This window comes from Erigeron canadensis, chromosome 7 (genome assembly GCF_010389155.1).
Source record: "Erigeron canadensis isolate Cc75 chromosome 7, C_canadensis_v1, whole genome shotgun sequence".
NCBI lineage: Eukaryota > Viridiplantae > Streptophyta > Magnoliopsida > Asterales > Asteraceae > Erigeron > Erigeron canadensis.
The window spans coordinates 9200498-9344676 of NC_057767.1; the positions used below are offsets into that span (position 1 = coordinate 9200498).

The 144179-nt window shown below is 33.9% G+C and overlaps 9 protein-coding genes, 1 long non-coding RNA gene, 1 other non-coding gene and 2 pseudogenes across 12 annotated transcripts; 1 reads left to right on the forward strand and 12 right to left on the reverse strand.

Moving 5' to 3' along the window:
* Positions 1 to 3980: 3980 nt before the first annotated feature.
* On the reverse strand, positions 3981 to 5159 carry LOC122606599. Its single transcript, XR_006324956.1, has 3 exons — positions 4954 to 5159; positions 4774 to 4869; positions 3981 to 4021 (listed from the first exon to the last, which is right to left on the reverse strand). It is a non-coding gene; the product is annotated as an uncharacterized LOC122606599 (long non-coding RNA).
* A 3092-nt stretch (positions 5160 to 8251) lies between these two features.
* LOC122608002 (E3 ubiquitin-protein ligase RNF185-like) lies at positions 8252 to 12371 on the reverse strand. Its single transcript, XM_043781082.1, has 3 exons — positions 12234 to 12371; positions 10292 to 11030; positions 8252 to 8523 (listed from the first exon to the last, which is right to left on the reverse strand). Exon 2 carries the CDS (start codon positions 11001 to 11003, stop codon positions 10293 to 10295), a length of 711 nt encoding a protein of 236 aa, XP_043637017.1. The 5' UTR covers positions 11004 to 11030; positions 12234 to 12371; the 3' UTR covers positions 8252 to 8523; position 10292.
* Positions 12372 to 16925: 4554 nt separating this feature from the next.
* On the forward strand, positions 16926 to 25063 carry LOC122607146 (probable 1-acyl-sn-glycerol-3-phosphate acyltransferase 5). Its single transcript, XM_043780068.1, has 4 exons — positions 16926 to 17015; positions 23307 to 23949; positions 24263 to 24393; positions 24556 to 25063. Exons 2-4 carry the CDS (start codon positions 23399 to 23401, stop codon positions 24996 to 24998), a joined length of 1125 nt encoding a protein of 374 aa, XP_043636003.1. The 5' UTR covers positions 16926 to 17015; positions 23307 to 23398; the 3' UTR covers positions 24999 to 25063.
* Positions 25064 to 25930: 867 nt separating this feature from the next.
* Positions 25931 to 32898, reverse strand: LOC122608484 (leishmanolysin homolog). Its single transcript, XM_043781590.1, has 17 exons — positions 32435 to 32898; positions 31423 to 31779; positions 31208 to 31336; positions 30970 to 31102; positions 30496 to 30609; positions 30100 to 30173; positions 29951 to 30025; positions 29646 to 29738; positions 29091 to 29151; positions 28651 to 28983; positions 28104 to 28230; positions 27913 to 28012; positions 27507 to 27576; positions 27231 to 27383; positions 27058 to 27153; positions 26658 to 26977; positions 25931 to 26429 (listed from the first exon to the last, which is right to left on the reverse strand). The coding sequence occupies exons 1-17, from the start codon at positions 32483 to 32485 to the stop codon at positions 26241 to 26243; spliced, it is 2475 nt and encodes an 824-aa protein (XP_043637525.1). The 5' UTR covers positions 32486 to 32898; the 3' UTR covers positions 25931 to 26240.
* Positions 32899 to 44750: 11852 nt separating this feature from the next.
* On the reverse strand, positions 44751 to 45362 carry LOC122608922. The gene is made up of 2 exons (XM_043781993.1): positions 45098 to 45362; positions 44751 to 44950 (listed from the first exon to the last, which is right to left on the reverse strand). Exons 1-2 carry the CDS (start codon positions 45360 to 45362, stop codon positions 44751 to 44753), a joined length of 465 nt encoding a protein of 154 aa, XP_043637928.1.
* A 2071-nt stretch (positions 45363 to 47433) lies between these two features.
* LOC122608924 lies at positions 47434 to 48462 on the reverse strand. The gene has a single exon (XM_043781994.1). It carries the CDS (start codon positions 48460 to 48462, stop codon positions 47434 to 47436), a length of 1029 nt encoding a protein of 342 aa, XP_043637929.1.
* A 29576-nt stretch (positions 48463 to 78038) lies between these two features.
* Positions 78039 to 91924, reverse strand: LOC122606837 (ABC transporter C family member 12-like). Its single transcript, XM_043779714.1, has 25 exons — positions 91435 to 91924; positions 90958 to 91136; positions 90557 to 90596; positions 90231 to 90387; positions 89694 to 89808; positions 89524 to 89604; positions 89396 to 89420; positions 88980 to 89036; positions 88688 to 88753; positions 88460 to 88534; positions 87649 to 87756; positions 87395 to 87529; positions 86700 to 86806; positions 86526 to 86619; positions 86101 to 86268; positions 85455 to 85796; positions 85259 to 85357; positions 84994 to 85146; positions 84100 to 84482; positions 83057 to 83237; positions 82183 to 82506; positions 80768 to 81524; positions 79723 to 79844; positions 78926 to 79171; positions 78039 to 78606 (listed from the first exon to the last, which is right to left on the reverse strand). The coding sequence occupies exons 1-25, from the start codon at positions 91765 to 91767 to the stop codon at positions 78334 to 78336; spliced, it is 4620 nt and encodes a 1539-aa protein (XP_043635649.1). The 5' UTR covers positions 91768 to 91924; the 3' UTR covers positions 78039 to 78333.
* Positions 91925 to 98038: 6114 nt separating this feature from the next.
* LOC122608758 (NAC domain-containing protein 41-like) lies at positions 98039 to 101794 on the reverse strand. Its single transcript, XM_043781851.1, has 6 exons — positions 101712 to 101794; positions 100656 to 100833; positions 99923 to 100137; positions 99250 to 99381; positions 98818 to 99145; positions 98039 to 98376 (listed from the first exon to the last, which is right to left on the reverse strand). Exons 2-6 carry the CDS (start codon positions 100807 to 100809, stop codon positions 98180 to 98182), a joined length of 1026 nt encoding a protein of 341 aa, XP_043637786.1. The 5' UTR covers positions 100810 to 100833; positions 101712 to 101794; the 3' UTR covers positions 98039 to 98179.
* Positions 101795 to 106938: 5144 nt separating this feature from the next.
* TRNAD-GUC lies at positions 106939 to 107010 on the reverse strand. The gene has a single exon. It is a non-coding gene; the product is annotated as a tRNA-Asp (tRNA).
* Positions 107011 to 108540: 1530 nt separating this feature from the next.
* Positions 108541 to 113202, reverse strand: LOC122607172 (annotated as a pseudogene).
* Positions 113203 to 118623: 5421 nt separating this feature from the next.
* LOC122608925 lies at positions 118624 to 123165 on the reverse strand (annotated as a pseudogene).
* Positions 123166 to 124287: 1122 nt separating this feature from the next.
* LOC122608436 (putative disease resistance RPP13-like protein 1) lies at positions 124288 to 128939 on the reverse strand. The gene is made up of 2 exons (XM_043781544.1): positions 125093 to 128939; positions 124288 to 124874 (listed from the first exon to the last, which is right to left on the reverse strand). Exons 1-2 carry the CDS (start codon positions 128937 to 128939, stop codon positions 124861 to 124863), a joined length of 3861 nt encoding a protein of 1286 aa, XP_043637479.1. The 3' UTR covers positions 124288 to 124860.
* Positions 128940 to 130485: 1546 nt separating this feature from the next.
* LOC122606745 (putative disease resistance RPP13-like protein 1) lies at positions 130486 to 135303 on the reverse strand. 2 transcript variants are annotated; one of them, XM_043779604.1, is made up of 2 exons: positions 131461 to 135303; positions 130486 to 131080 (listed from the first exon to the last, which is right to left on the reverse strand). In XM_043779604.1, the coding sequence occupies exon 1, from the start codon at positions 135276 to 135278 to the stop codon at positions 131484 to 131486; it is 3795 nt and encodes a 1264-aa protein (XP_043635539.1). In that variant the 5' UTR covers positions 135279 to 135303; the 3' UTR covers positions 130486 to 131080; positions 131461 to 131483. The 2 variants fall into 2 exon arrangements, with proteins under 2 accessions (XP_043635539.1, XP_043635538.1); XM_043779603.1 differs by having other exon boundaries at positions 130486 to 131125.
* Between the last annotated feature and the right edge of the window lie 8876 nt (positions 135304 to 144179).

The window sequence follows — 144179 nt, forward strand, 5'->3', positions numbered from 1 at the left end:
ATTGGGATGGGTACGGGTATATTATGTAATTTTATTTCCCGATGGGGTCGGGATGTCATTAATCCAATCACATTAAACTTTTTTTTATTTGTTATAACCACTTTTAAGGTGAAAATTATTTTATTCAAAACTTTTTATGTATTATACTTATCAATTACTTAACATAGATATTAGTTTCTATATATATAATTAGGTTTTAGGTAAAATAAAACAAGTATTAAAGTAAAATAAATAAAACAATAGGTTTTTCTTTACTGAAGATCACCGTGCATCATGAAAATCATTGTGCATCAATTGCTTCGTGAATCTTCGTGCATCAATTTAACCATGATCCAAGGGTCAAGATCATGTTTTATTTGTTTTACTTTAATAGTTGTTTGACAATACCCAACCCCTAATTAATTATATTCATATTCTTTATAGGGTTTAGTGCGACGGAATGCAACTAACTATGCTCAAAAAGTTATAGTGTGCACCAACTAACGTTTTTATTTATTGTATGCATAAACTTAGTAAAAATGTTTATATCATGTAACTTTTTGTGACCGACCAATCAAAACCTTACACGTGGCTTGTTTAAAATTTTTTCTTTTACATGTGGCAGCTCATATGGGTTGCCACGTATACACATTGCATGATTTAAATATTTTTACTAAGTCTATGCATACGATAGACAAAAACGTTAGTTCATGCACACTATAATTTTTTGGGCATAGTTTGTTTCATTCCGGCGCACTAAACCCTTCTTTATATATATAAAAAAAAAAGTCAAACTACACATTCTTCCTCTCTTTATAGATACACAGATACAAATTTTATATTCATTAGGAAAAAAATTGATTTACTCATAAGCAAACTGAAATTAATAGGCATTATTTATACTTTTAATAATAAACTAAAGTTAAAAAGAAAAATTGAGTTGAAAGAGTTCATAACCAAAAATAAAACATTAGCTAGCTCCATCCTATAAGATGTGCTTTTTAGCTTTGATTGTATTTTTAAGTATAAAGTATTATTTCGTATACATATAATTATTATCAATACAAAATTTATAATCACAAATTCACAACATTGAACTAATTCTTGAGTTTTAACTCATAATGTGATAATTCTGTTAACTTATAAATTGTGTGTACAAGTTACATAATACTTACTAGTGTTTAAACCTGTTCATTGGACGGGTAGTCTTAAGATAATAAATCTTATAATAATTGTGAAACAAAAAGTGTATGACCAATATGACAACTTAATAAATACGAAAATTAAAGAAAAAACATATGAAAATTAACTCCATATAAATATTTGATTATAGTTTACCCCTTTTTTTTTTCTTTCAACTTTAGTTAAATAAAAAGAGAAACAAAAAGTATATGACCAATATCACAACTTAATCAATACGAAAGCTAAAGAATAAACATATGAAAATCAACTCTATATAAAAATTGATTTCAGTTTACTTTTTTTTTCCCAACTTTAATTAAATAAAAAGAGAAACAAAAAGTGTAGAGTATATAATCTGAATACGTACCAATTCATCAACAAAGACAATCTCGAACGTTTTGATTTTATTCGGGTTGTTTCACTCCGAAACAGTTCATAAATGCACAACACGGAGTCGTATATGATGGTTAACATGTGTTGGCTTATAAGATTTTTTTTTATTAAAGGTCGGTCACTTTTTATTAAATAAATATTAAGAAACTAGAGGATTAACAAGGAGGAAGTATTATGCTAAAAGAGGAAGATTAGGGGTATCAAGTGTACCCCAACCTCCACTTTAGTTGTATTATATATTAGATGGGTTATTATTCAATTACTTTTTTCAAATTTGATGATATGTATAGATTTACTAGCCTTGTACCCGCGCAATGCGGCGGGGCATAAGAATAAAACACTAGTTAAGTAGCGCTACCATGTTATTACATGTATGATTCAACTAAATGTTTCTTAGTCCGGTAGAAAGTGCAAACCGCCGTTGTTGTTTTAGAGTGAGCGTAATTATGTTGATCGGTTTTTAAATTCAGTAACGCATGTGTTTTTATGTGAGCAATTTCAGGGAAGTAAAAAGACACGCGTAAGGTTTTTTTTTTTAGGGTATTTTTGGAATTTTAGGGATAAAATTTTGATGGTGGTATAGATTAAAAGAGTAAATTAGAAACTTTAAAGATAGAGTGTTAAATTTTAGAGGTAGTTTGTTTATATAGATAGTATAGATTAAACTTCTCTAAAATAAATTAAACTAATAGGAATTTGGATAACTTCAGTTCTAGAACCATGAAACATAAAAGTAGGCGGTTTATTTTCTCTAAATATTTTATTAAAAGATGGTCGACAAATAAAGTCAATAAACCATTTCTTAGTTCGATATAGTCAAATAGTTATGAAATGAATAAACAAGTTAAAATTATAGAAAAAAAATGCACATAAGTGTTTATATAAAGAGTATATTAATATCATTATTTTTTATGAATGTACCACAATATATATGTAATACAACCGACTATACAAGTCAATAATATATAAATGTAATAAACTAATTAATAATGGTGATACCAATATCATCCCTTTTTATAAAACTCTAGTTTTACATCTGTATATACATACCGAAAAGTCAAAAACCAAAATATTAGTTGTTAGGGCCTAATTTTGATTTTGTTAGGTATAGCTAGCGGATATTGCCTAATCCAGAATTTACTTTAGGTTGTACAATTAATTTTGTATAAGGATATTTATCATTAATTAAATTAGGAAAATGTTAAACGAAGCCCTAAGGGCTTCACTTAGCATACATAAAAAAGTTGTATGTTTCCATATCAAAAGTCCACCCCTGAATTATATGGTAAGTGTACAACCTTTTTATGCACCTTAACGAAAACCCTTTGAACTTTGTTTAGCAAAGCCTATTAAAGTAATAGGTATCTTATAGTGACTTACAAAGTAAAGAACAAAATGTTTTATAAAATTACAACATATTTGCAAAAGGTCCCACAAATGTGTCATTTTAAGTTTAATTAACTGATAATCTGATAAATTTAATAGTTTAGAGCATTTCTAATGATCAAGTTATAAGTTATTGATTAAATTTTTTTTGTTTAAATCTATGCATCAAGTTATTGCTATGATGGTTAAATATCAAGTAATTAAGATATTTTTTAATTATGAAACAAAGAGAGAAAATGTAAAAAAAATTCAAAGATTTAGAAAATTTTCAATCTAGCCTAAAAAAACTTTTCAATTCAATGATAAAAACCTTGTGTAAAAGCTTGATAAATTAGTAAAAAGCTTTAAAAAGTTTTGTAAAAAACTTCATTGGAGATGCTCTTATTGATGGTAAAATGTTATAAGTGACTATTTTTGGTTATAATTCATAAAGAGAAAAATCAACAAATTTATGTATTTTCCGTTCTAAACTTTAATCACTGATCGTGTGTAAGTATTAAATATTTTAAGCTTAATTGTACAAATATTAATTAAGTGTAAGATAAATGAACCCATATTTAATAGGCTCATAAGTCTAGAATTAAACAATATCCCAAACTTAAGGATATTTATCATTATTACAGAGCCATACGAAGAAAGGGAAAAAATATATCTATAACAATTATTAGCAATCTATAACAATGTATGTTTTACACAGTTGTAAACTGTACAGTAAAACATGTACATTTGTTGTAGATGACTAATACGTGTTGTAGATCCATCACTTCCCTACGAAGAATGGGAAGAAATGGGAGGTCATCAACAACAAATTTTTGTTGAATGACACAATTAATTAAGTATTGCAAGTAAATTAAACTATCTACAAATGAAATGGAAGTAAGTATCTTGATCAAAAGTAGCTATTACAAGGAGAAGTTCTGTATGCATGTTTTATTTTATACAATATGGTCCCAATGTCCCATGAAAGTACATACACAAGTGCAAAGTAACAGAGAAACATGGAATCCAGATACCATACGTAGCCAACCAAAGCTTACCAAGTTCAATATTGCATGACCAAGCAGTATGCAATCAAGTATTCCTAAATGAGTGCAATACAGATTGATCACATGGCCTTATTTTATATAACCAATTATATTTATATCCAAAACATATTAAATATACATTCACTTATATATATATATATGGGATGAAAATATAAGATTCTCAGGTATCTAATCTTAGGTGTAAAACACTCATATATTGTTTTTTTAATCCATAAAAATCATGGGGCCCTTGCATTTATTTATTAAACTAGGAAATAATAAAATATTAGTATGTGAGGGGTTCCACACCTAAGCTTAGATGTCGGACAACCTTATATTCCCTTTTCCCATATATATATATATATATATAGTATCGATATGGACAAGTAAATCCTTTTTTTTAACAACTAGTTACTAGTTAGCATTCGAGACACCATAGTGACATTCAATTAGGCAGTTTGCGGAACTCGAACCACGCATGTTTAAATGAACCTCAAGACTCTCGAACACCCCCCCCCCCTTTTCCCCTAATAATTTACTTCTACATATGTAGGAAGTGAGATTTGAATCATGGTAAATTTTTCCAAGGTTTAAGACTTAACCAATGAGTCACCAACACATTGACATGTACAAGAAAAACTTATAATTTATGTATCTAAAAGGTTGAAATTTAAAAAGACTCCAATGATACATCATTAAATCAAATTTGTTACTATTTTTTTTCTTTTTAACAATTAGTGTTTTATGTTATTAGTCATGTTAGTAATTAAACATTGATGTAAATAATGATAATGGCGAGAACTCTAACCTCAGTACCATAATTGTATACTAAATGACTAACCCGTATGAGTCATATGATGTTGGTACAATACCTCCATTCGTATCCTCACATGATCAGGGCACCCTGAAATTAAAGATCGAATTACCATCTTTAAAGATCGAAGGAGAATGTTGCAAATTGCGATGTTAACCACTGCATAAAACATACCAAATGAGATTTTGTACGTATCATCTTTACAAGGACAATCATACTGTAGTGGCAAGGGATTTTCTCAAGTTGGCTCTGCCAAATCTTGACTCTTATCCAAGGTTCAAGATGTTTCAACTTGATCAATCAAGTTGTTGAGGGAATCCCTAGTGCAATATGAGTAAAGATGTAATGAAATGAAATTTCAAAGTTGTCACTTTCTTCTTATTAGGTTTACTGTCAATAATTTGGCAAATTGAATATGTCATCCTTCTGTACGTACCAAACGTCCAAACAATTGGCTTTTCGTTGATTTCCATCTGTTACCATGAACTAAAATGAGAAGACTTGTGTCAATCTGTGTAGAACTTAAACATCATGCTTACATGATCTTTTTTCTCTTCTTTAGAAGTAATTACATCATGAAGCTTAATTAATCGGACAATGTTTGGTTTGATATTAAGAGCATCAGTATGGTGCAACATATCAGCACCACATCAACATTACCCAACCATCAAATCCATAAAAATAATCACGCCACACCATATTTTTATAGTAAGAATCATTATAGGTACGTGCTTCACATCATTAATATGAATGAAAATTCTCATTATCTAGAAGCAACCTCTGTGGCAAATATGAAGTTTCCTGATTTTGAGGGGTATTATGCTTTGTCCAAATTAAAACCATGCTCTTAAACCACATAACTTATTTTGTTTCTTTTCCTCATTTCTGAAACTCTCAATCAGAACAGCCCCCTTACATACTTCGTCAATTTGAAAGTAGGTCAAGCATTCGGTGATGACTCTTATAATGAAATGGATACAAATACGTAAAAGGTATGGGTCGCATGCTAAAGTCATTGAAGACATTAGACTGATATAAGACCCCCAACTTCCCAAGGTGTTGCTTAGATGATGAGGATCCTGCCCGATTGACCCAATCCCTATTGTTTGGGTACATATTCTCTAACACGAAACTAGCGACGACAAAGTAAGTTATCAAGTCTAACTAGGATTAAGATCGAACACATATATTTACACAAATATACATTGATTCTGAGTCTTACTTAAACATAACCTCTCGTGTCGGCTTTTACCAATCCCTTCAACTATGGTCCCAAAGAAGTAAAAGCACAGGTCCAAGTTCACTATAAACACAGTATCTGGATCACATTCATCGCAAACCAAGTCAGCCCCCAATCAATGTTACATGTGCAAGCAGTGGGCAACCAGACTCTCAAATAATCTGTGCAAGACAGATTGACCACATGGGCTTTTTTTTTTAATCCTAAATCACAAAATCCAAAACGAATTATGTATCTAATCTTTAAAATACTAGAATATTCACACACATGTATATTAGTATATTTTTGAAAAACAGTCGCTACCTAAAGAGGCAAAGATTCGTCCAAATCCAGATAATACTATTATTTCTACTTGCTTCTAGTGTAAGAGTTTATTTAGTAGAAAAGTATGCATTAATCTCTACATTTCCGAGCTTAAGACAACTCTATCCTTATGATCCAAACCAGCCACTATAAGCAAATAGTACAGGAAACGGAACACGACCGTAAACATCAAACTATACCCACAACCAGAGGTAGCAAAGTGGGCAGGTTAAGCGGGTTTCACGGGCCGGAACAGGTAAAGTTGACTTGCCCTGAAACTTTTCAGCCTAAACTTGAGTCAAATTTGACCCATTTAACTCGCTTTCTTTTATGTTTTTGACCCGTTCGAGATAAAACAGAACTATATTACACATTCTTATTAATGGCTAGATATGGTCATTTTTTCCAAAAGGGAAATGATTAATCCTCCTAACAAAATAGCCTAAAGGTCCTCCTAACTATTGGATTATGACATGTGGAAAAATCATAGGGCAAAATTAAGAAAGAGAATTAGTGGATACCACCTGTCAACTTCTTTGAATGTTAGGAGGATTTTTAGGCTATTTTGTTTAAGAGAATTAGTCATTTTCCTTTCCAAAATACTGCTAACAGATGCCACTAAACTTTGTAATGTCAGTGTGAAATTTGATATATTCCATTACATACAAGCATTATCCATCTGCCAAGCATTGACTAGTTGAGAGTTGATATAGGAGTATGGTCCCTGTAAGGAAACAAATAATGGTACAAAAGAGGGCCTACACTTTCTAAGACAACTTGTATATCAGTGTAAAAAAGGTGGAAGATGACAACAATTTACACATATTATGTAATCATGATTAATTCAAATAGGCAGTTTCACCTTTAGATTTACAAAGAGACAGGAACCAGCAGAAAAGAGAAGGCCACTAAGATAAAGGACAAGAAAGGCACATACCCTATCAACACTTGTTTCACACTAGATCATAACAGAGGTAAAATCTTTTACCATATGATTGTGTGTAATTTCAAAGTTGTCAGATTTCCCATGATTTGGCACATTCATGGTGCTTTTTTATTTATTTTTATTGGTTTCTTTTGTATAAAAACAATCTTTCCTAACTCGGCGGTAGATAGTCGGTTGTTTAAACCAAATCTCACTATCATGAGCTGTGCAACAATGCCAAAGAAGACATCCGACCAGGTTCCCTTAACAATTGAGGATTAATAGAGTATAAATTTACGCTTGACAAATTGAATCTCAGACTCTTGGATAAAGCAAGTGTTTCACTACTTGAATCTGGATCATTGACTGTGTTATGGTTCTACATCAAAGTAATAATCTTTCTCCCTTCAAAATAAGATTCAACAAAACTCCAACAAGAAACCACGTGCCATAATTCAGTTAGACTGGAGCTATTTGAAATGACGAATCAACCAAAAATCGTGGCTTTTACTTTCATGGTGGGAAAAAAAAATGTAAATATGTGCGGATACTTTCACATAAGATGAACCTCATGCATAGTCAGATTTTTTCACATAGATAGTCTTTACGTCGATATTAAGCTAATAACTCTAAACCACTAAAGCAATCGGTTCTTAAAGCTGTCATACTGATATCACAAAGGGAACAAAGCACATTGGAAAAGCCTTTTTGGCTCCACCACCTTTAACTTCCAAAGCATTATGCATAATAATCTTATATATAATAATCTTATATATAATGTAGAGACCACATAAAGTAAATGGACAACAACGGTTTCCTAGTGAAGGTTAGATCTTCCACTTAAAGAAAATCATTTATAAAGAGCAATACAAATTTTATGTCGACAAACCAACAATATCTAAAACATTGTAAAGCATATACTATATGGTATCCCCTATATACACAGACTAATGTAAGAAAAAAGCCACGGGGCTGCAAATGGGGACAGTTGTAGAACACACAAATGAAAATAATGACAAAACCAATATAAAAAAAAAAAAGTGATACAAGTACGGCAGTTCTATATTTGGGTTGAAGGCTGCGAAGATATGTATCTACTACTAATATAGAGTATCAACAAGCTCAAGATATCCTCATAAACATAAATCATGATCCAACAACCAGTTTCCTTTACAGAGATACGAAAACCTAGCAATCAGTAATTACCCAATATTTTGAGATTGTGTTGCACTACGACCGGGCTAGAGTCCTCCAATTACCTGATTTACGATCAGAACTGAAAACGAAAAGAAGTAAATAAAGCAACACACCATTAGACTTGCACTTTTTATACTTAAGTAGGACAGTAGTCAGGGATGGTACTTAAATAATCAACATAAGAATGATATACCACTACCATTATTAGAATAAGTAATTATATATGTATCCATCAAATAAGTATGCTTAATATGATTGTTGACCGTGTTTTGAAAAAGCTTGCCTGTGGCACCCTAGGTGATGCTGGGATCAGGCCGGCTTACAAGAATGGCATAAAGCACACGGCACAGTGGCACTTTTTTGTAAGGCACGCATAAGGGTTTTCTACCATGCCTTTTGTAAAATTGTCGATCTGTGGTATTTTATAGGGCTCCTGTTAGCAGGTCTTGATAGACTTCTTTTTGAGCCCATTTTGTAAATCCTAACCGTGGTAAACCTAACGTAAAATAACTACTTTAAGTATGACCTCACGTAGAATTAATTTAGTAAGTATAGCATTTGATTGTAAAAAAATGTAATGGAGAAGTGATTAACTTTAAACGTAAATTTATCAGAAACAGGGGTCCCTTATACGTTGGGGCTCGCCTGCTGTCTCAGGTTTTAGAACCTTAACACCAAGAAGTGCCTATCAACTTATAACACTAATAAGTTGTTAACTAAGGGTTAGGTTAAGCATCACTTAAAATAGCCTACCTCTTAAAATAGGTCAATTCAAAGAGACGACTCCCTCTGGAAGCCAAATATCAATTTTGAATATCTTCGTATTTCCAAAGTTTTATTTGTGGACCGTGTTTTGAAAAAGCTTGCCTAAGGCGCACCCTAGGCGATGCTGGGATCAGGCCGGCTTACACGTATGGCATAAAGCACAAGCCACAATGGCCCTTTTTGTAAGGCACGCATCAAGGGTTTTCTTCCAATCTTCCATACCTTTTGATTAATTGTCGATCTAAAGTATTTATAGCCTCCTGTTTGCAGGTCTTAATAAACTTCTTTTTTAGGTCATTATATAAATCCTAACCGTTCTTCTCACAAATTGGTAAGGTAAACCTAACCTAAGATAACTAATTTAAGTATGACTGTCACGTAGAAGTAATTAGAAATTATAGGGTTTGATTGGAAGAACTTGTAATGGAGAACTGACTAAATTTAAAAGTAAATTTATCAGAAACAGGGGTCCCTTATACGTTGGGGCTAGCCTGCTGTCTCAGGCTATGTAATCAATTTCGGTGAAATTTCGGTTTTCGGTGGTGGGACATAATTTCGGGATTGAATTTCGGTTTAGATATCGTTTCCGAAATTTTCGGTGGTTTTGACTGAAATTTCGGTGAATTCTGTTTCAGCACTTCCAGGTTTTATCTTTTACTCTTATTTATGTATATATATAAATATATATATATATATATATAATATTAGAATTACCGAAATACCACCGAAAAAAACGATATTTCGTATACCAGTCTGTGACCGAAACACCGAAATTTATGTCCTTGACTACTTAGGTCTCAGGTTCAAGTCCCTTAATGCCAAGAGGTGCCTATAAGTACCTTTTCAGTTTTCACACCAAGTTGTTGAGAAGGGTTTGGTTCAGCATCACTTGAAACAGCCTACCTCTTAAAATAGGTCGATTCAGAGAGACGACTCCCTCTGAAAGCCATATATCGATTTTGAATTTAATCTTATTTCCATAGTTTTCGATATATAGAGTGATATCATTCAGGTCATATCATATACTTCTAAATAAGAATGACAAACATCATAGACAAGCTTACAATTAACAGCCAAATTACCTCAGTTCCAAAGCAAGAGCAAGAGAAAAAGGAGACCAATTATTAAAAGTGTTGAAGCTGTAGTTGACCCAATTTCCTGATGGTGAGTTCTTTGTTGAGGGACTCGATAGTGATGATGATGGCCGCCAAAGTTAAAACCATGTGTTGGCGTTGTAGGAGGAGGAGCCTGCATTGGAGGAGGAGCCCCATTTCCATACAACGGATGACCAGAAAATGCATGCATTTGAAGATTGAAAAACGATGGAAACAGCCCACCAAACGAAAAAGTAAAGTTCCCAAAACTTGCAGTCATTGCAGGGCCAAAACCACCCATCAATCCAAACCCAGGTTGACCAAATGCATTTCTATCTGGTGGAGGGGCGGTTTCCGGTCTCTGGCCAGCAGGTCTATGAGGAATCTCGACATCAGGAACGGATTTCGATCTTGGATCTGTTGAATTCTTCCCTCTTCCATATAACGGTACCAATTTTTCTTCTTCAATTAAGGCTTTACAAACCGGGCATTCTTGGGAATGTGAATGAATGTGAAGCCATTTGTAAAGGCATGGCCAGCAAAATAGATGACCACACAAAGTAACAATCGGGTCTTGGGCTAAATCAAAACATATGTTGCATTCAAAATTTCCAGCATCACCATTGTTGGCACTGTTATCATCTGAAGTAGATGGGCGTTGGGGTGTCCAACTCGGCACTTCCCCAAACCCAGCCGACATCTCTTTCAGAACAGATACACAAATTCCCTATAAAATCAACAATATGAAAAACCACAGATTAAACACACCAAAAAAACAGTTTCAATCATTGATTGCATAACTATAACAAACAGTTCATAAACGATGCACTTAATTTCATTGTAAAACCAAATAACTCAGCCCTAAATCACTACTATAACACGAAAGCTAAAACATGATAAGCATCAAATCACCTAAATAAATAAACCCCTAAACCTAAACTCATTCTTTTTGTAGCGTCATACTCTTAAGGCCAGTCTGTTTCTTTAACCACTATGTGACTGGACGGATTTAGTGACTGACTGACTAAATAATGTATGTACGTATTAAGTCAATATTGTTTTTTATTTATTAAGTAAGAAACAAATAATTTTGATCTTTATGGGTTGAGTACATTTTTCTTAAGTTCATAAAATCCTAAATAACGGGACCTTATACTTATAGCTACAAATCAATTTCTAGACCGAATTACACCATTTAAATCACTGCTATAACACGAAAGCTAAAACATGATAAGCATCAAATCACCTAAATAAATAAACCACTAAACCTAAACTCATTCTTTTCGTAGCGTCATACTTTTAAGGCCTGTCTGTTTCTTTAACAACTAAGTGACTGGATGGATTTAGTAACTGACTAATTAAATAATGTATGTACGTATTAAGTCAATACAGTTGTTTTTTATTTATTAAGTCGGAAACAAACAATTTTGATCTTAATGGGTTGAGTACTTTTTTCTTAAGTTCATAAAATCCTAAAATAACGGGACCTTATAATTATAGCTACAAATCAATTTCTAGACCGAATTACATCATTTAAATCAGTACTTCTCCACTAATTAACCAACAAATCACCTAAAAAAACACAAAACATCTCCAAATTCAACGACTTTTTTAGAACTTTCACATCTTATATTTGGCTATCACTAATCTTACATAATTCAAAGTATTAAATGTATGAACTACAAGTTAAAATTGCTATTTCTACACCACTAGACTTAGGTTAAAACTTTAAAATTTACAAAACATGATCAAACAAACATTATTAATCAAATGTCAATATTTTTTTTATTTAAAAAAATCAATACCAAATACATAATTACATTAAAATAAAAACAAACTAATATCAACCTTTGGATGAATACATTAATAAAACACACACATACATACATATATATATACACATATATATAGATAGATTTATTATACTTACTGTATAGATCTTTGGATGAATAAAGTTACCGGCGACTGGTGATTTTCCTATGGATCGGAATTCCTCGCTTGACGCGTTGAAACGGAGAAAGATTCTAAGCGATGACTTTTGTTAAAGATTTTTAATTAATATGAAAATAATATATAAATATTTATATTTTGGCATATATTTTTTTTTTAAGTCGTTGATTTTAATGTGGACTTTTGCTTTACGGAAATGTCTGGAAGATTCTCAAGGGTTTTGTTTGTAGGTTGGTTTTAGATTTGGCCCAGTTAGTTTCTTTATTTGGGCTTAGTCGATTTGGAAGATCTTCTATGGGCCTCCCGTTTTCAGTTTTTTAAATAACTTCAAACTCTAAATAATTGAATACATTAAACAAAATTATGCTTGGAATAAATTTATTTAATTTCATAATTGGGAAAATTTAGTTTATTATAAATATTGTTCAGGCCCGTCCATTGGACAACCCGTCTTAAGATATATAAATCTTATAATAATTGTGAAACAAAAAATGTATCACCAATATCACAATGAATTACGAAAGCTAAAAAAAGAAATATATGAAAATTAACTCCATATAAATGTTGATTCCAGTTTACCTTTTTTTTCAACTTTAGTTAAATAAGAAAAGAAACAAAAAGTGTATGACCGGTATTACAACTTAATCAATATGAAAGCTAAAGAAGAAACATATGAAAAATAACTCCATATAAATATTAATTTCAGTTTACCTTTTTTTTTCAACTTTAGTTAAATAAAAATATAAATAAAAAGTGTAGAGTATATAATTTGAAAATTACATACCAGTTAATCAACAAAGACCATCTCAAACGTTTTTGATTTTTTTTCGGGATGTACCACTCTGAAACAGTTCGTACATTCACAACACAGAGTCGTAAATCATGTTTAGCATGTATTGGCTTAAGATTTTTAAGATGAACTAATGTGATTTTATTTTTGTCGTTGAAGAATAAGTCATAATGAACCTATAATGGACAATAAATTAAATTAAAAGAGATAATAATAACAATAACATAAGAATTTAATATTATATAATAATAATAATAATAATAATAATAATAATAATAATAATAATAATAATAATAATAATAATAATTAAATATGAACAAAGTATATAAATTACAAAACCTTTTTGGTAGTCGATCGTAGCTTTTTTTTTTTTACCGTAACGTTTTTCTTAGGGTAGAGAATATGTGAGAGTTTTTTCTAGGTGGTATATATATATGTAAATAATAATAATAAAGTATTTTTTTATAAGATTTTTTTATTAAAGTTCGGTCATTTTTTATTAAATAAATATTAAAAAAATAGAGGATTAATATGGAAGGAGTATTAGGGGGATTAGGGGTGCCAAGTGTACCTCAACTCTTTCTTTTAGTTACTCGTATATTATAGAAGATTATAGATAGATTATATTATAAATTAAAATAAAATGAAAAAATGACGTGGAGAATGCATATACTATGATCCTTTCAAAAAAAAAAATGTACTCAACTACTCATGTATTTATGCACCTGTTAATAGAAGAAAAAAAAAACCTAATTATAACTTGAATTAGACTATTAGAGAGGTTAAAACAGAACTAATAAACAATGGGCCTTTTTAACACAATTGTTTTATACTTCAATTAATAGATACAAATTTGGGCCAAAGTCCAAAGTCTCAATGCCCACCATTAAATTTCCAAATAACTACTCGTATTTAAGAAAAAGTATAAGAAAATGAAAATGTATTATTTATTTGATTTTTATTATGAGCAATGCTACATCCACAAACAAAATTTTACAAATAAAAACTACAATCACATGTGGCATCAATAACCACCAATGAAACTATATTTATTTTCTCTTTCTTAAATCGTTTTTTTTTTCTATTGGTCCACATGTGTTTGTAAATATGGTTAGTAAACTTTTGTTTGTAACTATATCATTTCTCTTTTATTATAAGATAACCTGTGTAACCCAAATTCATTTTAAGTCAATCACATTATACTTGGATCAAATGGTCGGAACTTTGTTTTTGGTGAGACTGGTCAAAAGTTCGCTCATTATGCCCGGCATATTAGAAATTGTTCTTCACATTTAGTAGAGTATGGAATCAACATTTTTACTTTAGATGCTGGTAATATTGTTTACATCTTAACATCTTATATACATCGTTAAAGGGGTATTTATGACCCATAATTTGTGTAAAACGACATTGGATGTTACTTAATTACATTATTTTGTTATGGTTAATTATTTACCTCTCTAGTTTCAAGGAACAATGGAAATTTTAGGTTTGATTTCTGGTATTGAGCCAAAACGACCCATATTTACCCTTATATAATATCACCAAAATATAATATACGCGGCTAGTTAACGTTTTTTTAATTTTCTAACCCTATCCTTAACAATCGCGAATGAAAAATCGATAATAATAATAATAGTGCTACATATAATTATGTTCTATGTGCAATGCTTAATTACTTTTCCACATACGAATTTGAGGCTACACACTTGTCTCTTGAATTAATTCTTCAAGATAATACAATAATAATAAATATACAGTAAAACAGATATACGGTTCATTACTTAAATACTACTTTATAAAACAAACTTTCCCTCCCCCTCCTTAATTTTAAAAACCTGAAATGACACATTTACCCTCCATTTTAATACATCCTTATCTTTATTTTATAAACTATGACTAAAATGCCCTTAAATAAATTCAACATCTATCTCTCTCTCACACAGAAACACATAACAAAAATTCTAATTCAAAATTCGTCCCCCTCATCCCCCCTTTTATATCTCATGCAACAATTCATCACATCTCCGACCACAATGAAATTATTTTTACGTTAATAACTACACCATCACCGTCTCTGTTATCACCGTTGCATTGCGCAGACATCAATCTAATGTACATCGATACATAAACAGATGTACGTCATTTTCATACTTAAATTATACTCGTATATCTTAAAACCACAACGACGCTTGCATGGATTAAACCCTTACACGTGCTAAAAGGGCAGATTATTGAAACTTTCCAAATTTGTTTTTGATCAACAACTTACAAAACACAACAAATATCCATGTTCATGAAAAGGAAATCCAACCAATTAAAACAGCATTATGAAACGTAAGATATATACATTATTTGAGTTTTCACAACACACCCTTGTATATATAGAAGTTTATTTATTTATTTTTTTTAAGTGAGTTTCGATTCAGACGTGTTGGAAACAATATTAACCAGAGATTTTTTGGACCTCCAACCCCATCCTCATGGAAAATTCCTTTGAGATGAGAACCCCAAAACTCGAACTTGAGACCTTACGTAAACTCACCCCCGAGCCCACATAGTAGATTTAAAAGATACTCTGGGCAAGATTTGATATGCAATTATCTAGCTAGAAAGAATTTGTTACTTTTGATTATCATAATAGCTTATTAATTATAGTTGGGGACTTGGGGGCATATTTAATTTATAAGGAAAAACCATTGATATATAATAAGTCTGATCCCCATTCCGCTCAGGCCCTCTTCACAAACTTGTACGATCGATGTGATGTCATATAGATACCCAACTTTATTATCAAAAACTAGTCACATATTCATACGATGCGGTGACATGGTGGTAGCACCGGCAGCGTTGGGTGGTGACGGCGTTGGCTGGCGGTAACAGTGGTTACTAATTCTATCGTTTATTTATTATTTTTTATATTAATTTTTTTTGTTAATATCGAGTTAGTAGTTAATAGTTAGCAGTTAGCATTCGAAACACTACAATGATATCTAATTAAATAGTATGCGGAGTTCGAACCACGCATGTTTGAGATTAAACGCAGGACTCTTGAACCCTCCCCCTAATTTATTGTTTATGCTATTGTATGTATCCAAAGTTGTCCTTTTTTACTATTATGTATCTAAAATTATCAATCGGTTAATATGTTACATCAATCATTAAAACTAAGGATGTAAACGAGTCAAACCTGCTCGTAAACTATTCGAATTCGATTCGTAAAAAGTTCGTTTTGAGCCGAGCTTAAACAAGGTCGAGTCGAATTCGAGCTTAAATGTTGACTCGTTTATTAACCGAGCTTGAACTTCGAATCCATAACTCGATTAAGCTTGCGAGTCGAATCCATAACTCAATTAAGCTCGCGAGCCTAAACGAGCTTTCATATAGTATATAATATAATAATCATATATATACATATTATTATATTAATAAAGCATTCATATACTAATCGAGTCGAACTTAAACGGGCTTTTTTGACGAGCCTTTAATAATTAAGCTTAGTTTAATCACTTAACGAGCTCAAGTCGAGCTCCAGCTTTCTTAGCAAATCAGGAGCCGAGACCGAATTTAAATACTAAGATTTGAACGAGCTCGAGCCCGAGCTCCTTAAACATCTCGAGCTCGAATACTGTCAAGTTCGGGCTCGGCTCGTTTACTTCTAATTAAAACCATATTATTTTAATAAATACCTTAGAAATTTTACATCGATCATGAAAAACATAAAAGTTTAATACATAAAATGATTCCGGTTATTTTTTAGAGAAACTTTTGAATAAACATGCATATTAAGAAATGATGAGGGGATAAACATTGAAATTCCAACGGTACATACCGCCACCCCACTCTCATTAACTCACTTGAATCGTCATTGCTATGGCCATTTATAACGTATTTGTACCACCGACGATATTCTCTTAATTCATCTTTCTCTTCTTTATTCATCTTTCTCTTCATCTTGATTCGCCTAATTAGGTACGCATATCATTTCTTTTATCTATATAACATATATATATTTTTTATGGTTATTAATTGCATTTTAAACGAATCATAATTGGAATATATATGTAACAATGTCTTTATGAGGTAACTTTTTATGTTGCCATGATGCCATCCATGTTCATATCCATATGGGAGATAATATACAACTAGCTAGTACTATATAATAGACCGTAAAGTCAATAATGAAATATAAAATTGATAGATGTATCAAATGATATGCCAAGTATATATCACCTCTCAATCCATATGGTTGTTATATATGTTTGGGAAATGGCTTTGATATACTAGTTATATGCTGGGATTTAAATAAATATGTAGAATGGGTTCTTTAAAGTAAATTATAGATGAGCATTACATCAAAATGTTTTTTTGTATGGTCGTGTTTTGTTATTATGTGTATCTAACTCGTTAGTTTATTACTATATTATGTATCGTCTGATTTATTATTGCATTTAAAAGAATAAAAGAAAAGAATAGTTTGGGCTTATCAAAGTTTTTTTAAAGAAATTTAGGAGTAAATGATTTTAAGGTATAGTATAGATTAGGTATAGGTAACAATTAGCATAAAAAACACTAATTAATTAAGACTCTTGAATTCTTGATGCACGCTACCGATTGTTTAAAAGTTGGATAATATAAACAGGACTAATTTGATACCCCTTAGATGCACTTATATTCATACATAAATCTAATAATGTATACACTGTAATTATTTTGACTGATAGTGCGCGCTTTAGCTAGTTGATACACCTTAGGTAGTTAGATGCACTTACATATTCATGAGAAATGATAAATCTATAACAATTTTTAGTTTTCCACAACAATGTTTGTTTATACAGTTGTACATTGTGCAGTATAATGTATACAGTTATTAAAAATGACAAAGTTGTTATATATATATATATATATATATATCACTACCCTATATTCATACATAAATCACTATAATTTAACTTGTATAACTTTTATTTGTTAATTAAATTTCTTTATAAGAATCCAATCATTTGATTACGGAGTATCATTTAGAAAATGAAGAATAAATTATATATAACAAGTAGGTGGGGTGATAGAGGCTCTTGAAAAATAGACCATGCTTTAAATCCAATGGTGTATTATGTAGTTTATAGCAGATAAAGTTAACTCAACGGACAGATGCATACATCATGGTTTTTCTTACAAGTATTAGGTTTGACTATTAAGAGTGACAAAGTTTGTGGGGTTTTTCCTTGAATCACTTGTAACGGCTTATGGTCTATATCTCATAATCTAGGGTACGTGTAGGGATTCACCATTATACGGTGAGGTGTTCCCTGATGTCGAATACCTGACAAACTATTTAAAATAAATAAAAAAAATTATGTAGGATTGTAGACTTTGACCTCTTGGGAATGGGAGAAAATATATATCTATATCTATACTATTTTATAAAACATTTACCTTATTTCATTTTCTTTAAAAGAAAAAACTTGATCTACATGAAGTGTCCATTTCCTTTATTTATTAATTTGAACATTATCACCTAATATATATATATATATATATATATATAGGGTAATGATCAATCATCCTAAATTGTTAGCCTAAAAATCTTCTTAATTAATAGGATTGTGACATGTGGAAAATCAGGAGGTGAAATTAGAAAAGAAAATTAGTGGATTCCATGTGTTAATAAGTGGATATATTAGGAGGAATTTTAGGAGGATTGGTTAGGAGGATTTATCATTTTTCATATATATATATATAATAATACCTTTAATAAAATTATTTTTCTTTCAATCTTAATATAACTAAATAACCTCCTTTTATATCAATTACCTTTTACATTAATAACCGTCATCGCCGCCAACACCTAACGTCGCCGCCATCACAGCCGCCGCCACCTGTTACCATCGTTGCCATCACCACAACAACACCGCATCGCGCGGGCATATGACTAATACTTATAATAATTACTTGTAAAATAATTCTTTCAATGTACTTTTTTTTTTGAAAGGAGCGGATATATAACTAACACCTCCAACTTTAGTGTATTCACGCCGGGTTCGAATCCTGACAACACTTTAAAAGAGTTTGCTCGTCCATATGTAAATGAGTATAACATTGCTAAAACTCCTTACCACATTTACATGTGTCAGAATTTAAACCCTTATCCCCTAAAAAAACACAAAGTAAAATACTTCCAACCATTGAACAATGAACCAAATGAGAATTCATTCATGTACTGATTGCTACATACTCGTATTTTTTAGCCCGACATCACTGAACGTGATATACGGTACAACATTATAGAAGGACGTGAATTACATTCGATGGTATACAACTAAAGAATAGTGGTATACATACGTGTATACGCAATCACCGTATGTCTCATTTTCTAACTAGCATTCTTTTAAAGCTGTCATTCAATTTTTTGTACTATTTCAATCATAGAAACAGTCAAAAATAGATGTATATCTACATGTATACCAAAGATGATTCGTCAGTAATATTCCAACTATTTCTCACTAAAGTTGTTGAATCAGTTGAAACAACAAAATCGTGCTCAATCTTCTCTGATTCTGTTGTTACAATTTCACTTTCGATAATGTTTACATATCCGATAAATATTTTCTACCATTTGTCACCTCACATTTAAATTAACATTTAACTCTCACTTAAATATATTACTGACCGGCATGTTATCCTATCTTATCTGATTGATGACCCGACCAACTTAATGCACTTATGCTACCGGCCAGTACAATAAATTTATACAGCGTTTGGATGTCATAATGTTAACTCATAAAATAGGCTTCCAATATTCACATGAAAAGAGATGGTTTGTAATAACTTATAAAATGTGAACGTATTGCTATTATAGGAATCATGCTTGTATTCTATATGAGTTATGTGAATTTCTCTTGAAAAAGTGAAATTTTCATCAAGGCAGTCTAAGGCTAGTGGTTAGTTGTCTTATAAAGTTGTTATGTTATGTAATGAATTATTTATATGTTTATTATGTGTAATGAACATTTAAATCTCGGTTATTGGATGTACACGGGTATATGTGACAATCATATTAAAAGGTTATAAGTTGTCACTTGTAAATTTTTGAGTGATCTGATACATCTAATATTCTTTTGAAAATTTATTACTTACGGTAAACATCAAAGTAATTCATTGTACAAAATAAATATTTGTTTATAATCTAATGCATTCTTACGTACTTATCCTTTTATTTTAATATAAAACCTACACAATTAATTCCAACATGTCTCCCTCGTATGGTCGTTCATAACCATGTCATCTTCAAGCTTTTATGCCACTAACCGTCGCCATTAATCCACCATCAACACCTACCACATACCAATTCAATTTAACCATGTGTGTCAACATCTTATAATCAAAACTAAAACGACAAATCATCATATTAATTCATGCAAACCATATGGATGATCCGTGTAATTTATATATAAAAAATTTATATATAAATCTATACTACTTTATAAAAATTATATATCACACCCCCCATATTTAAAAATAGTTACATATATAATTATTAAATTACTTTTAATAAACACTCACTATGAAAAGATTTTTTTTAAATACCAAATTTGATTTTAATGAATCAATTTACACATTAAACCTTTATTTTAATAATTAACACTTCAAGCTAACATTTATTTTTTAAAGAATTTCCACTATTATAATTATATCAACCTACACCACTTGACACCGCCATCATCACCAATAGAACTATCACCGACACCACTAGACCACCTTCCCACCACCGCCGACGCATTGTCCGGATACCATGATCGTATACACTTATATATATATATATATATATATATATATTACCTTTGTTGTAATAATTACACATATATTTAATTTCTTTACTTAATTTTTTTCCTATAAGGTAAGCAAATTATGTGATTGTGATGATGTTGACTATTTACGTATACGTGTTTTGATGAAGTAAAGACTACTAGTGCCACTTCATCTTTTTCTCACATTCCTTTAAGTTATCGTATTTACTTTGTAGATCATGTTTGAGTAGGTGTGATTTCATTTATGTACGTAACGGTGTTTGATGTGTATAATCTCTCAATATAAGTATGTAAGATTGGATAATACCAACTACAAATAGTTGGATTTTTTTTAATCAAATATATCTTGCGGGTACATATAATAATCTAATCTATGTATAAACTTGGTGTTAAATTATTTATATGTTTATTTCACTTTGCAAAACTTAAAGGTGAACATGCAATACACTTCGAAATGTGCAAGTAAACAAATTAATTTAATCAACAATTTCACCAAAAAAAAAGTCATAAAAACAACCACATACAAACACATGATGATATCACCTAACTCAACAAGTTAAAAAAAAGTAGACCACATTTATCGTTATTGTTATAATTTATAAATAGCAAATGCCGGACCAAAGTCATAGTGGTAAATGAAACTTTTTCATTAACCGTACTCGGACATAGACGAGGTAACAATCGTAACATTTGTAATGGGATAAGACTTATTTGTATCATAAGTTTTGGGTTCAAATCTCATAAAAGAATTCTTTTTTAAAAAATATTGGCCGAGTTTACTGAATTGAAAATTTGGTGTTGGAATATGCTCGGGTGGTATACACGGAACTTCAATGGTCCATTACTGATCCAAACTAGTCTTTTTAAGAAAATTTTAATTTTAATTTTAATTTTAATTTTAATTTTTTTTTATTTTTTATATTTTATTTTTAATTAATCATGTAAAGTAAGGGACTAAACTTGTAAAGTACTATCAAAGTGAATGTTATAACCAAAATATGCTGTCTCATAACTCGCATGATTTGTCACTGCTATTTAACGTAAAGGTACATTCATTTGCCATTTTTTATAGATAGATAATCATCCATTAGATTCAACTTAGGTACGTACACTACATACATATTGCCTCTTTTTTTTTTTCCTTCTTTCTTTTTATTGGTGATATACACATTTTATGTAATTGTTGTTATATTGATTAATAAGAATATGAAATTGTAGATCATATGTGATTCATATGATCAAATTACTTACGTGATTATATTTGTATATATGTGCCTATAGTAGTTTTCAATCAATATTTGATCTTAGTAATGTTGCTATCGTTGTTGTTCTTCGTGTAATTTACATGCTATGAGAAATGTAGAATGATTTACGAGCATTCAAATGTGAATAATGTACATAAAACGTCGATGTTATGGATGGTAAATTAAAAAGGGATTTGTATGTGCATTTTGAGAAACAGAGAATTTGAGCAAGTGCAGTATAGCTTAGAAGGTGATCATTTTAATTAAGCACATGTAATTGAAGAAATTTGTTTTTGATTTGTCATCTATATTTTCCAGGAAATTGAGATATGTGTTTTTCATCTCTAGAAAGCCCTCAAACCTTTTGAAAACGTGTAGTATTATTTTATCATTTTTGTAGAGAGTATGAGTTTTTGGAAAGGAAAAGAATTTGAAAATGGACTTTTCTCACGTCTATGAAATTTTTTATTCAAATCTAATTTGATCATGTCTTCTGTTTCTCGAATTTTCTTTGAAAGTGTTACTCCTCAATTGCTCAATTTTTCTACAACTGAACGCACCCTAAATTGTTCTGACACTTATATAAATTATGATTTTGTTTTACAACTTGTCACAGTTACATAAATTTAAACTTTGTGATACTGGCAAAGGGAGACCGTCAATGGCTTGTAGAAGTTTATATTGTGATATTAATTAATTTCTTGTTGGAAGAGTTAATATGATGTAGATGGTTTGATTTTACTAGTGTAATTAATAAGAAAACATTCAGTCTAAATTAGCCTGCTTACACTATACTTGCTCTATAATTAGTCAACATACTCTAAATGTTAATTAATATGATCGGTATTATTTTGGAGAAGGCTTTATTCGTGTGATAAGTTGCCATATATTTCTTCTTATTTCTTTACCAACCATTTACTGGTTTTCTGCCAATTTGAAGCCAAAACATATATTTTGTGAGTTTTAGAAGCTGTCTAACTGAATTGAGTGATAGTTCGAGTTTTCTGATATACATATACCGATATAATAGTCAGTTTAAACACAACTAAGGTGTTTCAGCCTCTAGTCAGTCATCCATATTTGATGGGTGCAATTTCAACGATAGGGAGTAGGGACAGTTGACAGCTGAATCTGATTTTTCCTTCAGAACACCGATGATTTGTTGGTATTCTTTTAGTTCACTAAACCTTGTTGAATCTTTTTCTTAGCAGGAAAAGGGTGTTATCAATCTTCTCAGATACGGTCACTTTTGTTAAATTTGGATATATAAGATCATTGTATTACCGAAAAATATTTGGGGAAGATGGATGTTGATGGACCAAAGAATTACGCTTTGACTCTTCCAATGGCTATAAGGGGGATTGTATGTATGGTGGTTTATGTATTGACTTCCTTCATGTATTTGATATATTTAGCCCCCTTTGCAGCAGTTTTTCTCCGTCTATTTAGCATACATTATAGTAGGAAGTTAACATCTTTCTTTCTCGGTCTTTGGCTAGCTATGTGGCCTTTCTTATTTGAAAAGATCAACAAAACTAAGGTTGTGTTTTCTGGAGAAAGTGTTCCACAAAGGGAGCGTGTTTTACTTATTGCTAATCATAAAACGGAAGTTGACTGGATGTATCTTTGGGATCTTGCACTAAGAAAGGGATCCTTAGGAAGTATCAAGTATGTTCTTAAGAGCAGCTTGATGAAATTGCCACTTTGGGGCTGGGGATTTCATATTTTGGAGTTCATTTCAGTTGAAAGAAAGTGGAAAGTAGATGAAATTATGATGCGAAAGACACTGATGACTTTTACCAATCCAATAGATGAGTTGTGGCTTGCTCTTTTTCCCGAAGGAACTGATTTTACGTAATGCCTATATACTCATCTCATCTTTTTCTTCATTTATATATATGTTCAGCTGGTCGGGTAAAGGGGTTCAGGTTAAATGTTTAGTGCCGTTGGGAAGAAACGTTTTATGTCCATTTTCATCACCATAAGGGGGCAGAAACATCTTATAATCTGTTATATCTCAAAGGAAAAACTAGTTCCTGATGCAAATCAGCTCATTCATAAGTGAATGGGTTGAAATTGTCGTCTTTAGTATCTAGATACAACCGACTGTATCTTCTACCATTTTTTGCTTTTGATTAACAATAAACGGTTTTCTCTTCAAACGCAGAGAACAAAAGTGCGTAAAAAGCCAGAAATTTGCTGCTGAAAATGGGTTACCTATTCTAAAGAATGTGTTGCTTCCCAAATCAAGAGGCTTCCATGCTTGTTTGGAAATACTAAGGGGATCTTTGGATGCAGGTCATACATTCTCTTGTCATATTCCCCAACATAATTATCTTTATAAAACACCTTACATATCTATACACTCCACATTTTTACATTTTTACATTTCTCTTTCGTTTCATTTCTCTGTATTTCTCCCTAATAATAGACTTGTTAAGTAATATAAGTTTGTTTCAGTGTATGACGTGACAATAGCATACAAGAACCGGTGTCCCACTTTCTTGGATAACGTTTTTGGCATAGAACCAACAGAAGTTCATGTCCATGTTCGTCGCATCCCGCTAGACGATATCCCATCTTCACAAACTGAGTGCAATTCTTGGCTATTAAATACATTTCATCTCAAGGATCAGTTACTTTCAGATTTTATTACAACGGGTCATTTTCCAAATGAAGGAACAGAAACCGAGCTCTCGACTATAAAATGCTTGGCCAGGTGCTTGGCAGTTTTAGCCGTCACATGTGTATCAACATATGCTACATTTTATTTATCTTTTGGGTTCAAAATCTATGTTGGCTTAGCTTGTGCATACTTGACTTTAGCTACAAACTTTGGTTTTCATCCCTCACCGGTTCTTGACTATGCGAAAATGTTATTATCTCCAAAGAAGTCGATTTAGGGGAAATGAACCTGTTCTGTACAGAATAAGTTTATATATGTTGAATTATGTTACATTTTATACTATAGAATGTTGTTAAATTCTAAATAATTTTAGGTGTTTTTATAATCATGCGTATGCTTGTCAATTGTAGGCTTATAGCTGGATATAGAAGTTATGGGGAAAAAATGGGCTATTTATGAAAATGGATCGATTTGGGTTAGTTTGTACCCAAGACAAAACTTTATGGTTTTCTATAAGATAAACCGTTCCAGTTAGAGTCAGGACTTTTGGCTTTTTGGTTCGGTCCGTTCGGTACTACCCACCCAGTCGTCTAGCTTTGTTAGAGTAAGTTTGTTTTTACAATCCTATGCAAGTGTGAGTCTATGGACAAAATGTAACCATATGAAAGCTAGCTATACAGTTATACTAAAGGGCCTTGCACCAAAAAATTTACTTCATGCATTCATGTGTCACTAGATTTATATAGAACATGGTGTAAAATTGTTCTTATGGTGTATGAAGTTAATTTTCATGGTGTAAAAATCACCTACAAAAACATTTGTGACAAATGGTACAATAAGAACCAACGAAGATCTAGTAGACGAAAATACTTTTACAAATCAACATTTAGTAACCGTAGCGATTAGATCACGCAGAAAGGAATTAAGCAACACCATGCATTTGAGCTATAAATTAGTCAAACTTTAACCAATATCAGAATACTAATTCAAAACATATACTCAAGTAGACTTGAGCTGAGCTCTTAAAAGAACAAGACTTCGTTATGAAACTTCAAGTATAATGCAAGTAAACACGGCTCTAGTCAGCTTATACACTAATACTAAGTCTAAGATCTTTGATGGGGCTCGTCTAATTGAGCATGTTTCTGACCATTTATAAGTGATAATCGAGCCGAGCTCAAACATGAACCACAAGACAACACCATCACAGACTAGCAAGTAGATTTTCATAACATTCCCTTTTTCTTTTAATCTTTTCCATATAATCCATACACTTCTCTACATTTTAAGGGATTTCACCAATTATAAAAATCCCCATCCCAAAAAATCTAAATAACTCTTGGGTTAGGGTAAAACAAACCCTAAAACTAAAGTCATTCGCACTTCGTGCTATGACCATTTCACTAAAATTATACACTAAACCTCAAAAAACTACAGCCCGAATGTCACAATTAAACTCGGGGTTAAAAACTACCTATGATTTACATGAATTATCTGTTAATACAAATGATGGGCGGCTTCAAAACCATGATTCCATTTCACCCCAACCTGTGCATAAGCCCTCGCCCTCTCCTTCACCTTCACCACTAAAAAGGGTTTGATCCGAGCAATCCAATGAAGCCCCACACGCCATATTATACGCTTGGCATGCCGAGTGACACACTCTTAATCTGTTATCGCCGTGTTTTTCACATTTTTGTATTGATATCTGTTCGGTTCAAAAATAGTTGCAAGTTAGCAGCGTAACAACTTTACCATCTTGTGAACGGAACATTACTAAAAGGGCATACAAGAATGTACAGTAAACGGACAATGGGGTCATGGTGATAAACTAAGCTTATAGCAGAGGCCCTTTAAGCCTTGATTTGAAAGTACATTCCTTAAATGGAAATTGACTGAAAATATGTTCTTGCTATTTATGAAAAAGGAAACTTACCCAACATGCTAATCGTTTGGCAGCTTTATCGCAATTTCTGCCTCTGAATATGTTGAAAATTTTTCTAGGACCAGTTGGGTATAAACGGTGGTAATTTGGCATGACTACAACTTCCTCGAGCTGCTGTAATATACTTGATTCACTCGGTGCACAATGTTGCCCATCAACATCATTCATTAAAACGTCATTACAAATGGAAAGACTATCCAGAAGGGTTGAAGTATTTCGACAGGTGTAGCCCGCATAGTCGGAGCACCGGAATTCACAAACACCGTTATCACAAACCCCACCATGAAGACTGCATTGTTCATCGCACACAGCTGCATACAATCAAAAATCATATTTATTCAAAGTTGGTAATATTCAAATCATGTGTAAACCATATAATCACCATACTCACCGGTTGAGCAATCAATCCCAGTGTATCCATTTGCACATTCACAGAGTCCATTCTTTAGGCACTTCCCATTTGAGCTACAATTGTTAGGGCAGGATCCTGGAACAAGTCTTTTATAAATAATGTTCCAACCATGAAACATCATAACAAAAATAAAAAGGAAAAGGGATACTTACGTTTGCTACAATCATGGCCATCAAACCCGATAAAACAGTGACATTTTCCATCAACACAATCACCATTAGAGTTACACAACTTTGGGCACTGACCAGTTGTTAAAACAGGATCTACACTACAAAGTTCATGATATGCCGGGCAGATAAGTTCACCTGCAGTTTAATTATTTGGCCAAAAATAAAATGAAAAATTTGATGCAATAAGAATATAGAATTGGACAAAGATACAGTTAACTTTTAGGTCAAAAGGAGTGAAATTTTGCTTTAAAATATTACCGTTGAAACCAGGAAATTGGACTGGGCCACCAGCTTCAGGACATACTTTCCAAATGCCATCAACAGCAACCTGGAAATATGATATCAAAATCTACATTTCATAAATTCAATAACGGTGGCAAAACGGGAAAAGGTAATAGCCCAAGCCTTTTGATGGTCAAAATTGCAACCTTTTGAATTTGATTACAAAACTAAATTAGTAAATTAATTATACAGCTTTTCTAGATAAAAAAAAAAAACTCCATGGCATTGGAAGCATTTGAAGTCTCAAAAACACATTAGGCGGCTTTTGACTAGTTCCATCATATGAAAGGGTTGAAACTTTCAACTCTAAATTTGAGTAAGAAAAAGATTATCCATGCAATTTTAGCTTATAAATAATTCAACAGGAAGCTCAATAACACACCTCCAATGTATTGTTTATACATCTTCGTTGATAACAGCCATTTCCTTGAGATATAGAACCCCGAACAAAGCCATTTCTTACTAACGAAGAGGCCATACACCTTCAACAACAAAAAAAATTAAAACCATTATCTTAAATAAATTTCTCCAACTAACATATACTACTTGAACGGTCTTGAAATTAAATCTCACCTGGAGTTACTTCCACGCACTTCACCTAACATTCTATCTGGTTCTCGTGCACTGTTAGTGTCTATACATGAACCATCAGAATAAGCTACCAAATAAGTGCAGTAATCAGCCAACGGTGACTGCCCACCTGCAATAACCATATTAGAATATTAAAATCTCTATTAGCAATTGTAGACAAAACTATTACAATTTCTCAAACACACGAAGCAAACTGGGGTATTTTGAAAATTCGAATTAAGATCAATTATAATTCTAAAAATCTTAACATTTAAAACATAATTATTTTCATTATAATGGCCACAAATTATTAATGGGAAAATCGAAATTACTTATTTGCCTCTCCTTTGTACTCACATTTAAAAGAAATTACTTATTTACCTCTCCTTATATATAAATTTCATAATATATATAAGAATTGTCCCATTTGATTGACATTCTGGTAGATAATCATAAATTTGTAAAACGAATAGTTGACTAATTCGGCATTTACATTATAAATTTCAAACTCACGTTCCTAAATCAGATTAAAAATATCTTATACACTCACCTTTGTTAGCCTGCGAGAAATAACGGGCCCACTGCGGAAGGTCAGCACTATAATTTACAATTGGGCAATAACCCTCAGCCTCCCGATTATATGTACATCCCGTTAATTGTGTTGTGTTGCAATGATATGCACCTTTCCAAAGGTTACAAGGAGCAGTGACAAAATCTGTCCCTTGGTTACGGCCCCAATCAAGGCGGTCTGCCATACTATAATTAGCTTGATACCAACCACTATCCTCCAGTAAAGCTAATGTCATTTTTGAAACTACTGATCGTGTATCAACGGACCCCGTCATAATTTCATTCATTAAAAGCCTCTTCTCCCAGTGGGATCCTGATGCATGTTTGGACTATTTAATAATGGTAGGACGATACCTGATACTCATATTAGAACCAAAACAGTTCAGACCTGCTAAACATTTTAATTAAGTGATTACCAACCTGATGTTCCGCGACCTCCACCATCTTCTAATTCTAGCCCGGTAAAGTTATCGGAGAATGTCTGCAAAGAAGAACTTATTCAATGCTTCATTGATTTGACTTATTTGTTCTGAACTTGATAGTTTGTATGAAGAAGAAATCATTAAGCAAACTTCTAAAATAAGATATAAAAACTTCTAATCCAAATTGAGAGGGGTAACGGTTCAAATTGGGTTTGGGTGCAAACAAGGACTTCTTCCAACTTTTCTTCCAAAACAATTGGACTTTTACTAAAATGTCAAAGAAAGGCACTACATATTACTCCTAGTATATTTTGTTAAAATAATCTTAACAAACTTAGTAAAATGATGTAGGAGATTTAACACATTCAAAGACACTTTGGGCAACTTTCAACCTTTTGACTCTATTGGCAATTTATTTCTAAATACCATTTAACATTAATGATCAAACATAACCTAACTCAGACCATTCACAAGTAGATGATTCAAAACTACCACCTCTATTATAGTATTATCTACCAATACAGCACAAGGAAGAATAGGAAATAAATTGTACCCCATAATGATATCGTGAATGCATGACAACACGCGGCAAAACCACACGCGTTACTGTCCTCCCTAACTTTTCATCCATTACCTGTTCAGTAACCTGTAGGTAGAACAAAATAATCATGGCTTAAAGTTTTTTCCGTGGTTAACATGTTGGTTGAGAGTGCAAATCATGAATCAAATTTTAGTTAATTTGGACGTTATCAACCTAAAATACAGCATAAAATCAAGGCTTACAAAACAAGTCACCCAGATAAGCTATTTAAAAATCATAGCCAAGAAAGAAATCGGACTTGTAAAAATAGTATTTACCTGACTACGCCGCCTTTTTCTCTCATCTCTAAAATGTGTGAAAGCATGAGGATCAAAACCAAGAACATGCATCACCTGGCAACATGAGTTTATTAAAAACTTTTTCAGCAAACATCTCATATTATTTTGAACGCTTACACAACACTCACTTCATGTATGAGCGTAGCTGAGAGTAATGTTTCTGCTACTGCAGTCAAGTGACGAGGGGCAACATTTACATGTCCTACAAAATGCAAATACACATATACAATAAGGTAAATACTTATGTTACATACGTCACAATACATTTAACAAAAAAAAATAGATATGCCACATTGGGTAGAAAATTAGTGAAACAGAATAGTTTCATATAGGTAGGGGGTGGATCTAAAAAAAATGCTTCTTTAAAATATACTGCAAAAGTGTACTTATCCCAATAGCAATGAAAATTTTTCGACATCATGATTTAACCAGCCTGGGGTTAGAGGCTAAACGTAACCTGATTCAACCCATTTTATGTAAATGGGTCGACGTTGCTATCTCTACAAGACATAAGATAGAATTACCAGCAATTGCACGACCCCATTGATCACGTTCACATGCTACCGCCCATGCTAGTGTATTGCCAGTGGTGGGCCTTGTAGTCACTAAAAGAACCAAATCCGCGTCAGCAACACCCTCTGTGAAGAAGAAACAAAATATGTCATCTTTTTAATCACACAAGATGGCAATTTCAACCCTACTACTAATGAATAGGTTAACTTCAGTGGCATTCCATCTGAAACCGGTCACTGTCTTTTTTAGCTGAAAAAGGTTAAAAGCCACCAAGAGTGTGTTTCTGCCTAGAAACTCCTACATTGTCTTATAAAATATTATTGCAATAACATTAGTTTCGTAATCATACCTAAGGCATTTCTAATTGAAAGTAACTTACGAGACAAAATGTCGACCCGACCCATCCTATCTCTACGGAATACAAAAAAAAACATTAAAAACTGAACTGATTTTGATCTACTAAGACATAAGTCATAATGATGTACCTTCTACATATTCACGAGGAAGCTGAACACCACCATCTTGTCCACAAGCAGAGTACCCACTTAACCTCAAGTTTCCTCTTACACGTTCAACAGACAAAGCTCTTTTAAACCAGTCTGCAGTCTGCCCGAGAGCCTAATCTCTCATAATATAAGACAAAAAACAATGATTAACATAACACACATATAATCACCACCAATAGCCAAATCCACAGGTGAAAAATCAAAACTTGAGATATACCCTTCGAAGACGATGCCTTTTATCCTCCTTGGCTATATCATCTGAAGTGCAGTTGTACCAACAGTCACCAAGAACTGGTGGAGTACAAGAGGGTGTACCCAAATTAGAAGCTGCGGGTGGTTCACCTAACTGGAAATAAAATAACCCAAATAATCAAGGAATATTTATTATAGCTAATCAAACATTTAACAAACCGTTTGTTCAACAGAACTTACTTTGACTATATCGCCAACGTTTCTACAATCTCTAGCAGGTGAATGACCAACAGCATCATAGTTTAAATAAATTCTGATGGGTTGTTTCGAATTCTTTGAAAAGCTTGAAACTTTTTGAGTTTCCAATAACGCCCTTCCCTTGCGGTAAAGAGGCTCTGGTTCACTAGCTTGATAAATTTGTGGGGTTACCGAATAGACCTTGTTTCCGGGTTTCTTTCTTCTTTGTTCAATTATCTCATCATGAATACAAGAATGTGATGCAATATGTTTATTTCCATTTTCTCCTTCTCTCCATGGCAATTGATTATCATCATTTTTTGCTTGACCAATGTCGAAAAATCCGAACACTAACAGAATCTGAAAAACAAAATAGTCAACTCATTCAATCATTTCAGCTTAAATAAACAAAAAGAGAAGTACATCAAGTACAAACTTAACTCAAGTAAAACTGCAACTTTTATAATATCATTTTACTTATCTAGATCTCTAAACTACAAAACCAAGATAACCCATCCCAAAAAGTTTATCGCCTGGTTAAGCCATGTACGTCGTGCACATTTGACTCAACGACTCGCCCTACCCGGGTAACCTAAACCAGGAAAAGCCTCATCCGTTAACCCGCCTCAAAATTCATTGCAAATTAACAAACTTTTCACTAATTTCTAACTTATGTCACTTCACACCCTAATATCCTAAAAAAAAAAGACTATACTTAGCTTGTTAAAATTAGCAAAACCCTAATCTTTATTTTTTTTTCCATAAAGAGCAAATGCAACTAAAAATTACATACAACAATAAGTACTTAAATACAATTAAAGCTTCAATTTGTTCCAATAGAAAAATTTACCCAAATATTACTCACAATTATGAACAGTTCCACTATATATTTCAAAGCTTCAATCTTTTTCAAAAACTTAAACAAAAAATAAACACCAAAATATAGTTTTCAGAAACAGTAATGAAAAGACAAATATAAACAAAAAACAAACAATCAAAAATCAAAAAAATTTACCTGTATAAGTAATAGCTGAATACACCATTTCCTACTAATCTTGAACTCCATTAAATATATAAATTATATTTTCTCCGGCGAGCTTTCCGGCGAAACCCAGATCGGAAAACTAATTATTAACAAACCCCACAAATTTTCTGGCATTATTTTCAAAAACCCAAAATGTGTTTTTCTTATAATATTATAAAAAAATTATAATTTATAATTTATATAAATTTCCCAACATAATAAATTCAAAATCTTTGTTAAATTCCCGTTAGCTGTAAACAGTAGACTGATTCTTTGTGGGAATTTGGTTTCTTTGCCGGCTTTATATAATTAATTTGATTTTTGATAAAATCAATTGATAAAAATCAGTGTGTTTTAAGAGTTTAATGTGTGTGTTTGTTTGTGTGTGTTTTTTTAATATGTGTTGTGTGGATTTTTATGGAGGATGTGAGGGAAAGGAGAGTGGGTGTGGGTGGAGCAGGAAGCCAGGAAAATAAAAAATAGGGAAAGAAATACTATGCAGTGTTCTTATATATATGTTTAGTAGCTTATTAAGCCGGGTTTAGCCCGGGCATATTGATAAAAGTTTTATAAAAATTACCTTCGTCATTGAAGTTGCAGTAGTCTAACGGTACTCTCAACCTTGAAATAATATACCTTATAATTAACTTATTAACCCGCATAATATGCAAATAATTTAAAATTCTATTATGACAAAATTATTGAAATAATTACCATGTATATATTATTAGAGTTTTTAAAAGAAAATAAAATTTTTTTTAAAGAAAAACATCCTTAAATAACAAAAATAAAAATGTAATAAATTTTAAAAGGAAAGTTTTTATGACATCATAAATAAATAAAGTTAAAAAGAACAAAACTTTAAGAATAAATTTAAAAATGACAAATAAGCTATTTATATAAATTAGTGATGTCATAACAATTTCCTTTTATTTAGTATAGAGATGTTTATATTTTTGGAAAAGTCTTGATCTTAATCTTAATCTCAATCTTAATCTTAATATATACTATAGGACAGTTGAACTAATGACTTATTAATCAATTAAATCGCTCAATTTCATCAAATTGACTCTCACTTATGTCATTCTCTATCAATTAAAAATTCTAATAATCATTATCCAAATATATTATTATATTAGTTATTATTTTAATTTGTAGAAAAAGTCTCATCAATTTACATTTTTTTGTTTTCCATCAATAATTTACATTTTTTTTGCCCTGAATAATTAATTTATATTTATTTTTAACCATCAACTTAAGAAGTTTTTAATACTTATTTTTAACTATCAATGTTAGAATATATTTTTTGTAGAACGACAACATTTATATATTTAATTTTTTTAAATTACAATTGTCACTCAAATCAAGAGTCCTAATTATTATCAAAGAATATGAAAACAATCACAATTCTTATCTAATTATCATAAGACAGGTGATTGAAAATAAACATATTCGTGTTATGGTCCGCATCATGTTTGTTTCTGTTATATGTTAGTCGATGAAAGTTATATCAATGAAAAGTATATATATAACTCAATCAATTCATATATGTTCTATCAAGTGTTATATAACACAAAGAAAAATATTTAGGTCAAAGTTGAAATAAAAAGACTCATAAAGTCAAACTAGGACAATTAATATGGAACGGATGGAGTATTAGATTAGATTTTTATACAACATCCTTATCCTAAACATTTTATGAATCACAAAACATAGGACGATCACAGAATAAAACACAATTTACAACAGAGAGTTACTTGAATACTAAATCGAAGTTAATATGAACTCCATTCAAGATTCATTTTATCTCTCAATCAAAAAGATACATAAAATTAACCATTTTTATTTATTAGGTTTGCGTATTAATGTTTAAAGTTACAACTGTTACTAAAATTAAGAGTCCTAATTGTTATCAAAGAATATGAAAAAATCCTAATCTTATCTAATTATCATAAGACAGGTGATTGAAAATAAACTTATTCGTGTTATGGTCCGCATCATGATCAAATACATATAGTTGAATGTCAAGTACAAGATCACAAGTATTTTTATATTTTAATTATTAATTATCTTTCATAATAATATCACATTTTGAGTACCACTGGTTTCAAAAAATTTTATAATAAGGAAATTATTGTATCATGTGTCTTGTGCAATGACTACGACAAACAATCCATTAATATGTATTAGCTAATAATGACAGTGACGAACCTGTGATTATCGTACTACAACTTGCAAAGTATAACATTTATAACCGTATATCTTCAAAATTATAAGGTTTTATGAATTAAATGTATGAAGATCTAATATTGATAATATCGTAAAGCCCGTATCCAGTGTTGGACACAGGTCTAAAATCTATTGTAGCTCTATAATAGAGAATGATAGATGACTTCATATATTAATTTTTTAATATCTATATTCTTTTAAAAAATATTATCATACCCCTCACTTTTAAAATAATTATATAATAGTTACATATGAAATTAATAAACTGTCCTTAATCACCTACTATGGAAATAATTTTTATAAAATACCAAATTTGTCCTTAATGAATTAATTTACATTCAAAACCTTTATTTTAATAATTAACACTTTAAACTCTTATCCTCTAAAAATTTTTCACTATCACAATTATGTCAACCTAAACCACTTGACACCACCACCACCAATAGTACCATCACTTACACCACTAGACCGCCTTTACCACCACTGTTGCCGCATTGCATGGGTACTGTAATAATTTGTTGTAAAATAAATTACTCACATGGCCACATGAACTTTATGGTTTAAAAAATTACATGTGAGGGGTTCTATACCCAAGTTTATCTACATGATAGCCACATATTTTCTTCCTTCTTATATTTACTAGCTAGCCACATAACGGTGACGGGTGGCGCGGCGTGGCATGGCATGGTGGTTTTGACGGCGGTAGCGGTGTTATTTTTAGAATAAAGGTAATTGATGTAAGAAGAGACAATATAATTATTTAAGAGTTAAAGGTGTATATAAATTAAGTAGTTCATTAAAAACATTATGGGTATTTCAAGTGGATACCATAGATATTTCAACCGGAGATCTTTAAATAATAAAAAAAAATGAAGGTTATTTGAAAGTCCTGGTAACATAGATTGCTAACGAGATTGTATTGTTATGTTGAGAGTGCGGAATCCTTTCAAGATAACTTTGATTATACGAATCAATATTATCACAACGCAAATACGAATTGAGAAAGCCTCCAAACAATTGCTGAGATAGCACTTTGTTTCTAGGCAGAGAATAACTAATCGCACACACTCACGGCTGTTCAATATCGAAGTCTCCCTGATTTCCACCTAAGGTTTTTCTTATATAGTTTTAGGCTAATATCGTATAGATTATAGGCTTAACCCAATGGACTTAACAACATTCTCGCATACATAACACAGCCTCTTATATATATCATCTCATAGAACTAATGTCTTATACATAGCATCTTATAGAGCTAATGCCTTATATCTAGTATTGAGCTAATGTCTTGTACATATCATCTCATACAACATTGTAGTATAGAGATTAATGTAGTATAGACATTATCTCATGGAACTATTCGTGTATCTGCAGAAAGTAGCAATAACATCACATACATACATTTATCATAGTATACATGGATTATCATAGTATAGACTATATTGTCTTATATCACTCTTGCATAGAATTTATATATAATCATTGTTTTAATACAAAGACTTGATAATCAAAATAACAAAACAACTAATCAAATCTACGTTGTTGTTGTCACATCAAGTTCAACTTAGTTAAAAAAAATAATAAAAGGAATTAAATGCTTTATGAGCATGCATATGAATAAATATAAATGTTTTTAATTATAACGATAAAATTAATATTAGAAACGGGGGTCTTGAGTTCGAGATATGGGTTTACAAGGAATTTCACAAGTAAAGTCCTCTAGTGAAGCAGATTTGAGTCTTGCAGAGGGGGTAAAGTTTTATCCAACTTAAATGTCGTGTCTTCAGGCGGTTTAGTTGGGGACTTGGGGCTTTCTCTTACCTAAAAGGTATTGAGGGTGACTGGGCTCTCTAACGTGGACTTAGTTAAAAAAACGTAAATTAGATCCCCTGTTACGAGCAAATGATCCACATTTTAAAAAAAAATCTATTTATAATCTATAATCCATTATAAATATTACACCCAATTGTTTAAAGAGTTTTTATAATGTGTGCCCAATAGGCACAAAATAACAATAATTAATTTTATTCGATTTCCATATATGGCTATATGCTACATAATTAATATTTATAATTTTTTTTCCTTTTTCACCTAACCCCTAATTTATCCTTTATAATTTATTGTTCATCCAATTCTTACATTATTTTGTATCATTGACTACGTATTTTTTCTTAAGCAATTCACCCGATTTTTTTTACACGTATATTAAACTCTCACAAATTTTCCCTTCCCCAAATTTACCTTCATGTGATAACTATATAATTTATGTTTCTTGTTTGAAAAAAAAAATTGAACAGCTAATTTGTTTTATTTCATGCATTTTATTTACAAAGATAATAAAAGGGAAATGTTATTCGTACAACAAATTTTTGTAGATGTACTACAATGTACAAACTGTATAGCTGACTGTACAAGTTAACATTGCACAGTTCTGATAAGTCATTTACTTGATTAGAATTATATATGAAGGCATGAAACAAGTTTTTGAATTAACCATTAGCGGGGTGAATGTTGTCTTTGTGGGAAAAAAAAAGCATTTGTCTTTTATCAAAATTTTGCGAAATGGATTTCCAATTAAAAGTATTGTAAATGAAAAAAATAGTTGGTGAAAAAATAACGACAAGATTTCTATCAGCTAGCTAGCAATTGAAACAAATCTTCTAAACGTAACATTGAAACAAATGAATGTAACATTCTTTGATATATTTTCACAAAAAAAATTAAACATAACATTGAAACAAATGAATGCACGTGGCATTATTTAATATATTTTAACGAATTTTTTTGAGCTTAACATTGAAATAAATTGAATGTGAATATCTTTGGTATATTTTAACGAAACTTGAATATTGTTATTTGGCTTTTAAATAAAAGGTAAAACAGAGATTAGGGGAAAAAGTAAATGTTTAAGAGTATTAATTAAGTTGCATATATAGAAAGTAAAAGAGATTATTTAATTGTTATTATGTGCCTAATGGGCACACATTAGAAAATCCCTTAGTTTAAATTACAAAATACAAAATTATCATTACACCCTATAAGTTTTATCTTAATTGAAAGTTGCCTTATATACTTAGTTAAACTTTTGCATTTTTAAAATTAAAAATTCTAACCATATTTGATTTTAAATGAAAACTATAATTATGTTTTAAAAAGTGAACACGTAATTTTTAACCACACACAAGAACCAACATAAAATATTATCGAATACAGTATAAAATGTTTACTCATGTCGTATTTCAAAAATATTTTACTGCTTAACAAACTATTGTTGTTTAGTCAGTAGTAATGATCTAACACGACTTGTATTTATATATTGTGCTGCACAAGATGGGTATCCGCACAATGCGATGGTGGTGACGGTAATGGGTGGTGATGGTAACGATGTGGTTATTAATCTAAAAGTAATTGATGTAAAAGTAATGTAGTTATTTTATGGTTAAGAGATGTATCTTTTGTAAATAATTTTATTAAGAGTATTATGGAAATATTAGGTGAAACTATTTAAATTAATGAATAAAGGAGATAGATAGTTTGGATAAATATGGTTGGAAAATATTTTAGGGATATATTAGGCAAATTTAGTGTGTGAGTTAGAAATGTGTTGAAAATTAAGAGTATTTTGAGAATTTTAAAAGTATATAATTGAAAACAGAGTAAAATAGTTTGTTTTATAATAGTGTATAGAAGTATAGATTAAGTGCATTAGAAGTATAGATTAAGTGCATTATGTGTGACTGTATCCCTATTTACTTGGACAATTGTCTTGGTTTGAATTTTAAATTTGATGTAAAATGAAAATAATTATCTTTCTAGAAAAAGTGAATTACATGTAAAATAATAGTAATAGTAATATATAATGATATAAATGTAACTGATGTAAAATTCTAATATAATAAAATAAATAAATAAAATTTAAGGTGTAAATTATAGTTTAATAACTAGATTTTAGACCCGTGTCCAACACTGGACACGGGTTTTACGATATTAACAATATTAGATATTTATACATTTAAGTCATAAAAGCTTACAATTTTAAAAAACACGGTTTTAGTGTTATATTTTGCAAGTTGTAATACAATAATCATAGGTTACTCACTGTCATTATTAACCTAGACATATTGATGAAATTGTTTGCCGTAGTCATTCCACAAGACACATGCTATATATAATATTTTCTCCATTATAGAATATTTTGAAACAGATGTACTCATAATGTGATATTATTAGAAAAAAATAATTAAGAATTAAAATATAAACATATTTGTGATCCTGTACTTGACACTCAAGTATATGTATTTAATCATGATGCGCATTCATAACACGCATATGTTTATTTTCAATAACTTGTTCTATGATAATATGATAACAATTAGGATTGTTTTTATATTATTTGATAACAATTAGAACTCTTCTAATATTTGTTAATAAGTCATTAGGTTTTCAAGTTATTTTTTGTAGAAAATATTTCATATGTTAAATTTTTTTTTTAATTAAATCGTAAATTTTAAAAAATTCTCTCAAGTTGATGGCTAAAAATAAATATAAATGAAATATTCAAGGCTAAAAAGTATAAATTATTGATAGAAAACAAAAAAGTGTAAATTAATGAGACTTTTTCTACAAATTAATATAAATATTAATATAATAATATATTTGGATAATGATTAATTATGATTTTTAATTTGTAGTTTATCTAAATGATAACATCATCAAAAGTCAATTTGATTAAATCGAACGATGTGATTGGTTAATTAGTTATTATTTCAACTGTTTTATAGTATATATTAAGATAACAACTAGGTGATATCTTATTTTCTTATAACTATTTTTAAAAGTAAATTCGTTGAAGGTAATTTGCTACTCGTATTAATTATGATTGGTAACATTGGTAATCAAGAAGTTCCGTTGTCCTCTTCAAAATAACAACTCAACAATGATTTTCTTGAGAGTCAAAATCCTAATACAAAGAAACTTATTTTGTCATAACAAACCTAATCGCTATATTTTAAAAGTTCAAAAGATAATCTTTTATTGTTTTATCTAATATTATTATAGTATATTAAAATTTATAATAACACTTTCAAATTACAAAACTCACATGAAATTATGATTTCATAATATTATAACCCAAAGTCATATAGTAGTTAGGTTTGGTATCTATCAATAATAAATCTAATAATAAATAATTAGAGAATCGTCATTTGTTGGATTTGACTTCCACTAATTATATGTGTTAATTGCTTAATGAATATTAACACGTTATCCGCGCAATGCGGCGGTAGTCGTGGCGGCGACGATGTGGTGGTAAATGCGACTATTTGTGGTAGATGAGACGTCGATTGATGTAGATTATTAATGGGGATATTTTAAAAAATAAAGGATTGATAGTATAACTTAATCATTAATGTTAAGGGGTAGTGTAATTAAAATATTTTAGTGCTAAGTAAAAATATTATATATTTTAAGAGTGGTAGATGAAAATATTACATGGAAGGACATTTTAGACATTTCTCCCTATGTAACTTTTAACATGGGGGTATTTTTTTAATAAATAATAGTATAGATGTTTGCTAAATTTTAAAATAATCATTCATCATATGAGCTTAATTTAGATATGACTGGAAAGAATCAACCAATTAAAAATGTTATGATGTAAGTGCTAGTTATCCACAATTAAAATTATAAACTAAAAACTTATAAGATGCGTTCAATGATCAAATTTGGTTGTTAGATTGATGCTCGAGTTGATTATGGTCTGAAAATTAAAATTGATATTACATTATATCTTAGTTAAAAGAATCTTACTTTGCACATTTTACAACACAAAAATAATTGAGATGAAGGTTGAGAAACCTTCAAATGAATATTGTTTTATGAAACTGAGGACAAAATTTCACATTAAATATTAACCACTAACTTTTAGTAAAAACAAAAATTAAATAAAAAAAGTTTTTAATTTTTAAAGTCTGAAGTTTATAATTAATTTTTGAAAATATATCCGTTAAAGCTCAATCTTCAAATGAACATTTTATATTTGTGGTTGAACTTTGACTTATTTGTGAAATTCAAGCACTTATTTCAAATGAGCTCTCAATTACTGCTTGATTAAGTGTGTTTTATCAAAGGCCACCCCTCGTTGAATATATGAAAATTTTATAAATAAAAAAAGCGTTTTTTTTTTGGATCATGGATTCATATGGATCTTCTAGGATCACTAAATATAACATCCTGAATTTTTAATTAATAATTGACTTGAGTCATTAAGTTGCTCCAGCTAAATAAGGGATAATTAGGAGTTAATCAAAACATAACTTAGTTTTAATTTCCTCCTCTCCTAGCACTAGGTCACCCCCTTCCCTTAATCGATTCTTGCGTGTTTTGATCGCTTCTTTTTTGGTGATTTGAAGAGGTTTTGATCCATAATTTACACCCCTTTTGCTATCTCCAGGTATTTGAGGTGTTATTACATCCATTTTATGTCATTTCAATCATTTGATTTAGTATACATCTGGTCTAAGCCATGAGAGGGTTGATTAGAGTCAAAATCGTGTGTTTTAATCGATTTAATGACCTAAACCTTTTGTTATTGTGTTGTAAATCAATCGAGGATTAATCAATGATTTCATTGCATCATTATGGCCTTAAAATGTTGAATTTTGATGTAGAAATGTCGTTCATAGGGTTTGGGGTGTGTTTGGTTAAGTTTTGGAAGTTAAACACAAAGAGGTTTGTGCAGATTTGAAGTCAGATGTGGCGCATCCATCATGATGCGACACACTGATAGTAGTCGAGCGTTTGGATGCTCTCACACCCCGACTAAGGCGGAAAACTCGGGATGCGACGCATAATACACGCGTCATGGATATTACGTAGAGTAGCTGCATGAATACTTAAATAACACACATTTCATAGAATTGAAACATAAATCCAACATAGAGTCAAGATCCAAAGTAAAACATAGATAAAACTCACACGCAGGGGATTAACACTTAGGCATAATGCCATAGTCTAAACATATAGCAAACATAACATAACATAAGATATACAGCTACAAAACCCTAGTCTGGTCTGCTACAGGTCACCATGCTATGCTCCTTAGCCACCTCTAATGCGGTTCACATGTTCACCTGAAAGGATACTCAAAAGCGTCAACACAATGGTTGGTGAGTTCGTAGGTTTTGTAAACAAGTATCACGTATGTTGCCAGGTCGAAATATCATCAAGATCCACACAGCAATATGGCTATCAACTTACTTATGATAGCAAGAATCAAATATCTCTATGCCACCAGCACTTACGGTATACCAGGCCTACGGTGCAAGTATCAAGTATCAAGTATCTGGTGCCTCCAACTCCACCATAAGTATCAAGTATCAGGTATCTAGTATCTAGTGCCTCCAACTCCACCATAAGTATCAAGTATCAAGCATCTCAAAGTCCAATATAAGTATCAAGTATCAAGTGTCAAGTATCAAATATCACAGTGCACATCATACAGTACAGTCAAATAGCCATAAATGATGATAGACATAAAGGCACGAGTATCCTTCCACACAAAACATATAAAAAGAGGGACTACGAAACTCACCTGATTGCTAGCAACAAGATCAAGCCACAAAAGATATCAGAAAGCAAGTAACCGGTACGCAATCAATCTGTTACAAGTTATCACAATTAAGTATTCATTCAATATAGGTAAACGTGCTCAAAATTGTCGCCAGTGTTGACCAAGTTGTCCAAAAGCGTACTAGTTTGACTTTGACAAGATTTTATGAGTTTGACCAAAGTTGACCAAATCACGAGTTTGATTAAGTTGACCAAATAGACTATAGTTGACCAAAGTTGACTAAACCGGCCAAAGTTGACCAAAGTTGACTAAATCGGGGTAGTAATCGAAGTCCGAGGTCTCGATTGAAATTCGAGGTCTTAAATTGATCTTGGGGTCTTAAATTGAATTTGGGGTCTTAAATTGAATTTGGGGTCTTATTTTACTAAAAGACAAAACTGAAATTAAGAGGCTAGATTTAAGAGGCTAAATTTGAGAGGCTAGTAAATCTGGGGTCTATTTTGAAATACGAGGTCACAAATGAAATACGAGGTCACATTTGAAATACGAGGTCACAAATGAAATACGATGTCACATTTGAAATACGAGGTTGGAAATGGAAATACGAGGTCACATTTGAAATACGAGGTCACGGATGAAATACGAGGTCACATTTGAAATACGAGGTCGCAAATGGAAATACGAGGTCACATTTGAAATACGAGGTCACAAATGAAATACGAGGTCACATTTGATATACGAGGTCGCAAATGGAAATACGAGGTCACATTTGAAATACGAGGTCGCAAATCGGCGGGGTCGTAAACTGGGCTGTTCTTCCCCAAAATTCATTCTAGAAAACCCTAATAGTTTATTTCGACCTGAAAGGTGTTTTTAACATTAGATTGTACTTTTAGACTTCCTAATATGATGGAAAAACAATCCTAAAGTCGGAAACTCAAAAAACGGACTTAACCTCGAAAACCCATTTGAACAAAGTTTATAAGAAGTATAAGATTTTTTTAACGAAATCACATGAAACTTTGACAAAAGTTGTAATATATGATTCTAAACGTTTTGGACGTAAAAAGTTTGATACTTGGCGGGTGTAGTGTGTGTATTAAAAGAAAAACCAAAAATACCAAAAGAAGAGCATTAAGTGGGTTTTGATTTTATACCTTGAATATGTAAAATATGCGTTTGTAAAGATGTTTAGGACACAAAACACTGTTGTTAAAGCTAAATCTAAACAAAATAAGGTTGGATTTTCATAAAACTTGATGTAAAATGGGGTAGTAATGGTGAGGTAGTAAAAGTGGGTTTGTAAAGTGAGGTAGCAATTTGGGGTAGCAAAAGGGAGGTAGTAAGGATTTGTGTGTTTTTCTTAGAGGATAAGTTGATGGAATGAGGGTTTTGAGGAAAATAAGAAGTATTTATATGTAGGGCAAAAATGTAAGGTTTCCATGTAATCTCTAAAATACGATGCCAGACTCAAAATTGCAATGCCAGACACGAATACAAGGCCAAATCAAAAATACGAGACTGCTACAAAATTACGAGGTTGTATCACAAATACGAGTTCGTTTTACAATTACGATGTCGACTAACTTTACGAGGTCATATTCTCGTATTTAAAATTTTAAATTTGACTAAGAATTTTTCATGGTCTTTTGAGCTTTTTGACCTCCCGTTCCATAATCTCAACAGGTTCTTCCTTGAAGTTAAGTTACTATCTACACGTATTTCGTTTAAAGGAACGTTTTTCGTCTCATCAGCTAAACACTTCTTAAGGTTCGATACATGGAATACATCGTGAACATTACTAAGTTCAAGGGGAAGTTTCAAACGGTAAGCAACAACACCAATTCTCTCGGTGTTCTCAAACGGTCCAATATATCTTGGAGCTAGTTTCCCCCTCTTAATGAATCTTACTACACCTTTCCAAGGCGACACTTTAAGCATCACTTGATCACCAACCTAAAACTCTAGGGGTTTCCTTCGGTTGTCAGCATACTTCTTTTGTCTATCTCTAGCCTTCATGAGGTTCTGCTTGATTTGTGCAATCCTTTCTGTGGTTTCCACAATGATTTTTGGCCCTATCAGTTGCATGTCTCCCACTTCGTGCCATGCAAGTAGAGATCGATACTTTCTTCCATACAAAGCCTCAAAAGGCGGACACCCAATACTCGAATGATAACTATTGTTATACGAGAACTCTACTAGTGGGAGATGAGTATCCCAACTTCCCCCAAAGTCGATAACACATGCTCTCAACATGTCCTCTAAAGTCTGTATCGTCCTTTCACTATGTCCGTCTGTCTGAGGATGATAGGCCGTGCTCATATCTATGCGCGTTCCCATAGCTTTTTGCATTGACTTCCAAAACCCTGACGTAAATCGGCTATCTTTGTCACATATGATCGATACTGGAACGCCGTGCTTGGCTACAATCTCTTTCAGGTACAATCGTGCATACTCTTCCATCTTATAATCTTCTCGAATGGGTATAAAATGAGTTGACTTGGTTAGTCAATCTACTACAACCCATATTGCATCCTTACCACTACTAGTTCTAGGTAACTTGGTGATGAAGTCCATGGTAATACTTTCCCACTTCCATTCGGGAATCTCTGGTTGTCTTAGCAATCCTCCTGGTTTCTTGTGTTCTGCTTTAACCTTCAGACACGTTAAACACTTGCTCACATAAACCGCAACATCGTTTTTCATTCCTGGCCACCAAAATAGATCTCGCAAGTCTTGATACATCTTATCTATCCCTGGGTGAATAGAATATCTCGTTTGATGGGCTTCATCCATTATTAGCTATCTTAATCCATCATACACAGGTATCCACAATCGGTCGCAAAAATACCGGCCTCCATCTTCTCTTTGATCGAATTGTTCTGCCATTCCTCCCAACCCTTCTCTATCAATATTTTCTTTCTTGCTTGCTTCTATTTGTGCCCCAATCACTTTATCCTTCAGACTGTTGTGTACGGTAATGCTCATAGCTCTAATTCGTCTTGGTCTGACTCTTTCCTTCCTACTCAAGGCATCAGCTACCACATTTGCCTTCCCTGGATGATAACAAATCTTGCAGTCATAATCGCTAAACAACTCTAACCATCGTCTCTGACGCATGTTAAGATCTTTCTGATTAAAAATGTGTTGAAGGCTCTTATGATCTGTGTATATCACACTCTTCTCCCATATAGGTAATGTCTCCAACACTTTAGCGCAAAAACAATAGCTCCTAGCTCCAAGTCGTGAGTCGTGTAATTCTTCTCATGGATCTTCAGCTGTCGAGAAGCATATACAATAACCTTTCCTCTCTGCATCAATACACACCCTAATCCTTGTCCCGATGCGTCACAATAAACAATAAAGTCATCAGATCCGTTAGGAAGACTTAAGATTGGCGCATTACATAACTTCTCCTTCAATAGTCTGAAAACTTCTTCTTGTTTCTCCCCCCAATCAAAACTTCTATCCTTGTGTGTCAACAACGTTAGGGGTTGTGCGATCTTTGAAAAGTTTTCGATGAATCGTCGGTAGTAGCCAGCTAATCCAAGGAACTGTCTGATCTCTGTTGGTGTCTCCGGCCTTCTCCAATGCTCCCCTGCTTCTATCTTGCTGGGATCAACCTTTATTCCATCCTTATTAACTACATGACCCAAAAACTTCACCCCTTCCAACCAAAATTCACATTTTGAAAACTTTCCGTACAACTTTTCAGTTCTCAGAAGCTCTAACGCTTGCCTCAAATGTACTTCATGCTCTTTCTTGGTCTTTGAGTAGATGAGGATGTCATCGATGAATACAATAATAAACTGATCTAAATAAGGCTTACATACACGGTTCATGAGGTCCATGAAAACAGCAGGCGCATTCGTCAATCCAAAGGGCATCACTAAAAACTCGAAGTGCCCATATCTTGTTCTAAAAGCTGTCTTTGGAATGTCCTCTTCACGTACTCTCAGCTGATGGTAACCCGAACGAAGATCAATCTTCGAGAAGTACTTAGCGCCTTGCAACTGATCGAATAGCTCGTCAATGCGTGGTAATGGATATTGATTCTTGATCGTTAGCTTGTTCAACTCGCGATAATCAATGCACATGCGAAAGGACCCGTCCTTCTTTTTAACAAATAATATAGGTGCGCCCCAAGGCAAAGAACTCGGTCGGATGAATCCTTTATCTTGTAATTCTTTCAATTGTGTCGCTAGTTCTTGCATTTTGGAAGGAGCTAAACGGTACGGTGACTTAGCTACTGCCATAGCGTTAGGTACAAGATCAATGCGAAACTCGACTTGTCTAGGTAGGGGTAATCCCACCACATCATCGGGAAAAACATCAGAGAAATCACGCACGATAGGAATATCAGCTAGCTTGACTACTTTTTCGGTAGCACTCATAAGATGTCGGTCGATGGTTTCGGTTCACTCACCATGAATCTCTAGTACATGCCCATCACTCATAGGTATTCTAAAAATTTTTGCGCGACAAACAATAGATGCATCAACACGGGACAACCAATCCATCCCAACGATAACTTCAAAGCTACCCATTCCAAAAGGAATCAAGTCAATGTAAAACGAATAGCCCTCAAGAGTAAGAATACATTTAGGCACTACACGATCTAGTCTAGCCAATTGACCACTAGCTACCTCTATCTCATAATAGGTATGCAAGTAACATGTTGGCACATTTAAGTTACACAAAAAGTTAGTAGACACGAAACTATAGTCTGCTCCAGAATTGAATAACATAGTAGCATCATGATCGTTTAGAAGAAATGTACCAGTAACAACGTTAGGATCATTAGCAGCTTCCACAACATTTAAGGCAAAGACCCGACCTCTGTCTTGTTGTCCTTGGTTTGTTCTTGGTGGAGGTGGACCGACAATCTGAAGTTGGTTAGGGTTCGCTGCCGCTGGGGCTGGCTGACGGTTAAGTCGAGGACATAGGTTACGGTAGTGATCAGTGCTCCCACACTCATAACAAGCCCTCGGTTACCTTGAAGGTTTTTGGCATTAGGTGGGATGACATTCAATGGTACAACATTCAGTGGTGCTGCCTGAACTCGTGGTGCTCTACAATCTCTTGCAAGATGGCCAAACTTTTGACAGTTGAAACAAGTTTTACATGGTGAAGTTGCCAGATGGTGAAGATTACACTTGCCACATAGAGGGTGCTGGCCAACATAACCCTTCTAGCCCATCTCAGGCGCTGTATACACTCTTCCCACTCTTGCTCTTTTGTCTCCTCTGAATTCCCTCCTCTTACTCGTCTCCACCAACTCCCTTCTCTTGCTTCCTCCCCTACTTAGAATACCACTTCTTACTAGTTCTTCAGTCAGACTTCCTGCCTTGCTCACAACATCTCGAATAGTGGTAGGTCCAGCAGTTACCACTTGCACACGAACTTGTGGTTCTAACCTAGCAATATACTTCTCAATCCATTTTGGCTCAGGATCCACCAGGTGGGGAATCAATCTAGATAGCTCATAGAATCTACTAGTGTAGCCAGCATGGTCTGCTCCAACCATCGTAAGCTGAAGGAACTCAGTCTGCAATTTCTGCAACTCGTGGACAGAGCAAAACTCTGCTTGCATCAGATCCTTGAACTCCTTCCAAGGCATAGCCAAGGCTGCATCTCTTCCTCCTCTGACGCGGATGTCATTGTTCCACCATGACAAAGCATCAGACTCAAAACATCCAGCAACATAAGTAACTCTCTGATCATAAGTGCAGTGACTCATAGCAATTACAACCTCCATCTTCTCCATCCACTGGAGATAAGCAGTTGCTCCACCCTTCCCATCAAAATCAATAGCCTTGCAGTTGAGGAAATCTTTGTAGGTACATCCTTGGCGATATCTCGTATTGCCATTCTCCCTAACAATCGCTTCGCGCTCAGCAACAACAACGACCTCATCTCTGACTTGCTCTGCTTCTTGAACCACCGCTTCTTGTCTTTCCACTTCAGCTTCAATTCTGGCTCGTTGTCCTCCATTTCCAATGTTAACTCCTAGTACGACTGCCACTTGAGCCGCAAGATTCGGCAATAGTGCCGTAAGCTGCTCAACTAGGGTTCCATTCGGCTCTTTAACCTCCACATGTTCTCCACGAGCACCTCGGCCACCACGGCCGCCACGACCACCACGACCACCACGGCCACCACCTCGGCCACCTTGGCCTTCTTGAGTTTCGGCGTTAGCATTTGCTCTAGTTCGCACCATTTTTCCTATATTAGGAAAAGACGTTATCGGCGTTAGATCAAGGAAATAGTCGTTCATGACATCATTTACGCACTCTCAAACACACTCGTGTTAGCTTTTTACAATTCTAGACATTTATGCATTCATAACTTCACGCAAGCTCAAGAATTTAAGTATCACAATTTCATGTTAAACAATATCATCAATGCCAGTCATGCGGTACAAGGTAATATCACAATTAAACATTCATTAATCACAACAAATGGGCAAGTCAAATCTGACCTCTACATCCAACCCACCATTCATGTATGTATACAGGGTGTACCAGCGGCTAACCCTCCACATGTCCGGTAAATTAGATGCATCGATCAAATTTCAACAGCTAAAGAGCGGTCCGAATCTAACACCTACATCCGTTGCACTAGTGGTGTATGTATATAGGGTGTACCAGCAACTAACCCTCTACACCCCTAGTACATCTAATGCAAGGTCGGATCACGGTACTGGTATGCTCTCTAGGTATTGGCAAGGTATGTATACAGGGTGTACCAGCGACTAACCCTCCACCCAACCAACACCCATTAAGCAACCCAGGGTTGCTACCACACTCTAACCATCGGGGTGCGATCAATGTTGCTAACAACTCCATAGGCACATATACCACACGCGAAAAGTTAATCAGGCTTTTCTGTGATGATATATCGCCATACTTTGTCGCTAACAACGCTTCATTTCGCTGGGGACATAAGAATAATAATAACCAACAATCTCCAACGTCTCCTTCTCAAGTTCAAGTCACAATTTCGACGGGCACAAGCACACCTACGAACTCCCACATATAGCAAAACATTCCTTGATTCCTAAGTGGCTAAGTAGCATGGTACTAAATGCACAAGATCGTAAAACTCAATATATATGAATCATCAAATCATACGTCACATAAAGAAATCACATAAGGTTTACTTGATCAACATGCACACATAATTCCTATTATGCATGCTACGGTGAGGTTCTTAGGTTATATTCTTGGCAAAACCACTTAATTCTCTATAACCACGGCTCTGATACCAATCTGTCACACCCCGACTAAGGCGGAAAACTCGGGATGCGACACATAGTACACGCGTCATGGATATTACGTAATGTAGCTACATGAATACTTAAAAAACACACATTTCATAGAATTGAAACATAAATCCAACATAGAGTCAAGATCCAAAGTAAAACATAGATAAAACTCTCACGCAGGGGATTAACACTTAGGCATAATGCCATAGTCTAAACATATAGCAAACATAACATAACATAAGATATGCAGCTACAAAACCCTAGTCTGGTCTGCTACAGGTCACCATGCTATGCTCCTTAGCCACCTCTAATGCGGTTCACATGTTCACCTGAAAGGATACTCAAAAGCGTCAACACAATGGTTGGTGAGTTCGTAGGTTTTGTAAACAAGTATCACGTATGTTGCCAGGTCGAAATATCATCAAGATCCACACAGCAATATGGCTATCAACTTACTTATGATAGCAAGAATCAAATATCTCTATGCCACCAGCACTTACGGTATACCAGGCCTACGGTGCAAGTATCAAGTATCAAGTATCTGGTGCCTCCAACTCCACAATAAGTATCAAGTATCAGGTATCTAGTATCTGGTGCCTCCAACTCCACCATAAGTATCAAGTATCAAGCATCTCAAAGTCCAATATAAGTATCAAGTATCAAGTGTCAAGTATCAAATATCACAGTGCACATCATACAGTACAGTCAAATAGCCATAAATGATGATAGACATAAAGGCATGAGTATCCTTCCACCCAAAACATATAAAAAGAGGGACTACGAAACTCACCTGACTGCTAGCAACAAGATCAAGCCACAAAAGATATCAGAAAGCAAGTAACCGGTATGCAATCAATCTGTTACAAGTTATCACAATTAAGTATTCATTCAATATAGGTAAACGTGCTCAAAATTGTCGCCAAGTGTTGACCAAAAGCGTACTAGTTTGACTTTGACCAGATTTTACAAGTTTGACCAAAGTTGACCAAATCACGAGTTTGACTAAGTTGACCAAAGTTGACTAAACCGACCAAAGTTGACCAAAGTTGACTAAATCGGGGTAGTAATCGAAGTCCGAGGTCTCGATTGAAATTCGAGGTCTTAAATTGATCTTGGGGTCTTAAATTGAATTTGGGGTCTTATTTTACTAAAAGACAAAACTGAAATTAAGAGGCTAGATTTAAGAGGCTAAATTTGAGAGGCTAGTAAATCTGGGGTCTATTTTGAAATACGAGGTCACAAATGAAATACGAGGTCACATTTGAAATACGAGGTCACAAATGAAATACGATGTCACATTTGAAATACGAGGTTGGAAATGGAAATACGAGGTCACATTTGAAATACGAGGTCACATTTGAAATACGAGGTCACAAATGAAATACGAGGTCACATTTGATATACGAGGTCGCAAATGGAAATACGAGGTCACATTTGAAATACGAGGTCGCAAATCGGCGGGGTCGTAAACTGGGCTGTTCTTCCCCAAAATTCATTCTAGAAAACCCTAATTGTTTATTTCGATCTGAAAGGTGTTTTTAACATTAGATTGTACTTTTAGACTCCCTAATATGATGGAAAAACAATCCTAAAGTCGGAAACTCAAAAAACGGACTTAACCTTGAAAACCCATTTGAACAAAGTTTATAAGAAGTATACAAAAATTATTATATCTCAAGATTTTGTTAACGAAATCACATGAAACTTTGACAAAAGTTGTAATATAAGATTCTAAACGTTTTGGACGTTAAAAGTTTGATACTTGGCGGGTGTAGTGTGTGTATTAAAAGAAAAACTGAAAATACCAAAAAGAAGAGCATTAAGTGGGTTTTGATTTTATACCTTGAATATGTAAAATATGCGTTTGTAAAGATGTTTAGGACACAAAAACACTATTGTTAAAGCTAAATCTAAACAAACTAAGGTTGGATTTTCATAAAACTTGATGTAAAATGGGGTAGTAATGGTGAGGTAGTAAAAGTGGGTTTGTAAAGTGAGGTAGCAATTTGGAGTAGCAAAAGGGAGGTAGTAAGGGTTTGTGTGTTTTTCTTGGAAGCTAAGTTGATGGAATGAGGGTTTTGAGGAGAATAAGAAGTATTTATATGTAGGGCAAAAATGTAAGGTTTCCATGTAATCTCTAAAATATGATGCCAGACTCGAAATTGCAATGCCAGACACGAATACGAGGCCAAATCAAAAATACGAGACTGCTACAAAATTATGAGGTCATATCACAAATACGAGTTCGTTTTACAATTACGATGCCGACTAACTTTACGAGGTCGTATTCTCGTATTTAAAATTTTAAATTTGACTCAGAATTTTTCATGGTCGACTCACGGGTGTTACAGATGCGACACATCCGACATCTAAATTTTGAAATGACCATTAATTTTTGACAAATAAGTTATACACAGAATCGTGAGAGAGTCTACTTTCTAATGATAGTGCTTTTAAAAGATAATTCTAATGTCAAAGCACCTGAAAGGTTGAATTAGTGTGTGAAGGTTGAGTTTTGTCGAGTTCTGCGAGCTCTAAAGTATTAATCATATCTCCGATGCATCAAGCATTTTCATGGGTCATGTTTATAGGTATTTAGACTTAGTTCATGACCATAAGTAAGTGGGTATCTGTTTAGCTCATTCAATGGTCGTTTAATGATTATATGTAGTCGACAATACTTGCAAAGCTCGGTAACTTACGTTATCATTTGTTGTGCGCTTCTACGATGTAAGATACATAATTTGTCATACTGAGGGTACAACAAAACATAGTTTTCATACGATAACTTCCCCAATGATATCTTGTATTGATTATGGGTACTCGGTATTATGCGGGAGGCTATATGGGCTATGTATTACGTAATAACGAGTTAACAGGCTTAAACCCAATATCAGGGAAATAAGTTTGGAAACAGCTATACAGTAAACAAGGGATACATAGATTTTGAAGTGACCTAGGAAGTTCCGGGAGAAGTACGGTAAAGGGAACCTGAGAGCATCATGAGTTTAAAGACGCAAGCCGACAATGACAAACATCAACCCCGATGGACATGGCATTCTCATCTGCAGATCATCAGACCGACAGAAGTTTCCAGCAGTCCAACCATAACATTGAGGTAATTCCCTTAATTATAACAGAGGAAAAAGCCAAAAAACCAAATGTTTTAATGGCCAAAGTACAAAGACGGAACGGTTAATACCACACGAAAGACATCTACCATGGAGAGCTTACTCGGATCTGCAGCCAGTTGATTTTTCTTGGAGTCTGATACGATAGCCTCTTGCCAGTCTCTCCTATTAGACTGGGGGGCTTGATGATATACCTTATATGGAGCCCTACCTCCGTATGTGAATATGCTATTACAGAGGCTACTTAAGGATGCTTTCTGTCAGAATTATGGAGCTCACCTCCATCAGAATAGATCACCGGATCACCTCAGTCAGAATTACGGAGCTCTCCCATCAGAACGGAGCTTCACCAAATATGGAGGAAATCTCTTATTTCTTCCTCTTAAAGAAAAGGGATTTACCCAAATCTCTTCTTAATAAATAGGGTATCCCCCTATAAACCCTAGAACCTTAACTTATCCCCCAAGATAAGTTTCTCTTATAATAGAGGTCTCCCTCGTGAATGAAGGCAAGTTCTCTCCACCCCGAGATATAAAGCCTCATTCTCCAAAACACTTAAGGTGGACGACTTCTCTTCCACGGAGAATCCTCCACCGCCAACACCAACACCTCCGATATAGTGGCGTTAAGCTTCTCAAAGCTTTACACCGGTAGGGAATCGCCAATAAATCGGTCAAAACCCCCTCCTTGTTCCCGAGTTAAGATCCGTGCGGTTTTTGTATCAAACAGCTTGTAATGCTATCATGTGATTATGAAATGTTATGGAATGCTATGAAACGTATACATGTGCATATGTGATGTGATATGTGATGAATTCATGTCTTGTACATCTAGTTCGCTAGACGACACGTATATGTTTAAGGACCCGGACAAGTGATAAATGTAGTTTAGGTAATGTGAACACCTAAACTAAATATAAAGTGTTAGCTAGGCTAGTGTGCCATGTGGTCGCTTGAGTGGATCCTTGCAATGAAGAGTACGTATTTGAGTGTATCCGGGTGGAGTAACTCACCACTACTGTGTTTGAGCATAAACGGTTGACTCCGGGATTAGCTTTGCTTTTCCTTAAAGACGCCGATGGAACACCCGCAAGCAATACCCATCATGTCGGGTCTGAGGTTCCCTGCCAGGTCTTAGGACTGCCTACACACAACCCTCACCTTATCATGTGATAAGTGACTAATGTCACCAAAAGTATAAAGTGAAAAGTGAAAGTGAATGATGATAGGCACAATTAGGACAATGATTTCTAACATGATGATTTGTATGCGTATGTATATGTAATGTAATGAAATGATCTTGTTTTATGAAAGGAAAATCGGCAAATGCTTTATCGATTACATGTATTCTTACTTAGCTAACACTTATTTCTTGAAATGTTGTGCCTTAAGGATAAACAAGTTTGAAGTAAGGATGCTTGTAAGGCGGGATAGACGTCTTTGGAGGTTTAGCTACCCATTAGAGACCTCATTACTTAGACATTATTTATGACATTTATTATGATGTTTTTATGTCTTGGATTTTACAAGACAAACTTATGTAAGACTTGAGATGACATTTATGTTGGTGCCATCGCGATTTCTTTTATGTCTTTCTATGATTACGGATTTAATAACACCATTTTAACAAAAGACAACTCCGGTAGGAATTGTAATTGTTTCATTTAACGATTCCCCTAACTTTTAACGCCATTTGGCAAAAAAAATTTTAAAATTCAAGTTTTTCATAAATGAAGGGTGTACACTAATGACAAAAATTTACTCATATCACAATTAAGTCGGCTATTTCTCTTTTCTGATTCTTTTTGTTTTTCATTTTGAAGACGAACCTTCAAGGGTTGAAAAAGATATGGAGGTGGAGGTGGTGGTGGTGGTGTTAGTTGTATCCAAATTTACCTCATTCTCAGGATATAAAGATTTTTATTAATGTGATAGAAATATAAGTTATCATGTCATTATATTTTTTACATTATTTGTATTGTATCAATGTTGTCCACGTTCTAAGTTGTCACACACATAAATAGGGGAAGTTTTATGCAGTGACATTACTTTTTCAAGATCCGTGAGAACTTTTGAACTATGTATTAGAAGATCACATATAAATGATATGTAAAACATAATAAAAGTTCACATAAGAATTTTTGTAAAAAAGACATGCAAGTTCACGTAAACTTGATATGTTCATATGTGAACGAATTTATTCACATGGATCATCTACATATAAACATATCAAGTATGTAATACATAACATTGAAGTTCACAGTGTTTGAAAAAAAAGTTCTCAAATAGTTTAAATCTTTGTCCATATATATATATATAAGGCAACATATCGAAATTAAAGGTTTATGAACACAATAACTCTTTTGAAAGTTATGCATACAATAATTAAACGATATCCAGTTAGAAAGTAAACGATATCCAGTTGAAAGGAGTAATCTTTTTGCATGGTTGTATAGTATCTTTATCAAAAGATCTTAAAATATTGAACAAACCCATCTACGATTAAACTATAAAGCATTAATATAAACTTTAGATGTTTACTGTATATTAGTGGATGAATGTAATAATTTGTTTTCATTCTTTATGGTTTTGGTTTTATTAGTGAGACAGAAGCAAAAGCAATCATAATGGATGTTGTTAGCGGAAAAATGGAAAAGCAAGTATAACATCATGCTAACAAATCGATATGTATGATATGGGAAATAAAACATGAAACTTGGAAATATAAAATACTCCATAAGGGTGAGACATAAGAAGACAATCGAGTGATGGAGTCAAAGTGCATACATACCCCCATCAGAAAGTGACCCTATTATATTTCTTGTTTCTGATATCTGATATGGTATACGTTTCTTTCAATTACTCTTTATAGAGATTTACATATATAATTATTTATAGTTTTTGTTTGTAATGTTACTGTATTTAACTTTAGAGATATTGTTAGATCAATTTTCTTACCTAATTTTCAACTTTTTCTTAAAATAATTAATTAACAAAATACCCTCTTTTTTAATTTTCAGAATATATATGTGAAATCATATTCTATATATCTTCAAGGCTACCGGTTATAAAAAAATTTTCAAAATTTAAATTATACAATGATAAGTATGAATGTTTACACATTTGAGAAGGATTATTGTACCGTGAAACCCAGACAAAGAAAATGAAACACATACATATAAATACTTAATAACTAAATAACTAGTTAACATGACTTAGAAGTTTAAAATATATGTCTTAGGGTATAGGGCTCATTGATATAAATTCAACCATTACATGCAATTCAGAAAGAATTAAGATTGATTCCAATTTTTTAAGATTTAAGTATTATGATTTGACAAGTACATAAAAGACATATATAATAAGAAAAATCAAAACCCATAAACAAAAACAAAAAGAACTAATCAAAACATATAGCTAACATCATTCTGGCATTTAATAACACACAATATTTGTTTTTACAGTTTTCTATGTTTATCACGAACTTAACAAGATGTTTTGGATTACATTTATAAAATAATTTATGCAATTAAAACTGCATTTGAAAAAGTGTTTCCTAACCTGTTTTTCTAAAACTGTGTTTTCTCTTTATAAAAAGCAAAAAATCACTTATTTTGTTAAACATATTTTTACACTATTTGTGTTATGTAAAGCAATAATATGATAATCAACTCAAACGTAATCACAAACACTCTCTAAGACTCTAAGACTGCTACTTGCATCAATTTGGGTTGTCATTCCCTACAAACCGCTTAATCATCATGTCACTCAATTTTCGCGTATATCTTTCTTACAACATATTCTATCTACAACAACATATTCATCCTTCCCACGAACACCGCAACTAATAAATACATACAATAACTAAGTAAAACTCAGATGTGGCATAAGTACACAACTTCTCATGTGTCGTTCTCACAAACAACCTAATCAGCATGTTGCGTCAGCTTTCCATATTATTCTTCTCACAAACATATTTTACTCGTAACAATTACATATTTATTCTTTCCTACAAACACTTACCTACTACAACAATATCTTTCACACAAATATCATGTCATTACAGATCTTTCTATGAACAACGTTGATATAGCCACACACACATATAGAGAGAGAGAGGTAGTCGTATGACATGAAGGGCTGGAAATATAATTTTTAATGAATAAATCTTACGTACGGCATGAAGCGAGCGAGATTAATTCGATACACTTTACACATTTTTGACTTCCTCCAAGTGAATTGTTAGAACTCTACCATGCACTATGCTTAAATATAATATAAACTGAATTATTTGATGTACCTTATTTTCTTTAATTTACCCTGGATAGTGTAATCAACAAAACGTACACTAGCTACCGGTAATCTCGACCTAGACGTAGTAACAACATGGAGGTGAAATGTCACATACATGGCAAGAGTTCAGTCGGGCAGATTCAATCGGCTTATTCTATTAGCAAATATTGGCTCTTTGGTCTCATTGTACCCTATCTATTGGCAAGCATCAACACTTTGTTGTGGTTTCTTCCATCGGCCATATTTGGCCGATTGTGGCTTCTCTTTGGCTTTTTTTTGTCCACAATAACAAGTGCAAGGACCCAACATATTCATATTTTTTGTTTTTTTTTTTTCTGTATAGTAACTTTTTGTATTTTGGCAAGATTTTGGCACTACACCCTTCATTTTGACAAGGTTTTGACAAAATTTGACAAGTAATTGACAAATACACGTGGCAACGTATGATTGGTTAAAAAAAAGCCAAAGAGCCAAAATGTGCCAACTGCATCCTTGCCCCTAATATATTTATATTTATGATTTGCCCAAATACTAATCAACTTTCCAACCTTTACACTAAAATCATAGAACCAATAAGTTCGGTTTGTTTACTATGTATGTGGTCTTTCACTATTATGTGTGATGCTTGATTAAACATTTATGCTAAGATTTCTATCAATGGATAAAGTGACTACATTTAATTATCTAAAAAAGATTAATCAAAAATTGGATGAAAAACCCAAGCCTAACTATCACGGGTATTTAACAAATTATAGTGAATGAAGTATGACAAAACTATAACATGTTGCTAATCATTTCTAGATTTTACTTAACTTGGTTTAACTGCAAAGATATGTAAATCAAATGTAACATCACGATCGATTAGAGTTACTGTTGCCTTGTTGGGCTCTAAGTTAGAAACTAATTGAAGACAAAAGTTGTAGAGTTTTATCACCATGATTGTGTATCTCCAAGATACATATAAGAGCACCTCCAATGCCAGGCGTCTTCATCCGTATTCGAGTCAAATCACCGGTAAATGGCGTCTCATCAAAGAGCAAGTTGGAAAGTTTAACTCTATTTGGAAAAAGTATGATGATGACCAACGTAGTGGCGAAGACGATGCGCAAGTCATGGAACAAACTAGGCAAGCATATACTTTGGAAACATGTGGAAAATTTACAATGTACGAAGCTTGGAGCGTTTTGAAAGATAGACCGAAGTTTCTATCTTTTATCGGTGTCGATGGCATGGTGAAAAAGAAAAGGATCTCCCGCAACATCGAGTCTAGTGATGAAGACCAACCGCCCATCAACCTCAACGAAGAAGAGCAACTCGATACCGACCTCTTAGGCCCGATACCATTCTACGACCTCCCACAAAGTCGAAAAAGAAAACGACACGAACATCGGGATCGTCGGATGCGGGCTCATCTCGTTCAAGTGCATCCAACTTAGCCGCGCCTCTCGAACAACATGGAAGCTTCAAACAAGCGCGTTTATTGAGAAAAAAATGGACGCCCTCGATTCTATTCGTGAGGAAGAATAAAAAACGTACCATGTACGCGACACTATCATTTGTGGGTCAATCAAATCTGAATCCTCGACAACGAAAGTTTATTGAGAAGGTGATGGCGAAGGTGTTGGACGAATACAAGGGATTTGTTGAGGTGTCCGATGACGAAAACGAAGACAACGAATAGATTACTTGTTATGGTTTTTTTTTTATGCATTTTGATGTTGTTTTTTTTTTTATTAATAAAATGGCGTTTTTAGGATTTCATATATTATTATGTATTTATTTTTTAAATTATATTTGTGGCTTTATTAAATTAAAAGTTTGAAAATAATGTTGGAGTGTATTAGAATGTATTGGATATATTGGGCATTGGGTGTAAATTGGGGGAAATATATTGAAAATAGGTTTTTTTGATATGACGCTGATATGTCAGTGTATTGGACTGTATTGGGTTGGGGCATTGTGTGTACTCTAAGGCTACAAACAAGTTGAGTCGAGCTCGTTTGTTCAAACTTGCGCGAGTTAAAGTTGTCTAGTTTTAAAAAACTCAAACTTGGCTCAAACTCAATCAAGTTCGGCTCGAATCGATAAAAATATCGATTCGAGCTCAAGTTAGATAAATGTAATCTATATTTAGGTTTTCTATCAAATTGATATTGATAATATTAAAAGCAATTTTTTGTATTAAACAGTTGTTGAAACGTTATCATTAAATCATTGAATTAAGTAACGAGTGGTGACTACATATGCATGCTATTGTTGTTAAAGAAAAATTTGGAATGATGGAGGTGATGTGACATACCATAAGTTAAAGTTTTCAATGTAGAGGTCATAACTAACAAAAAGGCTATATTTAAAAAAATTGATAATTGGTCACATGGTGTAGTTCATGACCATTAATATTGTTTCATCCTTTGTAGATATAAAATTGAAGTTAAAAGTTGGCTTTTTGGCCAGCATGATTAAACTTTCATCCTTATATAACATTTGTTAAGGTAAGATTAATTCTGATCGATTGATCTTTTATTAACTAGTGTCATCAATTCTCAGGCCATGCATTTGGTTTAAAGCATTTGGAGAGGAAAAATGTCATATCTATTTAATTAGTCAAATATATAAGTACATTAAAACATTTGTTAAAATTAAAAATAAAATTAAAACAACGAATTGATATATTACACTTATCTATACTATATTATAAAAGAAATAGCCTCTTTTATTTATGAAAGTATTGAAAATATGTAATATTTTCACTTAGCACCCCTTAAAATATTTCAACATACACTACCCCATAACATTAATGATTAATTTACACTACCAATCCTTTATTCTTTAATATATTTTTATTAACCATTTACATCAATTATCCACACCACTCGACGCCGTCTCCACCACCAAAACTCGGCCCCCACTACAACGGCATTGTCACGACCACCGCCGTATTGCACAGGTAACGTGCTAGTCATGTAAAAAGAGTTATTTGGCTATCTATTCTACAGAAAAACCATTTCCGGGTGAAAAGGAGTATTCTTGTATGTACTAAAAAAAACTACTAAAGAACAATCAAACGGCGTTACTTCTGCTGTTTCATCGATTATCGTGACAAAAAATGTAATTTTAAGGGAAAATGTGTTATTTTGAAATTATTCAATTAATAAGTTTTTCTTATATATATATATATATACATACTAGGTCTTTTACCCACACGATGTGCGGTTATTTAAAAATGTTGTTTTAGTTATATGAATATTTAGAATAACTTTTAACAACTATACATTATTTAGGCATGTACATATAAATCTATATTATCATTAAATGGAAATTTTTACATTTATTAAAATAGATAAATTCAAAATATAACTCTTATTATTTATGAAAATCTTTGCATTTATATAAAAACATACATTATCAAATATTCATATGAACTATCACATTTTATACTTCATGTAATACTAATGAACATAAAATGAAGTTAAAATGTAAATGTAATGTAAAATCATAACGATCTTTTATTTTTTGCAAAGTGATATGTGACTTATTAGAATTTCATCACACTCTTTCAAAGAAAATAGTTTCATAAAACTTATTTCATCAAATAATAAAATTCGTAAAAGTTGAAAAGCTTTAATTAGATATAGTTAGAAACCAAATTCAAATTATAATTAGATTACAAAGAACAAACCTATGATTCAAATTACGTTGAATTCACCTAGTAATTGATAATAGTTTTTATAAAACGTAAAATCACCAACAAAAAAAAAGATAAAAAACTATATTACAATGTGATATATAATATTGGTTATATTGGATAGTAAAATTAAGAAATAAATAATTTGAAAACCAAATATTTTCCAGTTTTAAAAATAGATTTTAAATTCATACGGTTTCTATTATGATATAGAATGTGATTTTTTACTTTTATTTTTGTAAGATTTTGTTTATATATAGATTTTATTTTTATTTAATTTAATAGTTTTAGATAATATAATTTTGTAGATTTATATATTGTAAAAAAATATAGAGATGCCACATAGGATAAAGACCTATGTAAAATAATGTTTAAGTCTTTAATTGTAAATTGAGTCAGCTTATGCTATCTTTTAAGTTAGGTAAACTGTCTTAAGTTAGATCATCTTGGATCTCTAATCTATAATATTCACATGTATTGATGTAATAAGTTAAGAAGTGATTATTCAAGATGCATTAATGTAGATTATACATTTGATCTACATCAACGATAAAGAACAAAAATACAAGATAAAGTTGGGTGTAAAAGTTAGTTTGGACTTACGGTTAGCTAGGATGAACAACCTTGGCGCTTACATCATACAAATGCTCTAAGCTGCTTTATTTTCAGGTTATTGGAATCAACTTTGGGATTGGATAAAAATAAAATGTAAAAGGTACCGAGTACCTAACCGATCCTCAAGCGTTGGTGGTTGTCCTTTATATGAGTTCTTCTCTCTCTAATTGGCCATGAAAAAGTTTGTTGCTAGTTATAGGGTACAAATATTACTATCAAAAAATTATCTTTATGCAAAGGTCACAAGATCATTGCACGTAGACAAAATTGGACGATGTTTAACTAAGATGCATATGAATATTGCACTTGATGTCTCATTTAAGGTATGTATCCATACCATTCTTTATTTTACACCATTAAGTAAAACATTTTATTCAGCATAATAATGAAATTCTCAGTATATGATAAGATTAAGTAAAACATTTTATTCAGCATAATAATGAAATTCTCAGTATATGATAAGGTTACCAACAACATGCATGATTACAATTTTAATAATTAGTGTTTTTTGAAATTGATTAATTATAAAGTTTTGCGAAAATAATTGTTCTTGGGCAATATTATTGGCTCATAACTATCTATAAATATCGTGTCTTGTGTTTAATCGTAATTTGATTTAATTAATTAGCTGACTATTATAATTTTATTAAATTAAATATTTAGAAAAATATGAAATAATATACATACTAAATTTACATGCTGTAAAATATAAAAAATAAAATATACTTAAAACTTTTGTCTAAATATTTAAAGTAGAAAGACTGGTGTTATGATTGACCAATAAAAGTAAACAATATCATTATCATTTTGATTTAAAGGCTTCAAAAAAAAAGTTAGATCTTTAATGGTCTTTATTCTGTAACACCCCGAGCTAGGGCTCGAAATATTACGGAAATTATATAGCATACAGTGGAATTATCGTAGAACATAACTACATGAAAATAAAGGATTCGGTGAATCCAAGCCAACATTTAAGGTACAAGATGCACAGTAAACAAGTAGTCATGAATGAGAAATAAAACGGGTCATTACAACTAATTTCATAAGTACTATACATGAACCCTAAGTGGACAACGGATCACGGATCCATGGGAGTCCCAATACAAGCTCTAGCGGGAACAACAAGTAGCCATCAATACTCCAACTACACACGAATACCTGAAAAATGCACTAAACAAGGTCAACACTAGGTTGGTGAGTTTGTAGTGATGGATCACATGAAGCCATCTCCAATAATCACAATACATATAAGGAAGATCAAGCATACCAGTAGCCTTCACGTGCCACACTAACAACACATCAAGATTTCACAATATAAACAAGCGTGTAATGGTAAACATATATAATGTCAATGCCAAATAGGAATCGTATGCATGTCAATGTCATAATGTGTATGATATGCATGCCAATGTCGTGATGCGTATGACGGAGTATATACGTCTATATACCCGATCAACACCGGTGTATACGTCTATACCCCCGGATAAACATTTGTCTCAACAAACAATCATCTCATCAAATGCATGCTTACGTACCCCGGGGAGCGAACGTTCTCGCTCACGTTTCCCATTAGTGTGGGGCTACGTACATCTCATCAATAACAACCAATGCAATCGAACTATACATACGTACACTTAAGAGGGCTTACTTTCAAAGAGTCCTTGATGTTTGTATACAGGGTCACCCGCAGCTTTCCCACCACATCTCAAACCTTTTGAAAGCATAGTCGACTTTCATGTATGTACATCTATCCTAAATAACCACATTAACCAAACATATGCATAATCCAACAAACAATCCATCAATCATCAAACAAACCAAAACTATACGTACATACACTTAAGAGGATTCTACTTTCAACGAGTTCTCGATGTTTGTATACAGGGTGTACCAGCGGCTAACCCTCCACATCTCAAACTCCTTGAAGGTATAACCGACTTCCATGTAGGTACATCTATCCTAAATATTCATCATATCACAATCAAAAGCGCAATCCATCAACAGTTACAAGCTAACCATCAATCAAACCACAACTCGAAGCATCATCCAATCACACAATATACAATCATAAACGTATGCATCATGAATCAAATAAACCAACAACACATCAATAAGTCAATCAAACAATTAAACACGTATAGGTGCACTTTCCAGCCCGAATCTCAATCGAGTAGGGAACTACGAAACTCACCTTGGCTTCCAAGCTACGATAACGAGTTAATGAAAAGTTACAAACGCTCAACAACCGCTACGAGTTCGCAACCTAGCAATACATATCATATTATCATCAAAGTCAACTTCTATAATCCTAAACAAGTTGGTTTGGTAAGATTAAGGTCGAGTCACAACTCTTAGACGTCTAACCGCTTTCCCGCGTAAGTACAAGACACATTTGACTCGACATTTTTAAAAATGTAGGAAGATTCATGAAAAATGAATGTTACTACAAGAAAGTAGACTCTTATACGATTCCAACGATAGGTCATATGACTCGATTGGACTTACGGATCAAAAGTTATAAGCGTTTGAAGTTGACGAAGAGTTTTCGGTTCAACAAGTTTTCACTGCGCCGCAATGGGGTCTGGCACCTCCCACTGTGCCGCAGTGAGCCTAATCTGCAACAGAAACATGGCCAAAAACGATCCAAACCATCCCAAAACCCCATTTTTGACCCAAGATCGACCCAAGGACCTTTCTAACTGGTTTTTAAGCATAAATACACATATATAAACATAAACCAACATAACCCATCTCATAATCTTCTCCCAAAACATCAAATCTAGTTCCAAATTCATTTTGACCCATTTCAAACCCTAATTGAACCCTAATTCGATTTTGCCCCATTTGTGACCCGAATTCGTTTGCAATCAACTAGAAACATGTAAATAAACATGAAATGATAACTATGGGATGAATTTAACTTACCAAAACCTTCACCTCGTGCTCAGACCCGAATTTGACCCGAATGGGAGAATCCTTGGACTTCAAGACCCGAATTTTTGATATGATGAACGTGAGATGATGATGAAACTAAATCTTGCATTAATCTAGCTTGAGATACACTAATTGATGAAGAGAATTTAGAGAGAGAGTGAGATTGTGTGTGTGTGTTTTTGTAAGAATTCAAGAGAGAGAATGAGGGATGGAGAATGAATGGATGGGAGGGAGGATAAGGTGGTAGAAGGGGAATGGGTCTTGGGTCATGGGTTGACCCGACCCACACATTACTAGCTCAAATAAATTGTTGCCTTTTGTCTTCTAAGATCATACTATCCAACGAGTGGTCAAGTGACCCATTAAACGTTTTGCCCATTATTTAATCTCAAATGAGCTAAATCATTCTTTATTTAAATTTACTAAAACATTTTACATAAAAGTCAAAGTGTCAAAATTCGCGGTTGTTACAATATCTGCATAAAATAAATTAAGAAGTGATCCATATAGAAGGTCATAAAGAGAGAAATGAGCGAATGCTCGTTTTTATTTTTTATTATTTAACTTGTTTTTTTTGTTTTCACTTTTTTGATCATTTTTTTTATTAATTCATTCTATAACAAAAAAGTGTTAGTTAAGAAATTTTCTCTAATCCAAGTTAGTAACTATACATATAAAGGTATGGTACAGACTTCGCCCTTAAGGATATTAATAAGGGGTAGCTGATGGGAGTGACAGACTCATAGGTCATAAAGAGTGATATGTCGTATAGACTAATCAGTAATGGAGTGATTTACCTAATGGGGTTCGCTCCTGATAATCTCCCTTCATGAAATAATTAGACTATAACATTACATGCGAGACACCTCTGGCACTTAATTACAAGCACTTAATTAAACATGTATACCTTAACGTAATAGGGAAAAAAAACCTATACCGTTGGTATTAGTATTTATTTATGGTATCTACTAATAAACTAAAACATGATTGATATGTTCTTCAAACAACATGTGGCGTAATCATTGATCGACACATGTCCTTTTAATTAATTTATTTTATTAAATTAGCTTTTTTAATTGTATATAAATTCAATTTCCTTATTAGACTTATAATTAAACTCTAACTCTTGGCTTATTAATACAAAATTAAGACATTATAACCTTATATGATTGATCGTTTTTTTCATTAATAAATTGTCTCTTTTTCTTTCTCAATTCTTCAACAGTTATTAACATGAAAACTTCAAAAACCTGAGTTTACGATCCGAAATCACAAGGGTATTTGTCGTCATCCATTATGCTTACAAATTCCGATTTTGATGTGATTTTAAAATTTTAAGATAAATCCAAAACTCTAAGTAAACATATTTATATTTGTTATTGCTGTTTATTAGTATAATTTAGCTTCGATCAGCAGTTTATTTAACCATAAATTGTTTCATACTCATGAATCATGTATGAGACATATTTAAATTTTCTTTATGATACAATCTATATAACTATCGTACCTCATATGAATATTAAGAATAGTATTGAATATAGCTACAATATATATGAACTCATATGCATGAATATATATATATATATATATATACTTCATTATCATGTTACTGATCGATCGATCTTGACTTACTAGATAGTGTTTTTATAATATTATTATTGTGATGTTATTATTTATGGTATATTAACATAATTAAGAAAAATACTACCATAAAACAAAAATACGAGAATTATTTATTAATGAGTTACTAATATATTTTGCTCAATATATACCTAGCTCGTTAAGTAGATAAGGCTAAATTAAACTACTAAACCATATATGGTTGAATCCCAACGTTATATTCAAAATCAAGAGTTCATTATGTGTTGAAAAACACATTCGATCAGGACACTACGACGTCGTGAACGTTGAATTTTATGTGCCTTATATAATTATTTTATGAGGAAAATGGTCAAATGGTTGATGGTTTGCTTTGATAACGACACATTTTTTAAACATCTAAAAACATATTTTCTCGTCAGAATAATTCAATCAAATGGTCCCTCTCTCTCACTCTCACATGCAACAATCTCTTTAATATCTTTATGTTTAAGAAATAATTATTTAGACAAAGCTACAAATATTTAACTATATACATAAGGAAAGGAAACAACCACCAATTTTATTATATTTTAGTTTACAATATATATTGTGAAGAGGATGCATGCATGGTAATTATATATATATAATACTAAAAACCAATTTTGGTTTGTGTGGGGAGTTACTGTAGCTAAAAGTACTCTCTCTTTAGCATAAGGTATAAGTCTTTAAAGCATTCAACATAATTAACGGACTTAACAACGGTTAAGTAACAGACTTAACGACTGTTAGGTGACGAACTTAACGACTCTTATTTTGTTTTCTTTTTACTACATAACTTTTACTTTTTAAACTTTCCACCAATTTTTTTTTTTTTACATTTTCCCTTTTACCTTTCATCACATAACTTTTGTTTTTTAAACTTTAAACATACAAACTTTGTTTTTAGGTATAAAGTTTCTTAACTTTTGTACTTTTTTTTCATATAACTTTGTTTTTAAACTTTGCTCTGAAAGTTTTCTTTTATTTTTTTTTACGATATAACTTTTGATTTCTAAATTTTATTACCAAAGTTTCATTTTCTTTACTTTGAACCACAACTTTTATTCTCTTAACTTTTGTCACGCAAATTTTGTTTTTCGGTTTAGTGTTTTTATAACTTTTATCACCAGAGTTATGTGTTTCCCCCGGGCAACGCCCGGATAGAAATACTAGTAGTAAAACAAATGTGAAGATCGAGGTTAATTTGGTAATATACGAATTGAAATATTCAAGTAATTAATTGTTACGTTACGTTGATATATACTCCGTAACTGGAAGAGCAAACCTTATAAAAGATAGCCAGGAAGGGACCTCAAATCGACACACCAAAATGAAGCTAGGGTATTAGTCAATTATTCCATTTCCCTTTAAAAAAAAGTTATTCGATATTACCATTTATTTTAAGTTTTGGTTGAGCTGCAAGTTAAAACATCATAAGTTTGGAACTTTAGTTGGTTGAAGTAATCATCTGTATTTTGAACTTTTGGTCTTATTGGATAATGATAAATACTTAAATAGTCCTAATTGGCATGTCTAAAACTATATCTAAGGATAAAATTATGACACAAAGAGAGATAACACATGATATATGTGTCGAACATTTAATTTATAGATATACTTTTAAGCATATGTATTAGGTATATTGATCATTTTCAAGTCAGATTATATAATTTGCTTTATGATCTCTTTTCATAAAGAATAATAATTTATATTTTTATATTAAATAAAAAAAATTGTTATGACATCATCATCTTATAAAAATAGCTTATTTGTACGTTCCACCAAATGCTTTCTAAAAGTTTTGTTGTTTTTATTTAACTTATTTATGATGTCATAATATTTTCCTGTTTATTGCATTTTTATTTTTGTTATTTTATGATGTTATTTTTTTTTTTTTTAAATCCTTTTAATTTTCTTTTAAAAACTCTAATAATGTATACATTGTCTTTTAAGTTTCATCATCTAAATTAATGATTTTGTCATACAAAATTACAGAATTTTTTTATTATATATATTATGCGGGTTAATAAGTTAATCATAAATACTATTTTAAGATTATGAGTACTATTAAACTGTCGCAAAAATTCAATGACGAAGATATATGTTTGTTATAAACTTTTCTTAATATGTCCGGGTTGAACCCGGGTCTATTAGCTAGTTATATTATATTATATTATACGAAGTATTATATGTATTATATCAATCATTGAATGTATAATATGTACGCGGTGAAGATTGCCATGCAAATTGAAGTTGCAAACTAATTGAATCTGCCAATCCGGTGAAGGTATATGTTGGATGGAGATTTCCTGGTGAAGGTATATGTTGGATGGAGATTCCCTCAGCAATATTAAAGGTGTCTATCTTTAAAACTAGTATTCAAGTCTATGCGATGGACGTATAATCTCACAATATATATATATCAAATGTAATATCAAAACAATAAATAACAAAAAACAAAACAAATTTAAAAGAATAAATTATTTTGTAATAAAATAAGAAGTCTTAATCAAATTATAAATGACAACAAACTTAATTATAAAAGCATCTTTAATGGGAGGTTGATGTAAAACTTTTTTGAAATAAAAAGTTTTTGAATAACTTTTTACCATTAGAGAGAATAGCTTTGTTTTTGAAAAGTGTTAGGTCGAAAATCGACCAAGTATGATTTCTTCAGAAATAGCTGAAGTTCAGTGAAGATACTTGTACAGAATTCTGAAGCCATTCAGAATAAGTTCACTGAAGCTTCACTTCAGATCAAGATCAGCCCAAACTGAAAGCATTCATTCTGAAGTCGAAGACTGAAGAAAGAGAAGCATCTCAAAAGCAGAGCCCAGAGAAGATTCTATCTGATCGAAGACTATAGCATCACAGTGTAAAGTACTTACAACACTTTACACTGATTACGAGGAAGCCTTTTTACTTTATCTCTCTTTATCCAATTATTTACATAACACCTGGTAAAGTGATAGATTGAGTAAAAGGTTGGGAATAAAGTGTGAAATGTTACATCAAATGACTTTCAAACTTAACCTTAACACACACTTTTAAGGAATCAATTTGAAATTCTTAAAATGTATCCCAACCAAGTATTGTACGGCTAAGTCCACATCAGTATGGACTTTGTCTACAAATACAAGACTTCTCACAACTTGCAAAATGTTGGAACTTTTGACATTGCAACTTGTGAGATATACTCTAAGTAATTCTTACGAGTATTTTCAAGTTATTTAGATCACTTGTATTTCAAGGTTGTTTAGATATTTTCACACTTGTGATTATCTTTGTTCCGCAAAAACCTTTGTATTTGTTTATATCAATAAATCAAATACATTGAAAATTACATCGTGTCTCAATCTCACATACTTGATTATATAAATTTTTTTATATAGTTTCAGCATTTTAGTCTCTTGCAATTTACTTTCAGTTATTTACTTTTTTGTTAATATCCATATATGGATCGCATTCTGAACTAGTCATTTTCCTAATTCAGAATTGCTTGCTAGTCCGGTTTACTTGTTCTACATCTTAATTTGGGACTCACAAAAATGTTGATGTTCCTCAAGCTATTTGATCAAACACTTTTTATACACTCACATTCGCTTCTAAATTCCTTTTAATAAAATACTTGTTTATAACTTCAACTAACACTCTTAATTTATTATCATACATTAATAATAGGGACATTGAAAAAAAGTCTTTAATAGCTTGATGCCATTGGAGATGCTCTAAGATATGAAAAATAATAATAACATAACAAATTAATATCAAAATAATAAAAAAACGCGAACAATATACCAAAACTCGAGCTATTTGATCAAAGACTTTTTTATACTCACATTCACTTCTAAATTCCTTTTAAAAAAATACTTGGTTATAACTTCAACTAACACTCTTAATTTATTATCATAAATTAATAGTAGAGACATTGAAAAAAAGTCTTTAATAGCTTGATGCCATTGAAGATGCTCTAAGATATGGAAAATAATAATAACATAACAACTTAATATCAAAGTAATAAACAAACACGAACAATATACCAAAACCTAAATTAAAGCGATATAAAAAAAAGTATGTTTTTTTTTTGACAAATTTACTTAACTTGATTTGTTTATTAAAAATAGGAAGGAGATGAATAATATGAATGAGGAGGATTAATAAAAATCTAGATTGTCTATATAATAATTTATTTATTGGGAGAGTTTAAGGATAATATATATCTTTAAAGTTTAAAAAGATTTGTTTGATAGAAAAAGAAAATAAACTCTTTTGTAGTAGAAAAAGAAACCTTAATAAACTACAATTAACAAAAAAACTTAATTAAAAGATATAAAAAATACAATAACATAACAATTCAATATCAAATAATAAATAAACACGAATAAATTACCAAAAACTAAATTAAAGTGATATAAAAAATACCGTATGTTTTTTTTTGTTGAGAAATTTACTTAACTTTATTTTATTTAATTAAAAATAGGAAGGAGATGATTAATATGAATGAGAATAACTAATAAAAAAAATTAGATTGTATATAATAATTTATTTATTGGGAGAGTTTTAAGGATATTATATATCTTTAAAATTTAAAAAGATTTGTTTTAATGAAAAAGATTTATGATAGAGTTTTAAATATAGTTATCTATTTAATAAGCAAATAACAGATAAAAAAATATAGAAAAGATGAGAGAACTATAGAGTAATTAAGAGAGAGTTTTAGGCATAAAAAAAGTTTTAAAGGTTGGCAAGTGTATCTCAACTAACTCTTTTAGTTATAATATAGATACTACATAATATAAATAATTTCATACCTATTGAAAAGTTATAAAATTAAGATATGAAGAATATCCATATTATTTTCACTTATTTATACCACATATCTTTTATGTTTTCTTAAAAGTATACCTACAATACTACTCCATTTATTTATCAATAGTCTTTACATTATTTACTTATACCACTTAACACTCCCACCACCAGTCATCGTCGGCACCATACTGTCGCCTTCGCCGGATTATGTAGTTACTCCGAGGGTAAATTTAAAAGGATTGAGGCTCAAAATGCCAACAATTTACATTTTTCGCTATGTGTATAATTTTCATCATGTATTTTTATGCCTTCAAACTTCCATTTTTGTTAGGGTTCGTACATCATAACTTTTACTCGATCCCATTATAAATTCGACATTGATAACATTTAAATTCCATAAAAAGGTAATATGTTTATTCATAATATTTAAAAAGGTATTCTATGTCTTGATTATAAAAAGGACTATGTCTTCTAAAAAGTATTCAATAAACGTAATATCGTTGGTTTTATCGTTTGACTTATGTTATAGTCATGTTACCTTTTGAGGAAACATGTTACTGGAATACGTAACGTAAAATTCGGTCATAATTACCAGCCGATACATACAAAATCTAAAAGTTCGACGAATGTGTGTATATATATATATATCCGTACAAAGGCCTATAAATTAAATTAATTTTTAATATACTATATCAGATATTGCTTGGATAAGAAGTTTAACGAGCATGTGTAGTAAACCCTCCACCCAGTGTCTTAATTTGATTTCCAAAGTTTTTTTTTTTTAAACTTTGACTGTAATTTTTTTTGTTGTATTAGATAACATTTGATTATATATATATATATATTTATATATATATGAATAAATTGGGTTTTTAATTTACTTTTCAAAGATATAAATTTCATCTAACTATTATAAAATACATACAAAAATATTTACGGTTAAAATTTAAAAAAAAGACTTTAAAAATCAAACTAAGACACTTAAATTGGGACGGATAGAATATAAATTAAGCAACACAGTTAATAATTTAATATCATATAATACGGACTAGTAAACAATATATACACACTTGTTAGTGGAATGATAAATTTATGAACACTTTTTTAGCCATACATTGGTTTGTTTAATTGTTTATGCACACCTAAATAGAAGCAAGAAGTCCCATAGCAATTTGTAGGAGAACAAAATAATTGTGTATACATAGCTACTTGTACCTTATTTGTTATTATAGCATTTATCAATTTATAAAATGCTTAATTTGATCAAGAATATGATCGACGCCTACCTTAATTAGTACTTGTAAGCATGGTTTCTTATGTTATGAGATATGGGAAAACCGGTATTAAATTTGTTAGATACTATAGATAATACGAGTACTACTTAGGCCCTTACCAATAGGGCTTGTCGACCCCTTCGATGGTCGACCCTATTGGCAGCAAGCTCTTCCTCCCTGTTGTCGTCTAGGAGGAAGAGTGTGGACGAGAAGTGTGAGACCATTCAACTGTTACTTTGTTGTCTTTTTTTTTTCTTTCAAATCAAACGGCTATATATTAAATACAACTTTTACATATTTCTCTACACTTTATACATGAGCATTTACCAAAATACACTTTCAAACACCCAAATGGATCCCTTTTCCGGTAGTTCAAACACACACCCTTGTATGGCGTTGTTGGAGTAAAAAACATGTTGCAATTACATATGCTTGACGATGACAAGCACATAATGGATGTGTTAACAACATAAACGTTGGAAAGTTGTTTATGGCCAAGACTAAAGCTTGTCGAGCAAATCTTAACAACCTCAACCCCCAATACGTCATGTACCTGCAGGCTACAACAGAAGGTCGAGTGGTGGACACAAGTCATTCCACATCCTACTCTTGCCGAGACCACATTAATAACCACGCTCCAACATGCGTTGTTTGGCAAGGGATTGACGAGTCGTGTAACAATGGTGGACGACCAACAGGTTACGTGGCTAACCCAGCGGAGGAATACACGACTCCCAGGGACGAGAAGACGGGTTCCCCTGAACACCATGAATACATCTACCGCGATGATGGTGACAATGACGTAGACTCTACCGATTCGCAATTTGGGTGGCGTTAATTGTATTAATGTATGTGTATTGTCTTTTTCTTTTTAAGTATTGTATTGTGTGTTTTTACGAGTCATAGTGTGGTTTTGAAATAAGATTCTTATTTATTTTTGTGTGAATATAGAATAAAATAAATTTTTATTAAGAAAATGTGTTATTGATAGTGAGTATTGAAGAAATATTTTAAGAGAAACAATAGATGATGTGATAGTGAGGAAAAGTTTCTTATTGGGAAGGGGCATAATGAATTTATTACAAGTCCCACCCATCTAATTTACCGTTAAAAAGGCTAACTAGAAACAATTTAATGTATATATAATTGAAAAATGAACGAGATTTTATTAGTCCATACTAGTAAAGTACTTGCACAATGTGGTAGTGTGATTGTGACGAAGGATAATGATGGTGACGTCAAATAGTGTAGATAATTGATGTAAAAATGTTTGTTTTAAAGTAAGTAGTAGTGATAATTTATATTATAAGAGAATAATGGTGTAATTTAATATTAAGGAGTGATGAAGATTTAATTCATTATGAATAGTTTGGTCAATTTGAATGTCCCCTTTTTCTTGACTTTCAAGGTTAGGTTATAACTCTTATATGGTACTAAGGTAGCATGAATTCATGATTGTTGTTAGAAACATTCCGTAACTTTCTTTTAACTTTTATTTAAACTAGATATGTCACATGGGCGTTGCCCCGAGACACATTACATTATTTTAAAATGATCTTAATAGAAAAATAAGAAAAACTCAAAAACAAAAACATAACAACTTAAAAAAGAAGTTTATATAATAAATAAACAAATATTATTAGGAAAAAAAGTTAGCAATTGAAAGGGAAAAAAAATGTAACAGTTCACACTTCACCATGTTATTTTAATTTGTCTTGTGAAACAAACTCTTTGCAAATTTTTAGATTGCCTTTAAAATGGAAATGTCAAACTTATCGTATATACTTGTCTATGATGTATGGCAGGATGAAAATTTTTTTTAGAACAATGGAATTTTGAGTCTTGAGGCAATTAAAACAACCCAAAACTTATAAATAGCCCTTGCACGCACAAACATGAATTTCTTTTTAATATATATATATATACTATAATTTGTATTAATCAATAATATAAAATATTACGTATTAAACTTGATTTTATGTGTAGACTTGTTTTGAGTTCCAACAAATAGGTTGCTTAAATTTGTGGGAGTTGTTGAGTGTAATTAATGTATGAGTAGTTTCTTAACTTTATAAGAAAAAAACTATACAATATGAAAGGTTGGTTTCATGAATTATGGCGGTAAGATAAAGTTAATTTTTAGTCAACACATATCCAAGTATCCCACGTTGATTATGAAATGTCCATTTTAAATTATTAATCCTCGTTGAAAACTAAAACAATTGCATTGTTGATATATCCACATGGAATATCCACATACACTTATTTGTGTTCGTTATAAATGAAAAGGTTAGCATGTTCATGTTCTTTTTTTGTGTTCCTTATAAATGAACGCAAACGAAGCGAAGGTATGTAAATGAACACATACAAATGCAAACTAACTCATCATGACTAAAAACCTTACATGATATGTGTTTGAATGTTGTGTGCAAATGAGTTTGTATGATTTGGGGCCACCCATGCATATCTCATGGTGGGGTCTCAAATTGTAAGATTTATTTGCGAGTATACTGCTTTTAGAAGAAAAATATATTAATGATTATAAAGATGGCTAGACGCCTTACGATAGAAATTCGACATTGCCGAACATTTAATTCCAAATTATAAAATGCATTATCTAATAGTATGTCCAGTTCAGTTCAAAACTTATTCGTGATGTGACTAACAACACACTAATCCACCACACTAAATCAATTTTATTTGTCACCAAGCATACCAAAAATATATGTGGTCTTAACTATTTTTATTTTGTGATGGAAAAATTTACATGTTTGCTTTAAGACCATTCATAACCGACTATGCTGAATTCGCAATTTGTTGATGTTGCGTCAGCAACACACTGATTCATCACACTAAACTAATTTAACACCATTACACAGCAAATTGGTTGGAAAAAAAAGCAAAACCTAAATATGTTCTTCAACCCACCGCGGTATCCACCAAGCTACACCAACAAGTTGGCTAACCAGTGTACCATATCCCGTTAGGGAAACCTGGTGATGCCTCTAGCCGAAAAACGCGGCAACAAACTGAACGCGCGTAACCTTTATTAATGGTCTAATAGTTATCCAAACAAGCCCAAAAAGAAGCCCAGCAGGCCATGTCTCATGCTCTCATAGTCTCATCTCTTCGTTACTTTCCTTTGGGCCGGCCACTTGATGTCTTGATGATGATTATACTTTATTTTAAGAAAAGATGATTTGAACTATTCAAAATACCCCTATTCTTTATTCACTAATTTAAACATCTCTACCTAATAAACCTATAATAACATTAAATCTTAACCACTCATTTTTATCTCTCTCATCTATAAATCATTTTATTCTTCTAATTCATTCAAAAAATTTTATCTCAAAACCCGTATATCGATAAATTATAAAAATTGTATGGGTGTTCTTAAAATTTCATACTCTTTCATTAAAGATGTCATTCGATATACTTTCGACGACTTTTTAAATCCGAGGACGGAACCCGTACGGATAAGGCATTTGACTATCATATTCTATGACTTGACCTATCACTCTTACCATTTCATCATCGCTGCAACGCACGACACTATCTCTTGTTTGTCTTAAAAAGGAAAACGCGTTTATTAGTTTTGGAACTTAAATATTGACAATTTGACATAGATCTTATGGGGGAAAAAGAAAATGAATTATTGGACTGACATCCAACACGTGTGAGGTAGCAGTTTCGAAATCTTTAGACAAGGACAAGGATTCAGAAACAACGTCGTCAATGGCACGACACCAACAACCACCTTGGGCCAAACGATCTACACATTTCTACAAGAAGAAAAAAACAATTTACTACACAAAAGTAGCCATTGACTAGTGTTAAAAAAATGTAACATCTATGACACTACTTTGAACAATAACTTGACTCTAAGATAGATTGCCATATATATACATCAAGTTTATATTATTTTAAATAGTACTTATCAATAATCAAAATAATCATTGTCATAATATTAATGTCATTGTATTACCGATCCATTGGATTTGGATATATGTCCGACCCGAACCACTTTTAGTGGATATATATGAACGAAGTATATGAGAATGAATATACGTGATGGTTTATCATCTATAGATTATTTGTTTTGAACGACAATCAATATTTTATTATATTAATAGTAAAGAAGAAATCTTCGGTAAGTCAAAAACTTTTTTAACATCCAAATATTCAATAAAAAAAAATTTTAAAAAAAAGAAAAAGAAGAGACGTCGAGCATCGGCAAGGAAATTAAAAAAACCCCGAAGTGTGTTACTGTGCCTAATGATGGCGGGGTGGAGGGTTGTCTTGTATCCAGTGTCGACAGGCCATGTCATGTTCGGGGTCCGCATCCATGTCCCATACCCAATGCTCTAATTACGATAACTTGATTTCTTTCTTAAAAGTGTAGTTTTATTTGAAAGGTGAATTTCGCTTGAAACTTCGTGTTCGCGATTCTACAACAGGAGGTCTAGCATACGTTGTCTAAACCGGGTCCGCACTAAAGAGATTTCTTGAAGTTGAAATGTCTATTTCAAATACCCAATGGGAGGAAACCCCTTATTTAATCCGTCCGAAAGCACGAAAATTAAAAGAGGTAAACCCTGTCCCTTGACTTGAACCTGAATATCAAAGGCAAACCCTCGTAGAGGGACTTTCTATGTCCACCCCAAAGCTTGAACCTAAAAAATTTTGAATGAGAATGTCTTTTCAACCAATGAGTTAATGCTCAAGAAAAAAAAAATATATAAAATTTTATATATTTTTCACATAAATATTAATTGTAGAGAAATCAAAATCAAAATCAAAATAAAAATCAATTTGCTAAAGCGAGTTTAGTGTCTTGCAAGTTATTTAACGGACCATTTCGTTAGACTTGAAACTATCTAACTCAGAAGTTGAATAACCACTTGGTCAATTTATTTAGTTGAAATTAACAAATATGGCCGATCATTTTCGCCCCCCAGTTAAGCTATCTGTTAGATTATAATTGAAATTTATATTAATGAAGCCTAGGTCATCAATTGACAACCCACCTTCCCCAATTCCTCAAGTTGGCAAATTAAGTAACTGGATAAATTCATCTACAAAACTCATATAGGGAATATAGATCGAATTAGGTTCATAACCTGTATCAAAGTGGTTTAGTGGTCATTATTATATCCTTACAAGAGTATCCAGTTTTAATTATTATTTTTAAATAAATTTTTTGACTTAGCTAGGTTGAAGGATTCGCAAACAGTCGCAAAAATATCATTATTCGTCATTTTTGAAAGCGGGGGGAAGGGGATATTTTTTCAGCAAAACTCTACATCCAATTCCAATGAACAGTTGGAACATATACCTTATTCCTATTCTAGTCTTTTTCTCCTTTCAATATATATTGATAATGGATTTACAAATTAGAAATCACATCGTTTACTTTTTGTTATCTAATCCATATAGGCCATCTTGTGAGAAAATATGACTTCATAGTTCATACCAATATACCTTAGGCCATCTTGCTTTGCTGGTTGTATACTAATGTATATATGAATACAAGTTTGTAATGAATAATTGAATATACAGTATCTATCTATATGCTTTAAATAAGTGATTAACTATAAATTAAGCTAACATATTTTTACCTTGATAATAACAAAGCAAAACTTTCTCTAGCACATAAAATGAGTGATAAAATTTTTTAAAGTTGGATCAACCTTATAGGTAAATTTAAACAATCTTTAATTATCGGATTAAAATTAAAGGTTGAAATCCAAATTTGATCGTTGAATCTTGAATTTAATTTCATTGGATTTTGATTTGAATCCATTATTTCAGGATGACCCAACTTTCACTATCAAACTTTAGAAAAGGATCCAGATCCTAAAATGAGTTAGATTGTTAGACAAGGCCCATTATAGACCAGTTTTTTAGAAAGTTTTGTTTTTGGATTGGGCCTGCAGCAGGTCAAGTTCATCGAATTTGGAAGAGATATAACCGAGATATATGATATATCTCACTCAACAAACTTAACTCAATAAATCACCGTTGTTGATTTCATATTTGCCTGCAGTTGTGAATTTGAGTTATTATACATAAAAGATAATAAAAAACTAACAAAAGTCACCATTCAGCTTGTGACATGTGGCATGGGTTGGAAATAAGTCCAGGTCGTGGGCAGGGGAGGTTATGCTGCCTGAATATAAGTTGCAATTGCATCATACGTAACAAATAGTGAGATACAAAGAAAATCTGTTAACCTTATTTGTTTTAGACATTTTTGTGCTCTACTAAAAAGTATAGCTATTACGAGCTATGATCATATAATTCGTCACATAGTACACGTAGGTCTGGTGTAGACTTTGAGCCAAGTAACCACTGTCAAAACCAAAAAGTGACGATACTTTGTTGATTTTCAGAATCACGATAACGAGAAGATGAATAATTGTGTGTATTCACATAAGTTACAATCAATTTCCCTCTGAAAGTTATCCTTTCTTTTCGTGTTGCACATTGTTACCATCTTTAGTTTCAATAGCTTCGGGATTTATATCAAGAACAATTTGCGCTGCAGGCGTTGATTCAGATGATGTCAGCAATCCAATTTGTTTCTGCAGGCTCCCTGTGAACTTGTTAATTCCTTCTCCACCAAGTGCAATGTCTTGTAGATACTGAGCATTTGCAGCGCCTGTACTTTGAACCATCTTCAAAAATGCCCCTTCATTTGAAATAAGTCTTTCTGGGGTATCATATTCAAGAATCTGAAAATGATAAAATAAAAGTTATAGGCGGCGATTTAGGCTGATCTGCAAATGATCTGATTTCGGTTTTTCTAATCTCAATGGGTCATATGGGTCGAAAGTGTGTTTCAAATATGATAAAAAGCAGAGACTTTTTTACAACCATCCCGCCACCGTCCATTTAGACCAATTTCAAACAGATGCTAATTTGATCTGTTACCCCTTGTTTCGACCTCTAATGAAATCGGATTACAAATTCATGGAAAAGTGCTTGAATAAAAGATATTGTAAAACTTCTAAATGAATCATGTAATTAAAATTTTGTATAATAAAGGCATACTTGACCGTTCTCAAGCACAAGAATTCGGTTGCAATCAATAATGGTATTGAGTCGATGAGCAATAATGAGCATTGTGCATGATTTGAATTCTTTTCTTATTGTTTTTTGTATCAGGTCATCCGTTCTAACATCGACGGCTGCAGTTGCTTCGTCAAGAACAAGAATCTTTGATTTCCTCAGCAATGCCCTAGCAAGACTTAGTAGTTGTCTCTGTCCAACACTAAAATTCTCCCCTCCCTCTGAGACCTTTATTAGAATCAAACCATTACTCATCAACAGTAAAAACATATACGAGAAATGTAGTCTGATTTTCTCAAATATGTCGATCACTAAATAGATATCAAATTAAATAAATATCCAATGCAGGGTGAATCTACAATGTTTATCTAAGTTATGTACGTAGAAACTACCAATAGCAATGACGTTGCTTTATACTGTTTTTTTTTTCTTTTTCTGTGATTATGATGGCAATTTCAACCATTTGTTTATGAATGAGCCAGTTTAGGTTGTGTTCGATCTCAATTGGGTTAAAAATCCCTAAAAGAGTAAAACAGTGTAGTATAGCTGTATAGTGTGTATGAGCTTGCGACTAATAAATTAAGTCGCCAATTATATTTTTCAATTTAACAACTCTCAGTCTAAACTCTGTTTTGACCTTTTATCTGTTCCTCCTAATGTTGTCCATCTTGCTACCTCAAACGTAAACTAAAGAGACCCACAGTTAAATGATACTAGTAGTTGATACTTTCATGGTCTAGCATCAAACAATACAAATATGATGTCATAATGTGGCATACCTCAGCATCCAAACCCAAGGGATTCCGCGCGATCACGTTCTTTAAATATGAGCGTTCAAGAGCCTCCCAAAGATCAACATCACTATGTTCGTTAAACGGATCAAGATTAAAACGCACCGTACCTAAAAAGCAATGAAAGATCATCGAGTTAATACATATTGATTGGATGGCTAATTGAGTAGTTATAAAAATGATCATCAGAATTGCATACGAATAACCTGTACATTGATTTATTGGTGTACCATGTAACCCTTCTGTGTACCCCTGATTTATCGCATACATTTGTCTCCATTTGCCACACATTCATCAAATATAAAACATCTTTGGCCCCGGCACTAAAAAGGTCATGATAGAGGGCAGAAAATCCGTGTTATACAGTGGCCTGTTTGGGAGCATTGATGGAGGCGATGGGTGGGCTAGACAGTTTGGTAGTGGGTCCAAAAATACTTGGGTTGAAACAGGTCATTTTCTAGTCAAATTGAAACGGGCAAGGCGGGGTTGGTTACCATTCAAAGTTTAACAATAATAATATTATTACAATCAACTGGGTAAACAAATGAGGTTTTCCATAGTCCAGTTACCTGGCACGGTGAGTTTTTTTTACTTAGATATAATAATATTATTACAATCAACAGGGATATCCTGCGCCATTTCCAAACCTTCCTTTGTCACCTCCAAGCTTGTTTTTAGCAGGGTTCGAATCTGAGACCTTGGAGGTGGTTATATTTGAATAATTTTTGAATGACAACTGACCCATATTCCTCTTTAGCTAACTCTACTTAATTAACATAATGACATGTTTAAGGTAAAAAGCAATCCAAACGGGCTCATTTATAAGTGATTTGGTAGAAATTTCTACTTCTAGAGATAACTATACCTGAAGTTGAAAATTTCTGACAAACACTATAAACTAAAGCCATTCCTCTATCCAAATCTAATCTAATCACATGATCACTAAATTGGTCAAAGGATTCTCTAAAGATGAATGGTATATATACTCATGTTACACAGGTAATATACATCCTGCGCATAATAAAAAGCATACCTGAAAAGAGAACCGGTGATTGTGGTATAATCCCAAGAACTCTGCGCAAATCAGTCAATCCAAAACTTGAAATATCATAATTATCAATCAAAATTCTTCCTTTTTCTAGCTCAACCATCCTGAACAATGCATTGATCATAGTAGATTTTCCTGCACCCGTCCTTCCAACTATTCCAACTTTTTCGGTAGGAGAAATGCTGAAAGATAAGCCATGCAAAACTGGTGGAAGACCTGGTCTATACCGAAACTCTATGTTTTCAAATTCTACTAAACCCAACGAGGGCCATCCAGGTGGTGGACGGTTATTCTCAATTATAGACGGAGCCTCAGATGGTAAATCTATATATATGCCCACTCGCTCAACTGCATTAAAACTATTTTCTGCTGTACTTGCTTGTCTCAAAACATTACTCATAAGATTTGTGATATTTAGAGAATAAGTGAGGAGCAACCCAATTGTGGATGCAAAAGCTACTTGATCATTGGTTCTAGAAAATTGCATAACAGCGAAGGTAGCAGTTAACCAAATCATTAGTCCTCCTAATGTTTCTAGTCTTATGGTTAGCCAACGGTTAGAACTGAGGTTCAAAAGGGTGAACCGAATATTATTATCCATAGATTTCCCATTAATTTTTGCCATACGATCATATGCTTTGTATGCACGAATACTTGATAAACCATTCAATGCCTCACCAAATTGAGCGTACACAGGAGATCGGGTAATGGAGTCCAAACGCTTGACTTCCCGTGATGTGCTCTGCAAAATAGTTTTGAAGTCATCTCATTATACCTCATAAATAAGTGTAAGATAGTTGATTATTTCATAATTATTAAAACCCTATGTTACACTTTTAGAAATTTCATTACATTATCATTTGATCACTTGCTGATGATTACTCATAGAAACAAGGGATGATGTATACGTAAGCCAGCAAAGTATAGAAGAGATAACAGATATGTCATTCAAGTATAAAAATTGACACTTGAGCCATTAAAAGGGTATAGAAGGGCACCCTGTCCCCGGAACCACGTTGAACTCACATTTCCACGGAATTCTGTTCAAAAATAATATTATAAATTTCTTTCAACGGTGTTATGATCAAAACCATGTTACGGTACACTAAATTTTGTTTGTTCAAATTAGTTTCTTAAAAAGAATTAAGTTTTTAAATTTTGCAAAAACTATCTTTAGATTACTTTTCAGGTGATTTTGTACTAAACCAAGTAGTAACTTCACACGGAACTTGGTGTAAATGAAATAAAATGGTGACCTATTTGTCAGTTTTGATACTTTGATGGCTTGTCTCTAACATTTGTAATACTTACCATAGTAGTATCTCTTATGAATTATACAGGGGGGAAAAAAAGAGATGGAACAAAAAGAACAGCAAGGGTAACAGAAAAAGAAAACTAACCTGATAATAAAGGTAGGCTGTGTAAAACACAATAAGAAGAGGCATTATGGCCCACAAAGATATTGTGCTTACTATTCCAATTAGTACAAAAGTTGAAAGTAATTGCCAAACTTGTGTCATAAGATTATTGACAAGATTAGCAACATTACGATCAATATCACCAAGATCATTTGCAAACCTATTGATCATCCGTCCAAGTGGATTTGTTTGAAAAAAAGATGTAGGAGCTCTAAGAACTGAATGCAGCATTGTATCATGGAGTCTTTTAGCTGCACGGAGACTAGCCGATATCAACCAGAATGAATTTAGAAAAGTTACAAGTACCTGCATGTCCCATTTGTGGAATAAGCACATATTTTGGTTGCCAAACTCCAAGTCTTTAGATAAAAAGCCTTTGAATAGGTCATATTCTTCAATGACAAAAAGTTGTCAATGACCTTGTTAAAGACATAGAAGTCTTACACCTGGCTCAATTGAGGGTGCTCTGAACTGTTTTTTACATATCAAAGGTTGCAATTAAACCAATATACTCAAAAAATGGGTGGATTTGGGCTATGTCTTATCCCATATGGGCTCAGATGAAATTTATAAACAAAGACAAAATAGCTTCTAAGGAAAGACGGACCAGGTGCATAAAACCTTCCAATATCATTTTACTCAAATTGTATATTTTCATTCATATAATATAAGTTTGATAATAATATTTACTAACTGTTAGTTAGATTTTTGGACAGTTATTGTGATGGTGAACCCAATATCTTTCCACTTAAAAGTTACTAGTTTTGACCCATTACCCAACTTGTCCGATCATCCATGTTAGCAACCTTTACTGACAAGAAACATATTAAGGTATGAAAATATGAATAGAACATACTTGTCCGACTGACAAGAGGGTGTATATAAGAAGGTAGAACCCAGGTCCTGGAGTTGTTGTATTGCTTTGTTCTGTCCAGTAACTTAACCATGTGCTACTCGAAATTCGTAGAACTTCAGTTGAAATATAGCACATAAATAATACCAGGACAACCCACAGGCCTCCTAAAGCATCCGCGTACCTGAAATAGAAACAGCGGAAAGCGGATTAACTAAACTAGCTAAGTGAGTGGGTCGGATAAGGGGTCAAAACGTGTATTTTTATTTGGTATAGGCGTTGTTGCGTTGTGATCTCTTAACTTTTGTAAATATTTTTAAAAAACATTTAGTGGTTACATAAAACGTATCACTTATCACTTATAATGATAATCTAATTTTGAATATAAATTTTGGGGAGCTATTTGACATGTTTTCTTTTTAGCTATCTTTTTATCTTACCCGTGTGACCCTCTAGACCAATTATGAATAACCCCTTCAACATTGTAAAAGTTACAAAAAAGTCCCAAAATTTATAGGAAACAATGTGGCCCCTTAACTGTTTCGAAATATTTACCACAATCTACGAAAATGTTAAATAGTCCCTAACTTGATCTGAGTTCCCAAACAGAGATGGAATGTTATCCCATAGCATTGATGTGAAAGGAAAGACTTATCTTTGATCCTCAAAAACTCATAGAAGTACCAAATAAATGTTAAGTGTGGGTGGGATAATGAGGTCGAGATAGGTTGATCTCTTATTTTTCATTTATAAATAATTAGTGCGTGGTAGATACGACTACACAAAATATAGTACCAATATATTATTACATTCTATTCTCTTTCAAAAACGACTAGGCATATGTTCTTTTCTCTTTCAAAAACGACTAGGTAGTTGGATGCAGAATACTCTTCGGAAAATTACTGATTTTTGGGTTTTAAACTAACTCGTTTGAGGTGGCGCATTTAACCCTGTTCATAGATTAAACATAACTAAGTGGACACACATTTATAAGTAAATAAAGATAGAAGAGGGGGGGGGGGGGGTCTACATTCTCCAAAGTCTACCTTGCTAAAACATTCCAGCTAACAATGCCCGTTTGCCTATCTTCTTGGTTGACAAGAACAGATTTACGCTTCTTTTTTGTTGTGTTGCTTTGATCATTTATAGACTCACTGATCATCTCATCAACATACTGTTTTGAGGATCCATTGTTGCTATTGGATTTGGATTCATTTCCATCCACATGATCATCCATTCCACCCACCTTTTCCATTAATTTTTTAAATAAAAACCCATTTTCTGATAGTTCCTCATAGGTTCCCTCCTCTTTTATCATACCTTCTGAGACTAAAATAATCTTATCCACCTGATGGAGAAAATGTAGCTGGTTTGTAACAAGCACTCTTGTTTTACCTCGCAACTCTTCCTTGATGCAGTTTTCAAAAACCTGGAGATGTAACATGGTGCTGGTCAATGTGGCAAAATGTCCAGGCTGGGTTTACAGGTCGATACAGCCATACAGGTTTGCCTCAGGTTTTGGGCTAAAAAGGATAATATTAATGTGCATCAAAAGGATCCCCTCTTGTTGGCGTGAAAACCCCTTCTATCCTTTATTTTTGAAATTATGGTTACATAAATTACAGTAATGACTGCTTTTTAATAAAACGATTGATAAAAGTTTTATGCATTTAAGATACAGTTGAGATGACATATGATAATTTAAGCTAGTCAACCCATTTGGCCATTTGAGATGACATATGCCCAAATAATTGGAATGGGGTTCCTCATCTAGAAAAGACTAATGATGTATAATTTTCCGTGATTACATTATCATAAAAGGCTATAAAAGATATGAGTTATAGTGAAACTCATCACAGATTCAAATAGGGCATGTCCAAAGTTAAGGTCAAAATGCACTTTGCCATCATCTTTATGATAAACAGGTTCCATAAATTTACCTCTCGACCAACATGAGTATCTAGAGCACTCAACGGGTCATCAAATATGTAGACATCTGAGTTTGAGTAGACTGCTCTAGCCATAGAGACTCTTTGCTTTTGGCCACCACTGATATTCACACCTCTTTCACCGATCTCAGTGAGATCACGACCCTAAAAAACAGAAAAGGAAAAACACAAATGTAAGCTCAAACCACTTAGAAAGAACGGTGTAGAGACTATTGCCTTATTAATTTGGATGCTTTGAAGTTTTTTGACACTTAACTGGCAAAATATCAAAATCGCGCTGCAAAGCAGTTACTTCCACAGTTTTCCAATATCTTGAAGCTTCAAACTTTGATCCAAATAATATGTTTTCACGTACCTGCAGACATTAAGTTTAAAGTTTAAACTCTTCATGAACTAGGATGTTATATTTGTGTGGGGTTATGACACACTAGAGATGTCAACTTTAAGCTTACTGTAGCATTGAAAATCCATGAAATCTGAGGGACATATGCAGTGGTTCCTCTGATAATAGCACTGGAATTTTCCAAAGGAGGTAGCTCACCGAGCATTGCTGAAATAAGGGATGTTTTTCCTTCTCCTGTACCACCTACAATTGCAACTAAGCTGCCCACTGGTATATCTATGTTTATATCTGTTAAAGTTGGTTTTGAGGCCTTTGGATCCCATGAAAAGTAGCCATTTTTTATTGAGATTGCTGGAATCCCTGGTTCAAGAGGTGGATTGGGTACGAGGATCCTCTCTTCAGCTAAGAATAGTTCTTCCAAGCGCTGTAAGGACACATATGCATTTGCTGCCTACAACATAAAAGCAGAGACTTTTAAGATATGGAAAGACTAACATCTACACTTCAAAAGAGTTTAATATTGCAAATATAGCAGCTTATTTTCATATCTAATGGGGTAAAGCTGGTGAACTTGGAAAAAAACAATTCAAAACAATTCAGGTTGAAAGTTGTCCCAAGTATTTTATATAATGCATAAAACCTCAAATCATAAATGATAGATTATTATTTAGATAGAATAGTTTTGTAATATATGAAATTGGTGACTATATATCTGAAGACATGCAAGAGCTTCTAAATTGCTCAAAAGAGAAAACCTGAGTTATTATATTAGGAAGTCTGCTTAAAGGAGTTCGCAGCACTGTAAATAAAGAAAGTGATGTGAAAGCCCTTGAAGGTGTCAAATCTCCACCAAGCAATGTGAAGAATCCAAATGATATCACCGCCACAAGAACTGGAAGACTGTTCAGTATGAAATTGTTGCACTGAAATGTAGAAAAAGAAAAACAATTTGGAGACTTATTATAGAGAACATGGTAATCATGATATCAAGCTTCTAAAATGCTAGCCATGAACGATTTTGGAACTGTTTCATTCAAAAATTAAAACTGGATATCTTAGTTTCTCTCTTGGTATATGTAGCAATTTCAACTCTTGAACTAATGAATGGCTTAAATTGGAGTGTGTTTCATCTCAAACGAGTTATAAAAAAAACTTGTGTATTATTCCAAAGGTTGCTTACTGCTTGCAAGAACTGGGCCTTCCATAACCATAGAAGCTCATCTTTTCTGATAGTTTGAATTTTAGATTGGAAGCTTTGCTCCCATGCATAACATCTGAAAGTTGGGTAGTGTTAGCAGTTACCAGCCATATAAGTTAAAATGTAAAACCAATTATTGCAAGGAAATGTATATACTTCACAGTATCTACCGCAACCAAAATTTCAGTCATTAGTCCAACTCTTTTGTCAGTGTACTGTAAGCCTGCCTTCGATAATTTCCGCATTTTGCTGACAATCATTGTCTATTATCGGAAGAAAGTAAAATGGTCAGAATAACCTTATCTAGAGAAAACATCACTCAAATCTGTACTCCAGATTTATCATCAAAATTGCCACAATTCATGTGCATAGCAGAAAAATTACTCGAGATTATGTGAATATTGTATGTTAAAGTAATAAAGCAACTAGTTGCTAGCATATGCAGTTACTACATTCTTAATGTGTATAACAAAGGGAAAAAAAATGCTGTAACAGTTTCAAAATCTATGTAGTCGATTTTGGTGGCAGTGCTATTTCGGTTTTCGGTCCTCCACTGGTATTTCGGTCCAGATTTCAGTCCAAATTTCGGTACCAAGATTTTTGGTGAAATTTACCGTAATCTCACCAAAATCTGTGAAATTTCAGTGATATTTTGATGGTATACCAGTTTTTCAGGTTTTATATTTAATTTTGTTAGAAAAAATTTGTCCAACTTTTTTTTAGTTTTAGTTTTTCAGGTTTTTGTGGGTAACATAGGAACAGATATTGTTTTCTATTAAACTTAAATCTATTACCAAACCCATGTACAAGCCAAACACACATTAAGAATTTAAAATTATAAAAAATAATACCTGTAGAGGAAACATGAGAACCAAAATCAGAGAACCCACAAGTGAAGCAACCCCTAGTTGTTGGTAAAGAAGAATCATGGAAAGCGCAATTCTGAATGGAGCTGACCATAAGCCATGAAGTTGATTGCATATTTGCTGCACATAGCAAACATCTAGTTTTAAGTGGTTATTATAAAGTGCATTTGCTCATAACATCCATAACAGCGAGAATAACCAAACACCTTGCTTATAACTTTTGTGTGATTTATACATACCTGGAGTGCATTAGCATCTGTTGTTATCATATTTGTAATTTTCCCCGATTGGAAATTCTTTCGTGCTTCATGGGTTAGCCTTAAGGATTTCCGAAATATAGCAGCCACCTATAACATCCACATAATTGAGATTGCGGCCAGATATCAATATCATTGCTTTCATCTTTGACCAACAACTTAATGAGAACATTGACATACAAATGAATGGACTGATCCAGGTTATCTTCAATCACCAACTAGACTAAAGTCACTTAATAGCGAGTCAAATGTTTAACACCTCTTGTCCTCTTGATTTATTCATATGACATTTTTTTGTTGATATGATATAGTTCTTGTAGTCATATACTCGATACATTAATGGTTCATAAAACCAAAAAGCTGCCAGTTATAGCCATTACCTAGCCCAACCGATTTTGTACACATTAGTTTAAAACCCTTCGAAACCACATTGTTTGTATAGGTCCGTTGATACTTTAGGGAGCAATACCAATACTGCATATAAATTATATTATATACACTTTCTATAGAAATGGAACCCCTATAATTTAGTTGTCCATTTTACAGCCACTAAGGCAATCTTTGCACTTATTGAGCTTGTAGCAGTTAACATATGGTTTTTTAGATAATAAAGAAACAAAGTCTCACAGTTCAATGTAACATGTTTTTCCCGACCAAAATTCCTTTGGCTATGAGTATCTCTGGAATCTCATCTAGACGTGTTGTTTTACTGTTCTCCATTGTATATCATGTCTTTATAATGTTTATTATTTACAAGAGAATGAGAAAATCAATAATATGTAGAAGCACTTACCAAAATTGACCTTATCCTGAACCCAACCCTTGCAACATTCTGAAAGTATTGAGCTTCACAGAGAACTCCTAATGACTGAATTTAACATATAATAGATAACTATTCATTAGTAAAAATTATAAATAATCTTCTTTTTATGTAGTTTCACTGTATATTCCAATAGTTTTTCTCCCAAAATCAAGGTTAAATGCAAATAACTGAGCATACTAAATACAAGTTAAAACATACCACACCAACAAATATTGAGAAGGCATATATGTATCCAATCCATGAAGGATCCCCTCGTTGCAATGACTGCAAAATTTGATCATATATATTTACTTAAACTCAATCCACTAACGTGTAGCTTGACTACGTACGGCAAGCGACTTAATAAGTTCATTTCTATGGAAATTAGTAGTAAATGCTAAAGGTAAGAGAAACAAAAAATCTGATAAAAGATAATTGCAGCCACACACAAGAATAAGTTGAATAATAAATGATTCATTTACTCATAATGGAGAGCTAAGATCAAACTTACCTGCAGGAGATAGTTTAATATAACTGGTCCAACAAACTGGGAAAGATCATTGCCTATCTACAAGTAAAAGGCCATGAGATCTTATGTCAGGTGACTATGTCAAAGTTGAAGTCAAACTAATATATATGTATGTATAGGTATATTAGAGGTAAAGGTGAAAATATTGACCCATTTACTTACGGATAAATCGATTCAGGTTATGTTGATTTGGTGAAAGATCAACCATTAAAAATAAAAAAGATAAGCAAATGAGTTCTTCTATTTTGCAAATAACCTTCTAACCAATATATAGTATAAGTATATAGTATGGCTTTTCTGATCATATTTGACACAATAGCGCAACCATTCTTTTATCATTATCCAACCCGTCTGACATGCCCTATTTCCCACCTCTAGTAGGAGAATGAACTTATTACCTTGAAAAGGCCTGCAAACCAGAACCTGCAGAGAACAATCAACAGCAAAGAAGTTACTAAAAAAATCTAGGTGTCTTATGCCATACCTCATGATTAATTACATCATGCACAAAGAGATAAATAGTCACCTCCCCCCAACACAGTTATTCAGACAGCGTAAAAGAACTGGATTTGACTTCTGAGATTCTTCAGCCCAACATTTTTCATATCTACAAGTGGTAGAAAACAAGCCATTTTAGCTAAGCTCTAATGAATGGGGAAAATGAACCAAATTATAATGATTCACAGAGCTCCGAACTTTTTACTCAATATCTCAGTCCGGTCCCATGTATCTAACATCCAGACATCCTTTTCTGTAATAGGTTTTCGGTAGCCCTGCTCCATGAGAGGAGTGATCCATCCAAAATATATTCCTACAGTAACAATCATGCATCACATTATCAATTAACATTGGAGTACAATTAGAGGTGTCCATTTTGACCCCTCTACTTTTTAATTGGTTGATTTGTGCTGTGATTAATCACAAGCAGGTTAAACGGGTCAAATAAAAAACTTCTGTGAAAAGGGTAACGAGTCAAATGGGCCGAGTATAGCCCAAATCTTTCTTAAATGCGTACAACCTTCATAATTGGTTTACCTGATCTATAAATTATTACAATCATAACAATGCTGTTTTCAATCATAAATAACACCTTAGTGGTTTTTATAAAGATGAAAACTAGACAAAAAAGTGTGTGTGGGTCAACCCAACCTGACCCGTACAAACTGACTTTGTCCATTATCAATCGTCCTGAGTTCTTTTTCGCCATTTCTAATTCCTAGCAAAAATACTTACTTGATAATATATTGGCATGCCTTTCTGGACAAATATATTCTCCTCCACGAAGCACCTCATACTTGATATCATCATGAGGCTCAGTTTGAAGTGGGATATAACCCAGATACGCCTCCAAATTTGGTACGTAAGCAAGAAGAAATACTCCAAATAAAGCCTGCATCAACAATTCATCACACGTAAAGAAGCAGTAAATTGACTATCGTCACTACTCACTATGGAGCATCAGACTAACAATCAAAATCTTCTACTTAGATGGTTTTACATAATCTTTAGAATTAAAAATTCCTCGATATACAGTATGACAAGAAAAGCAGAAAACAAACCTGGCAGAACAATGAACTGATGTACACGTAAAGTATATATCTGCAAAACAATATACACTTGTGAGTATGCATTCCAAATAGACTGAATTAAGTCACCCCTCGTTTTTGTTAGGTTTCATGAAATGCCTGGATTCTTTCAAACAACAAATGATACATTTTGTCATTTGATTAGTGAGCCCGCCTATATACACCTATAATCACTTCCACTTGCTCAATTGTTGTTGACTCATCCAACATATGAAAACTACTGATTGTTATGCTTCAATTTTTTGAATAATTAACTTACCAGACACACATATAAGTGCAACGTACATTATAATAAAGTTTACAGTTCCTGCTAGTGCTTATTGATACAGAACTTTAAATTAACAAAAAAACTAGGAAAAAGAAGTGATACCAACCTTGGGTACAAATCTGTTACCGAAAGAATGATACGGAATTTCACCATATCCCCAACCAAGACGTAAAGTACACCAAATCGGACATACCAGCGAAAATCTCTAATATACTTTTTAGTTTCCACAAGAGTCATAATCATTAAACAGCTCCAAACAAGGGTCTCAAGTATTAGGGAAACCACCTGCACCAAGGCATAGTACCAACCATCAGAAACCGCAGTTTTTCACTTAGTTGCATTACTTGCATATGCTGATAAGAAAGTGGTTATCAGTCAAAAAGATTTAAAGACAACCGAAATTTAAATTACTGAAAGTTTTGAGAGTACTTGTCTTTAAAAAGATAACAGAATTACCCGAAACAGAAATAGTACTAAACATGGTTACATTCTTTAATGTAAAATTCAGCCTTTTCATTATGAAAAAATATTGAATGCACCAATTAGAATAGGAATAAAAGGAATGATATATATATATATATACCTCAAATGGAGCAAGGCTACTTTGTACGTCAAAATCGAACATTGAAACCCCAAAAAGTAATCTATAAAAGGACTCTGCAGCACAATAACCTGCTAATAAGGCCAACATATAATTATAGTAGTTTGACCGTAAACTAAACCTCTGTACTTTAGAGTCTTTCATGATCAGCCATAATCGGTATAAGCACAACCCCAATAAAACCACAGTTGATATACAACCCACAAACGACTCAATGCCACACGGCGTATATGCACCAAGAGCACTAGCCGTTGTCTTAGCCCAAACGCCATTTGCATCAGGCCGGCAATACCAAACCAGCGGCTCGAAACCCATAATATAACGGTTCCCAATTAACAGAATTTCACAATGGCAACTTAGTAATTACTTAAGTGCAGAGTATCTTATGAGAATTATCGGTTTCTAGTTATTGGCTCACCCCGGTCCCACTAATCATACTATATTGATTATTTAGTTTTGAGTAATCAGTGGGATAGTAGTAGTCAAATATGTTTGTGTGTGTGTATATAAATATATATATACATAGAAAGATTCTGAAAGACAAGAAATGAAACAATATATATATATTGATCGTCACTGCTTACATAAGAAATCTATACGACGACAAAAAAAAAAAAAACATCTTTGTCCCTTCATGAAAATTTTTAAGTTTTTTTTTTTTTTTTTTTTTTTTTTTTGTCGTTCACAGATAAGAGCGGGGAGAAAGATTATTGGCTATCATTTGATTTGAGTGTTTGTCTCGCAAAGTCAACTCCCTTTTCCCTTCTTTTGCACTTTCACGACCGGACCGGAAAGACTGGCGGGTCGGACCGGGAACCGGCACTAAAGCAGCCCTGTCATAGATGTTGAAACGGTTGTGCATCCGGTCTGTTGAACCGGAAATTAGTGACTCGACTCGAAAACCGTTGATTTTTAGAGGTTGGACCGGCGACTATGGTATCGGAAACTTACTGCAATTCAAGGCGGTTGCTGGTGATGGGTGTTTCCGTGGTGGTGGGTTTGAGTTTTAATTGTGCTCGGTGAGTCGATCATGGATGCCGGTGAATTTGTGGGGTGGCCTGGCTGCTCCGGTACGGTGGCGGGTATGGAGTTTAGGGTGAGTTGGATTATGGATGTTTTACTAACATATATATTTCCGACCAAAAGTCATCGTTGAACTGAGAATCTGAGATGTGGTGAATTTCTGAATAATGTTGGTAAAAGTAAATACGGAGTAGTAATAGAAGGGAGACGAGCCGAAAGATTCAACCATTCTATCTCCCTTGAACTTTCGAATCAAATTACGCTGCTTCATTTTAACTTTTTTTCACCTTTTTTTTAAGTGGTAACCATCACTCTCAACCTTTTTTCACATTTTAATAATTTATCCTTAACATTATAAAATTTATATAACTAACCCTTTTTTAATTTATATTTTTTATTAACAAAATAGTACATTACATTTTAAAAGTAAGGAGTTGGCATTGGTATTTGTATGATACTTATAAGATATTTTAGGATTAGAAATAAAAATTAATATATTAATTATATATTTGTGTGGTAGGAGCACACACAGCACATCATCTTATAACATATCATGATATATGTTTGAGCATAAAAAGTAGAGCTCAATCACAAAGTAGGTTTAACCATGAAAATCATCAAGATCTTCTCAAAAAGAGTGCAAACCTAATAAACTCTTGACGAATCTAAGGTGTATGATAATTTTCCCATAAAGATGTATCGATCTATGGAGGATAATAATGATATATGATTTTTATCTAATGATTGATTGATGATGAATGCTTATGAATATATATTGATGATGCTGTATATTCTCTGATATTTGCAGAGAGTGTTGTAACAAATATGTGTGTGTGATAAATTGATTGTGAATGGAATATCCTGACAAACAATTGACGAGGCCTATTTATAGGCATCTGATTAGGGTTTCTAGTACTTTGGGCCGTGCAATATGGGCCCTGGCCCGATACGACAATATTAGGTATAGAACATTCCTTGTCAGTCATTTGAATACTCATTTATCAATATGTCAATGCTAATTTGGATTGATGTTAACCAATATCGAGCTTCCAGGCTTTGATATAACTCAATCGAGGTTTAGCCTCGATTTAGCTTACTTATATACCCAAAATGTTATTGAGGTCTAGGCATAAAAAGAAGACAATTGGGTCGAGCTCCATCTCTCTTTACCTTGCCAAGCTTGGCCAGTGGGGGCTACCCCATCTTTGCTTCACCTAAGCCTTACCAAGAGAGAGTGTCTTCCTTTGTTTAGTCTCCCTTAGACACTTTGTCCTTTTCTAGGCTTAGACACTTAGTCTTTTCCTAGCTTAGACACTTAGTCTTTTTCTAGGCTTAGACACTTTGTCCTTTCCTAGCTTAGACACTTAGTCTTTTCCTAGGCTTAGACACTTTGTCATTTCCTAGGCTTAGACACTTAGTCTTTTCCTAGCTTAGACACTTTGTCCTTTCCTAGGCTTAGACACTTAGTCTTTTCCTTAAGCTTAGACACCATTCCTTCCTTGGTAAGCCTAGGCATGGGGTCCACCTCCAACCTCAAAGCTTTTCCTCCTTGTCCTTTACTTAAGCCTTGGCTGGGCCCCACTCCTTGCTTCCAGACTTAGACTTTGTCTATCCTTCCTTCTCTTAGACTTTGTCTAAACTTCTTTCCTTCTTTATTTAAGCTTAGGCGCGGTGCTATTTCCATCCTTCTTGCTAAGCTTAGGCGTGGGGCCCATTTCCAACCTCAAGCCTCGACAGCCGATCTTTAACATATAAATGAATATATATATATTAACTAGACTTAGACTTTATCTTTCCTTGGAGGCCTAGGCTGGGCCCCATGGCTTCCTCTCCTTTGCTTAAGGTTATATGTCTTTCCTTTCTTTCTTGTCTAGCCTTCCACTCTAAGGTTGGAAGCCTTTCCTTCCTTACTTGTCTAGCCTTGGAAGCCTTTTCTTCCTTACTTTGTCTAAGCTTCCAAGCCTTCCCTCCTTAGACTTTGTCTAAGCTTCCAAGCCTTCCCTCCTTAGACTTTGTCTAAACTTCCAAGCCTTCCTCCTTAGACTTTGTCTAAACTTTCAAGTCTTCCCTCCTTAGACTTTGTCTAAGTTTCCAAGCCTTCCTCCTTAGATTTTGTCTAAGCTTCCAAGTCTTCCCTCCTTAGACTTTGTCTAAGCTTCCAAGCCTTCCTCTTTAGACTTTGTCTAAGCTTCCAAGTCTTCCCTCCTTAGTCTATGTCTTGCAAACCTCACTTTTTTTGTATTTTTGTGAAGGCTCAACATATTTGATTTAATATATTTAGGGATTTATTTTGGTGATAACTCACCATAATCATCAATATATATACATAACTACTATATATATAGTTTTACAGGAGGAAGTTAAAAAAATTTCAAAAGAAAAACTTTTAGCATAATTGCAATCTGGTCCCTGGCTCTTTCTCTCTTCCTCTTTCTGGTCCTCCAGCTGTCCCTTTCCCCCTTCAACCTCCCGCGAGCTCTAAACTCGCTCCATCCTTCTCGCTGCCATCTCCTTTCCATGGCGGCCGAAGCTCGCCGATCTCCCTACAGCTCGCTCCATCTCGCCGGCCATCTCCCTTTCGGCTCCCTCCCCCCTAAGAAATTAAAAATTGTTTCGTGGTTTATGACTTTATTCATTGAATTACCGTTTCAATTCTCACCATAACGTTCAATAGCCATGTGTGTTTAGACAATTTTAAACATTTACTTCTAAATTACACTTTTAAGTTTTAAACCGTTGTCCTATTTTAAGTTAAAGTCATTCTGGTAATACTGAAATTCGTCATATTAATTGGTTTTAGCTTTGATGCATTTGTTTTATATATTTATTTTATACAATTTTCTAATGATTAAGATCTTATAATCAAAGTCAGAATTTACAATTTCACTAGAAGGGATACAGAATTCTAAACACAAATAAACTCAAACATGTAACAATAAACATCTAATTGAACATTCAAAGTTCTGTCGAACTCTAAATAAAGTATCATTTGACATCTTCTTTTTGTAGGCTTGGAGCCACATCTGTCACGCCTTGATGTCAAATCTGAGTTCCTGGCGCAGGTAGCCTCGTCCATCTTTATTTCACTAATTTTATTTCCCTAGAAGAGTATGGATATACAGTTTCCTTAAGCCAACGACCAAGAAAAACTTCGTATAACAACTAAGATTCATAATTCCATTTATGAGTTACATCAATGGAGTTGGAGTCAGGTTGACAAACAAGTAAAAAAGGTCACACCGGGTGACTAGTGAGCACTTCCATTGAAGAACACATGAGTACCTGACCTGCTGAACGATAATGACATTTATAATATACTTTGCCTGTCATTACTATATGGGTAAATGATGGGTACAACAGCTGTACCTAATATTGTGTACAACCATGAACAAAAATTTTAAATTTTAAATGAGTTATAAACTAAACCCTTGAGTTTTATAAATACGCAAAACTGCCCACAGTACATATGTATTGCCCACAGTACATATGTTATCCCTTTACTATATAAACTAAAACTACGAAAATACGGGTCACAAATATTTTATTCTTTTGATTATTTTCGCAATATTAATCCATTTCGTTAAAACTCTTGCAATAATGGTCCCTGTCGTTAAAATATATTACAAAAGCTCTAACAATCATTGACGGCCATTTTTAGTTCTATTTGGGTGTTTGACGGAAGTTGAAAAAACTAATGCACATCAGGTCTTTTCCCTAACAGGGAGTTACGTCCCTTTGTCAACAATCGTTGACAATTGTTAAATGTTATTTGAGTGTTTAATGAGAGTAACAAAATGTTTGCCAAATCTGGTCCATTTCTCTAACGGGCGTAGGAGTATATAGCATTTGTTTTAACTTAATATCGTCTAACGGCCTCCTAAATTATTTGTTTAAGAGTCTTATTGGCTAGGAGGTTCGACCAACCTCAAAGGTATATGCCGTTTATGAATAGCGACATTATATGTTATAGTGAAGGGGTGAACATAGGTTGTTTTGGGAACAAGTAATCTTGCACGATATATGTAACGTCTCATGGGACAAACGCCTGGTGACAAACCTCGTTGGTATATAAACTCAAAAACACACAGCTAATCCCCAGGCTTATTCCTCTTCAAGTTCTCTGGTCTTATAATTCAGTCCCTGCAAATAAATTGGTGTGTGAATTATTTATTAAAAAACCCATACACTATGAAACATCGACTTTTTAGAAACAAATCAACAATATACAATATGTGTACTCACAGGGCTTGACACCAAGAGTGTAGTTAATTAGATACACCTGGGTTGCCGCTTTTCCTTCGACAAACAGGAAGAAAGTTGAAACACCAATAAGTTAATGATAAAGAGCCACGGCAATATTTGCTCTAACCCAGTAGTTACTGACACAGATGTGACCCAAATGATATGCGAGGTCATTGATGCCAAGGTAAAGGATACCATGTTTGCAATTGCGGATGACAAATAACCATGTCCAGACGGATATATTTCAGCTTTCTTTAAATCATCATGGAATGTCAGGCGGTAAAGGATTTTTTTTGCAAATAATCAGCTACTGCGAGAAACTAACCATACTATCTTTGCTCTTGTGCCAAAGCTTGCATCTCTGAGTAAGATAACTGTTTTGTGGGCCCCCAGTCCCAATATCGGTTCAAGGACCGATTCCAAGCCCGACCCAAAATCAGTTCAGGTTTTGTCTGGCCCTGTCATTGGCCCAGTCTTTAGCCTGGCCTGGATTTTAGGATACACTAGATATTACATAAGCAATACATTGTATATAATCAATCTTTTACTTTCTAAAGGAGCTTTTTGATCATGCCTGTTTCTCATTATATGTTTTTCTTGAAATTGTTTCCGTGATCACATATGCATGTCAGAGCTTTTAACATAGGGGCGGCCAACACCCTTGATGAACCACAGACATACAACCGGTTGTGCAAATGTAGCTAATGTGAGACTTCATGGTAGTAGACCTTTGAAACAACAATGAAAAAGGCAAACAAAGAATTATTTAATATCTCAGAAGTCATGAGCCATGTATATACCTTTTTTTTTTGGGTTAAACCAAACATGTAAGCAAGTACAATGTATATGGTTATGTGTACAAAGAAGAAAATATGCTCCATTATGTCCCAACTCAATTACCAAAATGTTATCCACATGAAACCTGATGTTTGTAGCATAAGAAAAGCTAGAGTGCTAGACGACAATAGAGCTCACCGCCAACTTGAGATATGGCTTTCAGATCAATTTGAGCCTTTTTGCCTCTCTAGTTCAATCTCGAAGATTGATTATTGTCTTCAATGGAAGAGTCAACAGGACATCTCTGGTGATATCAACACGTGGTGCTGAAAATTCAGCAAGGTGGCACAGTGGATTGCCCTAAGTTAATAACTATGAAAACATTTGCTATTGCTGTTCCAACTGATATTAGTAATCTATACTAGGAAGCCTAAGTTAGTAATATATACTCAGCCATACCTTTTTATATCCATTTATAAGTTAGTACGATCGTTGTTCAGATGAATAAGTAATGATGCATGATAAATGTATGAAACATTAAGTATTCCATCTTAAAGGATGTCACTTTCCAAATAAACATTATAATTATTTACATGTTATCTTATAGAACAAACTAAAATCCTGCAGTATCGAATTTCAATACCCTTATCCATCAAAGTGTCTAAATTGTACACAGCATTCAAAGTTATAAGAAGCATAAATACTTCATAATTTTACGCTTTGTTTTTCTACCAACACATTCCTTCCGTCTCTCGTTGGATATACATTTAGAACTACTTGAAGATACTTTTATTTTGTTACCACCATTGGAAGTGCTTTTGTTGACAGCTATAGAGGTACCTTGAGCAGAAGATTTGCTAGCTTGGTCGTTTATAAGAGACACTGCAGATAAATATCACGATAAGCAGATGGTAGGCAAAACTAAAAGACCATAACTTTCAGTTTTACTCGAGGTACAAATACTGAGCCACTCACCCAAAATGGGTCAATTTGGATTATTTTCAATATTAAACAGGCCAGACGAAAAAAAACAGGTGAAGTGGGCCGATAGCTGGCAAAAAATCAAACTTTGATGCAGAAAACCTCACAAATCGTTTTTATCCACACAATGTACTGTTTTGTAATCATACTAATGAATCAACTATTTACAAAAAAAAAATTAATTAATTAATTAAAAAAGAACATAAAAGTGTTAGACCCATTCCGGCCTGGCTAGAGATAACCCCTTTTAACCCTGGCCCGTTTTGTTCTAATTCCAGACCGTCTATCTTGTTACCTAAAAATTTTATGAAGGAAGTCTAGGAGATAGAACAACTGAGATACCTGAAGTGGCGGTGTGTATGACCACTTCTGTTGATTTAATAGGGGCAGAAAGATTATATCTGACGCTTGAATCTTTCGTTTCTTGATTTCTAATGTCCTCTTCGAGTTCTTTTAACAGGGCTATTGAGTCAAAGTATTCATCTGATGTCATGGTCAAGCAGCTTGAATTGGCGGAACTGGAAGAATGTGATCGTGGATTAACAAGATCATTTAATTCCATGTAGTCTCCCAATAAAATACAATCCATTTCAGAGTCATTTTCAAGAAAAGGATCAGAAGTTCTCCTGTCCAGGAGTGATGGTCCTGTGTCTTTATCCATAGCCTTTGCCTACAAAAGTTGTATGAATTTGATCAAAAATACATTTACAAACTAGAGAGTAAAGAATGCGTTATAGACAGTCAGGCACCATGAGAGGGTATAGGCTAACTCACCGGCAGTTCACTGGTCACAAATGTTTCGGACCCCAAATTAATAGAGATTTTCACGTCAATATTAGCAATGCAGTGCTTGGTGGATGATTTAGTTTCACCAGCCAAAAATACTCTGCATAGTACTCTACTGTCCTGCATATTATACAACCCAAACCAATCAGGATGTTTCACATAAGATTTCCTCGACGTAAACAATCTAAAACTAACTGAAGGTGGTAAAATGCGCTGATAGGTAAAGAGTAATGGCTCTGGTCAAAACGACTAAACTTCAGGAATAGGTAGAGTTGACCCGAAGTATTTTTCTCGACCAAATATTCTATTAAGAGCAACCGTATCCAATATGATCAAAAGTTCAACTTTATTCACTGACAATGAATAAATTGAACTTTAGAATGAAAATGACTTTAACTAAGGTGTTCAAACCATTTAGCCTGATGGGTTATTGTCAAAGAATAGCAGTTAAATATACATGAACATACACTAGTAATTATAGTTTGCAATAGCCCTAATTAAACTATTATGTCAGCTTAATCCATCAGAACGAAGCATGATCTAAATAAATCATGGGTAAGTATATAGGTCGAAATAAAAACCTTTTAAAAATATTCTTCAATTAAAAAAAGAATCTTATGCACCCTGATGTATACAATGGGCAAACAGATCGCGCATATACCTTTGACTGCTTGTTACACTTCTCGGTTATTCTGTACTCTTGCATCATCCAGTCAGTCTTTCGTCCATGTGGAACACGGCCCTCATAAAATTGAAGGGTGGTTCTAAAGCCACGGATGCTAGAGTTAGAAAATATCTCGCAAGCCTCCCCTGTTTCCTGCCAGAATCCACACTCTGCATCAGCTTTTTCCCCAGAGCAGCAGTACCATAGGTCAGCTGCAAGTTACATTTCCACTTGTTAAGATTTCATTTCACATAACTATGATCAGTTTATGAGTAAAGGGTCGATCTGGGTTATGCTACGTCTTTAAAACCATGAACAAGTAAAATCTATAAAAGTGCTTAAGAAAAGCATCGCCTAAGACTCATTATAATGATATAGCTTTTTTTTTATCTTTAACTAAGACTCAAAATGCTAACGATTAGTAAAAGTTATAGAGCGAAAAGGAAAAGAAAAGCTGTTTGTGGGTTGCCCAAGCAGTACTGATCCTTTTTAACAAGTTATTATCCAACCCACCCAATCTGACCATGTACCCAGTCACCTCTACTAGTCCACCAGAAAAGAATATTACCAATTACCAATATCAATATATATTAATATTATATGTTAATATAATAAAATATCACACAAGGTCACAAAGCATAAAGTTAAATAAAGAAGTCAACATGGAAAAAAGACAGTTATCTTATAACATCAAGTATGCACAAGATAATAAAAAAATGTAGATACTAACCAGGTAGATCAGAGGGTCTATACAGGTAAGGATTTACATCTGAAGTTACATTCGAGGGCAAAGGTTTTCCGTTTTTGAAGTCCAACAATGACATAAAGATCCCCTCATCTGTCCAATACTCCTCTGCAAGAGGGATGCATGATGAAGGACACATTGCCAATTTGCCCAAGAATTGTTACTACATCAAAGAACACTATATGGTTAAGTACATAAATTTACTTGAATACAAAAACCCAAAATGTAAAAAGGCCAGAAATCATGCAAGAAAATAAAAATCACAAATGATCCATTTGGGGTGCGTCTGGGTAAGACTGCTAATTGCTAAAGCTAGGCTTTAGGCAGGGGACACAAAATTTTTATACTCTATATATAGATCCAAGAAATTCATAATCTTAAGACATCGTGGTTTTAGAGCTTCAAGCCAATATGCATGCAAAAATAACTATAACTATAATTACATGCTATATATATACACATACACACATATACACATATCTTCATCAATATACTTCATATACACACAGATCACACCCACTATATATACACTATACATATATACATACACTATACTGCTATACATATATAAATGTTTGAAGCACCCTTCAAATCCATGATGTAAGATCAAAGAATCAAACTTAAATATAACTTATTTAAGTTTTAATTCCCTAATTAACAATAATAAGTTACCTAGTCAAAAAAGTGTTTTTGGAGATTCTTTTTGCATGGACTTTTATGGTCAAGCTGACCAAATCAAACATCATGATTAAAAGTGACTAACAACTATACACTTATCCACTTTCATTCATCACAATACACAAAACAATTCTATAAAACTATAAACAACTTTTTTTTTTCTTTACTTAAAAATGAAAAACATGTTCCAACTTCTTTGAATCCAATTTCATGTATAGCAATTAGATAATGAGTATAAAAAAGGATAACCGATTCATTATCAGTCTCATGAAGCATTACTAATTATATATGAAATGATAATCAACAGTAAAATATTTAAACATGTGTAAATTAAACATTAAAACATAAGTATCAAGAAAATACCTGTAATATTCTACAAAGAATATATGTGTGTGTATATATATATATACACACTTGACACTTGAGTGTGTGTAAATGTGTAATGTTTTTGCCTAAGGAAGTGAAGAGGAATGTGTGTGTATTTATAGGGATGGATGGTGGTGTAATGGAGAGCTAATTAATTAACCATGGTTTAAAATTTGGAATGCTGGGCATGGTTAGTTAAACTCAAGTGGTTTGGTGGGTGGTCTTTAACTTTTGGTATTAAGGATTGGCTTTCATTGAATACGTGGCAGTGTTTTATTAGTTTGATTATGTTAGAGCCATGACGTCAACCAATTTAAACGCGGTTTTCGAAGAAGCTTCTTACTCTTTCTGACTAAGTTTCCGTACGATTAATAAAAAAAAGGAGTATTTGAGTTGGTTGTTCATATTAGTGACTGTTGTATTTCTATAAAGAAAAAAAATATATTTTTGGCTAAACCGATCAAAATGTTTAAAACAAGAGAGTATTTGAGTTGGTTTGTCCGGATTAAATTGTTGAAGTGTATCATTTAAGATTAGAAATTGAGTTTATGATCCAGTTATGGTTTGATAAATAAAAACTATTAGAATTTGACTAGACCGAGATATCACTACAAGAAAAGCTCGTATTACCGACGGTCACAATCCGTCCCAAATCCGTCCCAAAACATGTTTAGCGACGGATTTGGGACAGATTTGATCGGACCCTAAAAACGACCTCGGAAAAATTTAGGGACGGCACACAATATTACCGATGGATTTACGTGGGAACATTTACGACGGATTTGCGACGAACATATTACCGACGGACACTTGTTGTGACGGATTTCAGACGATACTAATGTTGATTATTACCGACGGATTTACTATTTCCGACGAATCATATCTGTCCCTAATTCGTCGGTAACATACACAGTTACCTACGGATAGTTTCCGACGGATTCCAGACAAAAGATAACCAATTGTTTAACTTTACGACGGAATTTTTCTGTCGGAAATCCGTTGGAAAGTATAATTTTTGCAACAAATCTGTTGGAAATCTGTTACAAATCTGTCGGAAAAGTATATTAAATTTGCCAAAAATCTACCAAAAACTATTTTTCCAGAATGTTTTTCTAGCTTCTTTAAACCCAGTTTCCATCCACAAATCAAAATAAAGTCCTAAAAGCATCAAATTGCATTTAAACATCCTAAATATCTATACATAATTCGCATTCGTTCTCCAAAAGAAAGTAGTATCCTAAAACCATAGAGTTACAAACACAAAAGCAAGTTTAAGTAGTAGTTACAGTAGTATCCATAACCAAAGTAAGAGTTACAAACCCAAAAGCTAGTTTAAATAGTAGTTAAGCATGTAACGTTCAAGGCTCAATGTTTGGAATGTGCTTCAAAAGTTTAGCAATCTGTTCACGCATCTCCCTTCTAACATCTTCCACTTCACTTTTGAGACGCTCCTCGCGTTCTTCCATTTCCTTTTTTGCTTTTTCGTGTGCTTCACGAATCTTTATCTCACGCTCTTTCATATCACTTTTTGCTTTTTCATGTGCTACACGCATCTCCTCCATTGTTTGCTTCACTCTTTCTACCTATAAATTCAACATAAAACTACATAAGTTAAGAGTTTAATTTCCCTGTCCCTATAATTCAGCATGCAAATTTAAATCCATTAGTGATCAAGTGGTAGATCTAGGCAAAATAAAATTGAAATGGGTAGGTTGTGTAACAGATTATATGTTCAGGTCAAACGAGCTGGGTTGCACAGTTTCCATTTCCCTAAGTTATACTTATGAATTAAAGATGTCTATCAAGCTGAACCAAGGTAAAAAATCAAGTTCAAAGCCCAAGATAACAAGATATGTAGCAACAGAGTGGCAGGAAGTTAGTGGTAATGGCAATGCATTTTTGTTGCAGCTTGTTGAACCCATTATATCCAACTTTGCCATTGAACAATACAACTCACAAGCTAAAGTTTTATCCAGTTCCAAACTAGATCATAAAAGATGCAGAAATGGGTCGGTTGGCAACTTGGGCAAAAATCAGAAATGACTTTTTAAGGTGATACTAGTATGTACGCATATTTTGCTGTATTTAAAGTGATACTAGTATGTACGCATGTAGCTGTATATGTTAATTTATACACTATGTACAAACACAGTTAGGTTAAACACAAACACAAACCTTAACACTATAGATGTATAAAACAACATATACACTAACTAGGTTAAACGTGAGAATGGCACTAAAAAATCGTCTATTGATGTGTAGATCGTACCATTAACACTATAGATGTATAAAAACACTCTATCATTACTTGTATATGCATATCGATGCTTGTACGGTTGAAAAAAATTAAATTCGAATCTGGTCCGTCCCTAATCCTAAAAGTTACCGACGGATTAGGGACGGCCATTTATATTTTTATTTTTAAATATTACGATTTTCACAAAAACGCATGAAGATTCATTCTTAAATGCAACAATATAGCTAAATAAACAAATTTAAAAATTTAAAAGTGTAAAAACTCGCGAACTTCCATGGATCTATGTACAAACACAAACATTTGAGTATAAAACTACATATACACCAACTAGGTTAAACGTGAGAATGACACTAAAAAGTCGTCTATTGATGTGTAGATCGTACCATTAACACTATAAATGCATAAAAACACTTTATCATTACTTGTATATGCATATCGATGCTTGTACGGTCGAAAAAATTTAAATTCAAAATTGTCCGTCCCTAATCCGTCCCTAATCCTAAAAATTACCGACGGATTAGGGACGGGTAATTGTAAAAAAAATTTGAAGTTTATTTCTTAAATTTAGCGACAGATTTGGGACGGAACTAGTATTTTGAATTTTTTGTAATTATTTTTTTTATTGTTAAATGGATCCGTCGCAAAACTGTCGGAAATTTATAAATTTTGGGACGGATTTGAGACGGATTTCCGATGGTTCTATTTCTGTCGGTAATCCCTCCCTAATCCGTCGTAAACCTTTTTGTATGCTTTTAATTGGCTGGTTGTCCGAAATCCGTCGGAAATCCGTCTTTAATTTGGGACAGAAATTTTGGCCGTCCCAAATCTGTCGGTAATATCAGTTTTTCTAGTAGTGTATCTATACTACTATCTAATAAAAAAAAACAACAAATTATTTTTGCCAATATTGAAAAATTGTTTAATATTTTTACTTAGTATCATTTAAAATATATTTAATTACATGCCATGCTTCTTAACGTTAATAATAAATTACAGTATTAATCATATATCTTCATTAATTTTTTACATCAATTATTTTTATATAAGTTATCTACATCACTCGACGCTACATCCAACACCAACAATCACCTCCACCACCAAACCGTTGTCGCATCACGTGGGCATCGTGCTAGTGTATAGGAATATATCCTATTTTTTTTAATAAAAAAACTAACAAAACGAAAAAGTAAAGAAATTAGCACTAAAACAACATACAAATCATCCGTTACAAACTGAACTAATTCTTTAATTAAATACCTTTAATAATCATAATTTAAGAACTTCCGTGACTTCTGCTATTGCATTAAATTTCATGCATAAAGAACTAAAAAATATAGATCTTTGTAGCACGATACCCGCACTTTGCGGTGATGTTCATGTCGGCATCAGTGTGGTGGTGATGGACGACTGTTGGTAGTAGAGATGACATCGAGTGGTGTATTTAATGTATATAAAGGCAATTGATATTGTAAAAGGTTAATGGAGATATTATAAAAGATAAACGACTGATAGTGTAATTTAACCATTAAGATTATTTTAGACATTTTTTTCCATCTAACTTTTAACATGAGGGCTATAATTTTTATAAGATATTATAGATATAGATTATATATAACATTGAATGTTTGTTATACTCCCTCTCTCCCATTAAATTTGTCTTATTTTGAATTTTTAAAGTCATCTTTTATAAACTTTGACCTTAAATATTTTGATTTGTGTTATATAATATTTGATGAAATTTATACCAATAAAATATACATGTAAAACTTAATCAATTCATATAACTTTCATCAAATATTATATAACATAAATCAACATATTTAAGGTCAAAGCTTATAAGGAAAGACTTTAAAAATTCAAAATAAGACAAATTTAATGTAACGAAGAGAGTATCTCTTTTTAACACAAAGTTATACATAAAGTTATACTACTTGTATGCGTAGTCTTAGGGCAAGGATATAATGTCAAATAACAAAAGTTTGGCCCATTTTGGTTAGTTTTTTAGCTAATGAGAAGTTGTCATGTGTCCTTCACCATTTTTGCTAGAAAGTGACAATTTTTCCCAAATTATGAGGTATTGAGGTGTAAGAGAACCAAGTACCAAAAGAAACCAATTTGTCAAAATAAAAAAAAGAAACAAACAAAAAAAGGATAAAAGAAGCCACAATCGGCTCCATGGCCGATGGACTCCATACAAAAAGTTGCCAATGTCAAGAGTGTAAGAAAATCAATTTGTCAAAAAATGCCGATGAAGAAACCGATGACAAAAAGTGAACAAACTGATTGCACCATAAACCATTGTCCCTAATAACTAACATACCATATTACCATGTATATATATACATAGTACAAAACTAACATCCATTTTACCATTGTAAAGCTTACAAATAAACGTATACATAATCCACAAAAATATTCCATAATTTGCTTTACCGAATAACAACAAAGATCTCCAAGACTTTAACACGTCTTTTACTTTTTGTCTCCGTATTGAACTCAAGATTGAAAAGATTCCATTAAAGCACAACTTAGATTTTTCTTCTAAGCTTTGACAACTACTTTAGTAATAACTAGTTGTTCATCTGGTAGCAAAAAGTTGATACGCAACCAAATATGATATATCACCAGTTATTGATCTCCCAAAAAGGAAAGATATCATCCAAACCTATAAAATAACCAAAAATTCTTAAAAAGCTTTATTTCAAGTAGCCGAAGTTTTGAAGACATTAACTTTAAAACTTTTTTAAAGTTACTGAAGATTTTGAAAATAATAATATATAAATACGTCTTATATAATCACATTTGAAAAATTAATTTTATACGGAGTATTTGTTTGCCTCTATTTTTATAATTAAGCTCCTATAACTATTCTCCAGTCCCAACTATAATGATTAATGAACAAGAAAACATCATTTTAGTATGATTTGCTAAAGCCTTGTTTAGAAAAAGAAAAAACAAAAAAGCTAACGCCGCTGCCGGGGATCGAACCCGGGTCACCCGCGTGACAGGCGGGAATACTTACCACTATACTACAACGACATTGTTGTTGGCTATTGGTCCCTTTGTTATAAATTTAACCATCATCGTAAAATGGATAAATCAACATCAACATAATTATGAACTTTTAATTAACTCTTATATTTCGAATATTAACAGAACGTGACAACTAATAAGGGGGAGAGGAGTGGCACGCGGGTTGCAGGCTGGATGCTTAGCCTGGTGAAGGAACACCGAAGCGGCTTCGCCTCCTCGCTTTTGTTCAATTATAAATAAATAACCACTTTAATGGAGGCGGGTTGGCAGCAGGTTGAAGTTTAACGGGATAAAAGTCATGCGAGGGTTGAAGGAAAATTGAACGTTGGGGAGGTGGGGCCATGCGTGGGAGACTGTTGCAGACTAAAAAAAAAAATTCAACCCCCTTTTGAATTATTTGAACGTTGGAGCTAAAAAAAAAAAACCTTCCTTTTATCTATATATACATGTTCCTTTTCTCAAACAAACACACCCAAAAAAATATATCATTTCATACACCAAACACATTTTTCACAGTCATCTATGGATTCAAGGGGGAAACATAGCGGTCCACGAGCACCAACACGAGGCAACTTTTATCTACCACGAAGAGTTGGAACGCCTCAATATCGAACATTTTAATTTTTATTTGTCTAAGTGTGTAATGAACTTTGTTTAATTTTAATTCGTGGTTTATGTTTTATTTATATGGTTTATTGTTTAATTAAATTAAATGAAAAAGATAAAAAAAATAAAATAAAATTTGGGAGGGTTGAAAAAGTCATGAATGTCATTAAAAATGGTTGAAGGGTTGAAAAGGAAAATTGAGTTAAATGTATTAGATTGGTAGAATTTGGAAGGGATTGCTAAAATTTGAGTCATGACTCCTCTCCCCTAAGTATTATTTTTCGGCAACACATGTTAAGAAAACAGGTTCCTTTAGGCTCTAAAACTCATAAAAAAAAAACATATATGTATTAAACAAAGTACTATAGAAAATTTTCCTATCTACCTTTTTTTCCATTTAAATTTTTTTATAAAAAAGTTGCAATGTACAACATTTCGTTTGAAAAGATTTTTATTACCGTTTTGTGACTCCCCTACGGAAAATAAAATTGTACATGTATATATATTGATCAATATTGCGAGCTAATGTAATACTAGTTCGTGTGTAGTTTGAGGCACACTATTGTAACTAATTTCAATATCATAGGTTCTTTTCTCCATTTGTTTCAGTTAGTTAATTATAGGTAGTTACATACAATCAATGTTATCAAGTCATTAGCGTTAAGTTTCATTGAGTTAGGCTGTATAAAAAATAAATGACCACAATAGTAATTGTTTATATCGAATCTCACATCATGTTTATATTAGATAGGTTTTGAAATCACCACATCCTAACAGTCATCTATCTCATAAATAAACAACCGTCTAAGTCAATCTATAACGAAGGCCTAATTATCTAATTTTCAACACTCCCACCATCATCTTTCCAAAAGTTTGATCGTATTCAATATCCTGGATATAAAATATTGGCTTAGCAGTATCAAATTTGTATACCATACGACAAACCGACGTGGTCTATTCATAGATGCAGAGCTACAACTAAACTCCCAAAAATAAGAAATTATCCCTAACCCAAAGACACCTACTTCAACTAACTCAAAATGCCAGTAAACTCTCCGAAAAGACTTGGTCTGTGCAGTAAACACAATATTAGAAAACATGCAGTTTATTTAACAAATAACCGAACAAATAAGTATTATGGTAGAATAGTCAAAATTTGTTTGACTGCATACTAATATGACGAACGTTACTAATTGAGACATTGGATCTTTCATGTGCCAATGCATAAGCGAGGTCAGCACATGAGGGGTTGCATTTGTCATAAAACTCCATGAGCAAGCATTGTGAACCTGGGAAAAACGTATATATATATGTCATTACGTTAACTTCCATTCAAGGCTATTCTCGGCATTTGATCCATACTAACCATTTTTAGACTCAAAGTATGGTTCAGGCCCCCAATTCAGTCGTTATCGTTCAATTTTGTCGAAGCCCGAACCAAATTCATATGAATAGATATATAGAACTATTATATAAAGAAGTGGAAATGGATTTTATAAAGCTAATGCTGAGAATCGTATTTTTATCAAATGAAACCATAAAAAGAGGATACAATTTTATATCCATACCCTCCAAAAACTGAAACAGAGAGAGAGAGAGAGGCATACCTTTTTATTAACTTCATAACTTAGGGTAACATTTCAATGCAGGGTATATGGGAAATGCGGGGCCAGTAGGAGCCATCTCTGCTGCATCTTTCTTTCAGACCTGGGCAACGCCGGATTTCCAAATCCAAAAGTGAAGGAAATAATATATCTGGCAGATCTTTCAACTTTGGGCAGTCGTTGATTACAAGGCTTTGGAGGGAGGTGAGGTGTTGGAGTCCAGTTGAAACCGATTCCAAGTTCTCAAAGTAATCTATTATGAGATTAGTAAGAGATGGAGGAAGAAGATGATGGGACAATTGACTAAAATAGATCACATCCTCCTCATTATCATCAGACCACGATCGCCCATCTAAGTGCAGCTCTACAAGTGACGGGGGGAAATTCTGAGGGCCCCATTGTGAGATGGGCTTCTTCAACTGCCCAATTTCAAGAGAAGACAAATTGGGAGGCCAATTCCCACGAGGAAAGGATGCATTCAATTTTGGACAATTATTAATCTCAATACTTTTTAAGGAGAGCAGATGCAACAAATGCTCGTCAGGAAATGACTCCACACTTGAACAATTAGATATCGTCAACGTGGTGAGGTGAAGGAAGCAATTCAACTTAGTGATAAATTTCAGATTTGGCAAATATATGTAATATTTCAAGAATTGGCATGGAAATGTTGTTTAAAATCATCATACTCTTGTCTCCTCCTCCTTCATATCCTCCCAACTCTTTCTTCATTAGTTTCTTGCATCCGAATATACGAATTGTCTTGAGCTTCTGCCCTCCTCCTGATGGGAAGGAGATTTCTGTAAGCGAATCACACTCATCGAACACCAATTCCTCAATGTTATTTGGAACACTGCAACGTTCCATATTCTCACCACCAAATATCCAAAGTGATGTTAGGGGTAGGCTGCTCCCACAATCACCTTCTTCTGCATCTTCTTTCTTTCTTAAACTCACCAAGTTATCACAAGATCCTACTGCCAAGTTCCGTAGATTCAGAAAAACCTTACTTGCCTCTGCTTCGGATTCCCACAAGTATTTTATCTCATTGCACTTACCAAAAGTTAACTTTTCCACAGCACCAATATATTTGATAACACCTCTCCACACATCATCCGTAAGCCCTGAGATCTTAATTATCTGCAACTCGATGACTTTTGGAGCTACTTCAGCGAGACTTCTCAACACAACATCACCACATCGACCTACTCTAAATACCCTCAGTGACGGTAGTGCTTCAAGTGACACTTCAGCCAATTTAGGACATTTTTCAATACAAAGCTCCCGAAGGCATGGAAACACAACCATACTATTGGCTGACCACACTTCCCAACCTGGCATATCCTCAATTTTTAGAATTTCAAGTAAAGGAAATGTACCGCCTGACCCGAGTAACTCCAAACCCACAACTTTCACTTCATGCAAGCCTTTTATAGACAATTCTTTGAGTGAAGGTAACTGCCCCAGTGATGGTAGAGATAAACATCTTTTACAGCCATGGATTGACACGTGTTTCAACCGAAGAAATGACGGATCCCCAACCCAATTTGGAAGCTCTATTCCCCCATACGACACCACTTTGAGTAGTTTTAAGCTTTCATTATGAGGCTTCAGCTCATTTAAGATCTCCCTCTCAACCATTTCATTTCGAGAAACATTAGACACATCACACCATTTCAATTTTAACTCGCTAAGCCTCTTTCCAGAAAAGTTTGCCTCCCGTGCATGAATTGAACTTTGCACTTTATCCAATCCCTTAATAGATATTTTTCCACATAGATTCTTGAGTTTTTTAAGCTCCGTTATTTGAAATCCATTTTCACCTTCAATAATGATCTTGGAGAGAGTTTGTAAGTTATTTAAGTCACCAATCCTTAAAGGTAACTTATTCAAAAGCGGGGTATCCCGAAGGTCAAAATGAAGCAGGTTTTTCAGTTTTGAGAAGTTATTGGGTAACCTAGCCAGATGAGAACAGTAAAAAACAATCAATACTTGTAAATTGTAGAGATTGCACACGCTTTCTGGTAGATGTGTTATATTAGTTCGAGATAGATTAAGATATCGCAAGTGCCTTAGACTACCAATGGACTCAGGCACTTCACTTATCCTACAATTATTGACGCATAGAACTCTTAACAATGGTAACTGAGGAAGTAAATCAACGAGAATCTTATTCGATAAGTAGAAACGTCCCCAACTTTCTTTTAACCCAACATATGTTGCCATGAATGTTCTTAAACTTTTAGCTCTGTTGACTACTTCAAACTTCTTGCAAGTTATATATCTTTCACAGACAAATGACATATGACGATATTTTTCCAACACTTCTTTCCTGGTATTTTTTACCGTCACATGGTCTAACCTTAAAAAGAAATCTCCAGCAACATATGTGGCCAAGTCATTTATCAGATCATGCATTACAAAAAATGACTCATTAGGCGCATGTTGGAAAAAGGACCTTGACAACAACTCTTCAAAACATTGATGACCCAAGCGTTCTTCTGTAGAATTGGTAGGTAGGGATTGGCGCAAAAGCCCTGCTGCCATCCACAATAGAACTAAATCCTCCCTGTCAAACACATAGTCTTTAGGGAACGAGGAACAATAAGCAAACAACCGCTTTAAATGTGCAGAAAGATCATGGTAGCTTAATCGGATAGCTGGAACAATTCCACCATCATCTTTTAAACTCCATATCTCACTATTTAAAATTTCCTTCCAGGATTCTTCATCATCTTGTTTTGTCCTCAATAGCCTACCAAGTGCTTTTAAAGCCAAAGGCAAGCCATTACATTTTTTCACAATGCCTTCACCATGTGATCTAAGCAATGGATGTGAATCAAAGTTATTTAAACCCAATGCATGTTTTGCAAATAGTGTCATAGCATAATTATGCGATAGACTCTGCAGCTGGTTTAATTGATTGTAACCCAACTGTCTAAGCAATTGTTCTTTTCGTGTTGTCATCATGATCTTACTTCCGCGAGCACATGCATGAAACGGACCCACTAGGGTTTCCCAATCATCGCAACTTTCACTCCATACATCATCCAAAACTAATAGAAATCTTTTACCACTAAGCTGATCTCTAAGAGCTACTTGAAGAAGGTTTAAATCTGCAAAGTTTTTATCCTCACCCGTCACAGATTGAAAAATAACTTTACTTATGGCGAAGCTATCAAACTCGTCTGAAACACAAACCCACGCCTTGAGTTGAAAACGATCATTGACCTGCTTTTCGTCATACACAAGTCTAGCCAAAGTAGTTTTACCTATCCCACCCATGCCAACTATGGGAACAATGCTAAACTTTTGATCACATTCTTCATCACCTCCCAATAACTTGTGGACTAATTCGTTTTTCTCCTTTTCTCGTCCAACAATACTAGATACATCTACCAAAGACGTCTGAAACTTTCTATTTATATTATTTTTAGAACTTCCATCTTTCACAATCAAACCAAGCCTATTTTTTTCTTTTTCAAGATCTTGCAACCTATTGGTAATACTATCCAACTTGTAATGCATCCTATTACTAAGCGCTAGATTTCTGCAACAAGTCGGGATGAGCTTTCTTACCTTACTAGTGATGGCTGTAGGTTGTTGGGTCAACTCATGGTCCATGGCTTCGGTAGCCAGACCATCAAGTATGTCGTCTATATCGTAAGCTAAATGTTCAAGATCATTCAGCCACTGTTTAACAGCTTCATCGGTAATTTCTTTTTCAGAAGCATCATTCAGCACATTTGTGATCTGGGTCAATGACCTTTCCATGTTCTTGAGATCAGAATGAATTCGCTGAGCGCGAACATATTTGGTCTTGGCTTCAGAGGCCAGCTTCTGGATAACCATTTTGAGAATGTCACCAGCAATTGCTTCAGCCATTGTAGTTGTTTATGACTAATGAGAGCACTGAATATAGATTTAGTAGAGTGTAGAAATGGGTGTAAATAATAGTGAAAGAAGTTTCTGAATTCGTTTCTCAACCATTGTTTTGTGGTCTGTGGTTGGCCACTTGGTCCAATAAAAGAGATGAGAGTAAATCGACATTATCATTATCAACACACCTATTAAAGTAACCAAATTTTGTTGCTTTGCTGTAAAAGGTTAACACTTCATCTTTAATCAAATCATCAAACTTGGATACTTTAATATACAATATTAAACTTGGATACTTTATAATTACTCATTATCAAATACTAATAATTAATGACGAAAGTAAGTACCTGTGCGTTGCGGTGGTAAGATGATAGGGTGATAGGTCATAGATTGTGATATGTTATAGGATGTGACAGCCAAATTCCTTAGCCGTATAGGTTCCACCCCAGATTTAAAAATTCGTCGAAAGTATGTCGAATGACATTTCTAATGAAGGAGCGTGAAATTTTAGAACACCCATATAGTTTTTATAATTTATCGATTTTCGGTTTTTGAGATAAAAGATTTTGAATGAATTAGAGAAATTTATGAAGGAGAGAGAAAAATGAGTGATTGATATTTGAAGAGAGGGAAAAAAAATGAGTGGTTGAGATATATTCTAAGGGTATTATGAATAAGTGATAGGGTGTGTAAAGTTGAAAAAATGAAAAAAATTAAATGCTTTATAATGTGGTAGAGATTTAGCAAGTTGAAATATAATTTATGTTAATCGTTTTACACCTTATATTTTTATTTATTTATATATTAGTTATTTTATATACATTATTTTGAGTCTTTATAATAGGTTTATATATTTATACTATATTATAAAGCAAATCTACTTTTGAACTCTCAACTTTTTAACATTCAACATTCATAGAATACCCTTAAATTCGAGAGCGGAGCCCAGACGGCTAAGACAATTGGCTATTACACTTTATAACCTATCACCTCCTATCATCTATCATACTCTATGACCTATCCCCTACCATCTCACCGCCGCAATGCGCGGATACTTTGTCTCGTAAGCTTTATCATGTATCAGTGGAAAATAAAGATGAGAAGGTCAGATTATTGAACTTGAGCCTCATGAGTCATGATATAGTTATGATGACCCAATTAAAAATATCACTTGTTTTGATAAATGAGCAATAGTACCCGTCCAATGCAGCGGTGAGATGGTGGGGGTGATAGGTCATAGGAGGTGATAAAGTCATAGAGTGTGATAGCCAAATGCCTTAGTCGTACGGGCTTCGTATCCAGATTTAAAAATTCGTCAAAAGTATATAAAATGACATCTCTAATGAAAGAGCATGAAATTTTAAGAGCACCAATACAATTTTTATAATTTATCGCTATACGGTTTTTGAGATAAAAGATTTTGAATAAATTAGAGAAATAAAATGATTTATGCAAGAGAGGGAAAAAAATGAGTGATTGAGATTTGAGGGGATGAAAAAAATTAGTGGCTGAGATTTAAGGGTATTATAGGTATATTAGGTAGAGATGTTTAAATTAGTGAATAGAGAAGGATGCTAATTTAGGTAGTTCAAATCATCTTTTGAGATTTTAAAAAGGGCTAATTGATTGGAAAGTACCTCAACTTGTCACAAAATCCTGTTTTAGGACCAAGCTTTTAAAATGTCTGTTATGAGGAATGAAACCGGTAAACACTTCTATTTGGGACTCGTACCGGCTAAGGGATTATTTGTTGCCGGTTATATGCCACTTCAGACTCCACCTCATCACCTTTCTCGTGCCGAACACACTCCAACACGCGACCGTCTATATTAATAAAAGAAAACAATAAAAAACCTAAAACTAAATAATATCCCTCTTTCTCTTTCATCTCCCTCTTTCTCTCCCCAATACCCCCTTTTCTTTGACATAAACCCTAGAAAATCTAATGTCATCTGCTTCATATCATCCACGAAGAAACCGTAGTAATGTATTGCGTGAAGGTGAGTCACTGTGTTACTGTGGATTTCGAATCAATCCACGCACATCTTGGACAAGGAAGAATCTGGGAAGAAGATTCTTGTCATGTCCAATTGTTGTATGTTTTGAAAAATGTTCAAATATCTGTTTTCTGCTATACATTTTGCTAATCCGTTTTTGTCATTAGGATGATAGAAGAAAATGTCAATTATATCAATTCTTGGATGAAGAACTCCCCACCAAATACTACAAAGATCTTGTCTTCCAACTACACAATGAGTTGAAAAACGTGAAAGAAGAAAGTGAAACGGAGAATGATTTGTTTGAAGAAGGAATTTCTCTGAAGTCAGATTTGAAGGTTGCAAATGGGAAATTACAAGTGTATGAAAGTGTTTTTATATGGATGGTTGTTGTTATAGTTGGGTTGTGCTTGGTAATCGGTGTAATGGTCATGTATTTGATGTAGTTGATAGTGTATGGAACACTTTGACTGTCTAATGTATCTCTTATTTTGTTATGAAATTATGTAATTTTGATGTAGTTATGAAGTTTTGTTCTCCTACTTTATTGTGTATGTGTTGGCAGTAACTATATATAACAAACAACAAGATAATAAAGGTTGCCCAAACGCAAGATAGGTTATACATGTTTCTACCAGAACATACATACCATAAGACATACACAAAAGATCAGTTTAACATCATACTGTAACATAATTAAGTCACTACAAATAGATCATCTTCAGCTTGTCCTTGGCCTGGAACTCTCTTTGCAAGTTTTTGCTTGAGAATCCTTTCACTTGGAACCCTCTTCCTTTCCATCAACCTTTGACTCCTCCTTTCTGGTATGACATTTCTGTTTGTCTTTTTGGGGGTGGAATGTTTTTCACTAGATGGTTCATTGCCCATGGACTCCTGAATGGATGCTTCTTTGGGTGCTGAAATCTCCACATTCTCAGTCTGTTGTGGCTCCTTTCCCTTGGGTTGCTTATGAATGGATGCTTGTTTCTTGTTCCAATTCTCTATTGCACTTGGAGGTGTTACATCTTTTGGCCAAATTGGACAAGGCACCCCATCACCACCACCAATGAATGTTTCTCCTAATTTGGGATCAACACACAAGCCAACACCCCACCATCCAGGTAATTTTCTGGGACCTATGAATGCATTTGGCAGCCACATATGCAAAACAAATTACAAACTACCCTAAACAAATTACAAAGTATGTAAAAAACGAAAATACAAACAAACATAATACCTTTCACTTCAAAGAAGTTAGGATCCCTAAATCCAGCACTTGAAATACCTCGACTCACCCCTGATTTGGTAGCTGCACTTAAAGATCCAATGACAAAATTATCCAACCCACTTGGACCACACTTATTCTTCTCTGCACTTAACACTTTATCCACATATACACTTTTTTTGGTCAACCTTTTTGTGGTAGATGGTTCTGTTTGGTTCTAGCTAGAAAAACCACCATGTTGGCTCTCATGACCCACGTCCTGACTTAACACTTTATCCACACACACCCTTTGTTTTTTCAAAGATTGCCCCATACCCTGGTTTTGTTGTCTTTGCCTTTTCTGACCCACAGTTTGTCTATCATGATCAACATCTTGAGTTCCCATCCTTTGCTGACTTGTCTCCACACCTTCACTAGTCTGACCCACATTTTGAGTTCTCATCCTTTGTTGACTTGTCTGACCCACACCTTCACTAGTCTGACCCACATTTTGAGTTCTCATCCTTTGTTGACTTGTCTGACCCACACCTTATTGGCTTGTCTGACCCACACCTGGTTAGCTTGACTCACCCACATTCTTTTTTGGTCTGCCCAAATTCTTTTTTAACTTAGTTTTTTCAACAGGAGCATTCTGGCATGATTTTTTTGTTATGACCCTTTTAAAAACATCTCTGGCATGTCATTGTGCAACCATGTTTGGTTATCTTCCTCAAAGTACCTTTCTGGGTGACATGACTCTCATGTGAAGCCCTTATTCTTTTCTTTCTTGGTCTGCCTGGCATCAATGCTTGGGTGGTAGAGGGTTAATATACGGGGTTGGCTTCCAGCTAGACATTCTACTAACTTCATGCATGTGATGCGCATATGTTTCTTGATACAAAGTCCTCCTAAACCAATTAGGTACATAGTCCTCTACATTCATAGACATCTTAAAAATAACTGCAACTGCATGAGGGCATGGCATGCCAGTAAGCTGCAACATCCTACAACTACAAGTTCTCCTCACTACATTCACTTTAAACCCTTCATCACCTTGCCTTACCTCCCATTCATCCATACCACAATGAAAAGGCTTCCAAAACCTTTAATAAACACATAAGTTAACTACATTGCACAATAATACATACATATATATATATATATAAGTAATCTATATAAGAAAGTAACTTACTTTATGTTGGTCTGAAATGAGAGTAACACCAACTCCAGCTCCAAGATCAAGATCATCAGACAACAACTCCAAAAACCATTTCCAGATGTCTTTATTCTCTACTCCAACAACAACCCATGCTATAGGATAAATATGATTGTTACCATCTCTTCCTATGGCACTCAAAAGTTCACCTTGATTAGGTTTTTGAGAAAACAACCATCTAGTGTAATTACTCTCCTGCATCCATGTAACCAACCTTTTTTCAAAGCATCAAAACACACATACATTCTGTACTTTCTAAAAGTTCTTATGCATATGACCTAAGCAATGCATAATGTTTCTGTAGTGTCTCCTCATACTCATGAAGTGCCCAATTCTTTTCCATTCTACACTGATTAGCTGTAACTTGACAATTATATTTTTTCATAACCATGTCAGCTATAGCAACTAGTTTAATCTCAGGATTAGCCCTTATTCTATCACCAAGCACCTTCCCTAACCACTTGTAGTTTATAGGTGACCCAAACTTGAAATTCTTACAACATGTATGCTCATCATTCACAGACATTATGTTGAAGGAATCCTCAGTGGTCATTTTCTTGGCATAACATCTCCAAGGGCATTTAGGCTCCTTACCTTTTACACATGTAGGGTATCTGTGTTGCTTTCTTTGCTTTCCTAATTTTGGTTTTGCAAGTGTGGGTGGTCTTTGGCCACACATAGCAACACATTTCTTCTGAGTGGATTTCTCAAACCAAATTGAGAAACCATTAGCAATTGCAAAAAAAGTCATCATTTCTCTAAATTGTTGGTGATTAATGAATCTTTCCCCAACTATTGGTTGCTTATGCCTCCAATTCATAGATTGATTATGAATTGGCCACTTCTCAAGAGCTTCAATCTTTTTAAAAGGATCCTCATCATTTTTATCTGCTACTTTCAGTTTGTCAATCAATTCCTTCATGAATTCTTCATGTTCAATCACAGCTTCTGGCATATTTTACATGGCAGGATTCCCAACTCCAAGTTTGGGTTGCCTAGTTGACTTAGGTTTTTTCTTAGCTTCAGCTCTCATCAACCTAAATTATCTGAGTTCATCCTCCCCTTCAGAAAGGTTAGCAACAGAATGGGCATCACTCTCCTCATCAGTTGACTCTAGATCTCCATATGGTTCATAATTCTCATCATCAGAAGACCCTTCATCATTCTCATTACCCCCTCATTCTCATTACCTCCCTTATTATCATCATTGTTTTGAACTTCATCATTCTTATTACCTCCCTCATTATCATCATTGTTTTCAACTTCATGATTCTCATTACCTCCCTCATTCTCATCTTTGTTTTCAACTCCTTCATTCTTATAAACTACTTGATTTGCAGACTCACCAGACTCAGTATCACTGGATAAAACATGTGTAGCATTTTCTGCTATTTCATTAGGCTGACTTTGGTTAGGTGGTTGACTTTGATTAGGTGGTTGACTTTGAGAAATCAAAAAATCTTCCACCCTAATCTCAGGTGTCACATAGTCATCTGACACATCACCATCATTTACAACGGGAGGCACTACTAAATACTGACTTAGATCATCTGTAAAGTGGTCTACATAAATGTGGATTTTACCATAACTGAATCCTAAATCGTACAAAATATCTATTTCCCTTTGACCATCTATTTTAATCAAACCACCTTCAAGTTGGTTGCCAGGGATTAGGAAATAGAGATTAATGAAAGTCATATCACACTCTTTTTCCAAGTATTCCATAAATTCATCATAAACCATCTTAGGAGAGAAAAGATGTAACACAACTTCATGGACATACCTCAAAGGTGGATGTTCAAACGAACCATCAAAGTGTACATCAAAATCATACGCTCGTTCACACATCCTGAAATAAATAATTAATTAATATTTTAATTATCATTACCTTACATAAAGTAATAATTTTTACATATTTTATTAACTTCAACTCGAAATTCAAAAAAATCCATGCAAAAAATAATATTTAACAAAACCCTTATTCTGAAGAGATAGATGATGCGAAAACCATACCTTCCTGATGGAACAAGCAGTCAAATACCAAGAAATACAAAACGGATTCAAAAAAGTTTATTAATTTGTGATTTTATGTGTGATTAAGACTTTGAAAGATCTAGGGTTTTCATTTTTGATGTCAGAGAGAAAAGGGGAACAAAAATTGAAGAAGGGGGTTGGGTGGGGTAAATGAATCCGGTGGGGTATTTATATATACATACATATACAATCGATACATATAGATATAGATATAATCCGGATAGTGGAATCCTACGTGTATAAGTTTGATGATATGTATTTTAAATGTATTAAAAATAATTCGAAAATGGAATTAAAATTTGAATATCACCGATTACTTGATCGCGGGTCCTGAATAGAAATTTTATCCAGTTTCATTCTTCATAACAGAGATTTTAAAAGCTTGGTCCTAAACATGATTTTGTGATAAGTTGAGGTACTTTCCAATCAATTAGCCCTTTTAAAAAAGGGCAAAATGCTTTATAAAATAATATAGATATATATATCATATGATATGTCATGGTAGTTGATTTTAAAACAAGCCGTTATATGTCAGCTAAGCAGGGTACACCTATAAGAACTATTTGATAGCTCCGTTGTAACCACACCACAAGTAAGGTCATCTATACAGTGTTTGCTGTGAAACGCGGGGATAAAAGATAAACTATGTGTGACAACTGTTATTAAAAATTGTGACAAATAAACAACCTTAAGATTTTTTCAAAGTTAATTTCCTTAATCTATGTTGTGATATTACGTACGTATGTTATTATAAGTTAAAAGTCTAATGTGGTTGGTCAATAGATAATAACCGAATGGTAGTCAAATTGTGACATAATAAGTTATTTATGGAAAATTGTAAATGTCACAATGGTTCGGTATATGTTTATACTAGAAGGGTACCCATGCGTTACAGCGGTACTAAAAAAAACGGTGGTTAAGCGCAACGATGCCCTTTTGTCGTGGTAATGAATCTACGCACAACATACATGACCCACATGATTTGCTACAAAATGATGAGTACGGATATAACAACCACATTTGAAGTTCATACACCATCAGTTTTTTTTAATTATTATTATTTTTCAAGAGATCGAAGTCCGTAACTCATTTACTTTATTAGAACAAAATACAATCAATTACAATTCTCTTGTTTCTATGATGGACATGCCCATCATTTACATCTCTCAACCAAATAACACGACTGCCTATACTATACAAACAATCAAAAACCAAATGCATCTCTAACTACTATGTATACACACTTCAAACAACCTATACACACGACTCAATACTAAACAACAGCCACAACATCCTTATAATAGACTTATATACACCCAACCATCCACCATCAAATCAAAAACAATTCAATAGTAAAAAAATGTCTTTCCCACAATCATGAACCTCAAACTCTAGGAGTTTCTCTCCACACAAAATCCATTCTTCTGGTATGCAAGGAAGCCATAGAACTTCTAATCGATAAACATTAATGTAGAAACAAAATAACTATTTGAGATAGGAAAGAGTAAATCGAGAAGAAGGAAGAACTTCGGGTAACCTCGTAAAACAAATGAATCGACAGTTGAATCTGGGCTCCTTTGTTCAGCACCTATAAATCACCAGTTAAGTATAACCTCATACAACTTCATCATGATCCTATGTAAAAACCTAAAAGTAGATAAATAGGGCTACCATTGTTGAGTATTGTGATTATTATGGTTGATTCAAGACCAAGATTTATAACAAAAGACAAATATTCCAAAAATTGTTGTATACTTTGTATCATACTATCAACTATCAAGCAAAGTAACTGTTAATATATCAAATTTCTATTTCTTTAGACATTACGAGGTACATTACTTTCAGTTTGACCACACCCTCTTCCTTGTTCAAGGAATTGGTTCCGCGATGTTGAGTTTGACGAAAATTCCGCCCCTGGCTCTTCCTCTGCTACTTTTGCCTTGACGAACTCTACCACGATTGCCACTATTATAATTACTCGAGCCTCGTCCTCTACTTATTTTACTCGCTGAATGATCGGTTGAGACTTTCAAATCCTTGTTTGAACTTTGAACTCCTGTTCATGCACACCATTAGTGAACTTTGAAACTCATCCACATCTTTGGATTCTTCAATTGTCTAACCTTAAAAAGAAATCTCTAGCAACATATGTGCCCAAGTCGTTTATGAGATCATGCATTATAAAAAATGACTTATTAGGCATATGTTGGAAAAACGATCTTGACAACAATTCTTCAAAACATTCATGACCAAAGCGTTCTTCTGTCACATTGGTAGGAGGTGATTGGCGCAACAGCCCCTCTGCCATCCACAACAAAACCAAATCCTCCCTGTCAAATATATAGTCTTTGGGGAATGAAGAACAATATGCAAACAATCGCTTTAAACGTGCATAAAGATCATGGAAGCTTAATCTTAGAGCCGGAACAATTCCACCTCCATCTTTTAATCTCCATATCTCACTATCTAAAACTTCCTTCCAGTATTCTTCTTCATCTTGTTTTGTCCTCAATAGCCTACCAAGTGCTTTTAAAGCCAAAGGCAAGCCATTGCATTTTTTCACAATGCCTTCACAATGTGGTGTGAGAATTGTATGTGAATCAAAGTTATTTACACCCAATGCATGTTGAGCGAATAGTGTCATAGCATTATTATGCGACAGAGTCTACAACGGGTTTAAATGATTGTAACCCAGCTGTTTGAGCAATTGCTCCTTTCGTGTTGTCATGATTATTTTACTTCCGCGAGCACCTGCATGAAAAGGAACCACAAGGGTTTCCCAATCTTCACAACTTTCACTCCATACATCATCTAAAACTAGCAGCAACTTTTTACCTCTAACCTCTGAGGCAATCTCTAAGAGCTACTTGAAGAAGGTTTAAATCCGCAAAATTTTTGTCCTCGCCCGTCAGAGATTGAAAGATAACTTTCCTTATGGCGAAGCTATCAAATTCGTCTGAAACACAAGCCCACGCCTTGAGCTGGAAATGATCATTGACCTGCTTTTCCTCATACAAAAGTCTAGCTAGAGTAGTTTTACCTATCCCACCCATGCCAACTATGGGAACAATGATAAAGTTCTGCTCACATCCTTCCTCCGCCAATAACTTATGGACTAATTCATCTTTATACTTTCTCGTCCAACAATACTAGATACATCTACCAAAGAGGTTTGAAACTTTCTATTTATATTATTTTTAGATTTTCCATCTTTCACAATCAAACCAAGACTATTTTTTCCTTTTTCAAGATCTTGCAACCTACTGGTAATATTATCCATCTTGTAATGCATCCTATCACTAATCGCTAAATTTGTGCAACAAGTCGGGATGATCAGTTTTTTTACCTTGCTGGTTATGGCTGTAGGTTGTTGGGCCAACTCATGGTCCATAGCAGCTTCCGTTGCTAGACCGTCAAGTATGTCGTCTATATCGTAAGCTAGATGTTCAAGATCATTCAGCCACTGTTTAACTGCTGCGTCAGTTATTTCCTTTTCAGAAGCATCATTCAGCACATTTGTTATCTGGGTCAATGACCTTTCCATGTTTTTGAGATCGGAATGAATTCGCTGAGAGCGAACATATTTGGTCTAGCTTCAGAGGCCAGCTTCTGGATAACCATCTTAAGGAGATGTCACCAGCAATTGCTTCAGCCATTGTTTGTTTATGATCATCAAGTGTAATCCACAAACAAAATGTCCAAGGATTACCACGATGAAGTCTCTCAACAACTAGATGCTTATCAATACGGCTCGTGATTTGTTTATATTGAATCCCACATCTTGATTATATCAGATAGCTAGGTTTTGCAACGTTACACTAATAGTCACACAAGTCACACATGTATATATTAAAGGGATTTTTTTAGAACGGCAATAAAGTATAAATATATTAAGGGCCTGCTAGCAAATTGCTATATATATCGGTACAATTACAAATACACTTACACTCTAGAAACAACACTAAATTAATCTAGAGTCTACCCCGTTTAACTGCAAAGATTGTAAAAAGGTTGAAAATGTTGGTCCCTCGTTTCTCTCTCACGACAACAATACAAATATTAAACTATTCTTCTTATTTCACAACACTTGAACGCACGACGTTCTTATTCTTCACGTTTTTACAAATGGACTTTACATGGGTATTTATAATTACCCAACAGACACATACAAAACAACACACCCTTTCACTAAAGGGTATAACTTTCTAAGAGACACATCTATTTCCTAAATGACATGTCCCTTCACTAATTAACTGTCTAACCGAAAATAACTTCCATTCGGTTGTAGACTTTATTCTTGACATTTTAGACCCCTTAACTTATACATCGACACTTCCATAGATTGATAAATTAGTATCCAACAAAAAAAGTTGTGCCAGTAGTGACGCGAGACACAAGAAAAAACCTCATCAACAAGAGCCGAGTCACCGGTTTAAACACCAACTTATCTATTTACACATCTTTTATATGTTGCGTATAAAAACTATACTCTGCATATAGACCTTATACTCAACGTATTACGTTATAATAGGCACTGAATTGACAAAAATCCCAAAATTGACTGGCATAACCCAAACGGCGTTCGTGGTTCCACATACAATGCTAGTATGGTAGATAACGTAAACTCAATATTGGCTTATATCAGTATAAAATTGACATGTTACCGATAAGTTGCATACTATCATATGACATGTTATAAAGTGGCCAAAAATGAGAAAGACAACAAGATATAAAGTGGAAGGTTTTATTGTATTGAAAATTGGATACCATATACTATACTACAAACGGAACTCCCAAACATAAGAAAAGATTCCTAACCCAAAGCCACTAACTCATAATGCCAGTAAACTCTCCCGAAACACATGGTCTGTCCAGTAAACACGGATGACTAGTATTATGGTAAAATAGTAAAAACTTATTTGACTCCATACAGAGATCAAAAACATATATATCTAATATGATAATTGTTTCCAATTGAGACATTGGATCTTTCATCCGCGAATTCATAGCAGATGGCTCCATGAACTCATCATAAAACTCCATGCGCAAGTGTCGTAAACTTGAGAAAAGCACTGTGTTCTCCATTATTGTATTTCCTGCTGGATGTTCATCAATTAGAACTATGATCAGAGCTCCTTGAATGCAGCCACTAGATATGGTTGGCAAAAACTGCATATGTTTGGTGGCTCTGAAGTTGATTACCAGACTTTTGCTATCAGTTCCATATATATAGATGGGATTCTAAACTGAGATGTCATTGCTTCCCATTAAATATTGGTGAGTGATTATCTGCTTATTTCTTTCTCCCTCTTATGCTCAACATGACGAATCTGTTTGCATTAAACACTTGTTAGTTTACAATATTAGTGCCGTCATAAAGACAAACGAACAATCAACCATTTACTGATTTTAAGCATATATGTCATTATGATAACTTTTATTTAAGGCTATTCTGGGCATGCATTTGATCCATACTATAAACAATTTTAGACAGAAAGTATGGTTCGGGGCGACAGAGAGAAAGAGAGAGAGATAGAGAGAGGCATACTTTCGATGCAGGGTATATGGGAAATGAGAGGCCAGTAGGAGCCATCTCTGTTGCATTTTTCTTTCAGATCTGGGCAGTCACAGATTCTCAAACTCAAAAGTGATGGAAACAACATATCTGGCAAATGTTTCATCTTTGGGCATTTATCAAAGGAGAGATGTTGGAGGGAGGTGAGATGTTGGAGTCCCCTTGAAACTGATTCCAAGTTCTCAAACTCGTTTATTTCTAGCTGAGTAAGAGATGAAGGAAGAAGATTGGACAATTGACTAAAATCAGTGACATCCTCATTATCATCTGAGGACGATCCCTCATATAAGCTTAGTTTTACAAGTGACCGGGGAAAGTTTTGTGGACCCCATTTAGAGATGGGCTTCTTTAACCGCCCAATTGTAAGCCGACACAACTTGGGAGGCCAAAACCCACGAGGAAAGGATGCATTCAGTCTTGGACAATCTATAATACACAATGTTTTTAAGGAGGCGAGATCCAACAACTGGTGGTCAGGAAACGTCTCCAGACTTGAACAATAGTCTATTGCCAACATGGTGAGGTGAAGGAAGCAATTCAATTTATTGATGAATTCTAGATTTGGCAAATTCTCAATCCACACCTCTTCAAGAATTGGCATGGAATTGTTGTCTAAAAGCATCATGCTCTTATCTTCTTCTCCTTGTTCATATCCTCCGAAATCCCTTTTCATTGCCACACATTGCGCAATCCAAACTGTTTTGAGCTTTTTCCCTCCTAATGGGAAGGAGATTTTTGTAATAGAATCACACTGACGAATCTCCAATCTCTCAATGCTCTTTGGAACTCTACACCGCTCCATATTTTTACATGACCATATTGCAAGAGATGTTAGGTGTAGAGTTCTACCACAAATACCCTCCTCATCTCCTTCTTTATTTCCTAAACTTACCAAATTATCACAATCTACTATAGTCAAGTCCCTTAGATTCACAAAAACCTTACTTGCCTCTGTTTCTGATTCCCACAAGTATTTAATCTCATGGCACCAACTAATCGTTAATTCTTCAATTGCACCAATATATTTTGTAACGCCTCCCCACACATCATCTATAAGACCTGAAATATCTTTTACGTCCAATTGGATGACTTTTGGAGCTACTTCAACAAGACTTCTCAACACAACATCGCCACATCGATATACTCTTATTACCCTCAATGATGGTAGTGCTTCAAGTGACAATTTAGCCAATCTAGGACAACTTATGATATGAAGCTCTTGAAGGCATTGAAACACAACTTGACTATTGGCTGACCACACCTCCCACCCTGGCATATCTTCAAATTTTAGAGTTTCAAGTAAAGGAAATGTTCCACTAGACCCAAATAGCTCCAAACCTACAACTTTCACTTCATGCAAGCCTTTTATGGACAACCCTTTGAGTGAAGGTAACTGCCCCAGTGATGGTAGATATAAACATCTTTTACAACCATGTATTGACACATGTTTCAACTGAAAAAACGACGGATCCCCAACCCAATTTGGAAGCTCTATTCCCCCATAAGACAACACTTTGAGTTGTTTTAAGCTTTCATTATGAGGCTTCAGCCCGTTTAAGACCTCCTTCTCAACCATTTCATTTCGAGAAACATTAGACACATCAGTCCATTCCACTTCCAACTCACTAAGCCTCTTTCCAAAAAAGTTAGCCTCCCGTGCACAAATTGCATTTTGCACTTTATCCAGCCCCTTAATAGAAACTTTCCCACATAGATTCTTGAATTCTTTAAGCTCGCTTATTTCAAATCCATTGTGACCTTCAATAATGATCTTGGAGAGAGTTTGTAAGTTTTTCAAGTCACCAATCCTTGAAGGTAACTTATTTAAACATGGGGTATTTCGAAGGTCAAAATGACGCAAATTTTTCAGTTTTGAGAAGTTGTTGGGCAACCTAGCCAAATGAGAACAGTAAAAAACAATCAATACTTGTAAATTGTGAAGATTGCAAACGCTTTCTGGTAGACGTGTGATTTTTGTTCGGGATAGATTAAGATACCGCATTTGCCTTAGACTACCAATTGAATCAGGCACTTCACTTATCTCACAATTACTCAAGCATAGAACCCTTAAGAGTGGTAACTCAGAAAGTAAGTCAACAAGAATCTTATTCGATAAGTAGAAACTTCTCCAACTTTCTACTAAACCAACAGATGTTGCCATAAATGTTCTCAAACTTTTCGCTCTACCGAGTGCTTCAAACTTCCTGTAAGTTACATACGTTTCAGGAACAAATGACATATGACGACATTTTTCTAACACTTCTTTCTTAACTTCTCTTACCATCACATTGTCTAACCTTAAAAAGAAATCTCTAGCAACATATGTGGCCAAGTCATTTATTAGATCATGCATTACAAAAAATGACTCATTAGGAGCATGTTGGAAAAACGACCTTGACAACAACTCTTCAAAACATTCATGACCCAAGCGTTCTTCTGTCAAATTGGTAGGAGGCGATTGGCGCAACAACCCTTCTGCCATCCACAACAAAACCAAATCCTCCCTGTCAAACATATAGTCTTTGGGGAACGAGGAACAATATGCAAACAACCTCTTTAGACGTGCGGAAAGATCATGGTAGCTTAGTCTGAGAGCCGGAACAATTCCAGCTCCATCTTTTAAACTCCATATCTCACTATCTAAAATTTCCTTCCAGTACTCTTCTTCATCTTGCTTTGTCCTCAATAGTCTACCAAGTGCTTTTAAAGCCAAAGGCAAGCCATTGCATTTTTTCACAATGCCTTCACCATGTGATCTCAGCATTGGATATGAATCAAAGTTATTTACACCCAATGCATGTTGAGCGAATAATGTCATAGCATAATTATGCGAAAGGCTCTGCAATTGGTTTAAATGGTTGTAACCCAATTGTTTGAGCAATTGTTCCTTTCGTGTTGTCATTATGATCTTACTTCCATGAGCACATGCATGAAACGGAACCACAAGCGTTTCCCAATCTTCACAACTTTCACTCCATACATCATCTAAAACTAGTAGAAATCTTTTACCACTAAGCTGATCTCTAAGAGCTAGTTGAAGGAGATTTAAATCTGCAAAATTTCTATCCTCACCCGTCACAGATTGAAAGATAACTTTACTTATGGCAAAGCTATCAAACTCGTCTGAAACACAAACCCATGCCTTGAGCTGGAAACAATCCTTGACTTGCTTTTCTTCATACAAAAGTCTAGCTAGAGTAGTTTTACCTACCCCACCCATGCCAACTATGGGAATGATGCTAAGGTTTTGATCACATTCTTCACCCCCTAATAACTTGTGGACTAATTCGTTCTTCTCCTTTTCTCGTCCAACAATACTAGATACATCTACCATAGAGGTCTGATACTTTCTATTTATATTCATTTTTGATCTGCCATCTTTCACAATCAAACCAAGCCTATTTTTTTCTTTTTCAAGATTTTGCAACCTATTGGAAATACTATCCAACTTGTAATGCATCCTATTACTAAGTGCTAGATTTGTGCAACAAGTCGGGATGATGAGCTTTCTTACCTTGTTGGTGATGGCTGCAGGTTGTTGGGTCAACTCATGGTGCATAGCTTCGGTCGCCAGACCATCAAGTATGTCGTCTATATCATAAGCCAGATGCTGAAGATCATTCAGCCACTGTTTAACTGCTTCATCAGTTATTTCTTTTTCAGCAGCATCATTCAACACATTTGTGATCTGGGTCAACGACCTCTCCATGTTCTTGAGATCAGAATGAATTCGCTGAGCTCGAACATATCTGTTCTTAGCTTCGGTGGCCAGCTTTTGGATGACCATTTTGAGAATGTCAGAAGCAATGACTTCAGCCATTGTTTGTTTATGATCAATGAGGGCAGAAAATAGATATGAGTAGAGATGTAAATGTGTAATCTTGAAAAGGTTTTACAACCATTGTTTATATAGTGATACTTAGTCATCGCATATAATGGTCAACTGTTGTGGTCTTTGCATTGGCCCTAGAGAAGAAATAAAATTGGGAGTAGGTGATAAGACACCGAAAGTCATATATCAAAATATTAAATTTATTGCTTTGCTATATAAAGAGTTAAAACTTCACCTTTCATAATTAAGTCATCAAAATTGATTTGATTATGTAAGTATTATTATTTATTACGATTAAACTATAGATGCTTTATTATAGTTTGGAAAATAATTAATCCACCTAACATATTGTTAGTTTAAAAATCCTTCTAACTTTTAGATGAGGGCATATGGAAAAATCAGAGGGTAAAATTAGGAAAGAAAATTAGTGGTATCCACATGTCACCATCTAAAACTATTAAGAAAATTTTTAGGCTAATTAGTTAGAAGGATAAATCATTTTTCTTCTAGCTTATATCAACTTTCGGATAATATTCAATGTTACTTCAGCAAGTTGTAATATATTTTAGGTCAATCATTTTACATTATATTTTGTTTTTATCTGTATCTCACTTATTTTATATAGGTTGTTTTTGGGTCTCTATAATAAGTCACATATATAAATAATTGTATCATTGTTGGACATTTTTAGTAAAAATAAAAAGTTCCAGACAATTTGTATATATTCATCCTCACTGTTGGGATAGAAAAATACTACTAATAAATGTAATTGTAATAAAGCCGGCTGAAATGGTGGAAGTGATGTCGTGTGTTGCTGAAGTGGGTTCAACAAATAAATATTCGTAACTAAATTAGCAAGTGGCAATAAAAGAATAAAAGTTTCTTACGACTTGTATTCTTTCCGTTGGCTCGCTGTTATTTATGAAACTCTAGTCGATGTATAGGAAACGTTATTTTTTCTTTGCTGTTATGGCAGGCTAGTACTATTTTGATGTAGTTAATTTTATTCAAAGCCTTACCGGAAGTATTTCATATAAAATTTGTTTATATTAAATACGGAAATTCATTCATTTTAGAAAGATCAAAGATGAATGATCGGTCGAGACTTTCAAAGCCTTAATTTTCTTCTAAATCCGGCTGTTTGTACTCCTGTTTCTTCAATCACCATTAGTGAACTTTGCAACTCATCAAATATTAATGACAGCTCATCCACGTCTTTGGAATCTTCAAGTAACCTTTGGCTATCAAGTCACTCAGTTTCATCACTTCGATCTAACTCCTGTTGTTGCGCCTCGGTAAGAGCCATTATGTTATCGGGTGTTGTTACACCATACTGGATATATATCTTTCCAATACTCTTTTGACCTCAAGAAATTCTCCATTAGAAAAATATATAGTAACCGAGAGAAGGGACTTGTTGCTTACTGCAGCTACAGAATACAAACTTACGACTTTGGTTTTCTATTTCCCTCAACTTACCTCACGTGATACCACTGTTACAAAGTGGCCAAAAATTGAGAAAGACAACAAGATATAAAGTGGAAGGTTTTATTTTATTGAAAATTGGACACCATATACTACAAACTGAAGCGCTCTGTTTATAGATGTAGAACAACAACTAAACTCCTAAATATAAGAAAACATCCCTAACCCAAAGCCACTACTTCAACTAACTCAAAATGCCGGTAAACACAATATTAGAAAACATGCAGTTTATTTCACAAATAACCGAACACATAAGTATTATGGTAGAATAGTCAAAATTTGATTGACTGCATACTAATATGACGAACGTTACTAATTGAGACATTGGATCTTTCATCTGTCATAAAACTCCATGAGCAAGGATTGTGAACCTGGGGAAAACGTACACTATGTTCGATGACATTATATTTTCTGGATGTACACCATTTGGAACTATGATCACAGCTCCTCGACTGCAGCAACTAGAAACGCTTGCCAAAAACTGCATATGGTTCATGCTTTTTGACTGTGAAGTTGAATATCAGATTGACATGTGCTATCAGTTCCATACAGAGGGGTTTCTAAACTGGGATCGATCACCACTTCCGATAAATATGGTGAGAGATTCTCTGCTTATTTCCTTCCACCTCTCAAAGCTCAAGATTCTGAATTTGGTTGCATTATTAAACACTAATCATATTACAATATCACTGCCATGATAAAGACAAACACATAATAAACCACCAATTATACGCATATATATGTCATTACATTAACTTCCATCCAAGGCTATATTCTTGGCATTTGATCAATACTAACCAAATATAGACTGAAAGTATGGGTGCATGGTCCCAAGTAGGTCATTAAAATGCCATTTTTATTAACCAAAGAAACATAAATAATAGAAATATAAATATTAAATAGGGAAGCGAAAACGGATAGAAAAAAAAGAAACACTGATGCTGAGAATCATATTTTTTTCAAATGAAACCAAATAAAAAGAGGACTTGAAAAATGATACTGAGAGAGAGAGAGAGAGGCCTACCTTCTTAATCAACTTCATACTTCTTATTTAACTTCGATGCGGGGGATATGGGAAATGAGGGGCCAGTAGGAGCCATCTCTGCTGCATCTTTCTTCCAGATCTGGGCAGTAATAAATGGTCAATTCCAAAAGTGAAGGCAACAACATCTCTGGCAGGTGTTTCATCTTTGGGCAATTCCAAAATTGAAGATATTGGAGGGAGGTCAGATGTTGGAGTCCGTTTGAAACTGATTCCAAATTATCAAAATCATTTATCTCCAGCCGAGTAAGAGATGAAGGAAGAAGAAGATGGGGGGACAGTTGACTAAGATCAATCACATCCTCATTATCATCCGTCGACGATCCCCCGTCTAAGCTTAGTTCTACAAGTGACGGGGGAAAATTCTGTGGGCCCCATTGTGACATGGGCTTCTTCAACTCCCCAATTTGAAGGAAAGACAAATTGGGAGGCCAAAGCCCACGAGGAAAGGATGCATCCAATTTTGGACAATTTGAAATTTTCAGCTCTTGTAAGGAGGGCAGATGCAACAACTGGTGGTCAGGAAACGACTCCACACTTGAACAATAACTTATTATCAACCTCGTGAGGTGAAGGAAGCAATTCAACTTAATGATAAATTTCAGATTTGGCAAACCAGATATACATAAGCTTTCAAGAATTGGCAGGGAATTGTTGTTTAAAATCATCATACTCTTGTCTCCTCCTTCATATCCTCCCAACTCTTTTTTCGTTAGTTTCTCGCATCTCAGAATACGAACTGTCTTGAGCTTGTGCCCTCCCGATGGAAAGAAGATATCTCTAAGCGAATTACACGTATCTATTGACAAGTACTCAATGCTATATGGAACAGTGCAATGCTCCATGTTCTTACAAAATTGTATGCAAAGTGATGTTAGGTGGAGGCTACTCCCGGAGAGACCCTCCTCTACTTTCTTTCCTAAACTCACCAAATTATCACAAGATTCTACATATAACTTCCTTAGATTCACAAGAACCTTACTTGCCTCTGCTTCTGATTCCCACAAGTATTTTATCTCATCGCACTTACGAAAAAATAAATTTTCAACAGCACCAATATATTTTGTAACACCTCTCCACACATCATCCGTAAGCCCTGAAATATAACTTACATTCAACCGGATGACTTTTGGAGCTACTTCAACAAGACTTCTCAACACAACATCACCACATCGAAATACATCTAATACCCTCAATGACGGTAGTGCTTCAAGTGACACTTCAGCCAATTTAGGACAAGATGTGATATGAAGCTCTTCAAGGCATGGAAACACAACCCTACTATTAGTTGACCACACCTCCCACCTTCGCATATCATCAAATTTTAGAATTTCAAGTAAAGGAAATGTACCACCTGACCCGAGTAACTCCAAACCCACAACTTTCACTTCATGCATGCCATTTATAGACAACTCTTTGAGTGACGGTAACTGCCCCAGTGATGGTAGAGATAAACATCTTTTACAGCCATGTATTGACACATGTTTCAACTGAAGAAATGACGAATCTCCAACCCAATTTGGAAGCTCTATTCCCCCATAAGACACCACTTTGAGTTGTTTTAAGCTTGTATTACAAGGCTTGAGCTCGTTTAAGACCTCCTTTTCAACCATTTCATTTCGAGAAACACCGGACACATTACTCCATTCAACTTCTAACTCACCCTTAATAGAAATTTTCCCACATAGATTCTTTAATTCTTTAAGCTCGGTTATTTCAAATCCATTTACACCTTTAATAATGATCTTGGAAAGAGTTTGTAAGTTATTTAAGTCACCAATCCCTGATGGTAACTTATTCAAACGCGGGGTGTTTCCAATGTCAAGATGCCTCAAATTTTTCAATTTTGAAAAGTTGTTGGGCAACTTAGCTAGACGGTAACAGCCAAAAACAATCAATACTTGTAAATTGTAGAGATTGCATACGCTTTCTGGTAGATGTGTGATCTTAGTTCGAGATAGATTAAGATACCGCAAGTGCCTTAGACTACCGATCGACTCAGGCACTTCACTTATCTCAAAATTACTCAAGCATAGAACCCTTAACAATGGTAATTCAGGAAGTACGTCAACAAGAATCTTATTTGAAAAGTACAAAAGTTCCCAACTTGCCAACGTTTGTACTAACCCAGGAGATGTTGCCATGAATGTTCTCAAACCTTTAGCTTTGCTGAGTGCTTCAAACTTCTTGTAAGTTACATGTCTTTTACGGACAAATGACATATGACGGTACTTTGCCAACACTTCTTTCCTTGTATCTTTCACCGGTACATTGTCTAACCTTAAAAAGAAGTCTCCGGCAACAAATGTGGCCAAGTCATTTATCAGATCATGCATTACAAAAAATGACTCATTAGGCGCCTGTTGGAAAAACGACCTTGACAACAACTCTTCAAAACATTCATGACCCAAGCGTTCTTCTGTCGAATTGGTAGGAGGTGATTGGCGCAAAAGCCCTTCTGCCATCCACAACAAAACCAAATCTTCCCTTTCAAACATATAGTCTTTGGGAAACGAGGAACAATATGCAAACAACCGCTTTAAACGTGCAGAAAGATCATTGTAGCTTAATTTGAGAGCCGGAACAATTCCACCTCCATTTTTTAAGCTCCATATCTCACTATTTAAAACTTCCTTCCAGTACTCTTCGTCATCTTGTTTTCTCCTCAAAAGCCTACCAAGTGCTTTTAAAGCCAAAGGCAAGCCATTGCATTTTTTCACAATGCCTTCACCATGTGGTCTGAGCGTTGGATGTAAATCAAAATTATTTACACCCAATGCATGTTGAGCAAATAATGTCATAGCGTAATCATTCGAAAAACTCTGTAGCTGGTTTAAATGATTGTAACCCAACTGTTTGAGCAATTGCTCCTTTCGTGTTGTCATGATGATCTTACTTCCGTGAGCACATGAATGAAACGGACCGACCAGGGCTTCCCAATCTTCACAACTTTCACTCCATACGTCATCTAAAACTAGCAGAAATGTTTTATCCCTGAGACAATCTCTAAGAGCTACTTGAAGGAGGTTTAAATCTGCAAAACTTTTGTTTTCACCAGTGACAGATTGAAAGATAACTTTACTTATGGCGAAGCTATCAAACTCGTCTGAAACACAAACCCACGCCTTGAGTTGAAAACGATCATTGACTTGCTTTTCGTCATACAAAAGTCTAGCTAGAGTAGTTTTACCTACCCCACCCATACCAACTATAGGAATAATGCTAAAGTTCTGCTCACATCGTTCCTCCGCTAATAACTTATCGACTAATTCATTTTTCTCCTTTTCTCGTCCAACTATACTAGATACATCTACCAAAGAGGTCTGAAACTTTCTATTTATATTATTTTTTGATCTTCCATCTTTCACAATCAAACCAAGCCTATTTTTTTCTTTTTCAAGATCATACAACCTATTGGTAATACTATCCAACTTGTAATGCATCCTATTACTAAGCGCTAGATTTCTGCAACAAGTCGGGATGAGCTTTCTTACCTTACTAGTGATGGCTGCAGGTTGTTGGGTCAACTCATGGTCCATGGCTTCCGTTGCCAGACCATCAAGTATGTCATCTATATCGTAAGCTAGATTTTCAAGATCATTCAGCCACTGTTTAACTGCTGCATCAGTTATTTCTTTTTCAGAGGCATCATTCAGCACATTTGTGATCTGGGTCAATGACCTTTCCATGTTTTTGAGATCAGAATGAATTCGCTGAGAGCGAACATATCTGTTCTTAGCTTCAGTGGCCAGCTTCTGGATAACCATCTTGAGGATGTCACCAGCAATTGCTTCAGCCATTGTTGTTTATGATTATTAATGAGAGCACAGAGTATTTGTGTAGTAGAAATGTCATGAAAGAGGTCTGCCTAAGCATTGTTAATATAGTGGTAATGTCTGTGCGTTGGGCCAAAAATAAATGAGAGTAGATCGGGTATCATTATCAAGACAGTTATGTAGTAATGGGTATTAATATAGTAGAGGACGAAAATGTATATAGATCTTTTTTTCCGAACATTCAGTCAATATGCGATATCAGGGAAACTTCACCGTATAATGGTGAAGCCTTGCACATACCCTAGACAACGAGATGTTGACCATGAGCTGTTATAAGTATTCGGAGGAAAAAACCCCAAGACTTGTCATCCCTAGGGATCGAACTCAAGACCTTGAGTAAAACCAGTTGTGAACTATTCGGAGGAAAAATGTATATAGATCTAATAAGAAATAACGGGGTTAGGTAGCTCAAATTATTAGTATGAAAAGTAGATGGAAGTGTGGTTACATGATGCATAAATGATAAAATGGGTCTATGAGATCACAATAAAGAGTAAGAAATTAAAGTGTGAGTGGCCCGTATCCATGGTCATCAGTAACAATGAAAAAGGAAAAATTACCACAGCAAAATCAGTAAATCACCAAAGCAATGGAGTTGTTTTACTCATCTTAGCTTATACTATGGTTATTCGACGTACGTATTATTATTTCATGTAATCCTTTTAATTCTGAAAATGAATTAATCTAAAAAAAAGTAAACGATCAAAGGTTAACTGGTTAAGGTCTCTACTCTATAAAAATATCGGAAAATAGTCCGAGTTAAGTTTATAGTATGACAATAATAATAGGCTATGAATATCGTCTAACTATGTTTGCAACTAAAATCTCAATGCTTAGAAAGAAAAACCAATTAAAAATGGTTGACGGTTAATTTTAACTGATTAAGGTTGTGGGACATAAGGAATTAAACCTCCCAATGCTGGGATAGAAACCTATATTACACTACCAGAAGTTACACAAAAATGCAGATATAAATGGTTTTTTCCTTAATAATAATATGTATACTTAAGATTCCAAAAGGTTGGATCTAAGTGGTTAGAGTCTTTTACGGGAGACAGAGGTTAAGGGTTCAATCCTTATGCTTAGCGAAACTGGAGGTCCTTTTATACCTTTGATAGAACCGGAAAGTAGTCTCTTTACCTTTAGTAGAGGTAGACTGTGCATCTCAACGGCATTGGGACCCAAAACCCGTGAAGACGGCATTGGGGTTACTTTTTTTTTCTTCTAAAAGCTAACATAATGAAAGATGGGCTAACGAATGCAGTGATCATCACATATTGTAGCTCCAATTCGCATACCTAATGTTAATATTTAAGATCAAGGTGTGATATCAAGGTTTTTATTGTACTACATTTTTTTGTAGAAATTTATACTCGTAATAAAGAAGTAGGAGAAACTGGAAGCCTAAATTGTGTAGAATATTAATCGGACAAATATAAATCTCACAAATCAATAACATAATCGAATGGATTTTGAATTTGGAGAGATCATCGTGTTGCCGCAAAGACCGACAGCACCAATGTTGATTTCTTGAATTTGGAGGGCCGATCACTGATGAAGGAGAATGGGAAAGTCAAACTGACTAATGGACTAATGGGTAGGCCGTAGGCTAGGCAAAATAAGGGTATTTAGACAACTTACAGATCTCAAATCACGAACTTTCAATGGGGATGAATTATTTTTAATATATAGGTAGTATAGATGAAGATAAATAAGTGTCCATAAATTGTAAAATTAAAAAAATATTCATTATATACAAAGTGTGACTTTGTGTGTCATAGAGTTTTGATCATCTAGGTATGTTAGATTCGAGCCCGAGATGATCCGAATGAGCCAACAAGATTTACACTGGTTGTGTTAGGCTGTTAGCGTGGGCACTATGTTAGTTGTTAGTTTATTACTGATTAGCCAACTACTACTTTTGTATTAGTTTTCTTCACTTACCCAAAAAGTCAAAACCGAATATGCCAAATATTGTTGTATCATACTATTAACCACACTAACTGTTAATATCTCAAAATTCTATTTCTTGTCATGGTAGCTTTAGCGACCAAAACCAACCCCTCATGTAATATTCTGCATACTCCATGTAATTTCTTATTCTGACTTCATACTCTTTCTCTTGCAACTAACTGACCGATACTCAACAAATTCGGTCTTCAAATATGGAAATTAAGAGCGCTGGACATTACGAGAAGGGACTTTTTGTTTACTGTTGCTACAGAATACAAACTCATGACTTCGATTTTTCTTTTTCTCTCACGTAATAATATCACTATTACAAAGTGGCCCAAAATGAGAAAGAATACAATAAGAAATAAATTGGAAGGTTTTATTGTAATGAAAATTAGATACCATACTATAAACTGACAAGCTCTATTTATAGATGTAGAGTGACAACTAAACTCCCAAAAATAAGAAAAAATCCCTAACCCAAAGCCACCTACTTCAACCAACTCAAAATGGCAGTAAACATGGATCACTAGTTAAACACAAGTATTAAAAACATGAGAAATGCATCAGATTATTTAACAATAATAACCAAACACATAACTATAAAGGTTATATATATAGTCTAGACTTATTTGACTCCATACAGAGATCAAACACACATCTAATATGATGATCATTACCAATTGAGAAATTTTATCTGTCATCTGCCAATGCATAACATCTTCAGCAAACTGTTAGGGGATGCATTTGTCATTAAACTCCATGATCAAGGATTGTGAACCTGGATGCACAATATTTTGAACTATGATCAGAGCTCCGTGAATTCAGCAACTAGAAAAAGGTTGCCAAAAACTGCATATGGTTGGTGAGGTAGAATATCAGATAGACTTTTGCTTCCAGTTCCATACAGATGTCACTGCTTTCAATAAAAGTTTGGTGAGTGATTCTCCGCTTGTTTCCTTCTCCCTCTCAGCCTCAAGATACCGAATTTAGTCGCATCTTAATACTCATCATTTTACAATATCACTGCCATGATAAAGACAAACACATAATAAACCACATATATATATGGCATTACGTAAACTTCCATTCAAGGTTATTCTCGGCATGTGATTCATATATACTAACCAATTTTAGACTCAAAGTATGGTTCATGGTCCCAATACAGTCGTTATAATGCAATTTTCATTAAGCCTCAAACCAAAGTAATATAAATAAATAGAAATGAGTAAATATTAAAAAGGGAAGCGCAAAAGTATTGAAAATACTAATACTGATAATCTTATCTATACTATATATTATATAGCAAATTTGGATTATGTTGAGTTTTAAGTTTCAACTTTCAACATTGAATTTTAAGTTTGAACAATTCATCAAAACCACATTACATCAATAACTTACACTACTCACCACTAACTCCACGCACCGCCACCACCCGACACCGCCGCCACTAACTCCACACGCCACCACCACCCATCACCGCCACCGCCGCACGCTACCACTACCCTATACCGCCACCACCACCCTCTCCGTTACACCGCATGCGCGGTACAGTACTAGTTTTTATCAACTGAAACCATAAAAAGAGGATTTGATTTTATAATCAAAATCATCAAAAAAGAAACTGGGAAAGAGAGAGCCATACCTTCGTATTAACTTCATTTTTTATGGTCATATAAAGAGGCAGGGGATATGAGAAATGCGGGACCAGTAAGAGCCATCTCTGCAGTATCTTTCTTTGAGATCCGGGCATTCATAGATTCTCAAATCCAAAAGTGAAGGAAACAATACTTCTGGCAGATCGTTCAACATTGGGCAGCTGTCAATTACCAGTCTTTGGAGGGAGGTGAAGTGTTGGAGTCCCTTGAAACTGATTCCATGTTCTCAAAGTAATCTATTATGAGGTTAGTAAGAGATGGAGGAAGAAGATGATGGGACAATTGACTAAAATCAATCACATCCGAGGACGATCCCCCATATAAGCATAGGTCTATAAGTGTAGGGGGAAAATTCTGTGGGCCCCACTCTGAGATGGGCTTTTTCAGCTCTCCAATTCTAAGCTGGCACAAATTGGGAGGCCAAAGCCCACGAGGAAAGGATGTATCCAACCTTGGACAATTTGTTATAATTATCCTTTTTAAGGAGGGTAGCTCCAACAATTGGTGATCAGGAAATGACTCCAAACTTAAACAATCCTCTATTGTCAACGTGGTGAGGTGAAAGAAGCAATTCAACCTAAGGATAAATTTCAGATTTGGCAAACCATCTATATATAAGCTTTCAAGAATTGGCATTGAAGAATTGTTGTTTAAAATCATCACACTCTTGTCTCCTACTCCTTTTGCATATCCTCCCAACTCCTTTTTCATTAATTTCTTACATTCCCAAATACTAACCGACTTGAGCTTCTGCCCTCCTCCTGATGGGAAGGAGATTTCTGTAAGTGAATCACAATAATTGATCTCCAATCCCTCAATGCTATTTGGAACGCTCCAACGCTCCAGATTCTTACAATAAAATATGGAAAGTGATGTTAGGCGAAGGTTGCTCCTACCATCACCCTCCTTTTCCTCTTCTTTCTTTCCTAAACTCACCAAATAACATTCAAGCTCTTTAGATTCACAAAATCCTTACTTGCCTGATTCCCACAAGTAGTTTAACTCATTGCACCTACGAAAACTTAATTTTTCAACACCACACCTGTCCACACATCATCTGTGAACCCCGAAATATCAATCACATCCAAATGGATGACTTTTGAAGCTGCTTCAACAAGACTTCTCAACAAACCATCACCACAATGATTTACTATTAATAGCCTCAGTGAAGGTAGTGCTTCAAGTGACACTTAAGCCAATTTAGGACAAGATGTGATATGAAGCTCTTCGAAGGCATGGAAACACAACCCCAATATTGGCTAACCACACCTCCCACCCTGACATTTCTTCAACTTCTAGAAATTCAAGAGAAGGAAATGTACCACTAGACCCAAGTATCTCCACACCCACAACTTTCACTTCATGCAAGCTTTTTATGGACAACTTTTTAAGTGACGGTAACTGCCCCAAGGATGGTAGAGATAAGCATCTTTTACAGCCATGAATTGTCACATGTTTCAACCGAAGAAACGATGGATCTCCAACCCAATTTGGAAGCTCTATTCCCCCATAAGACACCACTTTAAGTCGTTTTAAGATTTCATTATGAGGCTTCATCTCATTTAAGACCTCCTTCTCAACCATTTCTGTTGAGTTATGGATTCGCTGAGAGACTCAGCAGGTCTCTTCTTTAGCGAGTCCTCAGCGAGTAGCTTCGGCAGCGATCTCTCAGCGATCAATATTATCTTCAAGTTAAAGATAAGTTCGATGAGTCATTGCCCAGTTTTTGTAGAAATAGCGGGAAAATGAAGACAAGAATATTGGTCCCAAGACACGTATTGATCAAGAAGACTGAAGACATGCGACCTTGTACCAAAACGGTACCTGGGTCTTTCTCTTTCATACTAGATTTGGAAACAAACAAGATGAAGACAGAGAGCCCTGCAGATCTAAGAGATCCACCAATAGATGGTTGACAACCTTGAGGTGTCAACATCTATTGGCTTGTCATGTGATTCCCATCTCTGCCTATTTAAAGAATCACTTGACCTAGCCGCAACTCTTGTTGGTGTATTCTGCAATTGTCACTTTGTGTGTTTCTTATTATTGTAGAACATTTAAGTTTTTGTGTGTCAATAACTTAACAAGTATTTTCAATTTTCTTCTTTGTAAACCAACCATGTATTCACTGTTTAATTAATATACATATAGTTAAACGTGTTTACTTTCTTATCTTATATCTTTTATTTAATCTGTTTTAATTGTTGCAAACTTGGGACTTTCAGTTGGTATCAGAGCGGTGATTCGATACACCGAATCTGATCTGAGTAAAAGTTTGCAAGATCTTTTCTTTACTTTTTTCTGCATCCAAAACTTTTTCTTATTTTCGCTCTTAAAATCTTTCTCTATGACTGCAGTTCCTATACTGGTTAATACTAGAGACTTTGGGTATGTTTCCATCCCTCCAAGATTCGAATCTCATGATTTTGGATCTTGGAAGGAAAGAATGCTTCTACATATTGTAGGAGTTGAACCTTACCTAATGACCATCTTAACCAAAGGTCCTTACGTACCGATTCTGGTTACCAGGACACCAGGAGCCACCACTGATGCTCCTGAGATTGTCACTGAGCTTATTAAACCAGAAGTACAATGGACAGATGACGAGCGTAGGCTTGTTAATCTAGATGCTAGGTTAAGAAATCTCATTATAAATACTCTTCCTGATGACATTATGAAATCTGTCATCAAACTTTCCTCTGCTAAGAAGGTATAGGACAATCTTTGTACCAAATTCGATGGTACAGAAGATGTCCTTGCCACTAAAAAGATTGATCTGAAGCGTGCCTATGAAGGATTCTTCTCTCTTCCAAATGAGAATCTGGATGGCACTTACAATCACTTCAAATGTCTGTTGAATGATATGACTAATGCTGGCATAGAGCATGATATGCTTGAAGTATGCCACAAGTTCATTGACAGCTTTCCAATTAAATGGAAAGGTTTAAGAAAGATTCTCCGCACCACCAAGCAACTTAAGTTGCATGACTTGGAATCACTTTATGGCACTTTTCAATTTGAAGAGAGAGCCCTTGCTCAAAACTTAAGAGCAGAAGCTGATTCCAAGAGGTATGCTGGCTCATCTTCTTCCTCCTCTCTATCTAATAATTCTTATTCTCTTGACCCTCTTGCCCTGGTCTTTGCTGAAGTTGACTCCATCCATGTCAACAGCAGCTCTGCTACCCCATCTCATCTACAAGATCTTGTCAATGACCTCGATATTGAGGAGAGACAGGAAATGTTCTCAGACTTCATGCAATTTGCTCTCATCGCTGGTAAGAGATATTCCAAAAAATGGAATAGTCGTAAGTCGACTTTCTCTCAAAAACCAGTAGTCGACAAATCGCAAGAAGAATGTTGGAGATGTGGTCGTAAAGGCCACTACCAAAAAGAATGCAATGTTTCTACTCCTTCCAAGCAGGCAGCGAAGCCCTCTTCTTTCTCCTCAGCAAAACCCTCCTCAGTCAAGCCTGCTGATGAATACAAAAAGAAGTACTACGAGCTTCGTGCTAAGATGGCTGACGTTGAGGAAGCTAAGCTTCCTGCCAAGAGTCTTGTTGCTGAACAACATGACTGGGCAGACTCTGATGACTCTGAAGCTGACGAGGAAGAGTATGTTGATGCCATTTGTCTTATGGCCCTTGCTGATGATCAAGCACTGACAAAAGATCAAGTCTCTTCCAGTCAGTGGGTGAACGTCACTCTCAAGAAGGTATGCAATTTTTCCTCTGCTTCTGAAGAAAATAAGTCAGAAATTTTTGAGTCGCTTACTTGTGACATTCAATTTGTTGAATCAATTAATGCTGATCTTCAAACTAAGCTTAACTCAGTCAGTGCTTAGCTAAGTGATAAAAATGACAAGCTCAAGGACCTTCGAAATGTCCATGTTGAGCTTGAGTCTCAAAAACTTCTCAATCACAATCTTCAAAAATCAATTGAAGATTTAAAAAATAAGGTCGCTGACCTTGAAAAAATTGTTATCCCTTCGTCTAAAGCCTCCAAGCTTCATGACCAAATCTTCAGCAAGCTGATGCCTACTCAAATCAACGCCATTATTGGTGGAGATTATGAGACTGTTGCCCTTGTTACCAATCACATTGGTGACAGTCCTGCTGCTGAAGAAAGAATTCCTCCAAGTGCTGTTGTTTCTAGTGAAGAAATGATGAAGTATTACTTCACCAAAGGAGTAAATGATTATCACTCCGAGCTTGATAATGTGTCATCCTTATCCAGTACTTCTTCTTCTTCTACCAAAGCCAAAACTAATTATCCTCCTAGTTTTGCTAAGACAATCTAGCCTGATCATCCCATCATTGATATGATGCCTAATGAAGGCAGAATTCAATATTCTTCTTCTCAAACCTTTGAAGGAAATCCTTCAAGTGATGGGTTATAAGCCTATAGCTCCTCAGCTGCTGACCGTTCAGTCTAAAGCATTTGAACCCTTCAAAAGGAGCAAGGTTGTTGTTCCATATGACTACAGTACTCCTCAGTGAGCCGTACCTGTTAGTCAATTCGCTGAGTCTTCCATTCCTTCTGTAGTTGCTGAACGTCCTGTGCCTCAGTTGTCACCCTCCTCTTCAAATTCTTCTCATGCTGGCAAAAAGGCTGCTATGCATGGTCATTTAATGAACAGGAGAAATAAGTTTGCTGACGCTCGCTATCAGCAACCCAACTCCATTTATGTTCCAAAGGGAACTCCTTTCTCCCAGCATTTCAGATCTGCTCGGCATGTTAGACCTTTTCAGCAAGGAGGTCAGCGAAGTGCTCAGACTCACCTTGATTCTTCATCTTCAAATGCCCAATCTAAGGAAAAATCCATTCTTGGTCCTATTCCAAAGTCTGTTCCTTTACTGCATCAGAAGAAGTCTCCATCAAAAAGGAAAAAGGCCTCTTCTACAGCATCAACTGCCTCTAATAATCCTGAAATTTGTGAGCTGACCAAACGTGTTAACGACCTATCCTCACAGCTTAAGGATTTTCTGACTCTAAATCAGACCAGTAATAGAAAATGTTATCTTTGTGGTTAAAGAGGACCCATTGCTGCTGACTGTACTGACAACAATTCCCGGAATCCTCCTGAAATTGTCATTCAGCCAAATCCCTCCTCATCTCCTGCTGCTCCTGCTTCTGCTATCAACATGCAAGCTCCTCTTGCAGAATCCAGCATGAATTCAAATAATAATTTTTTTTAAGTGAAAGCAATATTGCTGAATTCATTGCCTCTCAACGAATCTCCCCTCCCTTCTCTCAA

Excerpts from the sequence above, each read along its gene's own strand:
- LOC122607146 (XM_043780068.1), top strand. The coding sequence starts at position 23,399 with ATGGATGTTGATGGACCAAAGAATTACGCTTTGACTCTTCCAATGGCT. Across the intron at positions 23,950-24,262 it reads CCCGAAGGAACTGATTTTAC|AGAACAAAAGTGCGTAAAAA; the intron begins GTAATGCCTATA and ends CTTCAAACGCAG. Across the intron at positions 24,394-24,555 it reads AAGGGGATCTTTGGATGCAG|TGTATGACGTGACAATAGCA; the intron begins GTCATACATTCT and ends AGTTTGTTTCAG.
- LOC122608758 (XM_043781851.1), bottom strand. The coding sequence starts at position 100,809 with ATGTGTCCTTCATCATGCATCCCTCTTGCAGAGGAGTATTGGACAGAT. Across the intron at positions 100,138-100,655 it reads TAGACCCTCTGATCTACCTG|CTGACCTATGGTACTGCTGC; the intron begins GTTAGTATCTAC and ends TGTAACTTGCAG. Across the intron at positions 99,382-99,922 it reads AGTGTAACAAGCAGTCAAAG|GACAGTAGAGTACTATGCAG; the intron begins GTATATGCGCGA and ends TATAATATGCAG.
- LOC122608436 (XM_043781544.1), bottom strand. The coding sequence starts at position 128,939 with ATGGCTGAAGTCATTGCTTCTGACATTCTCAAAATGGTCATCCAAAAG.
- LOC122606745 (XM_043779604.1), bottom strand. The coding sequence starts at position 135,278 with ATGGCTGAAGCAATTGCTGGTGACATCCTCAAGATGGTTATCCAGAAG.
- LOC122608922 (XM_043781993.1), bottom strand. The coding sequence starts at position 45,362 with ATGCGTCAGAGACGATGGTTAGAGTTGTTTAGCGATTATGACTGCAAG. Across the intron at positions 44,951-45,097 it reads CGATCAAAGAGAAGATGGAG|GAATGAAAAACGATGTTGCG; the intron begins GCCGGTATTTTT and ends TTTGGTGGCCAG.
- LOC122606837 (XM_043779714.1), bottom strand. The coding sequence starts at position 91,767 with ATGGGTTTCGAGCCGCTGGTTTGGTATTGCCGGCCTGATGCAAATGGC. Across the intron at positions 91,137-91,434 it reads GTAGCCTTGCTCCATTTGAG|GTGGTTTCCCTAATACTTGA; the intron begins GTATATATATAT and ends GCCTTGGTGCAG. Across the intron at positions 81,525-82,182 it reads CAGCCTACCTTTATTATCAG|AGCACATCACGGGAAGTCAA; the intron begins GTTAGTTTTCTT and ends ACTATTTTGCAG.
- LOC122608002 (XM_043781082.1), bottom strand. The coding sequence starts at position 11,003 with ATGTCGGCTGGGTTTGGGGAAGTGCCGAGTTGGACACCCCAACGCCCA.
- LOC122608484 (XM_043781590.1), bottom strand. The coding sequence starts at position 32,485 with ATGGAGTTCAAGATTAGTAGGAAATGGTGTATTCAGCTATTACTTATA. Across the intron at positions 28,984-29,090 it reads TGGAGGTCGCGGAACATCAG|GATCCCACTGGGAGAAGAGG; the intron begins GTTGGTAATCAC and ends AACATGCATCAG. Across the intron at positions 27,577-27,912 it reads GTATAAACAATACATTGGAG|GTTGCTGTTGATGGCATTTG; the intron begins GTGTGTTATTGA and ends TCATATTTCCAG.
- LOC122608924 (XM_043781994.1), bottom strand. The coding sequence starts at position 48,462 with ATGGTGCGAACTAGAGCAAATGCTAACGCCGAAACTCAAGAAGGCCAA.